We start from the raw sequence: 106,947 nt of genomic DNA on the forward strand, positions 1-106,947 counted from the left end.
AGGGCTGAAGCATGGAATTTAGCTTTGCAGGGCCCCAAGCAATTGCCCTGTTTGTTATCCCCTAACACCAGTCCTGCACTTGTTACCCCTTGAACCTGTCCCGCAGCCCTCCTGAGGGCCACCATCCCCAGGTTGAGAACACAAATCTAGATGAGTTGATGTACCCCCTGGATGACCTCTACGTACCCCCAGGGTTATGTGTACCTCTGGTTGAGAACCACTGCCCCAGGGCACTAGCAACCCCCAGACCCCTTCACTGGGATCCACGCCCAGGGCACTAGTGCCAGGATTCACACACACACCAGTCCCCCCCTCCGGGATCCATGCCTCAGGGCACTAGCAATAGGATTCACACACCCCAGCGGCATCTGCACCCCAGGGCACTAGTGCCAGGATTCACACTCCCAGCACCCCACCCAGCACAACGGGGTGAGAAGGGACAGAGACACCCCCTTCCCCCAGGGCTGCAATGGTACCTGGCTTCTATTTCAGTGTGTCTAGCTCCCCTGTATGGCAGGAGGCAGGCACCGCGCTGCAGTCCTCACACCCTGACATCCTGGGGGTCCCAGGGAGACTGGCCAGAACAGGGCTGGGTGCCAGGCTGAGGTGGACAGACAGACAGGCCCCTGGTTCCAGGCATGGGACAGAACTGGGCATGGGTGCTTGGGACAGCACTGCCCATCCACTCCATAGTATATGTAACCCTGGCACCAAGCCCAGGGGTGCCTAACTCCTGACACATACATACAGCTTGTGGAAGGAGGGGAAATCTCATACTGGGGAGAGAGAGGGAAGATGAGTGTGTGTGACATGGAGTCTATATGCGGGGAGGTTAGATGGGCACCTATGTGTCTGTGATATGGGGGGAGATGAGGGGTCTGTGTGTGTGATATGAGGGAGATGTGGGGTCTGTGTGTGATGTGGGGGAGATGGGGGGTCTGTATGTGTGATATGAGGGAGATGGGGGTCTGTGTGTGTAATATGGGAGGAGATGAGGGTCTGTGTATGTGATGTGGGGGGAGATGGAGGGTCTATGTGTGTGATACAGGGGGTCTGTGTGTTTAATGTGGGGGAGATGGGGAGTCTGTGTGTGATATGAAGGAGATGGGGGTCTGTGTGTGTGATGCTGGGGGAGATGGCAGGTCTGTGTGTGTGATGTGGGGGGGGGGTCCGTGTGTGTGATATGAGGGAGATCATAGATTTGTGTGTGGTGATGAGCAGGGAGTCGAGAGGTGGGAGTGGGAAATGGGGGTGGGGTCTGTGATTTGGGCCTGGAAGGCCCAGAGCCCACGATCTCACCTGGGCCCGGCATCCCATTCCCCCAACCCCGCTCTCCCTCTGAGTCAGGGAGAATTTCCCCCGGCGGGCCCCAAACCACGCTATGGGCCCCGTGGGTGGCTCCTCCCGCTGTGGCTTCTCCCACTTCCTGCCCCCCCACCAATGTCACCGTAAGGACCAGGCCGCTCTCTGGCAGGGGTGATTCAACTGGAAACCCAGCGCCCTGCCGAGCCAGTCAGAGTGTGCCTGCCTGCCATAGGTGGGTGGGGGTGGAAGCAGGGCTGGGAGCAGGGGAAGAGGATCAGGGTTAGGTGGGGCATGGCAGGGCTCTGATCTCACCATCAGACCCTTCCTCACCCAGCAGGCCAGTTCTGCATCCCAGGCTCCTAACCTGAGCCTCCTTCCCTTCACCTGGGGAGCTGAGCTGAGCCGCTCCACCCCCTTAAAGGCCCAGCTCTCCCTGTGAGGTGGGAGAGATAGGGATAGGCACAGGATCAAGACTGGGGGAGGGGGTGGATTAGTGCAGGATGGAGGCTTGCCCGTGGGGAGTGGGTCAGGCATCTCTAGCAGAGCCCCAGGCAGGCACTGGGAGGTGGGGAGAGGCTGTGGCTGCACTGTAAGCTGTGGTTACAGTACAGGAAGCCGGGACGCCCCATGATGTAGGTCAGAGCCACAGCACTGGACTGATACATGAAGGGTTAACTCTCCCAGCCCAAGAGGGTGCTCAGTGTGAGACTGGGAGCCCCTGCTGTCCCCCCATTCAGCCCCTACAGCCTCCCAGCCAGGATCGGGGATGGAGCCCGCTGTAGACACAGGGGAGAATCCAGCAGCCTCATTTCAAATGTGTGTGGGAGACGCTGAACCTGAATCCCATGTAGCTCTGCCGGTGCCCCTCAGTCCTGATCCGCAGCCCCTGCTAGCCCAGCCCTGGGCTCCCCACTCAGCTCTGCCCGTGCCCCTTAGTCCCAACCATCAGCCTGGAAGGGGGAGCTGCCACTGGACTGGGTGAGATGGGGGTTTCAGAAATGGCCCACCTCTCACGACAGGTTCACACTGATCCGGGGGGGTCCTGATGTGCCTTTGCTGTACTGAGCCCTGTAAGGAACCTGGACTAGAATCCCCGCCTGCTCCCCAGGGAGCCGGAGACATGGCCGCTCCCTGCACAGTGAGGACAGACAGGGCCCTGAACCGGGGCTGAGGGAGGTGCGGTCAGAGGAAAGCTGCTGTCTAGGCCAGGCTGTAATAATGGCGCCCACACGCCCCGGTTTCACAATGAATGGAGGCCGTCAGTCCCAGCGCCCCGAACCCACAACAAAGAGCGACGCTGGCCCCGATTCATCCTGAAAGTGAAACTCCCCACGGGCTTCGCGGGAGCCGCCCCCCAACTGATCGACTGGAATTCACTGTGTGTATGGGACGCATTGCTCTAATTTATCTCTTACTGACTGAGATCAGGGCCAGGCGCTGCACAGATCCTGACCGAGATCAGGGCCCCCATTGCGTCAGATGCTGCTCAGACCCCGAGGGAGATCAGGGCCCCCATTGTGTCAGGCGCTTCATGGGACACGAGTGAGATCAGGGACTCTGTCACACCTGGCTCTGTACAGACCCCGAGTGAGATCAGGGCCCCCATTGCATCAGGTGCTGCACAGACCCCAAGCAAGATCAGGGCCCCCACTGTGTCAGGTGCTGCACAGACCCCGACTGAGATGGGAGCCCCCATCATGATGGGAGCTCACACCCAGTCTCAGCCCAGAATGCTCACAATTTAAACAGTCCCGTCCTTGAGCCCCCTGCTCCCTCCAAGGCCGCCCCTTTCTGGGGGCAAATCTGAGCCCCCCACTGCTCCCCCAGTGGGAGGTGTGAACCCAGCTGGCGCTGAGCCGGATCCTGCACAGTCATAGCGCGAGGGCCCAGCCCCACTCGCACCTCATTGGGTGGCAGCCTCCCTGCTCGAGTGAGACCAGGGCTCCCACACAGCCACTCGGCCGGGACCACGGAGCACAGGCGGCACTGCAGGTAGGGTTCTGGCAGCGGGATGGGGCAGGACTCTTTGGGTTTGGATCCCTGCAGGGCACGTCTCCCTGAGGCTGGGTGTCTGTCCAAAGTCTCCAGCATGGGGCTCTGGCACTGGCGCCTGCGCTGGGGTCTGCACTGGGGCCCTGGGGTGGGGATCCTCCCTTCCTGGCACACAGGGCTGCATCAGGAGCAGAACCCGCCAGGGAAGTGGGGAGCCTGCTGTCACTGCCTCCCTTTCCCACTCACAGGCCCAGGCATTCTCAGCAGGGGGAGCTTTAAGGTGAGGGACCCCCCTCACTGCACCCCAGGCTCATGGGCAAACTCACCCCCCTGGAGCCGCTGTCCTGCTGCAGGGACTGACGGGGAGGGGTGAGGCAGGAGGGGGGTTGAGGAGTGGGACCGGAGGCGGACAGGGAGCGGGGTGGGTGGTGAGGAGTGGGACTGGGGAGGGACGACAGGGAGCGGGGGGGGTGAAGAGTGGGACCGGAGGGGGACAGTGAGTGGGGTGAAGGGTGAGGAGTGGGTCCGGAGGCGGACAGGGAGCGGGGTGGGTGGTGAGGAGTGGGACAGGGAGTGGGGTGAAGGGTTAGGAGTGGGACCGGAGGGGAACAGGGAGCGGGGTGGGTGGTGAGGAGTGGGATGGGGGTGGGCAGGGAGCGGGGTGGGGGGTGAGGAGTGGGACTGGGGGGGGCAGGTTGTAGGGTGGGTGGTGAGGAGTGGGACTGGAGGGACATTGTCCAGGGGATGTTTCACACTGAGAGGCCCAGCCTTCCTAGCGGGTGTTGGGCCCTGGGATTCAGGGCGCTGGGGGAGGCGCTGGGAGAGAAATGACCTTGGGCCCAAGGGCAGCAAGCAGGAGATGGGGAGCATTCAGCCCCCACCCAGGGGGGGCTAAGCTGGCAGCTGCGGTCGGGGCTATACCCAGCCCTCCCGAAACCACAGCTCTCCCTAAGTTAATTGCTGCATTTGCTGGGCTGGGTCCTTGCCCCCAGATCTCAGGCTCAGGTCCTGGGTGAGTTCCCTGCGCCGACCCCAGCTGCTGTGGGTACCATGGCGGGGTGGGAGGGTGCCCTGCTCTCCTGATGCCTCTGTCCCCTTGGGCTGGTCTCCCACCATCCAGTGCCTGGCCCCCTGTTCTGCAGCCACCTGGTAAGGGGAGAGGATATTGAACCAAGCCAGAAGCCTTAGCTGCTCAACATGGCGTCTTCCTGGAGTGCGGGGTTCAGGGACTCAAGGGGCAGGGTGAGGCTTCACGGGATCAGGATTTGGGTTAGGGGCTTACCGGCCAGGAGTCAGGTTAGGGTCAGGGTTTACGGTCACAGGGGTTGGGGATGGGGAGGGAGCTGATTCCAGCCCGCACCCTTGCCCCAGACTCTAGGCCCAGCTGCCCTACCCAGCCGGGTTTCCCACCCTCAGTCGCAGTGACTGGGAGCCCAGCACTCCCAGGGCCCCAGGTGTTGCTGTCTGGCCAGCTCCCCCAGGGCGGGGTCTCTCCATCCAGGCCAATCTCTGCCCAGACCCAGCGACGGCACCTCCAGCCCCAACTGCCTGGCAAGGCACTCTCACCGGGAGCCAGGGTCCAGCAGAACCGGGGGAGCAGGACACCGGGGGTGGGGCACTCTCCCAATAGCTTCAACAAACGGGGCCTCTGGGGCTCTCTGCCCACCGCCTGGTGCGCTGGCAGCGTCTGATCTCTCCCAAGAGCCCATCACCCCAGTGTCCTGGCCCCATGGCCAACGGCAGGGGTTGGGCCCCAAGGCAGAACCAGCTTGGGGGTGGGGGTCAAATGGAGACACAGAAACCCCTTTCAGCTGGGAGCAGAGCAACCTGCCATGGCCCAGGGCAACTTGGGCATTCCGCCTGCCTGTCCTGTCCCCGTCCCCTGGCCTCCTGCCCAGGGACCCCGCCATCACCCGAGCTGGGCCATCTGCAGGCTCTAGAGAGTTGCACGGCCTAGCACGGGGCGGGGAGGTGACCAGCACAGAAAGTCCGCCCCACCCCAGCAGCACAAGGAGGAGCAGAGGCCATCCAGCCCCCCCCCCACCTCAGCAGAAAACAAATTCTTACCCAGACAGGGCCCCCGGCTCCCCAAGACCAGCTCTCATTTACCCCCTGTATCCTTGGCTGCTGCCCTGAGGTATCACGCCACGCACAGGGCTTTCCCTTGCAACAGGCACTCAGCATTGCAGACCCCATCCCCCCACTATTGGGACCCCACTCCGCAGGGGACAGAGGGCTCAGACCCATGTACGCCAGAGTTCCAACCCCACCTCGGCCAGCTCAGCCCCCTGGAAGCTGAAGGTCCCAGTGCCTAGCAGGAGTCTGAGCCCCATGGAAATTGGCCACAGAGCCAGGCAGCTCAGCTGGGGACTGCGGCCCAGGCCTTGGCCACCTTGTCTGTGCTCTCTGCAACTCACTGCATGCCTGACGGGCTGGTGGAACAGCTGGGGTTGGGGGAGGGAGCTTTTGTGCCATTTGGCCCCGCTGGGCCTGGCCTAGATCATCCCCAAGGGCAGAGCAGGACCAGCCAGACGTGTGTGCGGCGGGGAGGGGGCTGGGGCTGCAGCGACCAAGGGGCAGTGAGCTGGGGAGGGCGGGCAGGGCAGCGCCAAGGCCCTTGGGATCAGTTTGAGAAGATGTTACCAAGCCGATGAAGTGCGAGGCACGGCCGGACCCCCAGGACTGTGTTGGGGGTACAGCCCCCCCAGATGGGGTCCCATGCTCCGTGTGGGTCTCTGTGTCCCTGCCGTGTGTGGTGGCTTCATGGCACCGGGGTGTGCGTGGATGTCTCTGTCTCTCCAGGGGCGGAGGCAGCTTCTCCCCTTCACCTTTGTGTCAGGGTCCAGATGTTGGGGGAATAGCTCCCCTGCACTCCCTGTCCCTGTCCTGCCAGCTGCTCTGCCCCAGGCTCTGACCAGGCTTCCAGCTCCCCTGCATGGGCACAGTGCTGGGTGGCGGGGGGCAGGGGGGAGTAGTAGAGCGGGCAGGGCTCCAGGCGCTCAATCTGAGTAATTGAACAAAAAGATGAACAGTGACCTGATCTAAGAACCACACTGGGAACAGACCTAGGGTAACCGTCTTGCAGATGAAGGCCTAACACGAGGAACAGCTAGACAAATTCAGAGTGGAAATACGGTATAAATGTTCCCAGCGAGGGGGACAGCCCGTTCGATGGGGAGTTGCCATTGCTGGCCGGTTTTCTATCTCCAGGGGCTGTTTTTCTAGCAGATCTGCCCTAGTTCAGCCAGGATTTCATGCAGGGAGATTCTCTGGAATGTGTCACACAGGAGGTCAGACTAGATGAGCACTGTGGTCCCCTCTGGCTTTAGAACCGAGGCATCTGTGGGCTTGGCAGGCCCGGGAAGTGCTGGGCCTAGCTCAGAGCCGACTATGTCTCCAGTAAAAAGAACAGGAGTACTTGTGGCACCTTAAAGACTAACAAATTTATTGTAGCATGAGCTTTCGTGAGCTACAGCTCACTTCTTCGGATGCATAGAATGGAACACACAGACAGGAGATATTTATACATACAGAGAACAGAGTACTCCTGTTCTTTTTGCGGATACAGACTAACACGGCTGCTACTCTGAAATATGTCTCCAGTGAACATCATGGCTCAGGCAGGGCAGCGGGCGGGGGGCACTCACAGGGACCAGGGCAGCTGGGGTGCGGCAGATTCTCCCAGGGGATACGTGTCACACAGGACAGATTGCAGCGATGGACACACGGCTCCTGCCTGGTAATGGCTAAATTTCCCAGCACTGGGGAGACTCCAGCTTTGCAGCCCAGGTCCTGCCTACTGCAGACTCTCCATGCAGGGAACACCCCCGCTAGTCAGGGTGAGGTTACATGTTTAGAACTTACCCTGGTCCAAACCCTTCCCAAAAAGGAACCAAGTGCCCAGGGCATGAGCACAGGAGCCTGTGGCACTAATTACTCCGGGGCGGTGACGGGGCAGGAGGAGCCTGGCGCCACGGGCTCAGGGTGCCAACGTTCCAAGCCCCGTTATCCTGCCCGGGGTCACCATCCACAGAGGTCACCAGGGCAGGGGGCTCAGTGACACCCCTTCACACTCAGCCCTAGAACTGCGCCCGGGGCCGTGACGTCGATGAGCCAGGCACAGCAGAGTTGGGGGTCAAGGTCACGGCTCAGCTCAAAGTCAGGGCTAAGGTGTCTCTGTCTCTGCCTTCTGGGCCCCCATCCCGTGTGTTGTCTGCCAGGGCTCTCTGGTGCTTGGGTCTCTGTGTCATGCTGGAGGGGGAGGGGGCCCTGGCAATCCCAGGTGCCCTGTGGGACCCTGACCTGCAGTGTTATCATTTGTTCTGGAGCAGGGCAGGGAGATGTGGGGCAAGTGGGGTGCAGCCTTCCCCCCACCCCCTGGAGTTGTGGGGTTGCACTGAAGGGAGGGGAGTCGGGCCCAGTTCTGTAGCCCTGCTGGGCTCCCCCGCCTTCCCTCCTCTGCAGGGAGCTGCTCCTGCAAGACACAGGGATGGGAGACGACCTTTTGGCCCACAGATGAGACTGGCAGCCAGGACTCCTGGGTTCATCCCTAACTGGGAGAGGACTGGTGTCTAGTGGTTAGAGCAGGGGTGCTGAGAGCCAGGACTCACGGGTTCTATTCCTGTCCAACTGCACGAGCTGGTGGGCAGGTCCCTTCCCCACCCTGCGATGCGCATTGCCCCACATGTGTTTGTCTGTGTCTGCCCCCCCCAACCCCCCCGCTCTCACACAGGATATTGGGCTGGGAAGGCGCGCGGCGAAGGCACCTGTTTTCCGTTTGTTCGTTCGCTCGCGCTGGGAGATAAGCAGGCGTCGGAGCCGCCGCGCTGACAGGAAGCGGGAGGGGGGGTCTCTGCGGGACCAGAACGATGTGCCACAACGCTGCACTGAGCCCTCTGCAAACAGCCAGGGACCCGGGCGGGCGTCAGCCGAGAGTCTGTGGGTACTGTGGGGGGAGGGGGGAAGCCTGGACTCATGGGTTCTATCCCCGTCGCCAGGAGTGACTGGGGTCTATGATTAGAATGGGGCGGGAGAGTTACTGGGAGCCCGGACTCCAGGGTTCCATCCTCATCTCTGGGAGGGGAGTAGGGTCTAGTGGGTTAGAGCTGGAGCGGCAGGACAGAGCACTGGAATGGAAACACGAGACCGGGATTCTATTCCCGGCTCAGCTATTGGCTGGCTGGGTGACCCTGAGCAAGGCACTTCACTGCTCTTTGCCTCAGTTTCCCCCTGTAAAATGGGGACAATGATGGCTGGGTTCTCTTCCCAGCTCTGGGAGAAGAATGGGGTCTAATGGTTAAAGCAGGAGGGTTGGAAGCCAGGACTCCTGGGTTCTATTCCCAGCTCCAGAAGAGCTGTGTGTCCAGCTGGCTAAAGCAGGGTGGGAGACTCAGAGTCAGGACCCCTTCGCGTAGAACCTGCTCTGTGGGGGTGTGCTGCCCCTTAATTTCTCTGGGTCTCTTTCAGCTCCGTATGGGACTCGACACCACAGAGATGGAGCCTGAGATGAGCACCTACGGCCCCTTCTATCCCCCTTGCAGCATGGAGGCCGGGGATCCTGTCAGCACGCAGGGGCCGTATGCTGCCCTGGGCCAGCCCTGCTGGGGCCCTGAGGGGACCCCAGTCCAGCAGGGCCAGCTGCCCAGGGCAGCGGGGGGCCCCTATGGGCTTTGGCCCCAGAGGATGGAGCCAGCCCACCGCAGGCTGGACCCCTTTGCCCAAGCCTTCCCCAACCTGCCTTTCGGGAAGCCGTGGGTGCTGGGGACTCAGGCATCCAGAAGCCAGGGCTGCAGCCTGCAGGAGATAATGGCCCAGCCGCCTCCTATAACCCCACAGGAGGGATACCCCCCTGGCAGCCCCCTGTTGCTGCAACTCCCTGGAGACCAGATGGAGGGGTCAGGGCCTCCTCTGTCCTACTGCAGCCTCCCAGAGAGGCAGGGGCAGGGCGGAGGTGGATACGGGCAGCAGCGCAAGGAGCCCCCGCTTTCGTGTCTATACCAAGAGAACCAGTCTGCTAGCTACAGCCCTCCAGAAGGCTACCCGGGTCCCGGTGAGTGACGGGGGGGAAAGGAGGGTGGCTATGGGTGCCCTCAGGGGATGGTGGGGCCAAGATGGGGGAGGCCAGCTGAAGGGGACCCCAGTTTTGGGAAGGGTATGGAACTAGGGGATGCTCTCAGGCGCTGTGGTGGGGGAAAGAGACAACTTGGGGGGGTGGGCTGTGGTATCCGGAGGGGGAAGCATGGAGCGAGGGCTCCAGCTTGGAGAGTTATGGGGTTGGGAGGCACCACTGGGATGTGTGGGTCCAGGAGGATGCCGGGATATGGACACTGGCAGATACGTGCCTGAGGGGGGTGGAAGGGGGATGCCTGGTTCCGTGTGGGTTATGGGGCAGAAGGGGGAACTCATCTCAGGGGGGGTATGGGGCCAACCCTGAGGGTTACGGGATATACTAAGGAGGGCCCCCAGCTTTGGGGGGAGGCTGCTGGGATGGGAGGGGGAAACTCTGGCTCTTTGCTGTCACAGCCTAACCTCCTCTCCCTGTGTGTCAGCTCCCCAGGGGCTTGCAGGCCCTGAGACGTATGCTGGGCTCCTGGGCCCCCCTGACTGGCCCCCTGATGCCGCCCCCAGCCTCTGCTGCTACCAGGTGGGTTGGTATGAGGAGGGTGGTGGGGAAATGGGCAGTGCCCAGTCCCAGGACCATGCTGCTGAGTAGGGGGTGGGGGATGGGGAGAGTCTCCCAAGATTAACGGCAAGGGCAGTGGAGTCTAGTGGTTAGAGCGGGGCTGGTGCTGAGAGCCAGGACTCCGGGGTTCTCTCCCTGGCTGTGGGTTCTGACTCCCTGCACTGAGCCCGTCATCCCCTGCAGGACACTGAGCGCTACTGCAAGGGGCTGGAGTTTCTCCCTGCTGGTTTTGCCCCATGGCCAGGGGTCTCCCCTGGGGAGCTGGGTTCAGAGGTCGCTGCTGCCAGGCTGGGACATGAGCAGAGCCCCCCACCGGCAGGCCGCACTGCCACCCCCCAGGTGAGAGTGGGATGCTGGGGCTGGGGGAGTGGGGCCTGCCTCACCTGAACCCTCAGGGGAGCACGGGCGGGGAAATGGAGTCAGAGAAGCCCCCTCCCCACCCCAGGAGCCCTCCCACCCCACAATACCCAGCTACTTGTCCCCATCACAGTCCACAACCTTGCACCCAGCTGGGCTCCTGATCACTCAGTGGAGGAGAGGGAGGCCTGAGGACACTGGGGAGGGGGATAGCCAGGGAAGGAGGGGTTGGGGGGATGTCTTGGTGGTTAGCTGGGTGTTTCCCATCATGGGGGGGTGGGGGGAGTTGCTAGAGTCCTGTGCCCCCCACCCTAGACCCAGCAGGGGTGCCAGCACTGGGGAGACCACGATGCCCCATTCCCCTCATTGCCCCCCCATGGGATAGGCCCCTGCAGCCTCTGACCCCCTCTCCTCCCCAGGTTTCTGGGAGCTCCTTGGGCTCCAGTTATCGAGGCACTCCTTATTGGAGCCGGATGCACCGGGCCAGGGGCCCCCCGCACTACACACCACCCCCTATGCTCAACCCGCTGCGCCGAGGCACAGGGCTGTTTGCTGAGCTGGGCGCCTTGCTGGGCGGTAAGTGCCCATCTTGGCCACCTTCCAACGCAGGCTGCGGGGCTTGATTGGTCGCTTGGGAGCCAGTACTCCTGGGTTCTACTCCCACATGTGGCTGAGTGTGACCAAGGGGCAAGGGTGCGAGGGAGGGTCTCTCCCTCCACTGAGCCACATGAACTGTGTCCCTGGGTGTGGTGGTGGTGTGGAGTCCATGAAGGTTTGTTGGGTGGGTACAGAGCCACATGGGGGAGGTCCTGCAGGGCCCTGGAAGATGGGGAGGGGGTCGGGAGTTCTGTCTCAGGGCAAGCTGGGGAACTGTGTCTGTGCCAGGGGCCTTCACTGCTGGACTCTCCCCTCCACAGGTGGCAGCCCCAACCCCCTCCAGCACCTGGACACCCCGTAAGTCCTGTCTTTTGGGGTGGAGGGAAACTAGGCTACAGCCCCTCGGGCAGGTGTGGCAAAGGGGACGGGCCCCAGGGAGGGAACTTTGGGCCAGGGAATCTCCTGGCGGAGGGAGGAATCCCCAGGCAGAGGGTGGCTGGGGATCATGAGTGGGGGGGAATGGCTGGTCTGGGAGGGGCAGTAGCAGGGTGGGCATGTGCCTGCGGTTGAGGCTCCCTCACCTGACCCTTCCCCCGCAGACAGATAAATGTGGGCCCTACATTCCAGCCGGCACTGCCAGCTCTGCGGGACCCACACCTGGCTCAGCTGGAGCCCCCAAAGGCTGAACTGGCTTGGAGGCCCTGGCCAGGGCTGGAGCAGGATGCAGAGACCCAGTGCCAAGGTGAGGGGTAGCACTGGGGATTATCATGGGGAGGAGCTGGGGCATCCACAGGCGGGGGCAGGGAGAGGTGGGGCAAGCCCATATGTCCCTTACAATAGCGGGAGGGGAGGAGCAGCAGGACAAGCCCACCCCCAGTGGCTCAGTCTGCATGGTCCAGTCAGTCCCCACCCTCTTGGGGGAAGTGGAGGGGTCCCACAGGGTGGGGGTTCCTAAGGCCCATCTGATGGCTGCTCTCTGGGTGCAGTGTGGGGAGTGGAGGGGTCCTATGGGGTGGGGGTTTCCAGGGCACATCGATTGCTGCTGTCTGGGTGCAGTGAGGGGGGTGGAGGAATCCCACTGGGCCCAGCTGATGGCTGCTCTCTGGTTGCAGTGGAGACACTGCTGGACATGGCTTGCTCCAGTGCCCTCCCCGGGGGTGGCACCAATCAGGAGCTGGCACTGCACTGCCTGTGCCAGGCTGGCGGGAATGTCATGGTAAGAGACCACCCTCACCCTGTGGCCTGGCCCTTGGTAAGTAGCAGTGTCTGACCCGAGGCCAGGATGGTTCTGGCAGGGGAGCCCCCTGGGGAGGGAAAGGGTCTGGGGCAGCTCCCCCATCTCAGCTTTACTCCCCCCTCAGGTTGCCTTGGAGACTCTGTTGCTGCAAACCCCCGTGTGGCCCAAATGTCACCCTCTGGCCAGTTACCATTACACAGGTAAAGGGGGGGGGGGGCAAGTGGCATGGCCAGGGTAGCTAGCATGGCCAGGCTGGGGGGGGGCAGGGCCAGGGGAAGAAGGGGAACAGGGGTGGCAGCAGCTGGGCAGGACAGGATGGAAGAGGAGTGGGGGGAGGATTGGGAGCCGTGGCAGGATGAGGGGGTAGGGTTGTGGGGGACAGGAGGATGGGGGCGGGGCTGTGAGGGGATAGGGCTGTGGGGGACAGGCGGATGGGGGCGGGGCTGTGAGGGGGTAGGGCTGTGGGGGACAGGCGGATGGGGGCGGGGCTGTGAAGGACAGGAGGTTGGGGTTGGGGCTGGGGCTGTGAGGGGGCGGGGTGGCAGTGGAACAATTTGCATAGTGGGGGTGCTGAGAGCCAGGGCCGGTACAACCATTTAGGCGACCGGGGCACTGGAATTTGGGGGGCACCATTTTCTTCAGCAGCGACCGCGGCGGCCGGATCTTCGGCCGCCCCGGTCACCGCCAGCATTTAGGTGGAGGCAGCTGGGGCAGGGGAGCACGGGGAGGGCCGCCTGCAGCAAGTAAGGGGGGGTGGCATGCAGGGAAACTCCCCGCCCCAGCTCACCCCTGCCCCATCTCCTCCCCGAGCACGCTGTGGCTGCTTCACTTCTCCCACCTCCCAGGCTTGCGGCGTTTAAGCTGACTGGCCTGGGAGGCCGGAGAAGTGAAGCAGCGATGGCGTGCTCGGGGAGGAGGCGGGGCAGGGATGAGCTGGGGCGGGGGGGTGCCTCAGGGAGGAGGGTGGGGGGTGGGGAGCTGCCGCAAGGGGGGCACCTCAGGGCGGAGGGGGGTAGCTGCTGCGGGAGGGGGTGCCTCAGACGGGGTGCGGCGGCGCAAGGTGGGAGTTTCGCTTAGGGCGCGAAACATCCTTGCACCGGCCCTGCTGAGAGCCATTGAAGCAAACGCTAAACCCTGTATATGATGGAAACCACTTCAAGCCAGCCGCACCCCCAGTTCCAGCCCCTGGGGTTGTGAGCAGGAGGGAGCGGGGGACAGGAACATAGGGTGGGCTAGGGTCTATGCAGGGGGTGGGATGGGGCCAGGCTGTGGCGGGGAGGGGAGGGAAGGAGGGTGTGGAAGGGCTATGAGGGGTGTGGGGCAGGATACCCTGTCTCAGGTTCCTCTCCCTCCCCCAGGCAGTGATGTGTGGAGTGCCCACGAGCGCCGCCTCTTCTCCAAAGCCTACGCCCTGCACCGGAAGGACTTTGCCCAGATCCAACGTGCGGTGAGAGCAGCACTAGCCCCCTCCCCACTCCTCACTTCCAACTACCTTCTGCGGGGGAACGGACACCCGGCTACTCCAGCCCTGGCCTCTTCCAGCAGGGGGCGCTGTAGGAGTGGGGTGGGAGCGCTGGCTGCAGGGGAATGGATTTCCGGCTACTCCAGGCCTGGCCTCTCCCAGCAGGGCTGGGGGATGCTGGCTGATCGAATTCTCCCTGCCCGCTAGGTGCCCTCCAAGCGGCTGGCCCAGTGTGTGGAGTTCTATTACCTGCACAAGAGCCGGTTGCGGCGCAGTCACAAACGAAGTGGTGCCGGGTCAGAGACGGGCGCCATCGTGGGCAGGGCCGGCCCCGGGCAGGTATGAGAGACCTCAGGGACAGGGATGGGGGGAGCCCCTGCCCAGACAAGGAAGCAGCCGTGTCTATAGTCCTTCTGGGGGGGGGAAGGGGAGGGAAGAGTCTGTGATGAGGTCTGTGATGTCCCCCTCTTTCTCTCTCTCTCAGCCCCCACCTACCCCGGAGCTTCCTCAGGACTCGCCCCCCAGCTCCAGCTTCCCCTGCAAACGTTGCGGCAAGTAAGTGGCTTTAACTCTTTGGGCTCCATGCCCATCAGAGTGGGGGGCAGGCTCCAAGTGGGAGTGTCCCCCAGGCCTCCTGCTTGCTGAGGGAGAAGCAGCTCGGAGGCTGAAGGGCCCCCGCAGACGCCTCACTAACCCCTCCCCCCGACTCTGTCCCCAGGACGTTTTACAAGATCAAGAGCCGAAATGCCCACATGAAGATCCATCGGCAGCAGGATGACTGGGGTGGGCAGGGGGGGATGCTGGGACCTGGCACTCTCCCTGCCCCTCATGCGGGGTGCCCCCCCTGGCTCAACACAGAGCCAGCCGAGCCCGTTGCTGAGGCCCTGGCCTGCCCTGGGCTGGGGCTGCTCTATGGGAGGGACATGGAGCAGCTCTTCATGTGATGGGGGGCAGGACCCCTCCCTTGGCCTGGCATGGAGAGCCCCACCTTCCAAGAGTTTGCCCCACTGGGGGCCAAGGGGCTGTGGTCTCCCCATGGGGAGCAGAAGGTTACAGGAGCCCCCTGCCATGAGGGCAGGACCTGCCCCTACAAGAGACTCCATCCAGGCTCAGCCTGGCCCCTGCACTGCCCCCTATGCCTGGGCAGCTCTGACACTGCCTGTAGGGCATAACTCCTGGGGCATGTGGGGCAGGGGCAGCGGGCTGAGGGGCAGAGAGACAACAGGGGTAATGGGGGGTAGGCGCTTTATTGAGGATATAACATGCTTATTGCTGTAACAGCCACCACGTTCATGCAACAGCCACGCACACAACATGGACACACAGGGCTCCCTGGAGCTGGGGAGGGGATCCAGTGGGGTGGGTGGGGGGAGGAACATTGTGTCACACTCTCTCACAGCTTCACCACCCTTAGGAGCCCTGCCCAGCAGGGCAGGACCAGAGCCGCCATCCTCAGGCACCATGCAGAGGGGCTAGAGCCCCCTAGATCTGCACACTGAGCTGCTGGGCAGGGGGAACGGGTCCTGGAGGGGCTCACTGTGAACAAATCCTGGAGCAGCTGCCTCTCTGGGGGCAGGGTCTGACTTCCAGGCAGCAGGAACTGAGGATGTTGGGCTGCGGGGGGCTCCCTCAGCAGGGAGCAGCAGCACGGGAGATGCTGGGATAAAGGCTGCTCTGCCAGTGGGGTGGGGGCTGAGGGCAGGGCCCCTGCATGTCACAATAAATAAAGCAGTCTGGGGCGTTCAGTCCCCAAGTCCATTGCTCTGGCAGCAGCCCTGATCCTGTCCTGGGCTCTGGGCCAGCTCCCCACATGGGCCTCCATGTACCGGTTCTCCAGGTGCCACTCACACCTCGATGCTTGGGTCAGAGCCCAGGCCCTGCTTCTGCAGCAGCTCCTCCTGCTTCATTTTGGGCTTCTCCGACCGTGTGTGCCAGACCAGAACCTGCAATGGAGAAGTACAGGACAAAGGTGGGGTCCAGAGAGATCCCCCCCAGACCGTGCCCCTCCCTCAACCAGCACCCCCAGCCAGTCAGCACAGCTGGGGAACTGAAGACAGCTGGGACCATCCTGCTTAGAGGCAAAATTTCACATTCCCCACTCCCAGCACCATGGATAGAACCCAGGAGTCCTGATCCCCTGCCCTCACCCACTCGACCCACTGCAGTCCCAGCACCACGGATAAAACCCAGGAGTCCTGGCTCCCAGTCCCCCTCCTCACCTTGGTGCAGTTGTCAGCTCGAGGCTCCAGCTCTTCGATGGAGACCAGTGACTGCAGCAGGCTGCTCTCCAGGTAGCCACGCTCAGCCAGCAAGTCGAACCGGGCCTCGCGATTGGCCAGCAGCAGTTGCAGAGCAATAGCGAAGCCGGCCATGTCCATGGGGAAGGGCCGGTTGGGCTTCCAGGCTGTGTAGAAGCTCACCACCCTGCCCTTCTCCACCAGAGGGCGCTCGAAGCGCAGGCCACCCACGAGCCCCACGGGCCAGACTGAGACACGCTTGGTGGAGCGGATCTGTGGGGGAGAGAGAGGGGTGTCAGCAGCAGAAAGAGACCCCCACATTGGGGAGACGAGACAAATGCCTCCCTGCTCCCCCAACCCCAATCTCCCACCCCCTGCCTCCAGCGCCCTGCCGCCCACTCCCTTCCTTGTCACCCCAGCCCCTGCCTCCAGCGTCCTGCCGCCCACTCCCTTCCCGTCACCCCACCCGCTGCCTCCAGTGCCCTGCCGCCCACTCCCTTCCTTGTCACCCCAGCCCCTGCCTCCAGCGCTCTGCCGCCCACTCCGTTTCTGTCACCCCACCCGCTGCCTCCAGTGCCCTGCCGCCCACTCCCTTCCTTGTCACCCCAGCCCCTGCCTCCAGCGCCCTGCCGCCCACTCCGTTCCCGTCACCCCACCCCCTGCCTCCAGCGCCCTGCTGCCCACTCCGTTCCCGTCACCCCACCCGCTGCCTCCAGTGCCCTGCCGCCCACTCCCTTCCTTGTCACCCCAGCCCCTGCCTCCAGCGCTCTGCCGCCCACTCCGTTCCCGTCACCCCACCCCCTGCCTCCAGCGCCCTGCCGCCCACTCCGTTCCCGTCACCCCACCCCCTGCCTTCAGTGCCCTGCCGCCCACTCCCTTCCCATCACCCCACCCCCTGCCGCCCACTCCCTTCCCCGTCACCCCAGCCCCTGCCTCCAGCATGCTGCCGCCCTCCCCAGCATCCAGCACCCTGCGGCCCACCCCCTTCCCCATCACCCCACCCCCATGCCTCCAGCGCCCTGCCGCCCCTCCCATCACCCCACCCCCTGCCTCCAGCGCCCTGCTGTGACAAAGTGGGGATTTTTTGTAATATTTTTATGCCACATCTAAGTGTCTCCATTTCACCTGTACGGTGCATTGTTACCCAGTGTGTGTGTGTGTGTAGGGGGGGGGGGGGGACGACACTGTTTGCTCTCGGGGCAGGCTGGAGACAGAGGTGAGGGTGTCGCCTGTCTGGGTCTCAATCCCCTTACTAGTGGAACACCTCAAAAGACACCAGACAAATCCAGTTGTCTGGTCATTGCTCCCTAGCAATCAATGACCCAGAAAGCTATAGACTTCCCCGCCCCTCAGCAGGGGGGCTGAGCAACATTCCCTCAGGTTGAGCTCCAAGGACTAGAGAGATGTGAGCAGGGGTGGAGGGGCAAGAATGGGTGGCTGAGGCAGCCGGGGCTCTCACCTGGAGTCTGACAGAGGAGATCAGACGGAGGGTCAGTGAGAGCTTGAACCAAGGAGCTCACTTCAGCTTGGCTGGGCCCTGGGCTAACCAGATTGGACCATGCTTTACGTCTGTTCTCTGTGCTAACCTAAGGACTCCCTATGGTGTGTTCCAGAGGACTAATAAACCCAAGTGTTTTGACATCACTGTGCGAGTGTCACTGCCAGCTTAGCGAGGTGCATTAATCCTTGGGGAGTGTACCAGTCTCCACTGGGGGTCTGTCTCAGTTGGACTCGCTGAATGGAGCTCACAATGTGAAGCAGGTGTGCCGGAGGCCTAGAGGTCCAGTTTCACGAGGCGGTGAAGCCATGTGTCTTACACGGCCTCCAGGGGGTCTGACACACTGAAGGGGCTCCTGCTAGAGAATCTTCCCAAACTGAGACCGTATCACCGATCTTGTGGATCCATGAGAGGTGGTGGCAGGGGTGGGATGCTGAATGCACTGGTAGCATTTTGTAATAAATGACTTGCAGCAGTAAAACAAGGATAGTTAAAGGAAACAGCAAAAAATTGGTCTGTAACCAGCTCCCTAAGACAGGCAATGCAAACGTGTGCAGGCAAAAGGGTTAAGCATTGGGAAGCTCAACAAGGTGCAGCTGCACGGCTGGAGAAGGATGACCACTCCAAGAAGCAGGTTCCATATCCAAGCAGGGTTCCAAGAGGGTGTGAGAGTAGCAACAGGGCATCCCCGTACAGCAGTGGTCTTCGCGACCTGGTTCCCCATTGATAGATCTGAAGTGGTGGGATTTGGCACTGAGAGTGAAGGTGCTAGTAGATTGTTCCCTCTCGGCTTCCAAGGAGGAAGAACAGCGGAAGAACTCGGAGAAGGAGTGAAAGCAGGAACCAGATATGGAGAAGACGAGGGACAAGTGGGGAAAGATGCTGATTCCACAGGGAACGTAGATCCCAAATTGTTGCCCCAGTTTACGGAGTGGGGATACTGATGCCTGTCTCACTGCCTTTGAAAAGGCTTGTGATTTGAACCAGGTTGACCCTGCAGAGTGGCTCCGCTGTTTCACCCCTTACTCAGGCCCACCGCTATAGAGGCATTCAGCCACATGGATGGAGCTGACCCTGGGGTCTCTGAACAGCTCAGAAAGGCTCTATGGCTTACGTTTGAATTGACATCTGGGGCTTATAGTGAGGTTTTGGGGTGCGCAAAAGACCCAGAGTGTGAACTACATGGAAACCACCACCCTGATGGGAGAATATCTCCACAAGTCAGGTAAGAGTGCAGGGACACTACACGGGAGGATTGGTTTAACATGGGCGGATTGGAGGAACTCTATGAGAGCTGTCCTCACGAGCTTAAAATGTGGCTAGTGCACAGGGAACTGAAGGATCTGCATAGCACAGGTCAGTTGGCCAATGAGTTTGTGGACAGTAGGTCTGGATATGAAGAGAGACCCAAAGAGAACTGGGCTAAGCATGGGTCCTGGGAAAGGGAACCAGAGGAGGCACCCCAGGAGCAAAACTCGGGTAAACCCACGCGGGCAAGGTGTCTTTCAAGGGACCTCTGAGACGTGAGATGTAATATCTGTAGGAAAACAGGACAGAAGTGGGCACTATGGCCAAGGCTTGATGAAATAAGGTTTGCTACTTCACTCTGCCCAACCAAGAAGGCCGCATTGTAGCTCCGGCTCTGAGCGTGAGTCACACAGCCAGCTCCTCGGGGGCACCGGGGGTGGTGAAAGATGGGCTCCTGATCCAGGCACTGTACACATGTCCTGTGGTAATCTGCGGGGCTCAGACTCATGGGATCCCCAGTGGGAGCAGAAGGTGCTGGTTACTGGGAAGATGTTCCTGGGGTAGAGAGATTCTGGGACAGAGAGCCCTTGTCAGAGTACGTGGTACAACCCATCACATGCTGAAAGGTTGTGTCAGCTGGGTTAAGGTTCCTTTTGTCTGGCTCTGTGCAGACCCAGGAGGGCTCGGGGTGGCTGGTTTCCAGGATATCAGCTCTGACATCCTTTTAGGGACTGACTGTATCACCTTAAGACAAAATTCCGCCCGTTTCTGTACCAGCCCAGGATTTGACCCACCCGAGCCGCCAGGCTCAGACTGGAGGTGTCAGTGAAAATGCAAATAGCTTGGCTGGCAGGGAGCAGGAGGGTTTTCCCCCCTTGCTTGCAACATAAAGGAATGGCTGTTAGCTCAGGACACCTTTCAGTCTGTAACCATACAGCCAGATCTGAGTGGGACAGGGGAACGGCCTCAGCCAGCTGCACACGGGAGATGTGAGTCACACTGGCTCAGGCGAAACTTCCCTGACGTCTGATGCTGTGACCAAGGGAGCAAGCTCCCAGCCTGCCCTCGCTGGGAAAGTAGAGGCAGAGCCGAGCCCTGTGGTATCTGAAACCCCAGCTGAGTGTGGGCAGACACAGGCAGGGCAGAGGGATGACCAAACAGGTTTGCCCTGGCCAGGGGGAGAGAAGCCCCAGTGAAGAGGCCGCTTCTGGTAACAGACACCTGATCAGAGGGTGGCCCTGACCACATGCATTCTCTTAGCCAAGAGAGCCTGAATCACGGCCCACCAGGAGCAGAGGATGAGAGGATTGTCCTGGGGGTGAAGGCAACAGACTGACCCCAAGTGGGGAGATGGGCTCCTTGCATCACACAGCGCTGGGGTTGAGACACACCAATGTGAAGGAGCCCCCTGCATGCCGGCCTCACCAGACCGTGGGACACCACAGCCCCAGGGATATGGCTGGGCGAAGACCAAATGATCCAGGAGTCACTTCCTACCCCAACCTAGGGTAAGGACACCCCCAGCTGCAGCCAAGCTGACACTTGGAGGACCGGGGCTCATTGCCCTCCTCACTCTCCAGCCAATGAGGGGGTCGAGGGAGTGGCTGGACCCCAGCCCAGTTTCAAACTCAAGGTTTTGGGGTACAAAAGGGCATGGGGCTGCACCTTGCTGGTGCCAGCTAACAGACCAGACCTAAGGGAGGATGGGAAAGTGCTCAGAACGGCGTATTCAAACTATAAGTTGGACTGAATGGCAACTGTGCTATAAGAATCTGGAGAGTGCCTGGTGGGACAGCTACTAAGGAGAAGGGGAAGATGCTGTAGTATCTCTGGATAACTTTTGTGGGTTCAAACTTCCCCAAGTGACTGGTTTAAGTGACCCTGCTCAGCTTGGTCTCAAAGAGGGAAGAGATGTGACAAAGTGGGAATTTTTGGTAATATTTTTATGAAGCTTGTGTGTGCCTCAGTTTCCCCTATATGCTAAATTGTTACCCGGTGGTGGGGGGGGGAGGCAGGACTGTTTGGTCTTGGGGCTGGCTACGAGACAGAGCTGTGGGTGTCACCTAACTGTCTGGGCCTTAATCCCCATAGAAGCGAAGCCTGTAAAAAGACAATGGCAAATCCAATTGCCTGGACATTGATACCTGGCAACCAAGTGGCCCAGAAAACTATAGACTTCCCTGCCTCCCAACATGGGGGCTGATCTCAGATCCAGACTGAAGAGATGTGAGAGGAGGGAGAAGAGCAAGAGTCAACCGGGGAGTCTGAGGAATCAGACTGAGGGTCAGAGACAGCTTGAACCAAGGGGCTCACTATAGCTTGGCTGGGCTCTGGGCTAACCAGATTGGACTGTGCTTTGATGTGTGTTCTCTGCTCTAACCTAAGGACTCCCTGTGGTGTGTTCCAGAGGACTAACACTGTGAGTGTCACTGAAGTGCTTGGTGAGCTGCATTGATCCCTGGGGAGTGCACCAGTCTCCATTGGGGTGTCTCAGTTGGACTCGCTGAACGAAGCTCATGGTGTGAAGCAGGAGTGCTGGAGGCCTTGAGGAACAGGTTCAGGAGGCAGTGAAGCTGAATGGGGGGCTGGCACACTGAAGGGGTACCTCCTAGAGACTGTTCCAGAGCTGGGCCCATAGCACCAATCACGTGGATCTGTGACACCTGCTGCCCCCACTTCCACAGCACCCGCAGCCTGCCTCCAGTGACCTGCCCCCACCACCCCCATTGCACCTACGCTGTCCCAGTGCCCCACTCCTTCCCCCTGAAGCACACAGCACCCACCTCATCGAAGAGGCGCAGGCTGTAGGTGTTGTCGTCGTCGGCGAAGTAGACCACACCCTCCTCACTGAGCTCCCGGTTCTCCCGCAGCCACTGCAGGGCCAGGTTACGCTGCTCCACACCACGGGGCTTCAGCCAGTTGGGGTCACTCTCCCTGAGCTTGTGTTCCTTGGGCGTCTCCGTGTGCAGATGGGTGAAGCGCAGGCCGCTCTGGGCCAGCAGCTCCGACACCAGCTGGGTCTTCACTGGGGAGTCCTCTACCACGATCCAGTGGAAGTTCTTCACGTGCAGGAAGGTCTGTGAGATGCGCACCAGCTCAGCCTTCTGCACCAGCCTGCGGGAGAGGAGAACCAACAGAGAGATGCACCAGCTCAGCCTGGGGGGAAGGGAGAAACAATAGAGGAACGTACCAACTTGGCCGGGAATAAACGGGGAGAAGCCAGAGAGAAGCACACCAGCTGGAGAAGGTGGTGGTGGGAGAGAAACCAGGAACATATAGCAGCCTTCAGGGAAAGGGGTGGTGATGAGGCAGACTGGGGTGGGCAAGGGGGAGCACGCAGTGGAGTTAGACTGTTCTTCCCAACGGAGATGAAGCAGTCGGGTTCCAAAGAGCACCTCTTGGGTATCGAAATATCCATTTCTGGAGTTGCCAGTGCTTGGCATTAGAGAAATCTCAGCTCCTCCGGCGCAAATGGGTTTAATACCAGCTTCCCCTCAGCCATGTCTTACCCCAGCAAGGCAACAGTAACTGGGGGTGTGGACACCCAAACTCATGATCTCACCTGACGAGGATGGGAGGAGGCAGGCCAGTTAGATCCTGGGAAATATGGCTTAGTAGCTTCTGCAGAGGTTGCTTCCCTGGGTGCTTGGGAGTGACTGGAGTGTTTCCATAAACACTGACTGGTGCTGGGCAGGGGGAGCAGGGCCCCTTTCAGCCCCCTGACTGCTAACACTGCAGCAGAGCCTGCTGGCGGGTTCCATGGGAGCCACAGGCCCTAGCCTGCTACCTGCAGGCGCCTGCTCTCCTTGCTGCTGGGTTTCAGGCTGCTGAATCCAGCCCCGGAGTCATTTCTGTTCCTAGCACATGGAGACTCTTCCCATCCCCAGCAGAGCCCCCCATCTCCCCAAGCCCAGCCTATTCCCAGCATGGCTGAGCCCCCTCCAGCTCCCCCCAGCAGGAGCTCCCACCTGGCATAGGTGGGTGTGATGGCATAGATGACGGGCAGTGCCTGTCCCTCCAGCTCTGGGCCCTTTCCTCGTGCCTGCAGCCGCTTCACCTCACTCAGCAGCTGGGAGATCTTCTTGTCCTTGCCATGCATGAGGTCGCTGGCTGATCTCAGGTGCTGGGAGCAGTCGCAGGGCTGCCCTGGAGCCAGGCAGAAGAGGAGGCAGACAGGTCAGAGAAGGGAGACCCTCTGGGTCGCAGCTAGCCCACCCCTCCCTAGGGGAAGACTGCCTGGTCCCCAGAGTGTTCCCTGCCTGACTTGAAATCCACTGAGTAACGGTGTTCCCAGCCCTTCCTCATCTCCCTACTGGGGAGCAGCGGGGCTCCCAGCCAGACCCATTCCCATCAGGGAGATGCGTGGCTCCCAGCCTCTCCCCTGGGGACTTTTCCCCAGCTGGACCCAGCCCTGGTCAGGGAGCAACCAGGCTCCCATCCCTTCTCCCAAAGCAGCATGGTCCCTCCTAACCCACTCTCTGACCCTCGAGTACTCCTGTGATTCCCCGAGTTTCCTCAGACAGGGTCAATGCTCTTCCCTCCAGCCCAATCCCTCACTCCGCACCTCTTTACGCAGATGCCCAGTGGACCTGGGGCAGGGGCTAGCACCCAGTAGGACAGGGGCTGGCACTGGTACCCAGACAGGCTCCCCTCTCCCCAGGAGAGAGGATGTTCAGGGGCCAGTAACTGCTGGCACTGTGCTCTGGTGGGAATCGAGAATAGCTCCTGGCCCAACAGCGCTGTCCAGGCCCATGAACCTGCTCTGAGTTCAGCCCCAGCACCGCAGCTGCTGCGCTCAGCCCAGCACTCACCCAGCTGCAGCAACGCGTACATGAGCCCAATCACCGACACTAGGAAGTAAATGACAAACACATTCTTCAGCTTCACCTTCATGGTACCACTCTGGCCCCTGGGGAGATGGGGAGGGAGTGGCTGGTTATGGGGGTATCCTGCTGCAGCACCCCACCCCAAACTGCTATGGTGAGCACATCCAGGACATGCTGGGCACATGGACACACACCTCTAGCACCACAGTCCCCATCTCTGTACCATGGCCACCCTGGACCTCCTGCACCGCAACCACTGGGAGTGCTTCCAGGCAGGGCTTACCATGTCTCTTGGTAGCCCCTGGCACGACTGGGCCCCCAGCCCTCACAGGAGCCTTCAATTCAGGCTGGGCAATGCAGCAGGAAGTGGATAAGGATTTGGAGCCATGTAAATCTCAGCCCCACCATGGCCACTGTGCCCACTGGGAGGAAAGGGGGACATGGCACCATCCCTGGGGAAATCACACCCCGGGAATGGGGGGGGAAGGATGGGGGATGTGCCACTGTCCCTGTGGATGGGGAGAGCATGACACCATCCCCAGGGAGATTGTGCCACAGGGATGAGGGGGGAAACGTGGCATTGTACCTGGGAGATTGCGCCACAGGGATGGGGGGGACGTGGCACCATCTCTGGGGAGATGACACCACGGGGATGTAGTGGGGGGATATGGCACCATCCCTGGGGAGATTGCACTATGGGAATGGGAGGGATGTGCCACCATCCCTGGGGAGATCGCGCCACGGGGATGTGGGGAAGGGACATGGCACTGTCCCTGGGGAGATCACGCCACGGGGACGGAGTGAACAGGGGTGTGATGGAGCGGGAATTTTCTGTAATATTTTGTATGAATAGTGTGTGCATGACTCAGTTTCCCCTGCATGCTGGATTAAGTAGGTGCTGGGAAAAGGTTGTTTACTCTCTGCAGAGACCCAGGTGTGACTGATGCTGTCAGGGGTGTGGGGCCCATGTCCCTGGAGAGTTCAAGATGACAATGGCCACTCCATTGCCCAGATATTTGGTACCTAGCAACTAAGGACCACGACTCGCCCCCAGCTCCGCAGGAAGCTAGCCATGCTTGTGGGGGAACAGGAACATAGGACTGAGGATGGGCCAGGTGGATGGAAGCTGGAGACTCTCCTGAACTGGGACAAAAGAGGGGTCAGAATAAGGCTGTGGACTGGCCAAGATGGACCATGCGGTAACTTTCTGTTCTCTGTGCTAAGGACTAACAAACCCTTCTATTTTACAATGCTGGCTGAGTGCCCCCGCAGATGTCTGAGGTGGGGCATTGCTCCCTAAGATTGTACAAGTCTCCTTCAGGAGGTCCATCCCAGTTGGACTGGCTGAATGGAGCTCATGGTGTGAAGCAAGGTGCTGATGGACCAGAGGTCCAGCCTAGGAGGCGGTGAAGCCAAATGGCTTATCCTGGAAGAAGAGTTGGGTCTGGCATGCTGCAGGGGTTTCCTCACAGAGGCAGTTCCAAAGCTTGGGCCATAGAACCAGACCTGTGGATTCAGGCCAGGAGGTTGTGGCCCCATCCCTGGGAAGATCGCACGATGGGACAGGGAGGTGGAGATGTGGCACTGTCCCCGGGAGATGGCACCATGGAGACATGTGGGGTTGGACATGGGATATGGCATTGTCCCGGGGAGATCACACCACAGGGATGGGGGGCAGGGGACACGGCACTGCCCCGGGGAGATCGCAGCACAGGGATTGGGGGGAGGCAGGGGACACGGCACTGTCCCAGGGAGATTGCAGCACGGGGATGGGGAGGGGAGGCAAAGGACACGGCACTGTCCCGGGGAGATCGCACCACAGGGATTGGGGGGGGAGGCAGGGGACACGGCACTGTCGCGGGGAGATCGCAGCACAGGGATGGGGGGGGGAGGCAGGGGACACGGCACTGTCGCGGGGAGATCGCAGCACAGGGATGGGGGGGGAGGCAGGGGACACGGCACTGTCGCGGGGAGATCGCAGCACAGGGATGGGGGGGGAGGCAGGGGACACGGCACTGTCGCGGGGAGATCGCAGCACAGGGATGGGGGGGAGGCAGGGGACACGGCACTGTCGCGGGGAGATCGCAGCACAGGGATGGGGGGGAGGCAGGGGACACGGCACTGTCCCGGGGAGATCACACCACAGGGATTGGGGGGGGAGGCAGGGGACGGCACTGTCCCGGGGAGATCGCAGCACAGGGATGGGGGGGGAGGCAGGGGACACGGCACTGTCCCGGGGAGATCGCAGCACAGGGATTGGGGGGGGAGGCAGGGGACACGGCACTGTCCCGGGGAGATCACAGCACAGGGATGGGGGGGAGGCAGGGGACAGGGCACTGTCCAGGGGAGATCGCAGCACAGGGATGGGGGGGCGAAGGCGGGGGACACGGCACTGACCCGGGGAGATCGCAGCACAGGGATGGGGGGGAGGCAGGGGACACGGCACTGTCCCGGGGAGATCGCACCACGGGGATGGGGAGGGGAGGCGGGGGACACGGCACTGTCCCGGGGAGATCGCACCACGGGGATGGGGAGGGGAGGCGGAGGACACGGCACTGTCCCGGGGAGATCGCAGCACAGGGATGGGGGAGGGAGGCAGGGGACACGGCACTGTCCCGGGGAGATCGCAGCACAGGGATGGGGGGGAGGCAGGGGACACGGCACTGTCCCGGGGAGATCGCAGCACAGGGATGGGGGGGGAGGCAAGGGACACGGCACTGCCCCGGGGAGATCGCACCAGGAGTATGGGGAGGGGGAGGCGGGGGACACGGCACTGCCCCGGGGAGATCGCAGCACAGGGATGGGGGGGAGGCAGGGGACACGGCACTGCCCCGGGGAGATCGCAGCACAGGGATGGGGGGGAGGCAGGGGACACGGCACTGCCCCGGGGAGATCGCAGCACAGGGATGGGGGGGAGGCGGGGGACACGGCACTGCCCCGGGGAGATCGCAGCACAGGGATGGGGGGGAGGCAGGGGACACGGCACTGTCCCGGGGAGATCGCAGCACAGGGAGGGGGGGGAGGCAGGGGACACGGCACTGCCCCGGGGAGATCGCAGCACAGGGATGGGGGGGAGGCAGGGGACACGGCACTGCCCCGGGGAGATCGCAGCACAGGGATGGGGGGGAGGCAGGGGACACGGCACTGCCCCGGGGAGATCGCAGCACAGGGATGGGGGGGAGGCGGGGGACACGGCACTGTCCCGGGGAGATCGCAGCACAGGGATGGGGGGGGGAGGCAGGGGACACGGCACTGCCCCGGGGAGATCGCAGCACAGGGATGGGGGGAGAGGCAGGGGACACGGCACTGTCCCGGGGAGATCGCACCAGGAGTATGGGGAGGGGGAGGCAGGGGACACGGCACTGTCCCGGGGAGATCGCACCAGGAGTATGGGGAGGGGGAGGCGGGGGACACGGCACTGTCCCGGGGAGATCGCAGCACAGGGATGGGGGGGAGGCGGGGGACACGGCACTGTCCCGGGGAGATCGCAGCACAGGGATGGGGGGGGGGGAGGCAGGGGACACGGCACTGCCCCGGGGAGATCGCAGCACAGGGATGGGGGGGGAGGCAGGGGACACGGCACTGTCCCGGGGAGATCGCATCACAGGGATGGGGGGGGGAGGCAGGGGACACGGCACTGTCCCGGGGAGATCGCAGCACAGGGATGGGGGGGGAGGCAGGGGACACGGCACTGTCCCGGGGAGATCGCACCAGGAGTATGGGGAGGGGGAGGCGGGGGACACGGCACTGTCCCGGGGAGATCGCAGCACTGGAGCAGGAACGTCCCATCGTTGCTATGGAGACCGCGCCGCGGGGGAGGGGACGTGCTGCCGTTGCCACGGAGATCGCGGCTGGTTACTCACCGCGCCGGCCCCGGGGGCTGGGGAGCGGGTCAGCGGAGGGTCTCAGCGCCCTGCAGCCTCCTCCGCACCCGGCCCCGGCACTTCCGGTCCGGCCCCCTCTCTGCTCCGGATCACACTCAGCACCTGCCCTGTAGGTCTCTAGTCCTCCGCCCCCTGCAACTCACTTCCGGTCCGAGCCCTTCGGCAGCTCCCCCACTTCCGGCCCCTATTGCAGGAGCCCGGACTCCTGGGTTCTAAGTCCCGGCCAATCACCGGCCCCGCGTCCCTCTCCCCCGATTGGATCGGGCCCCACGCGGGAGGGGAACAGGCACCGCCCAGCCAGCGAGAATGGCCGGCGGCTCTGGCCTTTGCCGGCCCCGGAGCAGTGACAGAAGGGTCCCGACCTGCCAGTCCCAGGAGTAGCCAGAGCCAGAATGACAGCGGGCGGGAGAGACAGGCACCAGCTGGGGTGATAGGGGGAAGGAAGGGGCCCTGAGGCACTGGGGGTGGGTGGGCAGAGCCATCAGGCCCAGGGCTAACCAGCGTGGGGACAATTGCAGTTCCTGAGCCACCCCCTCCCCGCAGCCCCAGCAGAGAAGCCCAGAACATCACTTTTTTTTCTTTTTATTGTTCATCTTTTATCAAAACATGAAGTCGATGATACTTAGCCCCCTGCCGGGCCAGCCCACCCATGGCTGTCTGTCCATCCATCTGGGGGGGGGGGGGAGGCAGTTTGGGAACAAAAATACATGCCAGTGCCAGCTCTGCCCCTCTGTGTGAGGAACGCTACCCCCCAGACACCTGGACAGCGGCAGGAGTAGCAACCTTGCAAGAGCCAAGGGAGGGCGTAGAGACGAATACTCCCGCCATTGCCCCCCTTCTGCCAGGAGAGGGGACGAGGCTGCCTTTAGGCCCAGTCCTAGCAGCTTGAGAGGCCAGTAGGTGCCAATATGAGCCAAGACGCAGCTAGTTCCCCCCATCCATCCACCCACCCTCCCCTTGCCCACGGTCTGGATTCTGATCCCCCCCCTCCACATGATCCATCAGCTCCCTCACCACTATAAATACAAGCAACAGTGAGCTGCTGTCACCATACTTGACACAGCAGAACCCTCCCCTTCCCAGCAGTGGGGGCAGTGCACCACTTGCACACCCCCACCATGGGATGGGGACAAGGGCTGCAGGAAGGTGGGGGTGCCCTCCCTCACCAGTGGTGGGATACAGGGAGGCTCCCTGCACCTGCACATTCCAAAATTTGCTTCTGGTCCCAGCAGCATTGCTTGGGGGACAGGCTGAGTTAGATAGGGGACCACCCCTCCCACCCAGAGGAAGGGCAGCCAGAAGTGTGAGAGAGAGGAGTAGTGAGTCCCTCTAGGGCAGGAAGGAGGGTGTCAAAGGATCAGGCCAGCCAAAGTGTTTGGTCCCACTGCTGTGCCAGGGGCACCTAAATGTTTCTGGAGAACTTGGGTGACTGGGCAGCTGCTCCCACCCCCACCCCTCCTGGGAGGGGCCTCTGATCAGCAAGAGGTGTGGGACCGTAACACAGCAACCTGGCTCCCAGCCCAAGGATTTGTCATTCACAACCAGGAGCAAATATTGCTGGAAATTAGTCTATGAAGCAGCTCAGAGAAAGATAAGGGTGGTAGGGGCTGGGCACTCCCACCTCCCTGCCACCCCTACACTGTGGAGGGCTGGGGGTGGTGTCAGAACACCCCGTCTGCCCTTCACAGAGGAGACCAGCCCTGAGATACAGGGAGAGGGGTGGGGTACTGCTGGCTCAAGGCCCCATCCCTGCCTGTGAAGCCTGGGGGGAGGGTGGGGGAGCATCATCCTTCACTCCAAGCCCCCCCCTCCACCCCCCGCCACACGTATTATCGCAGGGAGATGCTCCAATCGGCTCCGATGTTGACGCCAGGTTTGCGGAGAGTCAGGACAGAGGTCTCTGGCTCGTGGTGGAAATCCAGGCGCGTCTCGGCCATGCCTGCAGGAGCGGGGAGGGCAGCCATTAGAAAGGAGAGTTCCCTGGAGTACTCTCCCCAACCCCACAACTTGGACCCAACCCCCACAGGACATTTACTGCCATCCCCCATGACTGGACCAGGAAGTCCAGAGGCCCCCTGGCCCTGTGCCCCCACTCACCAGGCTGTCTGAGGAAGACGGCAGCTGGCTTCCCTGCTCCCAGGATCACCACCCGCTCAATCCAGGCTGGGCTTTCGAAGATGCCTTTGGAATCCGACGATCTAGAAAAGTGGACAGAGCCTGGGGGTCAGAGGCTGCCAGATAAGGAGCAGAGCCAGGCTGTCCAGGGCAGGCAGCACTGCTAGGCCAGCACTGTATGTGGGGGGAAGGGAGGTTACCTGGCAGTCTGGGAGGAATTGTGGGCTGGTGCCATTTGAGAAGAGGGGTGTCAGCATTGTGCTGGTGCAGCGTGGGTACCAGCATCAAGGTGGGTCAGGGTGGGGTGGCAGCCCAGCGCTGGGGAAGGGGGGGGGGGAGAGAGGCGCGGTGCCAATAACAAGCCAGCACCATGTGGGTACCTGGCTGTCAGAGTGTTGCTGGCAAAGCTGAAGTGGCGGTGCAGGTACTGGGCCTTGCTCTCGAAGTTGTACGTGTGCCCATCGTCAATGAAGAGATCTCCTTCTGCTGTACCCTGTGTGGAGACAGAAGCTGGTAAATAGTGGCAGGGTAAGTAGGAAACCCCCACCCTGGGGCCCTGCATCACTCACCTGGGGGCTGAGCGCCACGTAGAGTGTATAGGGGTCGCGGTACATGCAGTCCGATGAGCGGCGTACCCGCTCCTTCCGTGGCACAATGCTCCCGCCCCGCTGGTACACAGGGATCTGCAGGGAGAGAAGTGGTCAGTAGCCCTAGCCAGAGCTGCTCCTCGGCTGGATCGAAGCCATGCCCCTGGAGGGGAAAAGCCCCGTGTCCCATTGCCCCCACACAGAGCCAGCCAACCCCCCTATCCTGGAGCTGAATCAGAGCCAGAGCAACCCTAGAAGTGAAGGCCCCATGTCCCATTCCCAGTGAGGAGGCCCCCCCATGACTCACACTGCTCAGGATGACAGGCACATAGAGCGTCTGGGGGGCATGGTGCTTCTGGTGCGAATGGACATCATACCAAACCTGCCAAGAGAGGAGAAGTTACAGGGGATGCCAACAGCAAGTGCCCCATAGCTCTCAGCATCCCGCTGCCCTTCCACCACGAGCCACCTCCCTCCTCACCTGTCCTTTGCCAGGCAGGTAGACCTGCACGCCCTGGGCTCCCTGCTCCGTCACTGGGTGGACCAGCAATGCATTACCTGGGGGGAGGACACAGCAAGGTCAGCTAGGACATGGGGGGAGGGCAGCACCTGCCCCCAGCCAGGGATCCCCATGGGCTGGGCACTCACCAATCAGGAACTGGTCATCAATGCTGAAGGTGGTGATGTCATCAGGGTACTCCACCCAGAGCGGCCTGGAACAGAGCAGGGCATGAGGGGGGGACCAGACCCTGACGCCCATGAGCCCCCCAAGCTCCTGCACTGTTACAAGTAGTGCCCCTGCCCCGAGCCACCCCCATTACACAGCAATGCCTCCCCCCAACTCCATCCCCAGCCATGCCCTCACCCCAAGAGGTCCCACACTGTCCCCAATGGTGCCTTCTCCAGTAGTGCCCTACCAAGAGCTCCCCAGCAGTGCCCCACCCACTCAGTCTCCAGCGGTGCTCCCACTCCAAAAGCTTCCCCAACTCCATCCCCAGCCATGCCCCTGACCCTAGAACCCCCCCAACTACCCAGCCCAAGAGGCCCCGCACTATCCAGTGATGCCTGTGCCCCAAGATCTCTATCCTCCAACCTCTGCTCACCTCATGACAGGCTGGCCAGAGCGGTAGCTGTGGTAGAAGGTCGTGTACCAGTAGGGCAGCAGGGCATAGCGCTGGCGGATGGCAGCGCGGATCAGGGCCTTGTTCTCCTCCCCAAACAGCCAGGGCTCACGCCGCACAGTGTCCAGGTGGGCATGGGCTCGGTAGAAGGGCTGGTAGGCGCCAACCTGGTACCAGCGCACCAGCAGCTCCGCATCCGGGCTCTTGAAAAAGCCACCCACATCAGCTGCAGCAGGACAGACAGGGCCAAGTTCAGTACCTGGTCTGGCCCCAGGCCCCAATGTCCCCCACCAATCTTCCTCCTGCCCCCTAAAAGATGGGGTCAGACCGGGCTCTCTCTCCACAGCCCCAACACCCCCCTGCTCCGCCCAGCACCAGAGGTGAAAACCTGACCCTAAGCCCCTCAGGCCCCCAACCCACTGAGAGACAGTGCCAAGGTAGGAGTGTCCAGTCTGCCCCCCAACTGCCCCCCACCTCCCTGTCCTGCCAACCCCTAGCCCTCAGCCACAGCCTGGAAGGAGAGCAGCCAAGGCCAGCCCTGCCCCATGCCACACTCACCACCGCAGAAGGAGATGCCCGTCAGGGCCAGGCTCAGGCACATGGGTATGGAGATCTTCATGTGGTCCCACTCGGCCGCATTGTCTCCCGTCCACACCGCACCTGTGAGGGGGTGGGCGCCAGAGAAAGGGGTGAGGACAGAGCAGTCCCCCGTGCTCAAGGGGGTTACAAGACTCCCTTGACCCTGGATTGTGCAGTCTGGTGCACCAAAAACACTCATGCCAGGTCTTAAATGAAAGCCAGGCTCAGACTGGTCATTGCTATTGGTGTGAAACGTATGGAGATACGACGGGCGGTACTGACCACGCCGTCTGCCAGGCAGTACCCAGGCAGAGCTGCCCAACAGCTTTCCACCATACCAGGTGGGCATTCATCTGGCTCTTGGGTGGCATGTAAAGAGCATTGCAAACCAATGCCACAGAAGCCCCGATTGCATATGAAGTCAAGAGGAAGGAGGGATGTGAAATCAACAGGGCGGTGGCACACTGCCATGGGGCGACCCTGGGGACAGACAAGGAAATTGGGGGGGGGGGGGTAAAAGGTGGCAACCCCCCTCCCCCTTTCTCCTGCATGTAGGAAGCAATTGAGCAGTGCAATCACATCCATGAAAATGAGCACAACCAGCCTTGGTTGAAAGGCTGCAAAGGATATTCAGGGTGAGCGAAAGGGTTTTCGCCAGATCAGCCTGCGACATGTCTCGAGAAAGTGGGTGCTGCTTCTGGTTTGTGTGGGACCCTTTTGTCCCCGTTATCCTAGCTCACGGTCTCAGTCCTGGGTCCCCTGAAAACCATCAGAGCCTCTCCACTACCCGCCCCCTCAAGGGCACTGGGGAGCAGACCGCCCCCCACCTACTCACCGTAGCGCTGGGAGCCGGCAAAGAAGGCACGGCTCAGCACGAAGGGGCGCTCCAGGCCCCCCGAGCGCTGCTCCAGTCCCTGCGCTGTCGCCATTTGCTGCCAGAGGAAAAAGACTCTGTGAGGGTGACGGGCAGAGTCTCCCAACACCTTTCACCAACTGGGACCTCCCCCTCCTTAGGGAAACCCCAGCCCCCTGGGAGCCTACCATGGGGTTGCAATCCCCAACCCCAGGTGAGTGACACTCTTCTCGCACTGGGAACCCCACTTCATTGGGATCTCACCATGGGGGTGACTTTCCCATCCCCCTGAGCCATGGGTCAACCCTCCCCCCCACAAAGGTTTGCAGGCTCTTGAGCTCCCAACACTCCTGGTGCCTCCCCACACCATGTAGAAAGTTGTGCAGGTGGCAGTGTCCCCCCGGGGTCTCTGGCCCCTCACCACATAGAAGGTTGTGCAGGTGGCAGTTCCCCCCAAGTGCTCCCTGCCCCCTCACCACGTAGAAGCCGTAGAGGTTGTGCAGGTCGCGGTGCTCCCAGCCGCCCTGGTGCAGGGCGTCTTTGTACATGGTCACCTCGGGGCCGTTGAACACGGATGGTTCATTCATGTCGTTCCAAATGTACAAGTTCTCCATGGAGCCCTGGGGGACGGGGGTGGGCAATGAGAGATAGGCAGCACCCCAGTCCTCCTGCCCCACCTGGGAAAAGCTGCTGAGTCAAGAGACAGGCCAATGCTGGACTCCCAACCTGAGTGTGGAGACAGCTCACCCCATGGCTCCACTCCCCATCCATGGTCCCACTTCCACCCTACCTCGTACTGGTCATAGGAGAACATGCTGGCCCACCAGGCACGCATCTCAGGGTTGGTGAAGTCGGGGTAGCCAGACGAGCCTGCGGAGGGGTGGGGGGAGGAAATGGGAGGATTAGTGACACCATAGGGGCTCCATGCCTAGCACTCTGCCAGGCACCCCCTCCTGGCCAGCCCCACTCCCACCCTGTCCCGGGCCACAGCCCTGTCCCCCATCCCAACAGCATCCCCAGCTCACCTGGCCAGCACCAGCCTTCATAGTCGCTGCCGTCTTTGGTCTTGACATAGAAGCCACGGGAGCGGATCTCGTTGTGGACCCGGTATCCGCTGTCCACCTTGATGTGTGGGTCCACAATGGACACCATCTGGGGGGAGGGGCAAGAGACTTGAACCGGGCACCCCCACAGTCCGAGGGGGGTCAGGCGGGGCAGGGCATTCCTTGCCATTCAGGCTGGGCTCATGGCCATGTACCCCTGCAGGTACCTCACACAGGGCCTCCTGCTGGCAGCCACCCCAGTGGCATGAGGTGGTGGGGACATCTCCCCTTCTATCTCTTGGCCCAGGATGCTGCAGGGCTGGAGGAACCGACTGAGGTCCCCAGTGAAGCAGCACCAGGGAGTGCAAGTGGGCGCTGGCAGGGTCAGGGAGGGGGGCGTTGGTGGGTGGGCGCCAGAGAAGTTGGGTCAGGGGAGCGCGTTGGTGGGCAGGCGCCAGAGAAGTCGGGTCGGGGGAGGGGTGGCATTGGTGGGTAGGCGCCAGCAGGGTAGGGTCAGGGGGATGTTGGTGGGTGGGTGCTGGAGAAGTTGGGTCGGGGTGTGGGTGGGCATTGGTGGGCAGGCGCCAGCAGGGTAGGGTCAGGGGGACATTGTTGGGCAGGTGCCGGAGAATTTGGGATGGGGGTGGGGGGCATTGGTGGGTGGCCGCCAGAGAAGTTGGGTCGGGTCAGGGGGTGCGCGTTAGGGAGCAGGCGCCGGAGAAGTCGGGTGTGTGAGGGGGGAATCAGTGGGTGGGTGCCAGAGAAGTCAGGTCGGGGGGGGGGGGCACCGGTGGGGTTCTCACTTTGCGACTCTTGGCAGCCAGGCGCCCCAGCATGTTGCGGGGCTGGGGGAACTTGCTGGGGTCCCAGGTGAAGTAGCGCTTGCCGTCGGTGTGCTCGATATCCAGCCAGATGACATCGCAGGGGATGTCGTGTGTGTCGAAGCCGTCGTCCACGGCAGCCACATCCTCCTCGTCGTTGTAGTTCCAGCGGCTCTGGTGATAGGCCATGGCAAAGAGCGGGGGCAGGGCCTGTGTGCCTGGGGGAAATAGGAACCAATACATGGGGCGCCCCAGCCACCCCGTGGAGCCACCTTTCCCTTGCACCCGGCTCCCCTGAGAGGGCTGTGCAGCGACCCCGCAGCCTGGCCTGACGCAGCCCCCGGACCCGTGAGGGCCCTGTAACCTCATCCCCACTTCTCTGTACCCATCAGGGCTGCGTAAACTCTCCCCTCCTCCTGTACCCGTCAGGGCCGCATAACCCTTCCCCTGGCCTATACCAACCAGGGCCACATACCCCTGCCCACTGACCTGTCCCCCCCCAGGGCCTTGTATCCCCCTCCCCCACCACCTGTACCCATCAGGGCTCGTACCCCTCCCCCCGCCCACTGACCTGTCCCCCCCAGGGCCTTGTATCCCCCTCCCCCACCACCTGTACCCGTCAGGGCTCGTAACCCTCCCCCTGCCCAGGCCTCCCACCAGGGCCACGTACCCCCGCCCACTGACCTGTACCACCAGGGCCTTGTATCCCCCTCCCCCACCACCCGTACCCGTCAGGGCTGGGTAACTCCCCATCCCTGGCCTGTACCAGTCAGGGCTGTGTACTGCCTGAAGACATCGGTGGGTGCAGGCCCCAGCAGCAGAAAGACATCGATGATGCCGCTCTCCGACATCCAGCGCACGTCAGTCTGGGGGGTCTCGCCGCCCCCCTGCATGTAATCCAGCATCTTCCCAAACAGTGTCTGCAGGGGGAGCCGTCAGCAATTGGGGGGAGGGGTGTACCTGCTCCCCCACTGTCCCCCTCCAACCAGAGCCAGCCCCCATCCCCACACACAGTACCCGACAGGAGCCAGCTTCCTTCCTCCCGCTTGGAACTACCCCCCACAGAGCTGACACACCCCACACACACTATCCCCCAGGAGACGATTTCTGAACCCCGCCCTGCCAGCCCAGCAGGAGCCCGTGCCCCCATACCTTGCCAGCTGTGTTGGAGCTGATGTCGACCCAGGTCTCAGCAGCATTGAGCCAGAAGATGCCCAGGGTGCGCTGGGTGTTGTGGGCCAGCAGGAGCGGCACGGAGCCGTACAGTGCCATGGGGTTGTACAGCTCATATTGGAATACATCCAGGTTGTAGAGGCGGTATGGGTCACCCCCCCTGCGGGGACACGTCAGGTCACTGCCCTGCCCTGCCCCTCCCATCCCCAGCCCTGACAGGAGCAGCACCCCGTCCCCCAACAGTCCCTCAGCCTCCCCTCCCCCCAGCCCCCAACAGGAGGAGCACCCCTGCATCGCCCATGGGCCCAGACAAGCACAGAACCCCCCCGCAGCACCAATGGGCCCCCTCCTCACTCAGTGGTGCGCAGGCGCAGGTTGTCGGCGTGCTCCGGGATCCCATAGACGTGCTCAAAGCCAGGCAGTGAGAAATCCAGCCCCACCGAGGTCGGCCCTGGAATGAGGGGGTTGTGATAACGCTGCAACTCTCGTTATCCAGGACCTGAGGGTCCTGGGCAGCACGGCACTGCCAGGCTCTGCCCAGAAAGGGGCCTCCTTGCCCCAGCACCGTGCCCCCATGCTGGCTGTGCAGGCTGGGGCCCAGTGTCACTCCCACTGCCAGTGCCACCACAGCAAAAGGCTCTAGGGGGCAAGGTAGGCAGAGGCACTGGTCTCCTCCAACCAATGGGCCTGTCTAGCCCAGTATCTCCCAGCTCTGGGTCAGAGCAACGGGCCTGTCTAGCTCAGTAAACTCCCCCCACCCCCCGACTCCAGATCAGAGCAATGGGCCCGCCTAGCCCAGTACCCCCCCCCGACTCCAGATCAGAGCAATGGGCCCGCCTAGCCGCACATGGTAGGGTCAGGATGGCTCTCACCATTGGGCTTGCTGTCCGTGTGGGTCTTGAACGTCTCTTCCCAGGAACCCAGTTCTTCTTCAGCCCGGTCCGGCCCGTCTGACACCTCCTCTGACTGAGAGGGATGGAAGTTAGACAGGGGAGCTGCAGGGATGACTATGGGTGCCCCCAAGCTCCCAGTCACACCCACGGGGCACCCTTCTGGGGGAGCAGGCCAGCCTCCACATGCATGAGGCATAGTAGTCAAGACCTCTATGTGCCTTTGCACCCAGTTACTGCTCAGCTACCCCCTTCCCACAGAGGCTCTACTTGTGCCACCATACAAGTCCTCCCCACCACTGCCCCCCGAGTCTCTGCACAGGGCCCCCACCCCCTGCTCCACACGAGTCCCCTTCTCTCTCACACACCTTTGTGCTCTTCTCACTGGACTCCTGCTCTCCAGGCACAGCTGGCTCGGTCTCCTCCCCGGCTGCCCCGCCCTCCGGGGCTGACTCCTTTGGCTCCTCCCTGAAAGAGGCAGAGGGAAGAAGAGCTGGCTCAGCACCTGCCCTGGGCACCACCAGGGCACGGCAGCGCCAGGGATGACGCCCCAAGCTGGGCACAACAGCATCTCCAGGGCAGGCAGGCACCATTAGTCTCTAGAAGCAGGAATCACTCACGCACAGGCTGGCACCAGGTTAGCGGGGACGGCAGGCAAGAGGGACAGCCCAGCCCAGATGTACCCAAACTCTGCAGGGAGCCCCCCGACCTGACTCTTTCCCTCTGGGCAGAGCCTTCCCCCTATGCCAGGGAGGGTGCTGCCCCCACCCCTGACACTCCACAGTCCAGGGGGCTGGGTCCCCCATGCTAACACACTCGGGGGCAGGTCTCATCACCCAAAGGGAGAGCAAGCATCCCAGCCACCGGCAGGGTCCTATGGAGGTATAAGGCTGGGGCGGCTACAGAGAGAGAGAGGGGCGGAGACTGGTGTAAAGGGGGTTCAGAGAGTCTCAGATTGGGGCTACAATACCACTGTGAGGGAGGGGACAGGGCCAGGTGTCTCCCAGCCCCAGGGCAGCCCCTTCCCTGATAGCATTCATTGGAAGATTGGATTCAGTCTGAGGGGGGCAGAGCTGGGCTCACCTGTCCCTGCAACCATCCTCCCACCCCTGAATAAAGCCACTCCCCCTGCATGGCCTCTGGGGCAGGGCACAGCCCCTCTCCCCACCTGATCCCCATTCCTTCCTTCTCCAGGAGAGACAGCCCCTCCCTGGCCCCCCCCGCCTGGCCCCCAGGGGGACAAAGCCCCTCCCCAACCTGCCCCCCAGGAGGAAACAATTCACAAACAAATTCTACCTGTCCAAGTCCACAGAGCCTCCATGTCACCCTCCCCTAGCTCCGGCAGGTGGCTGCCCCGGCAGGCCCCAGCCTTGAGCAACTAGGGGCTCCCATGCACCTGCCGGCTCCCTCCCTGTGTGTGTCTTGCTTGCCTGGCACAGCCTGCCACCGGGGCAGGGATTAAGTCACTGAGGGTCTGGGGAGTGCTCGGAGGGAGCAACCCCGCCCCCACCCCCCAAGGCACTGAGGCAGGGGGTGAACCATCCCCCTGGGACTAGAGGAGGGGGAAGGGTGAGCCCCAGGGCTCCCCAAATCTGGACACGGGGGGAGGGGGAAGGGATTGGCCCCAGGGCTCCCCAGCTGTAATATTACAGCCCCCGGCTACGGGCGGGTTGTGGGGGGTCAGAGACAGTAGCAGAAGCTGTGGATTTACCTATAGAAAAGGCTCTTGATCTTATCCCACAAGCTACCGACCGAGCTACTAACTTTATCCGAGAAACTGGGGCCGGGGGAGGCACAACCAACAAAACAGAAACAGCGAGAGTCAGTGCATGGAATTCCAGACACAGAGATCCCCGCCCCCCTTCACCAGGCCCTGCGCCCCCAGGAGCACAATAGATGCAGCAGGGACTGCTCCCCCTCCCAGCTGTGCCTCCTAACAGAGTCACAGCAAGGGGCTGGGTCCCAGCCCCTGCCCCCTCCAGCCCCCCAGCGACCAGCCCTGGGAACCAGCCCCCAACCATGGTCTCCAGAGAGAAGAAATCGAGGGGTTTGGGCTGTTAACCAACAGCTTGAACATGGACCCTGCCTCACTACAGGGCCCCCCTGCTGGGAGAGGCCAGGGCTGGAGTAGCTGGGAGCTCTCCCTGAAGCCAGCTCCTGCCCAGCCCCCTATATGCCCCCTGCCAGGAGAGGCTTGGACTGAGCACACTAAGCTGAACGGAAGCTGGTCACCCCTCAGGGATCAGAGCCCTGCTGGCTCTCAGGGACACAACCCCACCTGCAGGGAGGGACTCACAGCTGCCAGGGCTACAGGCTGGACAGGCCCAGAGCTCCCCTCCCCCTGGTACTCACGAGTCCTTCCGGTGCCGCAGGTGCTCGAAGTGCAGCAGCCCGCGGGGGTTGACGCTCAGCACCAGCTCCCGCCCCTGCAGCAGGTCCATGCGGAACGGCTTCCCTGTCAGGATCAGCTTGTGTCCAGAGTCGCCCAGCGAGAGCTCCACACTGTTCTCGTCCCGGCCCGTCACCGCCAGCCTGGGGGGCAGCAGAGAGGGGATGGAAGGCAGAGATATGGACGGGGGACACAGCTAGCCTGCAGGGCCAGAGCCATGGGGGACCCCCTGCCCATCCCCCCTCACCTGCTTACCCAGGGAGCACAGCTGGAAGAGCAGGCCCAAGGGTCCCCCGCTGTTAGCCCCACAACTCCCCCAAGCATGGCAAAGGGGGTCCCTCTCCCTGCAAGGCCTCTTACCAGGTGGTGGGTGGGTCGCGCACCAGCACATCGGGCACCTCGTAGCGTGGGCGCAACGGGCTCAGCTCATTGATCTTGATGCGCGTCATGTTCCCCTGCAGCCCGTAAAGCTCCAGCAGGAGTGGGACCTGGCGAGAATCAGTGTCAGCCTCACACCAGTCCCAAGGCCTCCCCTCCCCCAGGGCACACGCCAGTCTCCCTGGCCAGAGGGAACACTGGGAATCGCTTTGAAGAGCTGGGGAGCCATGCATCACCCTGCTGTGCAGAGCGGGGAGGGGCACTGTTGGAAACAGAACCAGATGTCCTGGCTCCCAGCCCTCCTGCTTCAACCCACTGGCTCCCACTCCCCTCCAGCACTGGGAATAGAACCCAGGAGTCCTAGTTCCCAGTCCCCTTGCCTCATTAGGCTCCACTTCTCTCCCAGAACTGGAGACAGAACCCAGGAGCAGTAGTTAGTCCTAAATCTGAAGGTGCTGTAATGCCAATAAAATACTGATTTTCTTACACAAGAATTATTAAACGAATTCACATTTTAGTTGTATTCTGAACGTCTAGTGCGTGATCCATGGCTAACCCAGGCCTGGCTGAGGACTGGCAGGTTATCCGAAGGGACGTGTCCAGATTAAAAACAACATACCCAGACACACACACATTTATGGTGGGGGGTGCCAAACCCGTGCGGATCGGAGGGAACTGAATACCGGGGACTCCAGAGAGGTCTGGCTGCGTGTCCTGGCTGCTCTAGGGTTACCCTGCTTGAGTCCTTTCCAACAAGGTTCTGCCAACCTCTCCACCGCAGCTCATACGGCCACCCCAGTCCCTGCTCAGTAACCAGCCGTGGCCTCTGCAGCCTTTAGTCTCCAGCTCTAATGCCATCCCCCCAGGACTCACCCACATTGCGTCCTGCTCACTCCAGGGCAGACAGACCCCCACCCCCACCCCCTGGCCCCAGAGCTGAGCTGCCCAGAAGCAGCGGCTCATGTGACCTGGCCAGAGAAGGAGCTGTCGAGCCCCTGCCCCGGAGGGTGAGGGTCATGTACCTCTGCTGGCTGCACTAGATGCTGCCACTCACTCTGGAGCTTTGCCAAGTCCAGCAGGACCACGCCCGCAACATGCTGCTCATCGTGAGCGAGCGTGTCCCCCAGCAGCATGGAGGCTCAGGGACCAGGCCCCCTTACGGCTCGACTACAATATTGCTACTGCTGCTGAACAGCTTCCAGTGCGATGCCACCACTGCCAAGAAATCCTGACTCCCACCCAGCCTCTGCTCTCATCACACTCAGGACCCGCATCTCAGGGCTGGGCCCTACCTTAGCCACAGGCCTCTCAAGGCCCCACCCCGATCTGGGCCCCCCTCACCTTGTTCACTTCGTTGACAAGCTGCAGTTTCATGGAGTCCTGGCTGAGCTGGAGAGACTCCAGCAGTGCCCTGTAAGGGGAGCTCCCGGGCGTCACACTCCTCTGGCGCCTGGGGACAGGGGGAGGGTTAGAGCAGCCAGCGCCAGGTGCAGCCTCCAGGGGAGGCGCTCAGCCTGGCTCCCTGCTCTCCAGATCCCAACAGCAGCGCAGCTTGTTTGTATCTCTGCTCCCTCCCCTGGGGAGAGCTGGGGGGGAATCCAGGCTAGGAGCTGCACAACAGCCCACCCCCCATGGAAACCCGCTGCCAGTGCAAGGGGGAGTGGCCAGAGAGAGCAGCAGCTCCTGGTCCCACCTGGGGGCCATGATCCTCCCAGCCCATCTCCAGCTGCCTGCCCTCGCTGTCCCCCCCTTTGCTTTGTTCAGCCCCACGCCCCTGCCATGCTACTCACTTGCAGAAGGAGCTCTGCTCACATGTCTTGAAGTTGCTCCTGTCCACAGCAAAGGTAGCAGCGAGGCAAAGGGCCATCCAGGTGAGAGCTGCCATCCCCAGCCTGGAAGAGAGCCAGGGTCAGGAGGCGAGCTCTGGGGAATGCCCAGCCCAGCCCTGCACATGGGTTTCCCAGAGGGGGCAGCACTGGTTTCAGGGTACCCACCACCTGCCCTGAGTCAGGGACAGCATTGGCCCCTTGCTAGGGTTAATGCCAGTGTGTGTGTGTGGAGGGGGATGGGACTTGGGGGGAATTAATGCATCTGCATCAGAGTTAACCCCAGTGCCAGGAGAGGAGAGACAGCACTGCCCCCCCCTTACATGGGCAAACATGGGTCTCAGGGGGCAGTTCAGCACAGGTCTTGCCCTAGGGGCACTCACCTCCGGCACTTGGTACTCAGGACAGGGCAAATATAGCTGGCAGACCCCCTCATCCTGCCAGACTCTTGGGAGAAGCCCATTTCCCTCCTTCCCAGGGCAGAAGCCCCAAGTGAGTCAGATAAGCCATAGGACTCATTAAAGGACCTGCTATTGGGTCCCTCTGCCCCACGGGCCCCTCTGACATGCAGGCAAGAAGCACTGGGAGAGGTTCTACCTGGCAGTCACCCTCGCAGGGGCAGCTTCTGATGCAGCACGGGGAGGAGGCGAAGGACAGGGTCCCTTCACGCTGGTATGGAGCAAAGAGCAGCTTCCTGCAGGAAGCGCTTGCAACACAGGCCGCAGGGCCATGCAGCACCATGTGAACGGGGCTTGCTACTCGGTGCCAGCCAGCCACCCTGTTAGAGCATGAACTCTTCCTCCCTGCACCATGGCAAATCCCAGCGCTGGCCAGGCTAGGCTCAGCCTCTGCCACCAGCACCTGGGTTTCACAGCGCTGCGGGTCTGGACTAAAGGGCCCCAGCAGAACTGTGCATGGGGAGCCCAGTGCTGGGACAGCAGGGGCTGCAGGACAGGACTGAGGGGCACTGGCACAGGTAGGGATCAGGGAAGGGCTCTGGCCACACAAGCCTACCCGTTCCTTCCTACCTGGCCCCACTACACCCCTGGAGCCCTAATATCGAGCCCCCTGCCACCAGGGCTAATGCCTCCCATTATCCTGGGGAGGGAGACAATGCCCCCAGACCTCCACTCCCAGGGCTGCTCCCCCGACAGTCCCTCCCTGCCAGAGCTGGCCCCTAGCATCCGCTGGGACAGGGGATTTTAGGGCAGCAGTGGGTGCAAAAGGCAGAATTGGCTTGGGGGGGGGATTTTCAGGACCTTGAAAGCCCTCACCCCCCCAGGAGACAAGGGAGCAGAAGGTAGCGGACAGGCCCAGGGCACTGCCAGCCCAGGGCTCTGAACCAGCTGCCCCGGATGCAGTTAGCAGGTTCTGGTGGACCCCAGTGGACGGACCAGAGTTGGTGTCTAGGGGGCAGCCTGAGCTTTGGTTGGAGGTGCTAGTATTGTGGGGGACCTGGGAGCTGGTATTAAAAGGGGCTCAGGGCAGGCGAGCCAGGGCCAATGGAGGGTGTTTGGTGGGAAGGGGGAAGAGCTAATATCTGAGGGAGCGTTTCTGGGGGCTTAGCACAGAGCGCTGAGCATGTGTGGGAAGGGGCTGGTATTTGGGTTTGGGGGTCTCTGGGGTGGCCAAGTAGAGGCTAGTTGGCCACGGGGGCAGCTCTGGGACAGGAACCGAGAGGAGGCTGCTTGGGGAGGGGCTGGTATTGGGGGGCTCTAGGGTGGGGACGGAACAGAGGGCGCTGGGGCAGAGGCTGGTATCTGGTGGGGGGCCCTGGACCGGGGATGGGGGAGGGGCTGGTATTGGGGGGCTCTAGGGTGGGGACGGAACAGAGGGCGTTGGGGCAGAGGCTGGTATCTGGTGGGGGGCCCTGGGCCAGGCGGAGGATGGGGGAGGGGCTGGTATTGGGGGGCCTGGGTCAGGGATGGTCTCCGGGGGGGCCCAGGGCCAGACTCGTTTGGGATTTGGGGCCCTGGGGGGGGCGGGTTCCTGCCCCGGGGGGTTCTGGGTACCGGTTCCCCCGCCGGCCCCCACTCTCACCTCTCCGACGCCATCTTGGATCGAGCCTGACCCCGCACACCGCCCCCGCCAGCACGGCTCGGTTCCCCATTGGGCCGGCGCGGCCTGAGCCCCTCCCCCGCCTCCCAGCGCGCCCGCCAGCCTCGTTGCTGAATTATTCGGAGAGGCCCCGCCCCGGTCATGAATATTAATGAGCGTCGGCCCCGGCCGCTCGTGCCCCGTTTTGTGCCGGGAGGTCCCGGCCCAAGGTGACGCTCAGCGGCTGCTGCCCGCGCCCGGGGGAGCCCGGCCCTGCTCCCTGCCTGAGCGCCGGGGGCCGCGCAGCCCCGGCCCAGGCTCCCGAGCTCGGGCAGCGCTTGGCGCTGACGCTTCCGCAGGGTCCCCCTCACGCAGACAGAGCCTCCAGCGCCGGCAATGCTGAGGGGGCCCGAACAGGCAGCTGGGGCAGAAGTTACAGCTTCCCCGTGACCAGACAGCAAGTGTGAAAAATCGGGACGGGGGTGGGGCATAATAGGAGCCTATATAAGAAAAAGACCCAAAAATCGGGACATCTGGTCACCCTAGCCATGACCCAGACATGCAGGGGCTCAGCTTGGAGGCAGGAAACAGATGTAGCTCAGTCGTAGGGGGAGGAGGGGGCTTCTGGTGCCACACACACACACAGTCCCCCACGTACCTTGCCACATGCCTACCCCCCTCACCCCTCTGATCACACAGCCAGTGCGAGCCAGAGCTGGGAATGGAACCCAGGCATCCTGCCCCCCACCCTATCACATCTGCTCAGGGGTGGCTCCAGGCCCCAGCACACAGTGCTTGGGGCAGCATGCCGCGGGGGGCGCTCTGCCGGTCGCCAGGAGGGCAGCAGGCAGGGTGCCTTCGGTGGCATGCCTGCCGAGGGTCCGCTGGTCCCGCAGCTCCACTGAAGCCGCTGGACCAGCGGACCCTCCGCAGGCACGCCTGCGGGAGGTCCACCGGAGCCGCAGGACCGGCAAGCGGCAGAGCGCCCCCCGCAGCATGCCGCCGTGCTTGGGGCGGCGAAATATCTAGAGCCGCCCCTGAATCCAGTCACAACCCCAACCCACTCACACCCAGTCCATGTGCACACCTCTCTCAAACACAGAGGCCCTCAACATGCCTCCACTCCTCTGCTATAACTTCCTCAACTCCCAAGCTGCAGGTCCTGGGGCCTTACCCTCCCGCCCCCCAACACCAACTGCAGGGGCAACAGTCCCTTCTCAGTCTTTATTTTGAAAAGGAGAAGGAATTGGCAAAGGCGACAGCAGATTGAGCTGTGTGGGATGTGGCACCCCTTTGTCCCCCTGAATAGCTGGAGTCTTCAGACAATTCCTGTTCCATTGATCCCAAAGCAGGATGTGGTTGCCGGCCATGACAATAGAGAGATGGTGGCCCGGAGGATGATTGAGCCATGCTGCCCCAGCACACAGCCCCTGCTATCCACAGCAGACCCCATCCAATAGTGGTAGATGGAGGTGGAGGCTGGTTTTGACCTGAGTGTCTACCCTCTGTTGAGATCCCCTTGTCCATAGCAGCTCTAAAAACAGAGCAGGAACAGAATCCACTCAGGCCTGGCTCAGCAGCACCAGGGAGTGTGGGGAGAAGGTGGGCTGGAGCAGAAATACTGAACACATCTGCATCCCCCACTTCCAACCCCCCGCCAGTTTCTCTAGCTGAGTCCCAGGGCAAAGACATGACTTTGTGGCCCTGCTGTAATCCACCCCCCACAGGGGGTGGGGAGACAAGAGCCCAGCAGCCTGAGAGCACTTGCAGTGAGCTGATGGGGCCTTGGGACCTGCTGAGCATGCTCAGTGCTTCACTGTGGGTGGCCCAGGGCCCTTCACTACTCCAGGGCAGCCCAAACCTGGGCCATCAAGCCCCTTGGAACCAGAAACTAAAGCTCCCAGTCCCTGAGAGAAACTGACAAGGGGGTGGAGTTTCCCCAATGCCAGCTGCACCAGCTCCCGCCTGCAGCTCCAGGGACTGTGTGGGAGGTGCTGTGACCCCCTCACTGAACCCTAGGAGAATTTTACAGTTGGGGTTTTTTTTACACCAATTAAAGAGTCAAATGTCCCATCCCCCCCACTCAAGCAGCCACTGCAGTGTCTTAGGAGTGGGGCAGGAGCTAAGTCTGGGACCGTCCTGAGATGGCAGGGGTGGCTGTGCCCTGGGAGGTGGGAGAAGTCCAGGACTGTCCTAATATGGGGGGCAGCGCTAGGTCTGGAAGCGCCCTGACAGCAGCCCCAGGCGGTCGATATTCTTGTGCAGCACACTGTGCAGCACGCAGAGATACTTCCCAACATCACAGTCACGGGAGAAGTCGCGGAAGAAAAGCCCCTTATCGGCCTGGAAGGTGAACTTCTGGGGCAGGGGGCTGTTGTCCCGCATGTAGTCCCAGACGCTCAGCAGCAGCAGATGCACCTCGAAGGGCGCCAGCTGATGGAAGATCTCATGCATGTTGCCAAGCACTGGCGGCAGCAGGGAGCCCTCGGCCATGCAGGCCACCAGGGCGCAGGAGGCATGCAGGTGCCACGGTGAGCTGGTGGTGTCACCGTGACGTGAGGCCTCCCAGTGGGCCATGAGGGTGGCTAGCAGGCCACGCAACAGCACGGAGCAGTAGCACAGGGCTGGGGGGCCAGCTGCCACCAGCCGCAGCAGCTGGAAGAGCAGCGGGTTGTCACGGAAACGCCGGCAGATCTGGATGTCGCGCTCCACCGTGCTGCGGGTGTGCTCCTCGGGCGGCCAGCCCAGCTCGCTGTTGGTGACGTCGGGGCAGATGCTCTCCACCAGCACCACAGCCACTGCCTTGGCTGCCTCGGGGTTGACAGCCGCTGTGTGGGCCAGGGGTTCAGGCGCACCGTAGCGCCCGCCCCGGCAGCAGCGCAACAGCAGGCTCAGAAAGTTCTGGACATTGTGCACAATCTCCTCAGGCTCCTGCTGCCGGGCGGGCTGGGGTGGCTTCAGCCCATGCCCAATCACCCCGGCATGGAATACTGACCACACACTGCCAGAGAAGTTGACAGCAGTCGTGAAGCGCCGGTTGATGTCCAACAGGGAGATCCTGGTGCCTTCCAGGCTGGCGTCATCCCCAGCAGGCGGTTTGGCCAGGCCTCCGAAGAGCTCAGCATTCCCTGGGTGCAGGGCTCCCTCCACCAGCTGCTGCAGGATGGCCTTCATGGCAGCTGGAGAGGCCCCACTAAGACGAGAGAGCAGCCGGGTGCTGTAGCTGATGCCCGTGGGGCACTGGCGGTGCAGCACTAGGAAGAATTGGTGCACAGCTGAACGGATGATGACAAGCAAGTGAGCCGGCCGGATGGCCCGGGGCAAGGGACAGACGGAAAGCAGCAGGGAGGCAGCCTCAGCCACTTCAGGATTGCGATGCAGCAGCAGCTGCCCGAGGTCGTAGAGATGCAGAGAGAGGACAGTCCCTAGCTGGGCACTCATGGAGGCAGGGCCCTCTCCCTCCCACTGCACAATCAGGGCCAGGTTGTGGAACAGCTGCACCATGTGCTGCTCCGACAGCCCCCCTGTGTGGATCTGGCACACGCACTTCTTGACAGTGGCTGGCAGCAGGTCGCTCATGCAGGAGCTCAGCACAGCGTAGAGCTGCGTGGCCAGGCCCAGTTCCTCCTGGCTCCGGGCCAGCGTGAGCAGGTAGAAAAGGGCATCTGTGGCGCAGCTGGGGGTGCAGTAGACTGAGAGGAGCCCCAGCAGCTGGTGCTGCCACAGGAAGCGCTTGCGCTCTAGCCGCAGCGTCTCCACACACAGCTCCCGCACGTGGCCCTTCAGCTCATCCAGGAAGGGCACAGCCCGGGGCGGGGCGTCCCCCAGGCTTGCCGAGCCCCGGTTGTACACCAGCTTCTGCAGGTTGAGCAGCAACAGCTGGATGATGCGGTCACAGGCCTCACGCACGCTGTCATGGACAGCCAGCCCTGGCGTGGTGATGACCGAGGCTGGCATGGCCGTGTTGACCAGGAACTGCAGGATACGGTAGGCCCCTGCTGACGTCTGGCAGATGAGATGCACTACTATGCTCACCATGTTCTCCAGATCCTCGCGGGGCAGTGCAGTGAAGTGCTGGTGCAGCTGGCTCAGCACGCTCGGCTTGAGGGAGTCCACCAGTTCAGAGGAGATGGTCCCCAGCAGCATGGGCGACATGACGGCCAGCTGCAGCAGGAAGGGCACTGTAGCTTTCTGCTGCTGGTCACGCACAGGGCCCAGGCTCTCGTGGAACATCCGCAGCAGCTCCTGCTTGATGCTGTCTGAGTGGCGTGAGGCCAGGTGGCCCAGGATGCCCACTACCGAGGCAATCTTGGGCACTCGCTTGTCAGCAGCAGTGGGGAAGAGCAGGTCAACAGGGGCTGCCCCGTGGACGCAGAAGTCTTTGAGGCCGCAGGAGAGGACACGGCTGATGATGGTGTTGGGGAAAGAGGAGCCAATGTGAGCCACCACCCAGTCGAAGTGCGGAGAATGCTGCACTGAGGTGTCCAGCAGGGCATCCACACAGGCATCAGGGCAGGTACTGATCATGGAGGACAGGCACTGGGTGTAGATGTCCATCAGCGTCCGAGTGGCCTTACATGACATCCACAGCTGCAGCAGCTCATTGAGGCTGGAGGCGTGGGGCACACCATGCCGCCCTGCGTACTTGCTGCTCAGCTGCCCCATCAGGTCTATGGACCAGGCTGAGACCACAGGTGCCCAGGCCTTGGGGTTCATGCGGACAAACTCAGACAGCACATTCTGGATCTCCTGCACAACGTCATCCAGGTTGGGCCCCTGAGTCCGCCTGGCACCCAGCCCCGCCTCACTGCTCTCCAGCTCCAACAGGTAGGTGCAGACATACTCATCAAAGACATTGCGCAGATGGTCCAGCACGGCACTGCGTGCAGGGGGCAGGCTGCGCAGCAACAGGATGGCACAGCGGGCATGTTCCTTGATGGTCAATTTGTTACCATGCACAGGGTCCACACCGCTCAGGAAGGCTTTGATCTCCTGGGCCAGCTCCTGGGAACTGTGAACAAGAGGGGGAAGCACAGATAGCATCAGGCTGCAAGCAGGGATGTATGGTGCAACCTCCCTTGAGGCCTGGATCCCAAGTCTCCTCACCATCATCCTCATCACCAGGGCCGGGGGGACGGGAGTATCTAGTGGGTAGGCACCTTGACTCAGAACCAGGAAACCTGGGTTCTGTTCCTGGCTACAGTGGGGATGAAAAGGGTGCCATAGAGATGAGTGAGCGTGGGGCACCCAAATATTGCAGAGATGGAGAATATATACATATCTAGATAGCAGCCTGACATCCCAGAAGGATTCTGAGCTCTGGAGCACAAGATGTGGGACCTCAAAATTCACTCCCACATGGTTTTAGCACCTGGAGGTTTGGGGGGGCCCACTGCACGGGGGGGGGGGCACAGAGAGGGAGAGCAGGCCCAAGGATTCTGGAGTGGCCACCAGTCATTCATCCTATGAAGGGGTCGACAGCCTGCAGTTCCTTTTCTCATGCATTAGGGAGTCCATTATAACATGGATGGTATCCTACAACCCACTGGGGCTGGGCTTTAAATCTTGCTCCCCCATCATCAAGCAGCACCTGATGACTCAGGAGAGAGCAGACCTATAAAGCTATCATGGGGCTTAGAGAAGAAGGGGATTTCAGGAAGGGACTGTGATCAGTCCCTACGTGGTACGGAGGTACTAGCTGGGGCAGTTGGGTGGCCTGGTCAGATGAGTTGTGGGCCTCCAAAACCTGGAGAAAGGGGAATTTCCTGCTTGGGAGGTCCCTGCCAAGCAGCAGAGGGGCCCTGGGGGCTCTAGCTGGGGATCAAATTCCCAGGGTAGAGGTAGGGATTATGGGGCTCCAGGTGAAGGAGGCAGTGGGGATTTCCTGCTGGGCAGCTGGAGGGAAAGGGTCCCTGCTCCTGGGAGGTAGGATCTGGTCAGGGAGGGGTGTGGGCTCAAGACCCCAGACGAGAGTTCCCTGTGACGGGCTTTGCCAGAGTCCTAGCGTGAGGTCCCTGTGGGAGGGGTTGTGGCGCTGGAAGTTTCGCCATGGGGCATCCCTGTTCCTGGGGTTCGCAGGGCGAGGTCCCTGCCCGGGGGGAGGGGCTGTGGGGCTCAAGACCTCGGGGGTTCCCGGTACCTGAGCGGCGGGTGGGCCCCGTGGGCCGGGTTCTGGGGCGGCCCTGGCGGCGACGCCCCCGGGGGGTCGCACAGCGCTGACATCCCGGGCCAGGGGGTCCCGGCGCCAGCACCCAGGCTCGCTCCGCGGCTGCGCACTGGGGGAAGGTGTCACAGCGAAACGGACCCTCCCGCACCCGGTGCCCGATATGAAGGTTCCTGCCCCGGTACGTTGGGGGAGATGATGCTCAGGCCAGGGAGGGTGCGAGGTTGGTGGAAATGGGCTAGATGGGGTGTCTCACTAGGGAATGGATTTGGGAATCTGGCTGACAGGCTGGGTGCTGAGCTGGGGGCCAGGCCATGGGGAGATGATCAGCTGGGGGGACTTGGGGGCTTGGATAGTGGGTCCTGCACTGGAGATTTGCTATGTTCTGAATTGTGGGAAGAGAGACTGTGAGGTTGGTGGTGAGTTCAGGGTCTGGGCTGGAGACTGAGCAGAAATTTAGGCTAGAGACATCGAGGCCATGTTGGGTTCCCATGTGAAAGGGTTTCACTTTTGGGTGTCTCCCCCATCCCCCAGCACAGAACGGTTTGTGCCAAACACGTGCTAGGTCTGGCAGCAAGGCTAGAACAGAGGGACAGCCTGGATCCCCAAGATAGCACTACCTCCCTCCAGCGCTGGGACAGCCAGTGTAGGTTCCTCCCACCCCAAGTCCCCTCAGGACATTGCCAAGGGACCTGCCCTCCCAATTGGGACAATAAAGCACATGCCTATCCCTAGAGCCCTGCAAATATCCGCTTTAGATCCAGAGATATCTGCATCCATGGATGTGTTGTATTGTTTGCCATCTTTTGGATCCTAATTTTTGTATCTGTGCAGGGCTCTACCTATCCCCCTGCCACCCATAGAAGCTTTGTCAGTGACTAATGAAAGCAGGAGCAGGGTTGGGGTTCTGAGCTGGTTGATATGGCCCCTTTAGGCCAGCATCCTGCCTCATTCATGCACCAGTAGTGATCTCCCAGTCTCTAAGATCCCTGTTGATTTAGATAATGCATAGCATGTTGCGCTCACTGGGCAATCCTGCCTGTAGGCTTAGTGGGGAACATCTTGGCACTGCCCTGACCCAGTTTGATGCTGTTAGTGGCAATAATAATACATCAGGCCCCTCTTTACCCCAGGTGTGATACCCAGCTTCAGTCACGCACCCCTACCACCTCATACAGACTGTGCAGTCCAGCAGTAGCTGTAAGGTAGGAGCTTCCTTGACCTCTTCCCACAGTTCCTCTGACCCCTCACCCCTTAGTGTGATATGCCCTCTGCATTTGGGCAGCATCCCCTCCTGCCAAGGAAACCATCATGCCAGCATGAAACTCAGCACATTCCCTGAGTCTGCTTATTGCTAACCGGGGCTGGAGACGGTTCCCTGGGTGTTCAGCCAATAAAGGGAACAGGCTCCCTGCTGCACCTGGTCATGGCTGTACTAAGACACCTGTGAGCTTCCCTACAGACACTCACAGCACAGTCAGCCCCTCCCCCAGAAGGAGCCCTCCTGATGCTCAACCTGAAGTGGAATGACCCACCACAACCACTGCCCTGCGACCCACCTAGCCCACCTCAGTTCCTATCTCCTAAAGGCCAAGCAGGAGACTATTCATTACCAAAAAAGCCCCTCCCACCCTTGCTTGTGCCTCTAGGGGTCCAGCCAGAGGGAGATGGTAAACGCCAAAGGTGGTTCATTTCACACATGGGCATTGTCCCCTTCCGTCCCGCAAACAAATCCTGACTTACAGCTGCCATGCTCAGCACAGACTGCTGGGATGAGGGGCGCAATGGAAGAGCCACAAAGGCAGCATCACAAAAAAGCTGAGATGCCAAGTGCCTCTGGCCCCACGGAGGGACCAGCCATGATTTTATTTCTTTCACAGGATACCACTGAGTCACACGTCAAAGCCCCAGTCAGCCAATCACTTCCCACATAGATGGGATTGGCATTGCTTCAGCTCTAGAAAAGCAGGTAGAGGCCAGAGATGCTGGGAGCTGACCATTCACCCAGCGTCTGGCATAGAGTAGAGCCAGGAGAATGAGAACAAGACACTATCTGCCCCAAGAATCCTGGAAAGGAGGCTGGAAAGTCACAGAGCTGCAGGCATCAATGCAGCAAGCAAGGGTGGGGCAGATTCCAAGTTTTGGAGTCAGTGGTTCAGCTGTCCAGCCTCTGCTTCCTTCATCTCCACGTCTTGGGAGGCTGCAGGTTTCTTCCTCATCCCACTGCCAGTGATTTTTTTTGTCTGTGCCAGGTTCACAGCTTCAACTTTGCCAAGAGAAAAGGAAAATCATCTGTGCACATATAACAGTAGTGTAATCCCTGTCACGCTGCACATAGCCCGGCCAAGATGTGGGGGGCCCCCTCACAGAGAAGAGATCATTATCCCCACTGGACAGACTAAGAACTTAGGCTCAAAGAGATGAAGTGACTCCTCCAAAGCCATACAGGGAGTCTGTGGTGGAGGCAGGAATTTGATCCCATCCCACCCGTGGCCCAGTCCAGCATTATGGATGCTGGACTAGCCAGGAAGCCCCAGAAGGTTCTGGGGATTGTGGGTATCATGAGATTTTAGGAGCTGGAAGACCCTGAGCCCTGCCCCCTCTACAGAGCAGAGTCTGTCCATCCCTACTCTTAGCTTCATTTGCCCCCTTTGGGTTACTCACTCATTTCAGGACCCTGACCACACACACCCTCCCTCCCCCAAGCCCCATGGGTCACAGCCAAGAAGGGGTTACCCTGCATGGTGGCTTTCTCCTTGGCAGCATGACGGATCTGCTTCATCAGCTTCCTTCGCTTCTTCCCTGAGAGGGTGATGTTGGCTCGCGAGCTGGAACTGTGGGGGGAGATACCCAAAGCCATATTACACCCAGAGACGGGGTAGAAGCCAGGAGAAGCAGCTGAATCAGCAGCCTCTACTACTTCCCAGCTGCAGGTGCTCACTGGAGTCCAGTGGTAACAGGGAGAGCTGCATGTTAAAACCACAGACCCCACCCCCTTCCCAGAGCTGGGAACAGAACCCAAGAGCCCCCTGCTCTAACCACTAGACCCCACAGCTCTCCCAGAGCTGGGGATAGAACCCAAGTGTCTGAAGAGACGGTGAGGCCTGAATGTTTCTTGGGGCCGCTGAGCTTATTCTGAACTGGGATAGTTAAATGCCCTTCCCTGGCCCTCCATCTCAGAGTAGTATCTGGATCCTCTGGAGGGACTCACGCACGCTTCTTCAGGTGGTGGATGGTGATCAGCCCCTTGTCCACCACAGCTCCTGTGATCTGATGCTTCCTTCTTTTCTCTTTGCTTAAAACCCGGCGTCTTTTAAAGAGGTTTTTTTTCAGCTCCTGAGGGAGGAAAGGCACAAGGCTCTTAACTCACCACCTGGCACCAGTAGCACCTCTGGCGCAGCCAAGGGGCTAGGAAACCCCAGGTGGAAGGTAGGGAGGGGGGCACAGGACACAAAGCCACAGACCCAGCAAAACAGTATAGAATTCAGATCATAATACATTTAGCAAATGACAATGCAGGAGGAGGGAGGGTCTGATGGTCACCAGCTTGTTGGGAGTCAGAGAGAATTTGGGAGTTGGCAAGAACTAAAATCCTCCACCACCACCCGTTTTCAATCCAGGGTTGGGGGAGGCAGGGAGCAAGGGCCTGGGGCTCAGCACTGCAGAAATACTATAGAACACGTGTGGGGGAAAAGGGTGACGGGGCTGGTGTCCCAAGGAGACATTATGTTTCAGAACTGGGGATCAGGGTGTACGATTTCGGGGGGGGGGGGGCGCTCAAAGACAAGATAATGGGAAGGAGGAACCCGCCAAAGAGGATCTGAGGAGCGACTGGGCATGACGCAAAGGGAGAGGCAGGGCTGAATTATGGGGGCAATAGAGGGGCCATAGAGAGGAACCACAGGAGATGGTTTGAGGCCATGAGGGGAATCCCGTACAAGACCCATGAGAGACTGGATGATTATGGGGACTGGGAGGGCACCGAGTGGGGTATCCTGGGGAGGGCCCCGGGGGTAGGGCTGGGGCGGCTCTCAGTCACCGTTCGGGGCCGGTTGATTTTCCCTCCTGGGGTCCCCATGCTGCACCCACGTGGGCCTGGTCTCGCGGTCCCCGACGAAAGCACTTCCGGGTCCTGGAAGGTTACAACCCGTGATGTGATCATCACACTTGTCTTCCGGTTCATTCCTCCCGCCTCCCCTAGACACGTGTCCTACCTTCGTCCGGCCGCGCTGGGGATTTGAATTCGCAACGCGTTCTCTGATTGGGTCGAGCCGGATGCAGCTCTCTGATTGGGAGGCCGGCTGGCCAGTCACAACGAAGGTGCACTAGACCACGCCCCTACCCCTGCACGTGGAGTCCCTCCCTGGCCTGCCTTATAAGCAGCCGAGATAGGGCGTAAGGCACATGCGGTACGTTTCTAGAGAGAATTTTTCGCCTGATCTCGGGCGAAAGATGAGGTGAGAGCGGTGACTGGTTGGGGCTCGGAACGGGGACGGCCAGTGGTGGCTGGATATCGGGAAGCAGCGTCCTAGGGCGGCGCCTCCTTTTCTTGGCAGGCCCGGGCGGTGCGGTGCCCGGCTCTGTAATGCTCCGGAGGCAGAGGAAGGGGATCCCATCCCCCCGGTGTTCTGTCTTCGGTGCCAGCGGCTTCCCCGTCTGCTGGTTCTATCCTCAAGCACCGGGACACGCGGCTGCGGCCCCGCGGAGAGGCTGTTTGCCCGGCTAGAGGGCTCTCCTGGGGGGTGGGGGGTATGGCTCCGTGCTAGGGGTTGGGGGAGGCTGGCCCTGTTGACAGATCGTGGGGAGGGGGTTTCTTACCAATCTCTTTTTCCTTCTCAGGTTCCCGCAGGGCGGGAGGACTCAGCTCTACTCTTGTCGCTAGAGCGCTCTGACGCTTGGGCTTGAAACCAGACACGACATTATTGCAACCTTCTCTCCAGATCTGACCTGCTGCCTCTAGGAGACCTGCTGCCTAACGAGGGGTTGGGAGTGATTCTGCGGGTGTGAATGTCTGCACTCTTCCTTCTGTGCCCGGGGCTGTCAGCTCCTAAGGCAGGGACCCCTCCTCTCTAAGGTGCCTGGCATAGTGTGTCCCTGATCCTCATGCAAATAGCACCTAGCTTGGCTTACAACTGGCCCCATGCGGTTTGGGCTCAAACTTGAGCTCAATGGAGGAGGGGTGGAATGGTGGGCCTAGGGGTGCTGAGCCCACATGAATTAATGGGACTGGTTCTTAAGTGCCCAGGTAGTTTGAAAGTAGGATATTGGGCTTCTGTGTCACGTAGCCCTTCTGAAAATGTGCCTCAGTCCCTCTGTGGAAGAGCTAATGCTCCAGGCCCCATATGACACAGATATGGGGCAGGTGACTGTTCAGACTTGTCTGTTTGCACAATTTAGCAAAGAGGTCCTGGATTTAACCAACTTTGTTTCTATTTGGCTTACATCTGTTGGGCAGAGGAGAGTGTTAAGGGAAGTTGCTTTTAAAACGGGGGAGGTGTTCTAGTTTGAAGTAGTGAAAGTTTTTGCGTAGGTGGGCTTGTGGGGTGGGGGCTGAGCTGGAGTTCTGTCTGGAGGGGGCAGTGCAGCCTACTGGGGAGACCCCTGCATTGGGAGTCAGGTGGCCGTGGTTCTATTCTTTGCTCTGTTGCTGGGCGAGCTTGGTAAGTCCTGTTCGAGCCTCCATTAATGCCTCTGTAGCAGGGGGCTTGAAGAGATCCTGACCTTGGCAAAGCAGCTGCCTCTGACCAGAAGTGCGGGGGAAGAGGGCGCGTGAACGCCTGGCACGAAAGCTCACTGAATATGCTCTTTGCGCTAATAAAGCTTTGAATGGAGTTCCTCTTGTTGGCTAGTTCTGTTTGCGGGCTAGGCATATGGGGGGGGGGACCACTCGTGTTAAAGCGCTGGCTGGCCTCCGCCGTTTCTGTGAGGAGACGTGGTGGAGCCCAAGCTGCCTGAGCGAGGAAAAGATCCCTGTGGAGCTGAACCCTCCTCTGGGGCTATGACCCAGCCACTCAGTAATGGGCGGCAGGGCCCCCCTGGGGCTGGTTAGACGGCGCAGCTCCTAGGGCGGGTGCTGCCCAGCCAGGGAGTAGAGAGGGGCCGGCACGAGGCTAATCTCTCCCCCGCCCACAGCTGCTGGTTGCTGTGAGCGAAGCCACGTAGCTTCACGGGGGAGGAGGGGAACGTGCGCTCAGGCTCGAGTTACAGCGACGGGGGCGGGGGCCGGAGCCCAGGGCTGGGTCCTTGAGGAGACGAGCGGCCGGGCCCGGCCTCCGCGAGCGCAGAGCCGCAGGCAGGGGGCGGGGCAGCGAGGCCCCGCCGCGCCCCAAGGAGCCGGAGTCCGGGCTTAGGCCCCGCCGCATGGCAGTGCTCATGCTCGCCCCGCGGCGCGGCCCGGCCCTGGGGCCCCTGCTCCGGCCGCTCTGCTCCTGGGCAGGTGGGTGCCAACTCCGCGGCGGAGTGATCTGGGGGGCAAAGGGCCTCCCCCCGGCAGGATGGGCTGGGATGTGTCCGGTCCCTACAGTGGGTGCTAGTTCACCCCCGGCCAGGGGTCTCCCACGTGGGGGGTGGGACGGACTGGGAAGGGCAAAGGCAGGTTCAGGGAGAGGGGGGCCATGGAGTGAAGCCTGGAGGGATCAGTTGTAGGGGCAGAAGATGGGGGTCATGGTCCCACTGGGTTTTAGACCATCATGCTGGGGGCAGGGGGATGAGGTGGGCCCATGGGGTAAGGCTGGGAGGTGTAGGGGAGATTAGGTTGGGGGGAAGGTGGGAGTCCTGGCTTCACGGGCAGGGGGTCTCACAGTTGGGGTGGGGGAGATGGGGATCTCAGCCCTATGGGTAAGGTTAGGAGGAGATGGGATCAGATTGGGGGATGGGGTGGGAAGGGTCCTTGCCCTATGGGGTTACTTGGGGGAGAGGTGAGGACCCAGCTCATATGGAGTCAGGCTGGGTTATGATTGGGGAGGTGGGATCAGACTGGGGGGAGGGGTGGTTCTAGCACTATGGGGCCAGTTGGCAGGGGGATCACAGCCCCAGAAATGGAGCATTCAGTCTCACTTACCTCATCCCCAGCTCCACAGCATATGTGGGCTCTATGTAGGGTTGCTCCAGATCCTTTGTCTCCGTCTGCTGGCTCCAGCAGGGCTGCCCAGAGGATTCAGGGGTCGTGCGGTGGGTCCCGGAGCGGAAGGACCTATTGCTGCCGAAGACTGGGAGCGGAAGAAGCTCTGGGGGCCTGGGCCTCTTGAGAGTTTTCTGGGGCCCTTTGAGCGAATGAAGGACCCTGCTCCAGGGACCCTGAAAAACGCCCATGGGGGACTCGGGGCAAATTGCCCCACTTGCCCCTCCCCCGGGTGGCCCTGGGCTCCAGGGTGGGGTTGCACCCTCTGCATCACTCAGCCACCCAAGGGGAGTCAGCAGGGGTGGCAGGGGCTCTCCAATTCCCCTCCATCATAACTCCACTGGGCTGGAATCCAGCCTAGGCCTGAGCTGAGACGGCAATCCAGGCTCTATAGAGCTTCAGACCCCTCCCCATTGGCCGTGCTGGGATCTTCCCCCCCTCTCCCCAGCCCACGGACTGACCCCTCTTTCCTCTCCCCAGATGGCCTGCTCCACAGCATGGCCCAGCCTGGCACATGGGACCGCTTCTACACGCAACAGGACACAGCTGGCACCCCCAGCCATTTCAACTGGTTCTTCGACTACACGGCCATCTCTGGGCTCCTGCTCCCGGCCCTGCAGGGGTGCAACCCCCCTGAACCCAATCCCAGCCCCATTCGGGTGCTCGAAGTCGGCTGTGGCACTTCAGATCTGAGCCTGGGGCTATACCGGGAGTCCCCACACCCTGTCCACATCTCCTGTGTGGATGTGTCCCCTGTGGCCATCAGGTCTCTTCGCCGGCTGGTCGAGGAGGTCCCCCCACCCCGACACCCCCTCTCCCAGCTTCACCTCCATGTAGCTGATGCCACTGACCTTGAAGGGGGTGACTTTGGGGATGGTTCTTTCCACCTGGTGCTGGACAAAGGCACATGTGATTCACTGCTGCGCTGCGCCCAGGGGCCAGGCCAGGCCAGGCAGCTGGTGGCCGAGTGCCTCCGGGTGCTGTGCCCTGGGGGCAGCTTGCTGCAGTTTTCAGACGAGGACCCGGATGCCAGGGTCCCTTTCCTGGAGCAGGCTGGGGGGCCTGGCGTGACAGTGCAGGAAGTCGGGCACATTGGTGGCATGTGCTACTATGTCTACACGCTCTGCCGGCCGGCCCTGGAGACACCAACCACTGGGGCACTGAACTAGAAGGACACAGGAGACCCTGGCCTATGGGGCCCTGGATATGGGGATGGGGAATCAGGGACCCCACCCAAAGGGAGTTCAGGACTCAGGGTGGGGGTTATTAGGGACTAAGGGGATGGTGCCTCCAGTCAGTGTGTCAGGGGACTTCCACAGCAGCATGTGCTCAGGGTGAGGGTGCCCAAGCCAGCTGGAGAATCATTAATAAAGGAATTAGCACCTTGCTGGAGTCTGGCTCAGTACTCAATCCCCCTACATCTAGGGGTGGTCACCCCCAGTGTGGGCAACTCCCCCCTTGAACAGCAGCCCCCTCCTACTGCATCAGCTGGGGGCTCCACACCCCAGATGCAGGTGCCCAGGTATCACTGCCTCCCTCCCCTCCCCAAAGCTCAGACACCACTTGGGGCCCGGAAAGTGTGGAGCTCGCAGCCCCCAGGAGCCTGGCCCCACTGGGACACTACACCTGTTCCCAGGGCCTCGCCAGCCACTTCACAGGGAGACACCACAGCTAGGACAGGAACCTTTTATTGCTCAGCTCAACAGGGGAGGAAGGGGCAGCTTATACCCACCAGCACAAACCCTGCAGGTGGCTGGACCCCCAGCTCGCCTGAGCCTTGGGTCCCCAGTGTCCATACAGAGCAGTTGCCTAGTCTGGGTCCCAGCTCCTGGAGGTGGTGGGGGCAGTGCATGCCCCATGGTGCTGCTGTTCCAGATCAAAGTCAGGCTAACTCTTGCTCACAGATGAGGGGCACTGGATTCGGCCAGGAGGGTGCCCCAGGCTGGTCTTATTCTGCTCCCTAAGGTTCTGGTGGCAGGGGGCCCATCCCCTCCTGCTGCTGTCCAGCTCCTGGGGAAGGTGTCCTCAGTCTCTGAGCTACACCCCCCCGCCCCCAAGGCTACAGCTGGGTCTCTAGTGGGGTCTGGGGTTCCCTCTGCCCCTGGCAGCCTCATAGCAGCACTTCATCCAGGCTGCTCTCCAGAGCAGGGGGCCCTGAAACAAAGCACAGGGAGAGGCCTGGGGTCAGAGCCTGTGGGGCAGCACAGGAGGCAATGTGGGGCCCTGTTAGGATAATATCTATTTAAATACTAAGCCCCTCCCCCCATGTCCCTAGGCCCCTCTCCTCCCCTCAGCCTTACCCTCAGGAGAAGCTGCCAGCCCCAAGCTCCACTAACCATCCAGCTCCATGCCAGCAGCGTTAACAGACCCCTCCCCAACACCTTGCGGCTTGGTGGCTTTGGCTAACTCAAACTATAGGTGGGGGGAAAGCCCATGGGGCCAGAGCCCTGGCAGAGAATGCCCTGCCAGCTGCACCCTCAGTGAGAGGGCCCCAGCTCAGACATCCCTGCTGATCACAGTCACAGCAGGATGGCCCAAGGAGAGATGCAACAGCCCCTTGGGCAGGATGGTCCCAGGACTTTATTGGTCACAGCCACCTCCTTAAGCTCCGACCAGCTGGGCACCCAGGCAGTAAGTGAGCTGTGGCATCCTGCGCCAGTCCTCGCAGAGGGCACCTTGCAATAGCCTGAAGAACGTCTGAAAGGTCCCTACCCCAAGGGAAAGGTCATACGAACACAGGAGCTACCATACAGGGTCAGAGCAAAGGTCCATCTAGCCCAGTATCCTGTCTCCACCAACGACCAGTACCAGAGCTTCAGGGCGAGTGTACGGGCAATGCTGGAGAGACCCACCAGTATCTGATTCTTGAGCTTCTGGCAGTCAGAGGTTCAGGGACACCCAGAGCATGGGGTTGTGTCCCTGACCATCTTGGCTAATAGCCACTGATGGACCTATCCTCCGTGCATTCATCTAATTATTTTCTGAACCCAGTTATGCTTTTGGCCTGCACAACATCCCCAAGCACTGGGATCCTCAGGCGTGAACATCTCCTCTTGCTTGTTTTAAACCTACTGACTATTCATTGCATTGTGGGAAAAGGTAAAGGGCACGGTGTCAAATCTGGCAGGGCACTGCTCTAAGAAGGCTGTCAAACAGCAACTCAGTCATCCAAGTTGTGGGCCCGGGGAATAAGTGTCAGAATCATTCCCCCAGTCAAAGAGGCTGAGAGTGTAAGGCCAGAAGGGACCTTTAGATCACATAGTCTGCCCTCCTGTGTAGCACAGGCTGGAGAATGTCCCCCAGCACTCCTGCATTGAGCCCAATCATTCGTATTTGACTGAAGAGCTTTCCAGAGAGGAAGCCAGCTTGTACTGGATCGGACACAAACTTCTCTTAGGGGAGAGTCTGATGATAGAGAATCTCCAGGTTATAGTCAGGAGCAGAGGACGGAAGAGGATAATGTAAGACCCGGGTCAGATGATAAACAGTCACATAAAAAAGAATCTGGCACATCAGAAAAGGGCAGACAAATAAACAGGGGCAAGTTTTTATAGTGCTTGTACACAAATGCTAGAAGTCTAAATAATAAGATGGGTGAACTAGAGTGCCTGGTGATAAAGGAGGATATTGATATAATAGGCATCACAGAAACCTGGTGGACTGAGAGCAATCAATGGGACACAATCATTCCGGGGTACAAAATATATCGGAAGGACAGAACAGGTCGTGCAGGGGGAGGAGTGGCACTATATGTGAAAGAAAATGTAGATTCAAATGAAGTAAAAATCTTAAGTGAATCCACATGTTCCATAGAATCTCTATGGATAGAAATTTCATGCTCTAATAAAAATATAACATTAGGAATCTATTATCGACCACCTAACCAGGACAGTAATAGTGATGATGAAATGCTAAGGGAAATTAGAGAGGCTATCAAAATTAAGAACACAATAATAGTGGGGGATTTCAATTATCCCCATATTGACTGGGAACATTTCACTTCAGGACGAAATGCAAAGATAAAATTTCTCAATACTTTAAATGACTGCTTCATGGAGCAGCTGGTACGGGAACCCACAAGGGGAGAGGCAACTCTAGATTTAATCCTGAGTGGAGCGCAGAAGCTGGTCCAAGAGGTAACTATAGCAGGACCGCTGGGAAATAGTGACCATAATACAATAGCATTCAATTGTATGTGGTGGGAAGAACACCTCAACAGCCCAACACTGTGGCATTTAATTTCAAAAGGGGGAACTATACAAAAATGAGGGGCTTAGTTAAACAAAAGTTAAAAGGTACAGTGACTAAAGTGAAATCCCTGCAAGTTGCGTGGGCCCTTTTTAAAGACACCATAATAGAGGCCCAACTTCAATGTATACCCCAAATTAAGAAACACAGTAAAAGAACTAAAAAAGAGCCACCATGGCGTAACAACCATGTAAAAGAAGCAGTGAGAGATAAAAAGACTTCCTTTAAAAAGTGGAAGTCCAATCCTAGTGAGGCAAATAGAAAGGAGCACAAACACTGCCAACTTAAGTGCAAGAGTGTAATAAGAAAAGCCAAAGAGGAGTTTGAAGAACGGCTAGCCAAAAACTCCAAAGGTAATAACAAAATGTTTTTTAAGTACATCAGAAGCAGGAAGCCTGCTAAACAACCAGTGGGGCCCCTTGATGATCAAAATACAAAAGGAGCGCTTAAAGATGATAAAGTCATTGCGGAGAAACTAAATGGATTCTTTGCTTCAGTCTTCACGGCTGAGGATGTTAGGGAGATTCCCAAACCTGAGCTGGCTTTTGTAGGTGACAAATCTGAGGAACTGTCACAGATTGAAGTGTCACTAGAGGAGGTTTTGGAATTAATTGATAAAATCAACATTAACAAGTCACCGGGACCAGATGGCATTCACCCAAGAGTTCTGAAAGTGTCACTAGAGGAGGTTTTGGAATTAATTGATAAAATCAACATTAACAAGTCACCGGGACCAGATGGCATTCACCCAAGAGTTCTGAAAGAACTCAAATGTGAAGTTGCGGAACTATTAACTAAGGTTTGCAACCTGTCCTTTAAATCGGCTTTGGTACCCAATGACTGGAAGTTAGCTAATGTAACACCAATATTTAAAAAGGGCTCTAGAGGTGATCCCGGCAATTACAGACCGGTAAGTCTAACATTGGTACTGGGCAAATTAGTTGAAACAATAGTTAAGAATAAAATTGTCAGACACATAGAAAAACATAAACTGTTGAGCAGTAGTCAACATGGTTTCTGTAAAGGAAAATTGTGTCTTACTAATCTATTAGAGTTCTTTGAAGGGGTCAACAAACATGTGGACAAGGGGGATCCGGTGGACATAGTGTACTTAGATTTCCAGAAAGCCTTTGACAAGGTCCCTCACCAAAGGCTCTTACGTAAATTAAGCTGTCATGGGATAAAAGGGAAGGTCCTTTCATGGATTTAGAACTGGTTAAAAGACAGGGAACAAAGGGTAGGAATTAATGGTAAATTCTCAGAATGGAGAGGAGTAACTAGTGGTGTTCCCCAAGGGTCAGTCCTAGGACCAATCCTATTCAATTTATTCATAAATGATCTGGAGAAAGGGGTAAACAGTGAGGTGGCAAAGTTTGCAGATGATACTAATCTGCTCAAGATAGTTAAGACCAAAACAGATTGTGAAGAACTTCAAAAAGATCTCACAAAACTAAGTGAGTGGGCAACAAAATGGCAAATGAAATTTAATGTGGATAAATGTAAAGTAATGCATATTGGAAAAAAATAACCCCAACTATACATACAATATGATGGGGGCTAATTTAGCTACAACGAGTCAGGAAAAAGATCTTGGAGTCATCGTGGATAGTTCTCTGAAGATGTCCACGCAGTGTGCAGAGGCAGTCAAAAAAGCAAACAGAATGTTAGGAATCTTTAAAAAGGGGATAGAGAATAAGACTGAGACTATAGTATTGCCCTTATATAAATCCATGGTACACCCACATCTCGAATACTGTGTACAGATGTGGTCTCCTCACCTCAAAAAAGATATTCTAGCACTAGAAAAGGTTCAGAAAAGGGCAACTAAAATGATTAGGGGTTTGGAGAGGGTCCCATACGAGGAAAGATTAAAGAGGCTAGGACTCTTCAGCTTGGAAAAGAGAAGACTAAGGGGGGATATGATAGAGGTATATAAAATCATGAGTGATGTTGAGAAAGTGGATAAGGAAAAGTTATTTACTTATTCCCATAATACAAGAACTAGGGGTCACCAAATGAAATTAATAGGCAGCAGGTTTAAAACAAATAAAAGGAAGTTCTTCTTCACGCAGCGCATAGTCAACTTGTGGAACTCCTTACCTGAGGAGGTTGTGAAGGCTAGGACTATAACAATGTTTAAAAGGGAACTGGATAAATTCATGGTGGCTAAGTCTATAAATGGCTATTAGCCAGGATGGGTAAGGAATGGTGTCCCTAGCCTCTGTTTGTCAGAGGATGGAGATGGATGGCAGGAGAGAGATCACTTGATCATTGCCTGTTAGGTTCACTCCCTCTGGGGCACCTGGCATTGGCCACTGTCGGTAGACAGATACTGGGCTAGATGGACCTTTGGTCTGACCCGGTACGGCCGTTCTTATGTTCTTATGGAGATGGAAACTCTACCCCTACCCTGGGGAGCTTGTTCCAATATTCAATCGCCTGTCCTGGGACAAATTTGGGCCTTGTTTCTAACTTAAGTTACTCTGACTTCAGCTTCCAGCCACTGTTTTTGTTCTGCCTGCCTCTGTGCAGTTTGAGCCCTTCTCTACTTGCTGTTTTCTCCCCACGAAGGCCTCAGACACCTGAGCTAAACAGGCAGAGTTCTTTCAGTCTCCCACTGGCAGGCATTTTCTCCTGCCCTCCAGATCCCCTCCAATTCTCCAATGTGGCCCTCAGAGCCCCAGGATCAGGCTCACCAATACCCTGTACAGAGGAAAATCCCTCCTAGGGCTTCTCTGCTCTTGGAAATTGACCCACTAGCTATTTCGGGATAAGCCCCATGTGGACACTGGGCGTGGACTGAGCTAAGCAGGATCACGGCCCTCTCACTCCAGAATGTCCAAGGAGCTATTTTGGTACATTTCCAGGCACTGACAAGCCCCTCCCCGCCTTTTTGCCTCCTATAGCTCCTCTGGCAGCTTCCTTCAAGGCCCCAGCAGACCCCTGGCCTCAGCAGCCAGCTGGATCCTCTCCACACTCCCCTCACAATTTGACCATGGCTGAGGCACTGAATGGAGATGGAGAGCAGGTCCAGCCCCACGCCCTGACCTCCTAATAGCCTCATAGATACACTGAATGGGGGAGGGGCTCCTTCAGCACATCCCACCCCCCAGAGCTTTATGGGGCCACAGTCCCCTCCCAATGGGGCTCTCGCCATGGAGGCTGGGGAGCCCAGATCCTGAGGTGCCTCCAAAACAAAGGGTTCTGGTCTGTATCCCAGGGTCCTGTTGATCCAGGCCCCGGCCCCCAGACTCTCCCAGCCCCGCCCTGCCCCCCAGGCTCTCCCAGCCTTGCCCCTCACTCTCCAGGCCCCAGCCCTGCCCTCCAGACTCACCAGGCCCCGGCCCTGCTGCTTGCTCCTCTTCATCAGTGAAGAGCTCGTCCTCGCCCTCCAGCAGCAGGAAGTCATCTGGGGGCCAGCGCAGCTCCCCGCTCTCCACCTCTCCCACCTCTGTGGGTTCCACCACAATGGACGGCAGCCGGGCCTTCCCCTGCACTGGGCTTCCAAGGGGGCCTTCGCATGGCTTCCTGGGGGGAGGATCTTTGCACATCTCCTTGCACGGCCCTTCACATGGCTCCATGGGGGGATCCCTGCACAGCTCCCAGGGAGGAGTGTCCTCACACAGCTCCACGCACGCCACCTCACACGGCTCCCTTTGGGGATCGTCGCACATCGCCTCGCACAGCTCCTCAGGGAGACCTTTGCACAACTCCTCGCACGGCCCTGTAGGGGCGCCTTTGCCCCTCTCACATGGCTCCAGGAAGAACTAGGCACAGCGGATAAGGGGGTTGGTTTGTGCGCTGCGGGAGCCTAGCTACCCAGAGACCTGGAATGGCGGGGGGGAAGGCAGGGCAGTAAGGCCCTGATATGAGAATGGGGATCTGGATCTGATCCACAGGAAGTGGGGGCAGCAGTGCAGGGGGCTCTGTACTGAGGGGCTCACCTAGCTCTCCATGGGGGCCTCATCCCAGGGGACCCAGTCAGGGGGATGTCCCAGGAAGGGGGTGTCTCACCTGGTTCTTTGCGGGAGGCTCTGTCTGGATGGGGCTCCTTCCCACTTCTGATAGCCACTGCATCTCCTGGTCAGTGCTGCGGGGCCGGGCCAGGCTGTTCTGCCCTGGGATTGCCACAGGTAGCTGGATGGGGGTGCAGGCCTCACCAGGGGTCAGCACTGCCTGGGATGGAGCACCACCACAATCCAGAGTTCTTTCAGCCATGGCGATGCTGGGGGTAGAAACGGGGGGTTAGAGCTAGGAATGGCCCCGTCTCCTTCCTCCACCCAGCCAGGGTTAAGCCCCACGTCTATTCCCCAAGATCCAAGCCCTAAAGTTCAGACACCTCTGCACTAGGAATTCAAGCCCTTCACCAGATTGTGGGGGGAGAGGATTCCCCACACCACAGAATCCCATATACACACACTGGGACTCCTGGTCCTTCCACTGTAGGGGATCCCAAGCTGCACAGACCCCACACAGAGGGGCTCCCAGCCCTCCCCCTGGGGGGTGGAGCACTTCCCTGCCCCAAAGAGCCTCACTGTGACACCCCCAATCCTTGCCAGGGGTCACCTCCCCCTTTCAGCTAGACTATCACCCCCCTCCTCCCTGAGAAGCCCCATTATGGGAACAGAGGGAGTATGTGCCTGCGCTGACACACACATACACACCCCGTAGCACCCCGGTTGGTCACTCACCATCAGGCACTGCCGTGGGCCATTGCAGGATGTGCGGGGATTACAGGGCCCAGCAGTCCCCAGGGCAAGGAGCTGACAGATGCTCCAGGCGCCGTAATCGCTTTGTCCTGACACCAAGCTAATCCTCTGGGCACAACCCCCCTATGGTGTGGTGTGGAGGGGGGGGGGGAGCTGGGATAGAGGGTTGGGGGCTGGATTCCCCAAGTCAATGCTCCCTGCTAGGACCCTCTGCAATTGTTAGTGCCCCCTAACCTGACAAGAGCACCCCTGCTGGGGCCCCCTGTACTCCCAGCCCTTGGATCCCCCCTGCATTCAATACTCCCCACCCCAGGGAGAGTGCTCTCCTCTTGGATCCCCTCCTCCCTGGACTGCACTCTCAGCCCTGGGCCCCACCCCATGCCATCCCCCATACTATGAGGACTGCCTGCTGCAGGGAGATGTTCCCATCCCCTGCACCTACAGACTAAGGTGGGAGCCCAGACCAGATCGGGGCAGGGGCAGCTGCTGCCCTGGGCGGGAGTTGTCCCAGGACATGGATAATTACCTGATGGGAGGATTGGAATCAGGGCTTCAGTTAATCATCCAGTGACCTCATGGGAACTGCCCAAGCAGCTAACTGGCTGTCCTGGAGGTGGGGGAGCTCTTTAAAGACCAGATGGGGGACCCAGATCTCAGCCTTTGGCATGAAGCTTGCACACCCCAGCTAAGGGGCAAGGCCACTGGATCCCTGGGGCTGCTCCAGCCATTGGGGGGCAGGGGAAGAGAGTGAATCAGCAGATGCAGGCTGGCTTTCACCATGAACTGGGTCAGGCCAGGACTGGATTAATTTGTCAGCCATGGAGCAATGAACAGGGTCCAAGAGCCCCTGGGATCAGGAAGGCCCCACCTCAAGCCTTGTCCAGCTTCCAGGCCCCCCCGTGGCCCCATTTCCCTGTCATGCCCAGGTCTAAGACAGCCTGATTACATGACTCCCAAAGTTTAAAGGGCCTTAATGGGATTAGGGTGATGAGCCCTGAACAGATTAGAGAGGCCACCATGGGGCACATTCAGAGCATCATGGGCTGTGGGAGAAATACCCCCACCCCTTCCCAGACCATTCTCCATCATTACAGACCACAAGATGGGGAGCCTCAGAACCAATGATTTCCCCACTGAGGGATGGGGACAGAAGTTTGGGTGCCCCCTACTCCCACTTGCAGGTGCGAATGCTTCCCAGGGAGGACCAGAGCACAAATCCCCACCCCCTCCCGGTGGAGAGGGACCACAACAGAGCTGCCTTCAGGACAGAGGGTCCCCTGGCCAGGTGCAGCACTGGGCTTGATCAGATGAAATCCATTTGGCTCATTCATGTCTCCCTAGTGCACTGCCCCAGACTAATGCAGAACAGAGTCAGCGGAGCCCTGATGCAGGAGGTTTAGGGATTGTCTGAGGGAAGCCTGGCCTGGGGAGGCCCAGTCACAGGAAAAGGCAGGGGGAGGGCTCAGTGGAACTAACTACAGAGGAACTAAGGCCTCCGTAGGTGCTGAGCATAGGAGCAGCCTAGGCAGAGCGAGACCTGCACAAATACACTCCCCCATCTACACCGCAAGGGACTGACTCCTCTGTGCCTCTCCAGACGGGGCTGCCTGGGCAGGGAAAGCTTGCGTCACCCCCTGCCAACATGCTTCCCTCCGACTGCTCTCTGAGGGGGGCAGCACGTTTGGGGACTTGGGTGCCTGCCCAGCGGGGACCAGAGCAGGCACAGTGACCTAGCCACAAAACAGCTCCACCCCTTTCTATGATGGGGGAGCAGGTATCTGGCCCGTCCTAGCCCCACACCACCCCCTTTATGCTGGGTGGTTTGGTCCACCCACGCCCCCCTGCCCTATGGTGGGAGATCGGGCCGTCTGGCCCAGCCACACTCCCTCTCAGCAGTGGGGGAGCGGATACTCTAGCCCAGTACACAACCCTCTCTATGGCATGTAAATCCTCTTATCTCTATGGTTGCAATAGGACGCTCTGGCCCACCAGTCCCTCCTTTCTATGGTAGCAAAAATCGAACGTTCTGGCCCCACTCCGCTGTCTCTCTATAGTAGCAAAAGGGGGCGCTCTATCCACAGCGCATGCTCTCTATGGTGGTTCCTGGCTCATACCGCCACTCTATGGTAGTATGACAGGACCCCTCCCCCACTCTCTCTGGTTACCTTCTGTCCGCCCCACCCCCCGGGAGCCCCGAACTCCGTGGCTGCTCAGGGTGTTTCATAGCGCGCCCCAATGGAACTCCTGCGACGCCTGGTGCTCGGGAGCCTGATGGTGGCAGGGACCACGGGGCTGGGGGTCGTGGCCTGGGCGCTGGCAATGCCGCGGGAGCAGCGCAGGCGGGAGATAGCCAAGGTGAGGGGGCCTGGAAACTACCTCCCCTGGGGCGGGTCACGGAGGAGGGGGGCCTGGAAACCAAAATGTCTTGGGTCAGGGAGAAGGGAACTAGAAATTGCCGCTCCACTCCCTTTTCAGGGAGATGGGGGAGGTCTAGAAACCACCAAACACCTCGCCCCCCTCCCTTCTCTCCTCAGGAGCTGCCGGAGACAGACCCCCTGCGCTGGGCGGAGAGGCGACACCAGAATGAGCTGGTAATGGCAGCGATCAAAGAGGCAGCTGAAACAAATGAGAATGTGGCCCGGCGGCCTTCACCGGACTGGAGCAAGTGACACCCGACCATTACCCTCCCAAATGGGAGCCAAGGCAACTGGTCCTGAGACCCCCCTGAGGTGGAGCAGGCTGCATTTTCCATCCCTGAAGCCATCTGTGGTCTCCCACAGGCCAGAATGGGATGGACACTCCCTGGCTGTCAGCTGCTGTTATGATCAGTGACCATTATGCTGACGGGGGGGCCTCTGTCTCTTATTCCCAGCCCCTGGTTACACCCACTGGGAATGGGGGTCATGCAGATCTGACAGAGCAAAAACTACAGCATGGGGTAAAGGAGCAGCATTTTCAGGTCTTTAATAAACTAGCCTAGTAACCTTGTAAAGACCTGTCCGTTGTCGTAGTTAAAGCAACTGGTGCAATGGTGCTAATCATCTTGCCTCCCACAGAACTGAATTTTGATAATATCCAGGCAGCTGGTGGGGGGTAGATGCCCCTCCCAGCAGGCTAAAAACTGCACAGGTTGATATTGTTATTCCTCCACCTTTCCCACTCTGCTGTTGTGTCTTATCACCTGGTGAGGGTTTGGCTTTTCTATTGCAAGATCTTTGGTGTAGGGTCTGTTATTTGCTCTAAGTCTTTAAAGCCCCCAGCACAATGGGATCCTGGCTTGACTGGCCTTCAGCAACAGAAACATTAAGTAATTGTAGCTTTATGCTTCCTTCTGTCAGTTTGGTGTACCTACTTCTCATGGTATACTGGGATTGTGCACTTGGGGTAGGGGCCAGCTCTTCCCCATAGATCCCTGATGGGAGCTTCTAGATGTAGAGAATGCTGCAGTCCATATTCTCAGCAGCACAGGCTATCATGAGTGTAGCACACCTGCCTCTTCCCCTAAGTTAAACTCAAGGCCTTGGTTCTTATCTTCAGTGTGCTCCATGGCTGAGACCAAGTTGTCTAAAGCCTCAGGACCAGTAGAGCAGAGCACTCTGCTCCTCAGGCACAACAGAACTCTGGCATCAGTTTGTACAAGAGACAGTGCTTCCCAGGGGGCTGATCCCAGGTTGTAATAAACTCCCCCAGGAACTAAGAATCAACCCAAATTTCCCCATCTTCCACTCCAACGGTCTGGGCCACATCTCCAACCTGCCTTTGCGAACATCCGCACATAGAATATATCATCTCTAAAAAAACCCAGCCATAATGATAGCAGTAACAAAAATCTTCCTTTGCTCCTCCTTGTAGAAAGAACCAGCTGTGGCAAATGTTAGTCATATCACTTAATGCATCATTCACAAAGAAGCCAGATACCCCAGGGAATAGGGCTGTATAAGAACCAGAATGGAGCAGAGTTGGTGCTACTGCAATACAAAGGAATAATGATAATGTTGAATAATAGTTAATACAGTTAATAAAGTTTTTTATATAAATAAACTACTTAAGCCTCCTGTTGCTTTGTGCCCTGGCCTGTGCCCCTTGCTCTGGTATCGATTCAGAGTATACTGAAGGAACCATGTTTGATTATTTATAGGATAATCCCAGTAAAGGGTGAGACCTGTATCAATAATGTACACTATTAAGGGCGAAACAAAACCTTGCAACAGCTACTGAGAATTCCAAGTTTTCCAACCCAAGCTTATGCTCATGCTGTGTTCCCTACAGCACCCCTGCTGGGGGAGTCTGGGTCTGGAGTATCTGAGAACTCCTCTCACAGTCGGTATTCCTGTCCTATTTCCTATGCTACCCCATGCTGGGAGAAGCCAGACCTGGAGTATCTGAGAACTCCCTCCCTCCTGCTCACTCTGCTGGGAGAGGCTGGAACTAGAGTAGCCAGGAGCTACCCTCACAGCCAGCGCTCCTGGTCCCAGATGTTTGTGTAGCTGGGGACATGTAATGGTTCTACCTCAGCCCCACAAAGAGCTTGTCATGGGGACCTAGCTGTAGGGCTCTCTTCAACTTTCCTCATCTTCCCTGCGGTGCAGTCTGGGCTCCAGTTCCTCTGGGGGCAATGGAGCTGTCCCAGGAGAGGAGACTGTTTCCATCAGGGTATGCCCAAGAGGGGCCTTGGACAGATGCCATCAGGGATGGAGGGGTCTTGGGAAGGGCAGGTTCTTCAGAGCTCGGAACTATCCGCGAGTAGGCGACACTGACAGACGGACACTAGACGATGTGACACGGCACCCTCACAGCGTTTCCTGTTCCGGTCTTCCGCTCCCTAGAACCCCAATAGGACGGGTCAGTACTTCCGGTGGTCAGGTTCCGCTTTGTTACAAAAGTCTCTACTGCCGGTTTCCTCGCTACCTGACGGACTTTCCGGTTCCCCAGTAGGCGCCGCCATCTTCGGAATCGGCTACTTCCATCCCCGCCGCCATGTCTAAGGCCGTGGAGCAGGGCAAGGAGGCCGCGCCTCCCCCCAAGCCGCTGTTCGGCAGCTGCTGGAGCTGCCGCGTCCTGTCCGGCTCGGCGCTGATCGGGGCCGGGTACTGGGTCTATCTAGGCCCGCGCAGGATCATGAGCCGGGGCAACTACCCTTCCGCATGGAACATCTTCCAGCTTTCCTTCGCAGTCGGTGAGTGCGGGTCAGGGGTGGGCAGAGCGTGACCCCATCTCCACGGGAACCGTCCCACACGTCAGTGAGAGCTGGGCTCACAAGTCTTATTGGAGGTAATTGACCTGGGGGGCAGGGGTTATAGGTCACCATAAGGCCAGGGTTCAAGGGCCACACCAGCTACATGGGACCAGCCATACAAATCACCCCCATTAGAGGCAGTCCAGCCTCTGGGGTAGGGAAGGGTCAGTGGCACTGCCCCCATCTCTCTGGAACTGGCGGGGGGGTCACTGAGGTCAGGGCAAGGCAGATTATAGGCCATAGAGGGGTTAGGATAACTTCCATGGCTCCCACTACTCCTACTTCTATGCTGGCTTTAAGGAGCATATTGGCTCATGATCTAGCAAGTCCCCACCTCTAGGGAAACTATAACCTACATGTTGCCCACCCCCTTTAAGTTCCTGGGGGTCATGCCTTTTGAGGAGAGAGTCAGTCCTATACAGCCACCTCCGATGTCTCCTTCCTTTCTCCCCTCCAGGTCTCGTCTGCTGGGGCGTAGTCATCATAGCTGATCCAGTTGGCAACCAGAAGAAGTACAACAAATAAGGCAGGACAAGGTGCAGCTGCTGCTTCCATCAGCACTGGCCAAGTCAAACAATGTGGATTTGGGACAATAACATGAATCCAAGAGAAAACTGTTTGCCTTTTCTTACTATGGTTGCCTCCCAGTGGTACCTGGGAGAGAAGAGACCCACCCCAACTCCCCCATTGCTACAGTCCTCATCTTCCTGTCCACTAAGCTCCAGCTGCATGCAACCCTTCCTTCTCTGCTTGCCTTATGCCATGGCAGCTCCCCAGACTGCCCCTCTGGTGCAATCCCCCAGACTAGCTCCTGTTTATGGGATGAGCTATGACAGTATTTCTCCCCCTGTCTTGACTCTGTTCATTCCAGCATCCAGTTCTAATTTAATCTCCTGCTGCTTTGAACCCACCTTGGCTCCAGCTAGGCTCTGCTCAACAAGAACTGGCCCCATGGGGCCTGGACACTCAGAAGTGTGGGGGAGGAATTGCATTTCAGTCTATGCTAGGAAATAGTGACTCAGAAAGACAGAGGGATAATCAGCTGACTAGGAGCTCCTAGTGTAGTGCTTTAGCCAAAAGGGATAATGTGATCCTTGGCTGGATGAATCATGGGGAATCATGTCAGAAAAGAGGCTTTATTCCCTCTGTAGCTAGCATTGGTGCAGCTACTGCTGGAATACTGTGTCCAGTTCTGGTATCCACAATTCAAGCATATGAATAAGCTGGAGAGGGTTTGGAGAAGAACCACAAGAATGATTAAAGGATTAGAAAGCCTGCCTTGTAGTGAGAGACTCACAGAGCTCAATGTTTTCAGCTTAACAAAGTGGTTAGGAGGTGACTTGATCAGTCTAGAACAGGGGTCGGCAACCTTTCAGAAGTGGTGTGCCGAATCTTCATTTATTCACTCTAATTTAAGGTTTCGTGTGCCAGTAATGCATTTTTAACATTTTTAGAAGGACTCTTTCTAAAGTCTATAATATATAACTAAACTATTGTATGTAAAGTGAATAAGGTTTTTAAAATGTTTAAGAAGCTTCATTTAAAATTAAATTAAAATGCAGAGCTCCCCAGACTGGTGGCCAGGACCCAGGCAGGGTGAGTGCCACTGAAAATCAGCTTGCGTGCCGCCTTTGGCACTAGTGCCATAGGTTGCCTACGCCTGGTCTAGAAGTACTGACATGGGCAATGAAAATTTCATAGATGACTTTTCAGTATAGCAGACAAAGATCTAACAAGATCCATGAGCTGGGAAGTTGAATCTGCATTTTAGTTCCACTCTGAATTTGTTTAGTTTCAACAGGAGGGTGATTAACCATTGGAACAAGTTATTCAGGTCTGGGGTGGATTCTCCATCACTGGAAATTTTTGGCCAAGTTTGCAAAGGCCTTAGGCTCAACTTGATAGCATTTCTGTGTGGAACATGATCACATTTAAATGCCACATCTGGTCAATTCCAAAATTTCAGGGGGTGTTGTAAGCATCAAAGGCCAGAAAACCAAAAGGGGGGGGGGGGGCACAAAGCCCCAGCCTATTAATGCTTCTCATACAATACCCCATCTCTGCTCACCCAATAGTGTAATGTTGACAGCCTGAATTATTTCTATCAGATAGAAATAATGGGGGTACACAAAGCTATTGGTATAGGAGGGAAAATGGAGGACACTGGTGTGAGAAGGGGGGGGGAGTCCCTGAATCCTCCCCATATAGGGGAATTTCAGAGGATGGGAAGGTGGCAGCCAGGCAGCGTTTTGGGGGAACTCAGCCTGCACAAGCTCCAAAGTGGGCATCCCCCTTGTTAAACCTGACAGGATGCTTTTCTCAGATCCCCTCTAGTTCAAACAGGGATGCATTCAGGGATGCTTGAGGGCCTGTGGTCAGGTCAGACCAACTGAGCACAGTGGCCTGTTACTAATCCAGACAGATGCTGGACTCAGCCAGGGGCTGAGTGGGCTTTCCCTCCTCAGTTGTACTGGAAGAGTTTGGGATTCAGCAGCTGCTGGGCAGCATGACTGGGAAGGTGCTAACAACAGATAATGGAGAGGGGGTCAAATTCTGTCCTCAATGCTGAGAGCATGCAGCACCTAGTGCTTAAAGCGAAGGGCCTGCTGGGTTTTATGGCTGACCCAGCACATGACCTCAGGCAGTGGCACTGAGCCAGCAAACTGGGGAGGGAAGAAGGGATGTGGAGAGTAAAGGTTCCAGCCTGGGAGCAGCACCTACTGCTTTAATTACTGATTGCATCCTCAGCCCAGCACCCCCAGCAAGAACTGGGCTGCTCCCTGCCCTCTCCCACGTTCCCAGCCAGGCTCTTTGCAGGAAGGCTGGCACACTCATTCCCTTTCCACAGGGTTTAGATTACAGAGGCTCCCCCCAGCCCAACTGCAGGAACATCTGCTCCAAAAGGGCCCCCATAACTCAAGCTGCCCAGAGAGGGCAAGCAGGAGCCCCAGGCCCAGAGTGCCCCATGGGCTGCTGCTCCTTCAGGGAACAGAGCCTTAGAATGGGCCTCTCAGCCCTGACTGCTTGGGCAGAGTCCTGGGACATAGGCCCCATCTCACTTGCCCTCTGTTAAATTATCACCTTCAACAGCAGCTTTGAAACCCCATTCCAAGTCCAGGCCAGTGGGGCAAAGCCCCCTATGGGGGTATCAACAGCAGCCTGGCTCCTGCCTATACCCACTAATTCCCTCAGGCTTGGGGGGAGGGTAGGAGCCAGACCTGCCTAGCCACAGCTGTTTTCCATCTCCTCACCTATGCAGCCCCCTCCCCCTTGGTGGCAATACTACCCCGGCTGAGGGGAGCACACAGCACCGTGCACCAGGGCAGGAGAAGGGGAGTCACAGCCCATTCAACCCTCAGGGCTGTACCTCAGGCTCTTTACTGACCGTGGGCCAGGCCTGGGTGTCACATCTCACCTGGAGGATGGTACGGTCCAGCACATCAAGTACCCCCCCGCCTTCCCGGTCCTACCCCACACCCTAATGCTGCGCTGGAGCCAGCACTGAGAGTAAGGGGACAGCTCCTGCAGAGCTTGGACTTCTCTTTGCACTATCCCCTCCCCATAGTGCCCCCATTGGGCATGTGGGGTAGGACCAAATCACACTGTAGGGGTAGAGAGAGCAGAGGAGTCTCTCCCCATAGACTGCCTAGGGCAAGGCATCTTCCCTACCCAGGCCTTTCCCCTCTGACTTCTCCAGTTTTCCCTCCCAGCCTCTGTCTATACAGCACTTGCCATGACAGACCCCACTCTTGGCTGCAGGGCATCTGTGCAGCACCCAGTGTGACAATCAGGTCCCCGTCTCTGCTACTGGGGGTAATAGTGGCAGCGGCATTATCTGTGCAGCATCTGGCACAACAAATCTATGACCCTTGGACTATGAAGCTATAGTGGAGTCCCCTCTTGGCTGGTGGGGGTCTGCTCAGATCTCAGCCTGCTAGCTGCCCCCTCCAGCTCAGTTGGGGCCTCCTTCCTGTCACCCACCAATAGCAACATGGGGGAATAATGGGTGGCAGCGGCAGCAGAACAGATGATGTTTATTAGTGTCCCTGGTGCTGGGGCTCACGCTGTGGCACTCCCCCAGGGAAGCTGGACACATACCCCCCTGCAGCTGCTATGCTGGGTTCCAGTCCTGGGGAGGCGAAATGGTCAGTCACTTCTCTGGGCTCAGTTGGGCAGGGGGAGGGGCAGAACCACGGTGTGAGGGTGGCAGAGGGAACCACAGGAATCCAGGGCCGGGGTGGGGAGGGAGCTCCGGTCACAGCACACATGAGCCAGGGCGTCCTTCAGCTGTTACACTTCTTGGCCACTATGAGAACGGCCGAAGGCACCAAACCTGTTGGGGTAGGAGACAGGCTGAAGCCAGGAACCGGGTGCATATGCATTGTGGGGGGAGCAGTGTCCACTCCTGCCCGTGGGGCTGGGCAGGTTTGATCCCTGAGAGTGGGAGTGATTTCAGCAGGGGGTCTGAGCTGGAAGGGCCTTGGGTGTTCTGTGGTTTGCATCCTCCCACAAGACCCTGTGGTGGCTGATGCCAACAGCTGGTGCAGCTTCCACTGTGCAGAGAGCCTACAGGGCTGCAGCCTACCCTGCCCAAATGAGGACAACTGGGACAGAGCTGGCTCTTGCAGTGGGTTCTCTGCTGACAGCTCAGACTCCTGTCCCCAGCAGCACCACCCACAAGCAGACTCCATGCCCTCCCTTCTCTGATAGGGGCCCCAAAGGAACAGCTGGATGGGCCTTAGTCGAGTCCTCAGCCCAGATCTGTTCTCAAAGGACTCCCCGCTGTTGCTTAGTGGTTGGAGTAGTGGGGTCTGGGAGTCAGGACTCCTGGTTCTGTTCCCCAGCTCTGGGACAGGAGTGGGATCTAGTGGGTCAGAGCAGGGCAGCTGGGAGCCAGAACTCCTGGTTCTGTTCCCCAGTTCTGCTGCTAACTCTGCCCTCAAATCAATCACTTTGCCTGCCCCTCCGCCCAAGGCTTACCTAGCTCCTGCAAGGGCTTCTCCATGTCCTCGTCAGTGAAGATGCGGCGGGGAAAGCTGGTGAGGAGGTGGAAGGGCTCCCCGCCATCCTTGCGGTTCAGCTCTACGTACAACCGCACGGCTGCCAGCTGCTCCTTGGCCTTGAAGGTCTGCGTGAGCGACGTCCCGTCTAGCAGCCTCACCTGGACGGAGGGCAAGAGCAGCTGAGTGCAGGCCCCATGCCACAGTGGGGCAGCATGCTGGGAGGGCCAGTCCCCCTGCGTTAAGAGGAGAGCTGCCTGTGTTCTCTTTGTCTTGCAACCCTGGGTGTGACCTCAGAGATAGGGGGCTTCCTCCGGAACTGCAGCAGCAAGCCAGATCAGGCCAATATCCCAGTGACTGCCTGGGACCCCACCGCCCTTCCCAGCAAGGCCTGCTGTCTGCAACCACCCAGAACCCACAGCAGGTAGACTGGCATGTGTCTAAGGAGCAGATGGACGAAGCACAAGAGTCTGTGGGGCTGCCCCCTACCCGGGTACCTGTATTCGGCACTGGTCATACTCTCTCTTTGTGGGCGGTTCCTGGCTGGGGGATGAGGGCACCGGTGTCTCCTGGACTGGCTCGGCTGGAGCTTGGGAGCTGCTGCCACCTCCAAACTGGATGGGAAAGGTACACTGAGTGGGACAGGCACCAAGATGCAAGTGGGTTCCCCTTCCAGGCCCAAGCTGGTTTCACCAGGCTGCCCTAGGGACCCCACCCACCCACTCCTTAGCACTCACACAGCACCCGCCCCCCCACCATACCCAGCAGGCACAGAGCAAAGTCACGCCCAGGGCATCTCCCTCCCCACATAGAGGGCACTGAGCATGGGATCTCACAAGGTGAATGGGACCCACCACAGCCCCACCCCCTCATCAGCCCTTCCCCTTACAGCCTACTTCCACACACACCCCACCACCTCTTCTTTTTATTTATAATTGGAGATATACCAATCTCCTAGAACTGGAAGGGACCTTGAAAGGTCATCAAGTCCAGCCCCCTGCCTTCACTAGCAGGACCAATTTTTGCCCCAGATCCCTAAGTGGCCCCCTCAATGATTGAACTCACAACCCTGGGTTTAGCAGGCCAATGCTCAAACCACTGAGCTATCCCTCCCCCCCACTTCACACACTCCTCCCCCAGCTTAAGGGACAGCAGTGGCAGGAGCCACCATGGGGGGCCTGGATCCCACCCAGCCACTGCTGCTCACCCACCTTCTTGACTCGCTCTGCCTTGTCCCGCTCGATCTTCTCACGCACCCGCTGCCTGCAAGAACAGGCCTAGTTAGAGGTGGCAGCATAGCGGAGGGTGTTTCTGCTGCAACGTCACGGCAAGGGCAAGTTCCATATCTACATCCACTCCTCCCCCTTTCCCCAATGTACCCCATCCCACTGCCCACCACTCCCTCAGTCTTCACTTGCTCCCCACACATCCCCATCCCACTCTCCCTGGGATCTCACTTGGCCAGCTTCTCCTCCATCTTCTCCCTGCGCCTCTCCTCTGCCATCTTCTTCATCTCGTCCTCCTGCAGCTTCTGGCGGATCATGGAAAGCTCCTGGCCCTGCTTGCGCCGCTGCTTCTCCCGCTCAATAGTCTCCCGCTTCTCCCGCTCCTCCCTCTCCCGCTGCTTCTGTGCGATCAGCTCCATCATCCTGCAGGAGGGACAGGAGTGGGCACCACCTTCCATGGCCCCTGCTCCCCACAGGACCCACACCCCTAAGGGACCAAATCCCCCTTGCTCCAAGAGTTATGCTTCCCAGCATGCCATGCAGCTGGCATCCCTGGGGGACAGGTCTCTCCCTGCCAGCCAGGAAATCAGGGAGGTGGAGGGGGGCCTTCCTACCGCTTGGTCTGTTCCTTCTTCTCCTCCTCAGTCAAGGGGTGCTTGTCATCTCCCTCCGCCGAGCCCTCCTCCACGAGATCTGTAGGGAAAAGCCTCCATTATCCTCTGCTCAGAGGCGAGCACCCCCTGTTGCCTACACAAAGTACACAGGTAATGAGCAAAGCACTGGGACATCAGGGTGGGACCAGGATCCTTCAGAGCCCCTGTCACAAGTGTGTGAGCCTGGACCGCAGCAGGGCTCCCAACCCGCCCCTCCTTCAGGCAAAGCCCACCCCCTGAGTCAGTGGGATCCCAGCGCGGGTGGAGGGGGTCACTCAAGGAAGGAACAGCCAAGAAGCAGGCAAGATCCTGGTGCATGTGGGCCACGGCTCAACCTAGAGGATCCCACAAGTCAGGGTGAGCAACTTGCCCCCCCTCCACCCAGCACAGGCAACTCCTCAGGGCTGTTCAAACCTGCTCTGGCTTCCACGGTCTCAGGGGTGCTTCCCTCAGGTGGCTCCTCCGTGCCCAAGACATGGCCCTGGGGAGGCACGTATGGCTCATCCACGTCGGGGTCATTCTCATGCTCCATGAGCCTTTTGAGGAAGGAGAGAGAACAAGCATCAGCAGGGAGAAGGCAGAGTCACAAAGGATGGAAATGCAGACAGATCTAGGGGGAGGGGGGCTCCAACACACCAGTCCATGGCCTGCTCGATGCCTTGGTTCCCCGTCAGCGCCAGCGCCTTCTCCCTAAAAGAAACAGACAGCCATGGCTGAGTTCCACCCAGGAGCTGCACAGCTCTATCACTGCCCCACTCCCACAGCAGCATCGTACCCATGAAACACTTTATAGACCAGAGACAGATGGACAGCTCAATGGGGTGACCCAAACCGCCACTGTCCAGGCCCTGAGAACAAACCTGGGTCTCCTCCTCTCCAGCCAATTGACAGAACATTACCCCAACCTGGAATAGACACCACAGCCACCAGCGTAACATCAATCCGCGAGCCAGGGATGAGGGGGACTCAGCAGGAAACACAGAGGAGCCACATGCTAGGCTATATAACTGGAGTGATCATTCATGCTGGTGGAGGCTCTGGAAGGACTAGAATACTGTCTGCTTCAGGGCTGAGCCAATCATTAGATATTGGGAGCTAAGGTGAGGCCTTCATGGGGCACGTTGTCCTCCAGCTGCTTACTCCTTTGGGTGCAGAGGCACAAATAGCTCCCTTCTCCCTCCCCCTCTCACCCCCAGCGCTGGCCACTCAAAACCCTCCTACTGACTAGGAAGGCCTACCCAAGAGCAGGGAGGTGATTTCCCTTCTGCTCATGGCCTTGGTGAGATCAAGACTGGAATCCTGCACCAAGATCTGGGTGCTACCTTTGAAACTGGGTGTTGAGCCACTGAAGAAGGTGAAGAGAAGACACTCAAAAACAATTTGAGGGCTGAAGAAAACACCTGACGGTGAGAGATTGAAAGAGCTCAATCTGTTTAGTTCATTAAAAAATAAGACAGAGGTGATCTGACTAGAGCATACGTAGCGGGGAAAAAATAGCAGGCACTAAAGGACTCTTTAATGTAACAGAGACAGGGAGAACAAGAACCAACGGCTGGAAGCTGGTGCCAGACACATTCCAATGAGAAATTGCATGTTTTTCCCAGGGAGGGTGATAGACCATTGGAACATGCTCCGCAGTGCAGGGGTGGATTCTCCATCTCCAGTCCAGGCTCGCTGCCCTTCTGGAAGATGTTTTAGTGAAACACAAGTGATCAGGCTCAATGCAGGGGGAACTGAGAGACATTCTCTGGCCTGTACTATACCACAGGGCAGACTAGATGATCTAATGATCCCTTCTGGCCTTACCCTCTATAACAGCGTCTAGGAATCCTCTGAAGCACCCTGGGAGCCAGGGCTAGAAGGACCCTGGTTCTGCTCCAGTTGGTCCATTGCTAGGGAACTGACGCTGCTGGCCCCTACATCCAGCTTTGATACATGTAGCAGATTTGATTTCAAACAGATCCTGCTGTTCGCACTCACTGGCTTCGTTCACTGGCCGGTCCCCTCGTGCTGTTCATGAGGGCATGCCCAAGCTGCTGGGGTTGTGAATTCAAGTTAAAGAACATCAAACTGGCCCCAGCCCCTGCTTTGATTCAGTATCACCAAGGGGGTGCAGCACAGGCATCATTGCACAGTGTCTCTGACATGTGACACAGCCAGTCTCCAGCCTTGTTCCGGGGGAACATTGTATAAGCATTACTTGTTTAGTCTGAAGAACTGGGGGGGGAGGGGGGGGGGGAAATGGGCAGAAGCATTATCCCTGCTGTGCTGGTGGGGAAATTGAGGCAAAGGGACAGGACTCCCAGTCCCCATCCTCTAACCCACTAGACCCCACTCTCCTCCCGGCACTGGGGATAGAATCCAGAAGTCCTGCTCTCAGCACTAGATTTTCCTTTCCCCTCAAAGAGCATTCCCACATTGCATCAGATCCCGCCATGCTGCCATTCTACAGCCATAGGCCATGACCCCCCAGTCACTGGTAGGGAGCATCCTGACCTGGTCAAGATGCAGTGGCAGCTAAGGCAGCCTGTGGACACCTGGGAGGGGAATGAGGGGATGGAGGCGGGGGCACACGTACGCTCTGTTCTGGGAGAAGCCCATCTCGATGAGACTCTCCAGTGCTGTGCACTCCATGATGTGCTGCTCTGGACCGAGCTATCTCTCTGGAAAGGGAAGAGAGGAAGAAGTTGTGTTACAGGGCAGCTTCAAGAGGATCGGTGGCAGCTAAAGGACAGGGTGGGACAACTGGAGAACAGGATGTAATATGTGGCACATCCACTACCTGAGAGGTTCCTTGGGCCTGGACCCCACACCCCTCCCAGTGCCAGGAATAGAACCCAGGAGTCCTGGCTCCCAGCTCCTACTAGATCCCACAGACCCCTTGGTCTCACATGATTTATGCTGTTGTGGTGGGATTCACCCCAGGACTAAGCATCACACAAGAGGGTTACAGGTAGGTCAGGGGGCAAAACCCATGGTAGACAAGGGCAAAGGGGCCACTTGGGCTGTGCCCAGGTCCAGAGCGTTGTCCCTGAAGAGGTGGCCAGGAGCCAGAGAGGACGGGGTGTGATGCCATTTAGCCCTCCTCTACCCACTGGGTTAAAGGGCCCCTTAGACCCTGCAACCAATGACTGGATGCACCCAGCTCATAGCTGCGTTCATGCCCTGGCACCGGGGTCCACTCTCCTCCACTCCCCACCTCTGCATGGCTGGTGGCACACCCTCAGGCAGAGACTCCATCCCATCCCTTCTTTACAACCCCCACCCCCAGGCAGAGCCCCCCACACCCCTCACAAGCCCCTGTATCCCTCTGCAGAGCTCCCCAAGCCCCTGTATCTCCCCCCACATCCCCCTGCAGAGCTCCCCAAGCCCCTGTATCTCCCCCCGCATCCCCCTGCAGACCTCCCCAAGCCCCTGTATCTCCCCCCACATCCCCCTGCAGACCTCCCCAAGCCCCTGTATCTCCCCCCGCATCCCCCTGCAGAGCCTCCCAAGCCCCTGTATCTCCCCCCACATCCCCCTGCAGAGCCCCCCAAGCCCCTGTATCTCCCCCCACATCCCCCTGCAGAGCCTCCCAAGCCCCTGTATCTCCCCCCGCATCCCCCTGCAGACCTCCCCAAGCCCCTGTATCTCCCCCCACATCCCCCTGCAGAGCTCCCCAAGCCCCTGTATCTCCCCCCGCATCCCCCTGCAGAGCTCCCCAAGCCCCTGTATCTCCCCCGCATCCCCCTGCAGAGCCTCCCAAGCCCCTGTATCTCCCCACAGAGCCCCCTGCAGAGCCTCCCAAGCCCCTGTATCTCCCCCCGCATCCCCCTGCAGAGCCTCCCAAGCCCCTGTATCTCCCCCCACATCCCCCTGCAGAGCCCCCCAAGCCCCTGTATCTCCCCCCACATCCCCCTGCAGAGCCCCCCAAGCCCCTGTATCTCCCCCCACATCCCCCTGCAGAGCCCCCCAAGCCCCTGTATCTCCCCCCACCTCCCCCTGCAGAGCCCCCCAAGCCCCTGTATCTCCCCCCGCATCCCCCTGCAGAGCCCCCCAAGCCCCTGTATCTCCCCCCACATCCCCCTGCAGACCTCCCCAAGCCCCTGTATCTCCCCCCGCATCCCCCTGCAGAGCCCCCCAAGCCCCTGTATCTCCCCCCACATCCCCCTGCAGAGCCCCCCAAGCCCCTGTATCTCCCCACAGATCCCCCTGCAGAGCCCCTGTATTTCCCCACGGAGTCTCCCCTCGCGGGGGCCGGGCTAGGGGATTTTGGCGGAGCAGGTCCCGGCCGGGGGCGGTGTCCTGGGGACTCACCGGGTCCGGCTATCGGAGGCTCCGCGCCGGAAGCAGCGAGACTGAAGCGGCCGCTGTGTTTGGTCATGTGAGGGCGACAGACGGCAACCTCGCAGGGACAAACGGCGCCGTTCTGCGCTCCTCCTTAAAGGGGCAGAGACCCGGAGCGGAGTCGGGCTTAGTGGTTAGAGTGGGGAGCGGGGGAATCAGTGTGCCTGAGTTACATCCCTAGCTCTGCCAGTGATTCACTGGGTCACTCGGGGTGAGTCACAGCACCACTTACTGCCTCAGTTTCCCCACATCCAACTTGAGAACCAACCCATTAATAGCTGCCTGAGCCACACTCCAGACAGGGGGTCCACAGAATAACCAGGACAGAGAGAAACATCCAGCCATGCCCTCTCTAGAGTGACCCCCTTTCCCCCTCATCCAGTGGATCTTATCTCGGCCTCCCCACCGCAGGAGCTGTCAGGTCCCAGGCTCTGTCTATATCACTGAGCCTATGCCAACATAATCCGGTCCCCGTCACCATAGCATCTGACTGCCTCACAGTCTTTGCTGCATTTATCCTCACACACCCCAGGGAAGTAGAGCCAGGCTATTATCCCCATTGAACAGCGCAGGAACTGAGGCACAGAAAGACTAAGTGACTTGTCCAAGATCACACAGGAAGTCTGTGGCAGAGCCGGGAAGTGAAACAGGTCTCCCAAGTTTCAGACTAGTGCCCTGACCAACAGACCATCCTTCTTCTCTTGTGGAAGCAAGCCCCCTGGTGTCAGAGGAGAGGCGTGATGACCCCGATGCCCATCCCAAAGCTTTTGACTCTTTTAGGGCTTATCTGCAAAGTGAAGTTATTCTGGACTAAGGTAGGGGGTGAATTCAAAGCACAAGGGCTATTCTGGAGCAGTTTACCAGGCGGCTGCTTTTACTCTGGAACAGCTGTTCCAGTCAATCTCCACAGTCATAGTGAGGACAAGCCCATTGTGTGCCAGGGCCATGTGCTGCTGAGGAGACTCTGCTGCAGCCCATAGTCTGCATCCCATCTCCAGTCCCTGTGGGATGCACATTGCCCAGGGCCCCAGCAGTGAATGGACACTGTGCTAGGACATGAGCTCTACAAACTCAGCTCCCCCTCGTGATCTCCTTTGGTACCCTAAATCCACCCCACACCCAGCCCAGTAAGGTGGCTCCCCGGTCAGGGAAATGCAGAGCAAAGGAGATATTTCAGGGGGCCCAGCTGTTGTTACTCCAAGACAGATGTGGGGGTGGCAGCCTTATTTTACCCAGGGAGATAGGAGCTGAGACAAGGAGCCTGATCTGAACCTGGGTGGGTGAGGTCTTAGGTGAGGGGTGGAGTCTCTTCGCTCCTCTCTTGGTCTACAGGGCAGGTGGAAGAGGAGATGAGTTTGCTTTGAGGGCACGTGTGGTGTGAGATGGGGCTGTGAGAGACATCTCTCTAACCTGGCATGACACCGCTCAGGTTGGAACATCCCAGCCGAGGCCACAAATGTTTCCTCGGTGATGCCTTGCATCCGGAACCTGCACACATGGGCAGAACCTTGACATTCCTGGCCCAGCACCAGTGAGGGGCTGGAGGCACCTGGGCTGGTCAGGATGGTGAGAGGCAGTGGATGGGAGGAGTTTGTTGTGTGTATATCAAATGGCTTCCTCATCTTGCCCCACCCCAGAGGCAGCTGCATCTCCCCACTGGATGAGGGATCCCTGTGTAAATAGCCCCTGTGCCCCACCCCAGAAAGGGCTGCATCTTAGTTCTGGGCAAGAGATCCCTGTATAAACAGACATCATACCTCACCCCAGAGCCAGCCGCAGCTCAGTGCTGGATGAGGGATCCTTATGTAAACAGCTGCCATGCCCCCATCCCAGAGGCAACTGCATCTCAGTAGCAGGGGCAGCAGTCTGTATATATACAGCCTGCAGTGCATGTTGGGATTTCACTAGCGAAATGTCAGATACTGTAATATTGAGCACTGTAGTCCCTTTCACCCCCTCATCTGTCTATCCTCCCCTTGCAGCAGCCCCCAGACGCAGGATCACACCCAGGCCTCACGCCTCAGGGGCCAGGCCCAGCCTTGTTCTACCCGGCAGGGCCCGCTCTCAGCATCCCTCCAGCCCCTTGGGCATCTGGGAATATTGTTGCACAAGAGCACAACTACTGCAGCTGGCCAGACTCTGAGGGCAGTGTGCGAAGAGCCCCCAACTCAGAGAGAGTGGGGCTGGCCTCAGTCAGAAGCAGATGGCAAACACGTCAGGACCCAGGGTACAAAGCTAGTCAGGTGAGTTGGGGCGCAACAATGCTGGTACAGCTGGATAACAATTGGAGGCCAGGGATCTGGGGGACTGGCTCAGAGCCACAGCCCAGGCCAGGACCCCCATGCAGATCAGTGATCCTTAGGGATCCTACAAGAACAAACAAGGCATCTTATCTAACCCTACCAGGGGATCCCTGTATAAACAGTCCCTGAACACCACCCAAGAGGCACCTGCATCTCAGCATTAACGAGGGTTCACTGTATGAAGGGCCCTTGTGCACCACCCCAGTCTAGGTGGCTGCATCTCAGTGCCAAGTGAAGGATCCATGTACAAACAGCCCCCGCCCCTCACCAGAGTCATCTCCATCTCAGTGCTCCCCATGATTCCTTCCTGGTGGGGTTAGTGAATTACTGGGTAAAAAGTGCTGAGACGCTCAGATGAAGGGGGGCCTCTAGAGGGTGCAGCATGGGCGTTATTATATGGCTGACTTATGTGAGCTGGAGGGCCCCACACCCCCAGCCAGCAGGTCTTGTACAAGGCAGCGTCAGGGGATTGCTGGCAGAGTAGGGAGAGCAGCTCTGAGTCCTAGTTTGGCCCCTCACTGTAGCTCTGCCCTTTCTCGCAGCGACCCTGGGCCTCTATGCCCCCCGGACCCACAACAGCCAGCGTCTTCTGCAGCCGCCAGCCCCTCAGGGTGAGGAGGAGGGCAAAGGCCCAGGTTGTTCAGCCACTCCAGATCCATGGCCTATCCCTGGGCCAGTATCAGCAGCTGTTCCGCTCACTGGTGGAACGGGAGCTGGGTCCAGCAGAGACCCCAGGCCATGGGCTAGAATGGGGCCGCAGGATCAAAGAGCAGCTGTTCTACGCTGTGGGCTGCCCCCGCTACCGGCAGCTGGTGGGTCCCGACGGGCATGTCCGGGTGGTGGAGTATGCACACCGCACTGGGCACAGGCAGGCCCCACCCCACTATGACATCGACACTGGGGATGAGGAGCCACCTGACACCGAGGAGGCACCAGGCCCAGTTGAGCCTTCACCCTAAGAGGCCAATCCTGCAGAGCCCAGCTGGGCCCAGCCCCATGCAGGCAAACCTCTGTCAATTACACTGTGAACCTGGCAGCGTGTGATCTATGTCCTGTCTGTTGTGAAGGGACCGAGGTGGAGCTGAGTCTGGGTCCAGCCAGGTCATTGTTCCCAGCTCTGGTTTTCTTGATTGCCCTCCCAGGCATGGACCCCATGGGGCTCTGCAGTCCAGCTGCCCTCGCCCCCAGAACTGATGCCCCAGGTCTTCTGAACCCCTAGTTACTTACACACACATCCCACTGGCTGTGGGTGCTCTGGGCTTCTAGTTTAACCTCTTGAGGGACAATACGACAGGAATGCAGGGAACACAGAGTTAGCAAAGGCAGCTCTGAACCACAGTCACTTTACTCTTTCAAAGCGCTCAATAGTAACGGATCTCTGGAAAATAACAAAAGTCCAAAACCCCCATGCTGCTGGATCTCCCCCATCCTGTGCATCCAAGGCCTCTGCTGGTGTTTCAGGCTCTTCAGCTTCCTCCTGTCCTTGCTCTTCTGCTTCCATGTGGCAATGGCTGCCGCCTACTCAGTGTAGCACTCCTCTCTCTTCCTTCTTTGTCTGGGTGGTTAGCTGGATAGCTCCCATACCCTTCTCCAGCCAGGCACCTGTGCAGAAGAGGTCTAGGTGGGTAGCTCACCACTCGAGAGTCATTTGACCATGACAGCTGCAGATTATGAGTCCTGGTGGATTCTCCGTGCTGGGCCTTTAGCAAGCTGCCATGCCCCTGGGCTGGGCAGGGAGGCTGGCTGGAGGCATTTAAATAGGTTCACCTTCATCGGGGTTACGTCATACAAAATGGGCTTCACGGTTTGATACAGACATATCCCACAATGCCACATGGATATCCTAGTACAGATCCCCCCTTGATGGGGCTGGGATTCCCAGTTACCCCAGTTAAAACCATTTAAGAACACCTTACTAATGCACAAAAAGCTTCAATCCGAGAACTGAGGAAGAAGACTGTGCTGGTTAAAAAAATGACTTGGTTTAGAGGGGAAGAGAGGGCAGAGATTAAATATATACATAGAGAGAGAAATACATGGAAAAAAGGGGACGTTGATACTAATGAATATATATCAGAAGTTAGGCATTGCAGAAAATTGATAAGGGAAGCAAACAGAAACAAGGAGAAATCTATGCCCAGCAGAGTTAAGGACAATAAGAAAGAGTTTTTAAAACATATTAGGCACAAATAGAATCCTGACAATGGTATTGGTCCATTACTAGATGGAAATGGTAGAACAATCAATAATAATGCAGAAAAGGCAGAAGCATTAAATCGATATTTCTGTTTTGTATTTGGGGGAAAACATATGATATAGTCTCATCATATGGTAATAATAACCATTCCACGCATATCTTTACATTCAGCTAGTATCTCTGGAGGATGTTAAACGGCAACTACTGAAGTGGGACATTTTAAAATCAGCAGGTCCAAATGTCTTGCATCCAAAAGTTTGAAAAGAGCTGGCTGACAAGCTTTCTGGACTGTTACTATTGGTTTTCAATGTGTCTTGGAGCATTGGGGAAGTTCTGGAAGACTGGAAAAAGCTAATATTGGGACATTTTTTTTAAAGAGTAAACGGGATGACCTGAGTAATTATAGTTCTGTCAGCCTGACATTGATCCCAGGCAAGATAACAGAGCAGTTGAGGGTAATGTAATGCAAATCAACAGGGTTTTATGGAAAATAGATCTTGGCAAACTAACTTGATATCTTTTTTGATGAAATTACAAGTTTGGTTGATAAAGGTAATAGTGTTGACGTAATATACACAGACTTCTGTAAGGTGTTTGACTTGGTACTGCCCAACATTTTGATTAAAAAACTAGACTGATATAAAATTAACATATCCCACATTAAATGGATTGAAAAAACTGGCTAACTGATAGGTCTCAAAATGTAACTGTAAACAGGGAATAATCATCAAGCATGTGTGTTTCCAATGGGTCCCCCAAGGATCGGTTCTGGGCCCTATATGCTATTGAAAGTCTTCATTAATTACATGGAAGAAACATAAAATCATCACTGATAAAATTTACAGATGATACAAACATTGGGGGAGTGGTAAGTAATTAAGAGGACAGGTCATTGATTCAGAGCAAATCTAGATCTCTTGGTAAGCTGGGTGCAAGCAAAGAATATATCTTTTAATATAACTAAATGTAAAGGTATACAGCTAAGAATAAAGAAAGTAGGCCATACAAACAATGGGGAACTATCCTGGGAAGTAGTGACTCTGAAAAAGATTTGCGGGGTTATGGTGGATAATCAGCTGAACATGAGTCCACAGTGCAGCTCTGTGGCCCCAAAGGCTAATCCAGTCCTGGAATGCATAAACAGGAATCTCAACTAGGGGTACGGAAGATTTCTGTATTTAGCACTGGTGTAACTGCTGCTGGAATACTGTCTCCCGTTCTGGTGCCCACAATTCAAGAATGATGTTGATAAATTGGAGGATTCAGATATGAGCAATGAGAATGATTAAAGAATTAGAAAACATGCCTTATAGTGGTAGAATCAAAGAGCACAATCTATTTAGTTTAACAAAGAGAAGGTTAAGGTGTGACTTGATAATAGTTTGTAAGTACCTAAATGGGGAACAAATATTTAATAATGGACTCTTTGATCTACAAGAGAAAGGTAGAACGTGATCCAATGGCTGGAAATTGAAGCTAGACACATTCGGACTGAAAATAAGGCGTAAAGTTTTGACAGTGAGGGACCAGGGTAATTAACCATTGGAACAATTTACCAAGGGTCCTGGTGGATTCTCCATCACCGACCATTTTTAATTCTAGATAGGATATTTTTCTAACACATCTCCTCCAGTTCAATCAGGAATTAATGCAGGGAAGGCCTGCATTATACAGGAAATCAGACTAGATGATCATAGTGATTGATCCCTTCTGGCCTTGCAGTCTATGAAGCCTCTGCTGGGGCTGGGATTCCCAGTTTTCCCCAGTACAGACCCCCTGGGTGGAGCTGGGATTCCCAGTTTTCTGCAGTGCTGACTCCCTGGGTAGAGCTGGGATTCCCAGTTTCCCCAGTACATTGGCCCTTGGGGTTCCCATGTCTGAGCTGCCCCATGCAGACCCCAAGAATGGGGGTACCTGCTCACTCCCATCCCAGCTTGCAGAGAGAAGAGGAGACGTCTTCCTGCTGAGTCGAGGGCTGTGAGACTGAGAGCAGCCTGTGTGCTGTGCTTGCCAGCTGGTGGTGGGCTGGGCAGGCAGCCACAGGGGGAGCGAGCGAGTGCTGTCCCTTTAAGGAACCCCCAGGGACAACGGGACTGTGTGCACCACCGGCCACTCCGAGTGCAAACTCCTGGCGACAAGTGCAGAGCAGTGGGGGCAGGGACAGGAGCTCAGAGCCCAGATAGGGAGAAGGCTGCTGGGGCAGGGGCAGGGGCAGGGACAGGGACAAGGCTGCCAGGGGAGTGGGTTGAGGTAGGGACAGGAGTCCAGAGGCTAGACAGGTACAAGACCCCATATGGGGGCAGGCACTGTTGGGGTAGGGATGGAGCTCTCCAGGCTGCCGATGCGGACAGGGCACCAGGGCTGGCTGGCAGGGCGAGGTCTGCGGGGGCACCAGGGCTGGCTAACTGCCCAGCTCTGTCTTGCCATTGGCCTGTTCCTGGCAGAGGTAGTGGCCAGCCGGGTCACAGGTTCCCTGCTGGCTCTCTCCTGCTCACTCCAGACGCTGGGGATGGTGCTAGCGCTGGGGGTGGCTCTGCTGGATGGCCAGCTGGCCTGTGGAGCACACCCCGATTGCAGGAATACCTTTGGATGGGTGCGAGCCCGGGTGGCAGGGACCCTGGTGTGCGGCGTGTTCCTGACAGCACTGTGCCTGGCCCTGGTGCCCAGGGCACTGCACCGGGCAGGGCACCCCCAGGTGACAGAGCAGCCCCTGGCACTGGTGGGAGTTGGGGCTGCTGGGCTCCTCATCCATCTGGCCAGGGTGAGGCTGGATGGGCAGAACCTTCCCGCTCGAGCAAAGAGTCACCACAGCGGCCATGCCAGCACCAGCAGAGAGGGCGCAGCCACAGGCAGATCTGCCCAGGAGACACAAGGTGAGTTCTGCCGGGGGGGGGGGAGGGGGGCATACTGGGCCAGGCCTGTCTCTCAGCTAGAGGGGAGGGCTGAGCTCGGGGGTGGTACCAGGCCAGGCCTGCTGTGTCAGTGCAGGTTGAGATGTCTGGGGAGGGATGTGGGGGGAAGGGGTACTGGGCCATTCCTTCAGCTTTGGGTGGGGGAGTTTGCTTAAGAAGAATCGAGCCTACCCTATGACTCCCTAAGTCTTTGCTCCTTTCAGGGGCGGCTCTTATGTTTTTTGCTGCCCCAAGCATGGCAGGCAGGCGGCTTTCGGCTGCACACCTGCAGGCAGTCTGCTGGTCCCACGGATTCGTCAGCATGCCTGCGGGAGGTCCGCCAGTGCCGTGCCATCGGCGTCCCCGCCGCTGAATTGCCGCCAAAGCCGCGGGACCAGCAGACCTCCCGCAGGCGCGCTGCCGAAAGCCACCTGCCTGCTGCCCTCACAGCGACTGGCAGGCCGCCCCCTGAGGCTTGCCGCCCCAGGAACGCGCTTGCTGCGCTGGTGCCTGGCGCTGCCCCTGGTTCCTTTGCCCCCCGCCACCTTGCCTTGTGACCCCTGCCCTTTGCCCCCAAGTTGTAGAATGAAATGCTGCCCCCATACCCTTTTCACACCTCTTCCTTCCTCCCTGCACAGACCTGCTGGGGAACAGGCAGCCTTGGCTAGAGGACGGGTTCTTGCCTGCAGAGGAGTCTGGTGCCTGGCTGGCTCTCTGCCTTCAACTCCTGGCTGCCTCCCTGGGCCCTGCCACCGTGCTGCTATATTCACTTGCCTTCCACCTGCTGTGGCCCCCATGTGTGGAGCAAGTGGCCTGCCTGCCCCCCTGCACTGGGATGCCATGCCGGCCCCTGGGCGGCCCTGCACCAGCCCTGGCAGAGCTGGGACCCTGCTGGCTGCTGTACCTGGACCCTGGGCTCTGTGTGGCAGTAGTGCTGGCTTTGATCCTTTTGGGTGCACCTTCCCTGCGGGGCTCTGCCCTGGTGCTGCTGCAGGCTGTGCCCGACCATCTGGACCTATGGCGACTTGAGTCACATCTGAGGAGCACGGAGGGGGTGGCAGCCCTGCATGAGCTCCATGTCTGGCAGCTGGACAGTGCCTATAGCCTGGTGGCCACGGCCCATGTCTGGTGCCTTGACACTGCCTCCTACAAGGCTGTGGCCAGGAGGATCCAGCAGGTGTTCTGGGAGCATGGGATCCACGCAGCCACGGTGCAGCCCGAGTTCGGTGCACTTCAGGGACCGTGCTGCATGGCAGCAGGTGAGGGTGATGGCTGTATGGGTGGTGGTGAGGCCCTCAGGAAGAGGCACTCGTCACTCCCATCCTCCAGCCCCATGGTGATCCTGGAGTACGAGACCACAGTGTGAGCCATGGGAGCCACTTCTGAACCAGCACTTAAAAGGGGCACGTCCTGGAGTGAGCAGGGGCCATGGCAGCCACTCCCCATGAGCAGCATCTGCTCCCCACACTCCTAGGTCGGGGAGTCGAGAACTGTGCCAGCTCCCCCACCCCTCCGCCATGCCGCTGCTCTTTGCCTGCCCCAGCCCATGTGTGATTCCCAGAGGGAAGAGCCAGGGGCATGTAGGGGAGCAGTGGGGTGTTGGCAGCGCCCTGAAGACTGAGAATGAAGTGAGGAGCAGAAACCGGCTCCAAGGATCAGCGTCACTATGGGGATTTGGAACCTGCCGTGCTGCAGGACAGGGCTGCCCCTGGACTCAGCACTCAGGACAGGCCATGGAACAGGATGGGGCTCCCCAGAGGACTGAGGACAGGATGTGCCGCAGGACGGAGCTGATGTGGGGTCTCTCCTTTTAGAGCGCTCCATTCCTTGTAAATAAAGGGAATGGAGCTGCCTGCCAGGATGTTGCTCTTTATTGCTTGGCGACAGCCACAGGGGTTGGAGCATCGGGGGGAGGTCGGGGACTGGCCTGGGCTGTGACTCCCTTTTGGCTGATCCCGTCATGTGGTGCCCTGGAAAGCACAGCACCCTGCGTGGAGAAAGGGGAGATGGGGCAGTGTCAGTTCCTGGCATGTTCCTCCCCCGACCCCACACAGCCGGGGCGTGTCCTGCGACCCCACATGGGCTGGAGCATATCCCTCAACCTCCCACACAGCACTGACCCCACTTGCGCTGGGACGTGACCAGGGCCGGTGCAAAGATGTTTCGCGCCCTAGGCGAAACTTCCACCGTGCGCCCTCCCCCTTCCCCGAGCCCCCGCCCTGAGGCGCCCCCTCCCCCCCCGCAGCAACTCCCCCCCTACGCCTGAGGCACCCCCCCACCCCCGCGGCAGCTCCCCCTCTCCGCCCTGAGGCGCCTCCTCTGCAGCAGCTCCTATTGGCGCTGCAAGCCTGGAAGGCGGGAGAAGTGTGCTTGGGAAGGAGGCGGGGCAGGAGTGAGCTGGGGCGGGGAGTTCCCCTGTGTGTGGCCCCCCCCCTTACTTGCTGCAGGCGGCCCTCCCCGCGCTCCCCTGCCCCAGCTCCCTCTGCATAAATGCCGGCAGCGACCGGGGCGGCCGAAGATCCGGCTGCCATGGTCGCTGCCGAAGAAAATGCCACCCTCCAAATCCTAGCGCCCTAGGCGACCACCTAGGTGACCTAAATGGTTGCACCGGCCCTGGATGTGACCCCCCTAACTCCCTGGGCTCCTAACCCCGCCAACAACCCCTCCGCCAGGGTTCTCTTACCCAATCCCTGCTCGCTACTGTTTCAGGACTTTGCTGATGCCTTCACAGATGCGCTGCACCTTGGCGTTACTGTCCACGTAGCCATCACCGTTCTATGGGACCAGGAGATAGGTCAATCTATGCTGCCCGTGATACCCTACCCTTCTGCCCAGCCCCCCCCTAAAGCTGGGGATGTGTACCCCTACTCTGCCTCCCAAAACAGGGATGTGCCCCCAGCACAGTGCCCCCCAGCACCCCTAGAGCTAGGGATTTGCCCCCAGCACAGTGCCCCTGACCAGCTCCCCAAAGCCAAGGATGTGCCCCCTGCACAGTGCCCCCAAGCACCCCCAGAGTCATGGATGTGCCCATCACAGTGCCCCCCAGCACTCCCAGAGCTGGGGATGTGCCTCCAGCACAGTGCCCCTGACCAGCCCCTCCAAAACTGAGGATGTACCCCAGCACATTGCCCCCCAGTGCCAAGGATGTGCCCCTCAGAGCTCTCAAAGCCGAGGATGTTCCCCCCTGCAGTGTGCCCCCCAGAGCCAGGGATGTGACCCCAGCACAGTGCCCCCCAGCATCTCCAGCCGGGAAGTACCAACACACAATGCCTGCTGGGTACTCACGAGCTTGGAGTGCAGGACCTGGCCACTGTCAGGGAGAAGAATCTCAAAGGCCCCAGAGCCGGGGGCCATTTCCCCTGTCTGGAGAGAGAGCGAGTGTGGGGTGAGCAGGCTGGGGGAAGCATGGGGACTGAACACCAGAGCGGTGGGCCCTATGGAGAGCTGTCCCAGAGTGGAGGGTGAAACCTTGAGGAGCGATGGGGCATGTGATCCCCACACAAATCTGGGGGATGCCCTTGGGGGCTCAGGTGAGCGGAGTGGGGCTCCCTGCTCTAACCCTGCCCTGCTGGTGCTGGAACAGCTCCCAACCCTGATTCCCTGTCCCATCAAACCCAGGCCCCCCGCCCCTCCTGCATCTGGTCCCCAAGCCCCAGCCTGACCCCAGTCACTCACAATCTCCAACTGCTTTGGGAAGCGTTTCTCTAGGAACTCCTGCAGCTGCAGGAACTGGGGGGAGCAGAAGGAGAGATGGGGGGAAGGTCAATGACTTGGAGTAGGGGAGGGCCCCACCACTGCTCCCCTTTCCCCAGCCCCAGGGTGCCTGTTAGGCCCAGAAATCCCCACTGTGCCCTACCTTTTGGCATCACCCAGGACACCCCACTCTCAGAGAGGGAGACTCCACCAGCCATCGGGCCCAGCTCCTTCTGCAGGAGGGACCCCGGGGACAGGTCCCTAGGTGGAAGGGCTGGGAACCCCAAGGAACCATCCCCCACATATGACGGCATGAAGGCACAGTGAAAGCCAGGGGCACATGGGGGCACTGGGAGGGCACACAGGTGGAATGGGGGGCACACAAGCTGTGTCTCTCACAGTGGGGGACACATGTGGGGGGAGGCTCTTTACTCACCCGGCTTCTGTATCCTCAGCTGCCACTACAAGGGAAACAGAGCCCAGCATCAGTGTGGGCAGGAAGGCTGGAGTTTGGCCAGAGGCCCGGTACCAGGGGTGTCAGACTTGTGGGGGTGAGAAGGGAGGCTGAGGCTAGGGTGGGCTGTGCCCTTGGGGGGGCAGTTGTGGGTAGGAGGTGCCCAGGGAAGGGGCAGTGCTAGGTGAGGGGTGTCCATGGGGGTGCAAAGCTGTATGGGGTGTGCCTATGGGGGCTGTGCTGGGTGAGGAGTACCCATGGGGAGGTGTAGCTGGGTGAGGAGTGCCCTTGGGGGGGTGGAGCTGTATGAGGTGTGCCCATGGGGGCATTGCTGGGTGAGGAGTACCCATGGGACGTGTAGCTGGGTGAAGGGTGCCCATGGGGGTGGTGCTGGGTGAGGGGTGCCAACAGGGGTGGAGCTATAGGAGTATGCCCATGAGGGGTGTAGCTGGGTGAGAGGTTCCCTGGGGGGCAATGCTGGGTGAGGAGTGCCCATGGGGGTCGTGCTGAGTGAGAGGTGCCCATGGGGAGTGTAACTGGGTGAGGGGTGCCCATGGGGGTGGATCTGGGTGAGGGGTGCCCTTGGGAAGTGTAACTGGGTGAGGAGTGCCCATGGGGGCAGAGCTGGGTGAGGGGTTCCCTGGGGGGCAATGCTGGGTGAGGGGTCCCCATGGGGGTGGAGCTGTATGGGGTGTGCCCATGGGGGCAGAGCTGGGTGAGGGGTGCCCTGGGTAGGGGGTACCAGTGGGAGTATCTCTGCCACTCACCAGAACGTGATCTGCACTTGGAGGCACGGGGCAGCCATGGTGATGCCGGACCCAGCAGGAGAAAGGGGGTTAACAGCTCGGAACCAGCCTGGACCAGAGCAGCCCATTCATCCTGCCACGGGGGAAATGTGACGCCAAGGGCAGCTTCCCCACCAGGAACCGACTCCTCCCCCCAGCCTCCCAGCAGCCTTCACCAGGGCTTGGGGCCAGGGGAATTGGGAGGGGGGTTCTCTCAGGTGAAAGCCCCTACCCACCCCGTGTGGATTGGTCTGGGCCAGGTCTGTGGGGCATCCCAGTTGCTAGGCAACCTCCTGAAAATTCTGTGTGGGGGTGATGCCCATAGGCCCTGTCCCCTGTACCTCTCACAACCCTGCCCTCTACCTCTGCCCCCCATGCCAGATTGTGTCCCTCCCCTCAGGTCCCACCCCCAGCATCCCTCCCCATAACCTGCCCCCCTCCCATGCTCCCTCTTCGCCTTCCGCTCCCCCTTTGCCAGCTATTTCCCCTGGATCCTGCTCCCACTGCCCTGCCCAGACCCTGCTCCATTTCCCTGGCTCCAGCCACAGGCGCGGGGCTAACCCCCCAACTCTTGCAGAATATCTTGTGGGGATCCTAAGTGACCCCATGTGCAGGGGAGTGGAGGGAGAGGGTAGTGGTTGTCACAGCCTGTCCTTCCCCCTGCCCCTCCTCTGAATGGACACCTGGCCATTGTGAGGGGACGGGAACCCAGCTGCCAAGCCCCCTGGGTCTGGGTTGAGCCAGGTCATTGTTCCCAGCCCTGAATCTCTAAGTGCCCTCCCAGGTGGGAAGCCCGCAGGTCTGAGCCCTTCCTAGGGCAATGGAGACCCCACAGTCTGGCTGCCTTACACCTTGGAGCCAGCACCCCAGTCTGCCGAAGCCCCTTGTGCTTGGACATGTCTCCTGGGCCACGTGTTCTCCAGACACATCTCACCAGAGGCCCCTGGGGCACAGGTGCTCCAGACACATCTCCCCAGAGGTCCCTGGGCTGCAGGTGCTCCAGACACATCTCCTCTCAGTCCTCTGGGCCGCAGGTGCTCCAGATACATCTCCTCTCAGTCCTCTGGGCCACAGGTGCTCTGGACACATCTCCCCACTTTTGACTTGAGTGTGTTACCGAAATGTCGGGTCCGCCTAGCTGAGAGCCAATAACAGCCAGAGAGGGATAAGGAAAAGTTGCTTTATTTTGCAGAAGAAAGGAGAGTTTTGCACCTTGGTACAAAAACTTTACTGGATACAAAAAGCCAAGGATCTTTATACACCCCTACAAGCAAGCTTTAGCCGTATTATCATTTAATTGGTGATTAAAAAACTTGTGCAGGAACAGTATTTTTGCAATTTTTGCCAGCAAAAACTAGTCTGGGACCGGTTTCAATAGCTTTGAGGCTGCCAAGGTAAGACAGTTCAAAAGTTCAGGCTGCTGTGTATGGGAGGGTGGGTATCGGTTTTCCCATAATGGCTGCTGGCTGCCATAAAGGCTACCAGCTGCTCGGGTCCAACCGTCGCCTGTTACAAGTGGTTGGTCAAAGCCCAGGGCCCTGGGCCTGATTCTAGCTGGGAGGAGCCTGGATGACAGAGTCTGGGCCCTTTGGTACAATCCTGTGTATTTACATGGACTGTACAAAGTCCTGTTCCCCCCAACACAGGTGGCACCAAACAACAGGAGGCAGTGTCCTTGCTCACAGCCGCAGACAGAGCCTCCCCGCACCCCCACCCCCTACAAAGCACTCTAGGTTTGCTCCTGGCTTGCGCTGCCAGCTGCTTCTTCAGACTGTGTCTGACTCTTGTTTTGACCTGCTTCGCTCTTACCCAAATAGCCTGGAGAGCCCTCTGCCCACATAGGCCAAATTCCCGAGCGGGCTGGCATACCCCTTGGCTAAGGTGGGTCTGCCTAGCTGTCTCTTACAGCACTCATCAGTTAGGAGGGGCAGTCACAACAGTTTAAGGAGATTTAACCCATCCGGCAACAGAACGGGGTCTTGGCCAAGGCATTTCTGAACCACAGGCACATTGCTCTTAACCAAACCACCTAGAGATCCACACTGAGTCAACGGACACAACACAGAGCCCTGACTGCAGCTCCCCACCCCAGGTTGAACTCACCCATCCTGGGAGGCCTAAGTATGTCCAGCATCTTTAAGCAGAACGATGGCCTGGCCTCACTTAGGGAAGCCTCCCCATTTAAAATAATCTTGGACCCTCCTTTTCCCATTTGCTTCTGTTGGGGGAGATGCAGGCTCCAGCTGCTTCTGTTGAGAGGGTCAGTCCAAGGTAATGGCTATATGGGTAGCAAAGGAACTCCCAGCAGGGGAAAGTCAGTCTGTCTTGTTGCCATCAAGTGATCAAGACATATGCCATAGTCTTTCCATTAGGTGTCCAGCCCCCACTGCACAATGGATGTGTTAATTAACTATGGACATGAAACATAACATGAAAGTCACACTCCTCCGGGAAGGTCCCGATACGCAGTGGTGCATTCACAGACCCAGGAGGAGGTCACACCAGGATATAGACATTTCTCCCAATCTGCCAAAGGAAGTATCATGAATTTACACCTAGAGCTGAGATGAGAGCCAGGACTCCTGGGTTGTATCCCCAGCTCTGAGAAAGGAGTAGGGTCTAGTGCATGTGAACAGGGCAGGCTGGGAGCCTGGATTCCAGGTTCTTTTTCCAGCTGTGCCCCTGACAGTTTTGTGTCTGTCTTTCATGACTGTAATATTCTCTGTGCTCTCCAGGCAAAGGGAAGTATCCGTGTGTGTGTGTGTGAAGTGCCAAGTTCTCTCCCCACACCCATAGTCACTGCCCTGGAGAGTGGGCCAGGCTGGGGGTCCCATGGCCCAGGAGTGGGGTACCTGAGGCTCAGCGTCTGGGGCCTCAGGAAGGGCAGCCCCTTCAACCAGGCTTCAGGGCCAAACAGTTGGGGGTTCCCATCTCAGCATGGGACACAGCTACCCAGGGGTGGGGGAACTGATCTGTATTGTGGGGGCAGGGTGGATTGTTGCCCTGAATGCCATGAAGCACCTTCCTCAGGGCAGGCCCGTCATGGGAATGGGCTAGGGCTCATGCTTCCCCCTCCCTCCCCATCATGGCTTTTCCTGTCCCATCCTCTGCTCTGCTTCAGCTGGACCCTTTCTTTTCCTTCCCTTCCCACGGCCCCTCCTGACACTACTCCCCCAACTACCTCATGGCTCAGCTAAACTGCCCCCTCCCATGCCTGCTGGGACAGAGCCGGTGGCCTTGGCTCAGGGCCCAGGGCAGTGTGGGGAGGTATGTAGGTCAGACAGGAAACTCTCCAAGCAGGGAATGAAAGAGGCTTTGTCCCGTCCTCCCCCCTCCATCCCCAATCACTGGTGCCACCCTTAACCCTCTGTGCACTGGGCTGCAGCCAGCATTGCACAGCACCAAGAGTGCCGCAGAAGCACACAGCATGTGTCCGGACAGGCCAGGGGAAAATGCACATGCATGAAGGGGGAAGGGGTTATAATGAGTGTGTCTTCGTGTGTGACGTGGTGTTTGTGTGGAGGGGGTGGGGTGTGTGTTACAGTGAACATACGTGTCTGTGTGAGTGTCTGACAGTGAGTGGGGGTGATGTGTGTGTAACATGCTGTGTGTTTTTCTGTGACCATGTGGATTGGTGTGTGATATATCAGTGTGAGTGTATGGTACAGTGAGCGTGTTCCAGTGAGTGTGTTTGTGTGTGTGTTATCTGGAGTGTGTGTGTTACAGTAAGTGTGTGTAAATGAGCGTGTGTGTTATAGTGATTGTGTGTTACAGCAAGTGTCAATGAGTGTGAGTATTCCAGTGAGTGACTGTGTGTGTGTCAGTGAGCATGTTTCAGTGTACGTGTGGGGGTGTTATAGTGAGCATATGTTGGTGTGTGTTGTGCGTTTGTGTTACAGTGAGTGCGTCAGTGTGTCATGTGTTGCAGTGTGTGTGTGTTGGTGCATATGTGAGCATCAGACCCAAGGTGTTCACAGCTTTCAAGGCTAGGGTGACCAGACATCCCGATAAAATCGGGACTGTCCCGATTTTGAGGAGTTTGTCCCGCGTCCCGACCAGAGTACGGTCGGGATGCCATTTGTCCTGATATTTTGTTTCCTGGTCTTCGGCAGCAATTCGGCAGAGAGTCCTTCAGTCGCAGACAGTCTTTGGCGGTATTTCGGCAGCGGGTGATTCTGTCTTTGGCGGCAAGGTTTATTACCCCCCGCCAAAACACTGCTGAAGACCATCTGTGACTGAAGGGACTCTCTGCCGAATTGCCACTGAACTCCCGGACGGGTGAGTGTAAAAAAAACCCCCAAAACAATATTTTCCATTTAACATCTGGTCACCCTATTAAAGGCAGACGATTGTCCCAAAACTCAAAGCTCTTTGTAGTCAGGCGCTGCCTGGGAAATCACTGCACCCTCAAAGCGCCTGAGTGCCCAGCAGCGAGAGCCCCAGACACACACACTCCTGCCTGGCCCTTCCCCCAGCGTGCACTAATGCAGAGGGTGAGGGGCAGGTCCTGGGCTCACGCCCCAGCCTGAGCACTCACACTCCCGTGGCAGGGGAGTGCTGGCTCAGTGTCTGTGGGTGAGTGTCAGGGTGGTGCTGGGAAGCCATGCCAGCTCAGGGGGTGCTAAGCATCCGGCATGCGAGTGACTCAGGGCTGGCTTCTGAAGGTGCCCACCATTGAGACCCAGCTTCCACAGCACTGCAGCCAGCATGGTGAGAGCACGGAAAACCTGGCCTGGCAGCGAGCATCTGAGAGAGCGTGTGTGTGACACTGTGTCTGTCAGCGAGGGGCCTGGAAGGGAGGGGGCTGGGCTTTGGCCCCCTTAGCACATGCTGTGTGTGCATGTCCGTGCGTGTGGCATTCGCAGTGCCTGCGTCTGGATGTCATTACAAGTATCTTCATGTTTCTCTGTACATGCCACTCTCTGTGTGCACATGTTACTCCACGTGCCTGCACGTCTGTGTGAGCAAGTGCCAGGAAGGGAAGTGGCTGCAATTTGGCCTGTTATTACACTGTGTCCCATACCAGTGGGTTCCTGTGCCAGGGGACGGTGATGTCTCCCCAGATTACACAACTTGCAGCATAAATGGCTGCGTCACAACAATACAGGAGCAACCCCTTCCCCCACTGCCCCATCTCAGTGTCAATCCACTCTCAGGGGTCCCTCTGGTTTCAGCACAGCTGGGGCTCAGGACACACACATAGGAGGGCTGGACTAGACAGAAGCATCTCCCCACCTCCGTGCCCAGGCAGGCCCCTTAGCACTGGCGTGCCCAGCCCTGAATGCGGACGGTATCAGATCCATGCATTCAGCCCTGCTGGCCAGCGCACTGAGGGTGAGTTCTGCCCCAACACCTCCTTCCCGCCTGTGCCTGGGACCTGCAGAGGATCCCCCAACATGCATCATCTGTCCCGGGCTGCCCCTCACATACCTGGGCACCATGGCTTCCCCAGCAGTCAGGGCATGGAGCTGGGTCGTTCCTCAAGAAACCCTAGAATGAGGAGGGCGGGGGCTGCTCCTCATTCCCATTGCCTTCTGGGCTAGGGCCTTCTCTCACACATCTGGGATGGATCATGTTTTCCAGGCAATGGTTCAAGGGCCCTTGTGACACTGCTGGGTGCGGCTCTTAGCGGAAACCCCAGCAGAGCTGGGTCCAGACAGACTGTCCAGGAAGTGCGGGGAAGAGCCCCGCTGTGGGGGTACTGTGATGATTCACTGTTCCATGCAATCAAGAGGAGCTGAAGGAGACGAGGGACAAACCTGCAGCCAGGACATTGCTTCTGGACTTTATTCAACACGAACAAGTTCACATTGCCAGCAGTGCAGAACACCCCCAGCCTCCCCACCTCGGCGACCAGCCCCCTGCCATGGCTCCTCCCCACACCGCACCATCCCAGCTATGGGGGGGGCAGGTGGTCCCAGGGTGCAGCCCCGAGGCCAGACATGCAACAGCAACTGGGGTGACCTCCCCCCACAACAAGCAGGGGGAGCCCCAGGCAACTCCCCCACCCACTGGAGCCAGCACAGGTGGTCTGATGTGGGATGGGATCGTTACTCAGCATGATTCATACTGGTTGTCAAGGGCCTCTGCCTATATGTCCCTCTACCCTGCCCCCCATGGGGCCTCCCCACAGCCCTTGATGCTTCAGGACCCCCCCACCTTTCACTATATAAATACATAAATAAATAAATAAATAAATAAATGTTATGGGGAGGGAGCATCAGGACCTGAGCAGCCTCACCCCATGTGGAGTGGGGAGGGCATCATGCTCTGGCTGTGTCAGGTGGTGTCCACCTCTAACTCCACATCTCCGCCAGCCCTGGTCCCCACTGCACTGGACAGTCCATGGGGGCTGGCTCCAATCCAGGCCAGCAGTGTATGTGTCTGGGGGATGGAGGGTTCTGGTGCCCCTACAGCTGCTCCTCGCCCTTGTAAAAGCCATTGGCCACCCCACTTGGCCCCACCTCCCCATCCAGGATGTTGTCCTGGGAGCCATGGAACTGCCGTCTCCTCGAGCGCAGGGCAAAGTGCCAGATCAGCGCGGCCACCACCACCAGGCCGAACATGGCCGCCAGTCCTGCTGCCACATATGCATAGGGAAGCTGGGGGGCCAGAGTGCGGATGGTGCGGCACGGTCCATGGGCCCGACTCCCATCGTCAGTGGGGCTGGCACCAGCCTGGTTGGCTGCCATGACACACACCAGGTAGGAGGTGCTGGGGTGCAGCCCCGCAAGCACTGCCATCCGGAAAGTGCTGTTGAAGATGGGGCCAGCAATGGTGTGGCCCCCATCAGCCTGGTACATCAGTCGGTACTCCCACACTGTGGAGGAGGGGGCACACCAATGCAGGCTGGCCCCAGACTCAGTGACGTGCACTGCCCCCAGCTGGGGCGGCTCCGGTGGCACATCTGGGCCAGTCACCCCAGGGCACAGGCAACCAGTATCCTTGCTCAACTCTGCACAGGCTGTCTGCAGGTGGCGGCAATGGTGGTAGTCACAAGGCTGATGGGGTTCGTGCTGGGAGCCAGGCATCTCTGGGGTATCCGGGGTGGAGAGGTCCTCATAGTTGTAATAGTCTGTCCCCAAGTCGTGCTGGGGGGTGGGTGAGGCAAGGCGGCTGCTCTCCTGGGCACGGAGCCAGGGCCAGTGGCTCTGGCCCTTCGGGGGAAGGGGTAGGGAACCTCCCATGCTTGTCGGAGCCCCCTCTGGGCACAGGATCAGGAGGCAAGCAACCGTGAGGACTGGAGCCGAGAGTTCCAGGAGGATGGTCATGGTTCCTGGAAGAGAGAGGACAGTGTGAGTGCCTGAGGTGAGATGATGCTACAGGATACTGGGGGAAGTATGATTCCGCCATCAGAGCACTCTGCCCCAGTCCTGCCTCCTTACAAGATCCCAGGGAAGCTATACAGACCTTGGGAGCCAGGGTAAGGCATTGCCCCACTTCACACAAGAGGAAACTGAGGCACGGATAGGCAGGAACTCACAGAAACTGCCAGTCAGTGGTAGAGCTGGGAAACAGAAACAAGGGTTCCTGATTCCCAACCCGTGCCCCCACGCACTAGACCGCACTCCCCTCCCAGAGCTGGGGACAGAACCCAGGGGTCCTGATTCCCAACCCGCGCCCCCACGCACTAGACCGCACTCCCCTCCCAGAGCTGGGGACAGAACCCAGGGGTCCTGATTCCCAACCCGCGCCCCCAAGCACTAGACCCCACTCCCCTCCCAGAGCTGGAGACAGAACCCAGGGGTCCTGATTCCCAACCCGTACCCCCACGCACTAGACCCCACTCCCCTCCCAGAGCTGGAGACAGAACCCAGGGGTCCTGATTCCCAACCCGCACCCCCACGCACTAGACCCCACTCCCCTCCCAGAGCTGGGGACAGAACCCAGGGATCCTGACTCCCAGGAGTCCGTTTGTTCCTATTGGGGGCTGGAACTGAAACCACAGCTATCAATAGGATAATACTGTCCATGTGCTCCTTGGGGGCTCCATCCCACAGGCTCTTCCGCAGGGGAAGGGGGAGCTGGCTGTCCCCACGCAGCAACCCTCACAAGGAGACACCCCTGGGGCTTTGAGGGGCCAATGGCCTCCAGGCAGGTGTCCCAGGACTCTGAGGATGGGGGTTCCCTGCAGCTCCGGTCTCACTCACCCGCCGCTCCTGTAGCTGGATGGGGACCGGCGTCAGGTCAGTGGGGCCACAGGGCTCTGGTCTCCAGCGAGACAGGGCTCAGCGCTGGGGATCGGGGTTCTCCACTCCGGGGCGCTGGGAGATCGGGGCTGGCACCGCTCGACTCTGCTCTCGCGTCTCGTCTGCTTCGCTCCAGCAGCTGCAGCAAGTTTTATCCCGTCGGGGAGCTGAGCTCATCCCCCGCCCCCAGCCTAGCTAGGGCGGAGCGGCCCGGGGGCTCCTGAATGGCGTGGGGGGGGGGGGAGCTGCAGGTGGCCGTAAGGAAAATAAAACTCTGCCTTATAAGGACATTTCGGTCCCTCCCGGATGATCCCCGCCCCGAGGCCGCAGAGATGGGGCAGGGAGCTCGGCCCTCCTGCCTCCCCCGGCCCAGCCCAGCCCTCCCCTCGGAGTCACAGGCGCTGTCAGGGCGGGCCGCGGGCGGGATGGACAGTGGGAAGCTGCCCGGCCACAGGTATCTGTTCCAGACAGACTCTTCCTGCCCTGGCCCAGCCCTGACACTCAGGAGCCAGACAGACCCCAGGGACGAAGCCTGCAGCCAGGGCAAAGCATGGGGAGGGCTGGTAGCCAGGACCCCTGCGTTCTAGCCTTGGCTCTGGTAGGGGAGTGGGGGCTAATGCTTAGAGCAGACAGCCTGGAAGTCGTGACCTGGGTGCTGTCCCCAGTAGTGGGAAGGAAGAGCAGTCTAGTGAGCTAGAGCTTGGAGCCAGGACTCCTGGGTTCTATCCCTGACTCTGGTGGGGACTAATGGGTTAGAGCAGCGAGAACGGGGTGGGCCATAGGATAGGTTTTATTCTCTGCCACTGACTCACTCTGTGATCTCGTCTCAAGGATTGGGGAACAAGCATCCAGAGAGGCTCAATTCATCCCTGTTTCTAAAGCAGACACCAGCCAAGGTATATGACAAGAGGCTGGTGGAGCCAGCCACCACTTACAGACAGTGCTGACCTCATCAGCATGTGTGAGCTCAGGGGAAGGGTAGGAAGTGACAGTCTGTTCCCTGGATCTCAGCCCCTAACTGCCCTGTGCACAGTAGCCTTGGGTGACTCATGTGGAGCAAAGGGAACAGGAGCCGCTGGGGTGGACGGGGAGGCTCTGCTCAGACAGATACACATGGTGCATCACTACTAGGACAGAGCTGCCAAAGGCAGCTTCTCAGCTCCTGGGGAAAGCCTGGATCCTGCTCAGAGCCATGGCTGCTCTAGGAGAGGCCTGGCTTGTAGCAGAGCTGGGGGCTTCCCTACTGGTTCTCAGGGGAACACAGCCTAAGAGGCGGGTTATTAGTATCTGAAATGCCATGGATGGTGTGACAAAGTGGGACTGTTCTTAATGTTTCCTCTGAATACTGTGTGGGTGCCTCAGTTTTCCCTATGCATTTCTTAAGTCTCCAGTGTGCATAAATGGCCCACACTCTGCATCCTGGCAACAAATGGCTGGGGCCTTTCCTCTTGCAAGAGAATAGCTAAAGGTCAACAAAGAGATCAGGTGACCTCCTGGCCTGGGAAAGAGACAAATGCCAGAAAGGAGGGGCTGGAGGGGGGGGGGGTTCAGTTGGAAGCCAGCTGGGGACAGGAAGTGAGGGCAGACGGGATTGTCTGGCTCGCTGGGCCTCAGAATGGACCTGGCTGAGGGGTCCCGTTCTCTGTACCTACAAGCTCTGTTTTAGACCATGTTCCTGTCATCTAATAAACCTCTGTTTTACTGGCTGTCTGAGAGTCACGTCTGACTGCGAAGTGGGGGTGCAGGACCCTCTGGCTTTCCCAGGACCCCGCCTGGGCGGACTCGCTGTGGGAAGCACATGGAGGGGCATATGCTGAATGCTCCAAGGTCAGACCGAGGAAGGTGAAGGCGTGTGAGCTTCTTGCCCTGAAGACAGTCTGCTCCAAGGGAGAAGAGGCTCCCCAAAGTCCTAACTGTCTTGTGGGGAGCAGTTCCAGAGCATCGCCCAGGGACTCCGTGACAGATGGGAAGGGAACCGTGATGCTAATGTCAGAGTCCTGGCTCCTCCCAGCCAGGGGCCTCATCTATACCTGCAACTTGCACTGGCTTAAAAGTGACAATGTGCCCTGCAGGGATGCTCTGAATCTAATTAAAACCAGGTTACTGGAGCTTGGCTCGGGCCTAGGACTCTGCCAAGTCAGCCAGCACCAGCCAACTGTTGTTTAACACAGATTGAGTGAGATGCTGGAAACTCCTAACTGTGACAGGGTCATGAGTCAAGCTTCCCAAATCACAAGATTTAAAAAGAACACTAACTGTTGCAATGTAGGAGCCCTGCACACCTCATCCTAGAGGCAGCTGCATCTCAGCACCAGGCAAAAGAGTCTTGCATAAACAACCCCCTTGGGCCATGCTAGAGGCACCTATGTCTCCATGCTGGGCAAGGGATCCGGATCCCTCTATAAACACCCCCCTCAGTCCACTCCAGAGACAGCTGCATCTCAGTGCTGAGAGAAGCAAATTTTGCACCTAACGGAGTTCATTAACTGAGGTCTCTCCGGAGCTTTGAGTTCACCTGCTGGGGGCTGGGAGAAGCATCATTAGAACTGTCTGGGGAGTTTTAATGTAAAACCAGGCTGCTTTGGTCTTTACATTGGTTAGGGTAATTAGTTACTTGGTTTAAGCTGATGCAGCAGGTCCTGATCCTGGACCAGGACCCACTGTGCTGGTCAGGGATCACTCATTGTGAAGATGTTTGTAAAAGTCTGTGCCCAGCCCCAACTGACTGTGCAAAACAAGGAGAGCTTACCAGTGGCCCGCCCACACAGTTTGAGAAACTCTTAAAGGCACAGGCCCTAATACCACAACCACTGTGATAGGTGCTGTATGACCCCAGCGGGGGGGGGAGGGGGGGGCACACAGACAAGAGGTACTAACAAAAAGGCACTTGTTTAAAACACATGCTGGTGTTGTTAGTGGTGGGTTGCTGCTGCACGGCCCACTGGTGTTTCTGAGCAAGGGGGCTTAGCCCCTGGGTGGTGTCCTGGTATAACCGTGTGTGCGCGCACGGGGGGGCAGGGAGGAGTTGGGTTACACTACTATAATTATACCACTACAAGCCCTCCTATGGGTGTGACTAGCCCAAATCCAACCATCCCTAGCTCTAAACCAGCACATCTCAGAGTGCTTTATGGGAAACTGAGGCACGGAGAGGGCCACCAACTTGCCCAAGGGGACTGTGGCCAAGGTGGGAGTAAAACCCAGGTCTCCCAAGTGCCAGTGTAGTGCTCAGCTCTAACCTTGCCTGGACAGGGATGAGCACCTGTGCCATGGTATACCTGCCCCATTGTAGGGGGCAGCACCACTCAATTACATTAGCAGAGTCAAAGCTGAACTTCATGGGTGTAGAGATAAGGTCTATATTTCCAACCAACCTGAAGCAGAGGGACTGCAAGTGCTGAGATACAAAAACCTCTGTGGTGGGGCAGGAGAGCAGTTCATAGACAGAGCCTTCACTCACACTGCACCCCCAGGCCACCCTTGGATTCCTCCCTTCCCCCTATAAGCTGCCTGGTTGTCACCTTCTCATGCCCCTCCATTACAGGGCTCTGCAACCCATCCCACCCAACATCTATGCCAGGAGCTGTGTGTCCACACACTGCCCCTTGCCATTTCCCCTCCATGCCAGGAGCGCTATGTGCCCACCCAAGGATAAGCCAGAGTTGGGCACTTAATCCTAGCAAAGATTTGGAAGCAGAGAGAAACGCTCCTGTGTAAGGGCTCAAGCTGATCTCAGAGGATGTGACTTAACCTGTGGGGAGGTTACTCTACCTGTGCTACTGGGGGGTTCTTGCACCTTCCTCAGCAGCAGGTGGGGCTGGCAGCCAGTGGCTAGGTGGGCACTGGGGACAGAGCCAGCCTGCTCCTTCCCCTAGGTCCAGCGGTGGCTCCAGGCACCAGCGCTCCAAGCGCGTGCCTGGGGCAGCAAGCCACGGGGGGTGCCCTGCTGGTCCCTGCGAGGGCAGCAGTCAGGCAGCCTTTGGGGGCTTGCCTGCGGGAGGTCCACCGGTCCCGTGGATTCGGCGGCAATTCGGTGGTGGGTACACTGAAGCCGTGGGACTGGGGACCTCCTGCAGGCAAGCCGCCAAAGGCAGCCTGTTGTGCTTGGGGCAGCAAAAAAGCTAGAGCCGCCCCTGCCTGGGTCCCTGCTGTTAACGGGCTGAGCTGGCTGTACCAAAGCGCATTATTCTGCACAGACTCACCCAGAGCAGCCAGTGGGGCCATTGGGACTGGGCAGTCCCATCGATGACTCAGCTGGATGGGGAAACATTCCCAGAAGCGCCTCACAGGCTTAGCAGCCCACATTGCATTTACAAAGGGGCCTTACGCCCCCACCAACTCATTGAAAGGGAAAGGGCTTAAGGCATCTACGTCACACAAGGCCTAGAGGGGTGAATGCCCCACAGCAGGACAAGGACTGTGCCTCCCACTCCCTCCACAACTGGCCAACCAGTAACACCCATGCCTGGGCCAGCCCAGAGACAGCAAGGATGGCTGGGCCATGCACTGGCTGGCAGTCTGGGGGCTTTGACTGGGCAGGGAAGTTCTTGCCATCAAAGTGACAGACTGGAGCAGCAAGGACAAGGATGAGGGAGAGCACAGGGTGCAAGGGGCAGC

General features: G+C 58.9%; 13 protein-coding genes, 1 long non-coding RNA gene and 1 other non-coding gene across 28 annotated transcripts; 7 read left to right on the top strand and 8 right to left on the bottom strand.

The window, feature by feature from the left end:
* The first annotated feature begins 8,383 nt into the window (after positions 1–8,383).
* On the top strand, positions 8,384–14,713 carry LOC123374946. Its single transcript, XM_045025348.1, has 13 exons — positions 8,384–8,495; positions 8,764–9,346; positions 9,846–9,940; positions 10,163–10,318; positions 10,756–10,912; positions 11,254–11,290; positions 11,533–11,675; positions 12,046–12,149; positions 12,295–12,370; positions 13,529–13,617; positions 13,840–13,971; positions 14,117–14,187; positions 14,351–14,713. Exons 2-13 carry the CDS (start codon positions 8,770–8,772, stop codon positions 14,574–14,576), a joined length of 1,863 nt encoding a protein of 620 aa, XP_044881283.1. The 5' UTR covers positions 8,384–8,495; positions 8,764–8,769; the 3' UTR covers positions 14,577–14,713.
* Positions 14,714–14,875: 162 nt separating this feature from the next.
* B3GAT3 (beta-1,3-glucuronyltransferase 3) lies at positions 14,876–27,446 on the bottom strand. 4 transcript variants are annotated; one of them, XM_045025352.1, is made up of 6 exons: positions 27,428–27,446; positions 23,427–23,465; positions 22,584–22,761; positions 21,399–21,729; positions 15,852–16,142; positions 14,876–15,575 (listed from the first exon to the last, which is right to left on the bottom strand). In XM_045025352.1, exons 2-6 carry the CDS (start codon positions 23,446–23,448, stop codon positions 15,477–15,479), a joined length of 921 nt encoding a protein of 306 aa, XP_044881287.1. In that variant the 5' UTR covers positions 23,449–23,465; positions 27,428–27,446; the 3' UTR covers positions 14,876–15,476. The 4 variants fall into 4 exon arrangements, with proteins under 4 accessions (XP_044881287.1, XP_044881285.1, XP_044881286.1 ...); XM_045025350.1 differs by having other exon boundaries at positions 23,427–23,524; positions 27,305–27,441; XM_045025351.1 differs by lacking the exon at positions 27,428–27,446 and adding an exon at positions 27,305–27,399.
* A 333-nt stretch (positions 27,447–27,779) lies between these two features.
* Positions 27,780–43,226, bottom strand: GANAB (glucosidase II alpha subunit). 4 transcript variants are annotated; one of them, XM_045025346.1, is made up of 25 exons: positions 43,141–43,226; positions 41,065–41,166; positions 40,616–40,724; positions 39,257–39,384; positions 38,860–39,039; positions 38,219–38,284; positions 36,876–36,975; positions 36,490–36,583; positions 35,972–36,068; positions 35,597–35,777; positions 35,211–35,364; positions 34,427–34,662; positions 33,606–33,732; positions 33,371–33,450; positions 33,135–33,200; positions 32,563–32,659; positions 31,707–31,808; positions 31,131–31,374; positions 30,676–30,740; positions 30,509–30,585; positions 30,335–30,409; positions 30,010–30,123; positions 29,821–29,933; positions 29,423–29,523; positions 27,780–29,264 (listed from the first exon to the last, which is right to left on the bottom strand). In XM_045025346.1, the coding sequence occupies exons 1-25, from the start codon at positions 43,152–43,154 to the stop codon at positions 29,155–29,157; spliced, it is 2,832 nt and encodes a 943-aa protein (XP_044881281.1). In that variant the 5' UTR covers positions 43,155–43,226; the 3' UTR covers positions 27,780–29,154. The 4 variants fall into 4 exon arrangements, with proteins under 4 accessions (XP_044881281.1, XP_044881278.1, XP_044881279.1 ...); XM_045025343.1 differs by having other exon boundaries at positions 27,781–29,264; positions 33,057–33,200; positions 43,141–43,225; XM_045025344.1 differs by lacking the exon at positions 43,141–43,226 and adding an exon at positions 41,698–42,161 and having other exon boundaries at positions 27,781–29,264; positions 33,057–33,200.
* Positions 43,227–44,212: 986 nt separating this feature from the next.
* Positions 44,213–49,444, bottom strand: INTS5 (integrator complex subunit 5). The gene is made up of 2 exons (XM_045023149.1): positions 49,277–49,444; positions 44,213–48,148 (listed from the first exon to the last, which is right to left on the bottom strand). Exons 1-2 carry the CDS (start codon positions 49,357–49,359, stop codon positions 45,349–45,351), a joined length of 2,883 nt encoding a protein of 960 aa, XP_044879084.1. The 5' UTR covers positions 49,360–49,444; the 3' UTR covers positions 44,213–45,348.
* Positions 49,445–50,438: 994 nt separating this feature from the next.
* CSKMT (citrate synthase lysine methyltransferase) lies at positions 50,439–57,970 on the top strand. 3 transcript variants are annotated; one of them, XM_045023151.1, is made up of 4 exons: positions 50,439–50,505; positions 53,502–53,757; positions 54,140–54,374; positions 56,901–57,970. In XM_045023151.1, exon 4 carries the CDS (start codon positions 56,918–56,920, stop codon positions 57,587–57,589), a length of 672 nt encoding a protein of 223 aa, XP_044879086.1. In that variant the 5' UTR covers positions 50,439–50,505; positions 53,502–53,757; positions 54,140–54,374; positions 56,901–56,917; the 3' UTR covers positions 57,590–57,970. The 3 variants fall into 3 exon arrangements, with proteins under 3 accessions (XP_044879086.1, XP_044879087.1, XP_044879085.1); XM_045023152.1 differs by having other exon boundaries at positions 53,502–53,709; XM_045023150.1 differs by lacking the exons at positions 50,439–50,505; positions 53,502–53,757; positions 54,140–54,374 and adding an exon at positions 55,494–55,736 and having other exon boundaries at positions 56,901–57,968.
* On the bottom strand, positions 51,125–53,498 carry C7H11orf98 (chromosome 7 C11orf98 homolog). Its single transcript, XM_045023156.1, is given in 5 exon segments — positions 51,125–51,566; positions 52,037–52,134; positions 52,512–52,636; positions 53,390–53,410; positions 53,412–53,498. Coding segments are annotated over 5 exon segments (435 nt in total). The 5' UTR covers positions 53,484–53,498; the 3' UTR covers positions 51,125–51,447.
* Positions 53,840–53,989, top strand: LOC123375238. The gene has a single exon (XR_006581360.1). It is a non-coding gene; the product is annotated as a small nucleolar RNA SNORA57 (small nucleolar RNA).
* LOC123373898 lies at positions 57,956–70,311 on the bottom strand. Of its 3 annotated transcripts, none has more exons than XM_045023155.1 (4): positions 69,888–70,311; positions 64,683–64,893; positions 64,003–64,435; positions 57,956–58,574 (listed from the first exon to the last, which is right to left on the bottom strand). In XM_045023155.1, exons 2-4 carry the CDS (start codon positions 64,884–64,886, stop codon positions 58,531–58,533), a joined length of 681 nt encoding a protein of 226 aa, XP_044879090.1. In that variant the 5' UTR covers positions 64,887–64,893; positions 69,888–70,311; the 3' UTR covers positions 57,956–58,530. The 3 variants fall into 3 exon arrangements, with proteins under 3 accessions (XP_044879090.1, XP_044879089.1, XP_044879088.1); XM_045023154.1 differs by lacking the exon at positions 69,888–70,311 and adding an exon at positions 65,904–67,507 and having other exon boundaries at positions 57,957–58,574; XM_045023153.1 differs by lacking the exon at positions 69,888–70,311 and adding an exon at positions 65,360–67,506 and having other exon boundaries at positions 57,959–58,574.
* On the top strand, positions 67,464–69,421 carry LOC123373902 (ubiquinol-cytochrome-c reductase complex assembly factor 3). The gene is made up of 2 exons (XM_045023159.1): positions 67,464–67,732; positions 67,912–69,421. The coding sequence occupies exons 1-2, from the start codon at positions 67,613–67,615 to the stop codon at positions 68,044–68,046; spliced, it is 255 nt and encodes an 84-aa protein (XP_044879094.1). The 5' UTR covers positions 67,464–67,612; the 3' UTR covers positions 68,047–69,421.
* DMAC1 (distal membrane arm assembly component 1) lies at positions 70,230–71,849 on the top strand. The gene is made up of 2 exons (XM_045023157.1): positions 70,230–70,553; positions 71,071–71,849. Exons 1-2 carry the CDS (start codon positions 70,355–70,357, stop codon positions 71,136–71,138), a joined length of 267 nt encoding a protein of 88 aa, XP_044879092.1. The 5' UTR covers positions 70,230–70,354; the 3' UTR covers positions 71,139–71,849.
* A 2,781-nt stretch (positions 71,850–74,630) lies between these two features.
* UBXN1 (UBX domain protein 1) lies at positions 74,631–82,181 on the bottom strand. Its single transcript, XM_045025007.1, has 10 exons — positions 81,789–82,181; positions 80,071–80,155; positions 78,129–78,182; positions 77,907–78,028; positions 77,454–77,532; positions 77,071–77,262; positions 76,825–76,876; positions 76,111–76,227; positions 75,594–75,774; positions 74,631–74,946 (listed from the first exon to the last, which is right to left on the bottom strand). Exons 2-10 carry the CDS (start codon positions 80,124–80,126, stop codon positions 74,897–74,899), a joined length of 903 nt encoding a protein of 300 aa, XP_044880942.1. The 5' UTR covers positions 80,127–80,155; positions 81,789–82,181; the 3' UTR covers positions 74,631–74,896.
* LOC123374753 lies at positions 81,940–85,525 on the top strand. Of its 4 annotated transcripts, none has more exons than XM_045025008.1 (3): positions 81,940–82,633; positions 83,801–84,061; positions 84,664–85,525. In XM_045025008.1, the coding sequence occupies exons 1-3, from the start codon at positions 82,559–82,561 to the stop codon at positions 85,078–85,080; spliced, it is 753 nt and encodes a 250-aa protein (XP_044880943.1). In that variant the 5' UTR covers positions 81,940–82,558; the 3' UTR covers positions 85,081–85,525. The 4 variants fall into 4 exon arrangements, with proteins under 4 accessions (XP_044880943.1, XP_044880946.1, XP_044880944.1 ...); XM_045025011.1 differs by lacking the exon at positions 81,940–82,633 and adding an exon at positions 83,309–83,384; XM_045025009.1 differs by lacking the exon at positions 81,940–82,633 and adding an exon at positions 83,350–83,414.
* A 3,086-nt stretch (positions 85,526–88,611) lies between these two features.
* LOC123374751 (zinc transporter 1-like) lies at positions 88,612–91,030 on the top strand. The gene is made up of 2 exons (XM_045025006.1): positions 88,612–89,191; positions 89,848–91,030. The coding sequence occupies exons 1-2, from the start codon at positions 88,612–88,614 to the stop codon at positions 90,573–90,575; spliced, it is 1,308 nt and encodes a 435-aa protein (XP_044880941.1). The 3' UTR covers positions 90,576–91,030.
* Positions 91,031–91,059: 29 nt separating this feature from the next.
* Positions 91,060–94,446, bottom strand: LOC123373714. The gene is made up of 6 exons (XR_006580838.1): positions 94,124–94,446; positions 93,339–93,363; positions 92,885–92,938; positions 92,495–92,572; positions 91,893–91,984; positions 91,060–91,196 (listed from the first exon to the last, which is right to left on the bottom strand). It is a non-coding gene; the product is annotated as an uncharacterized LOC123373714 (long non-coding RNA).
* Positions 94,447–94,598: 152 nt separating this feature from the next.
* LRRN4CL (LRRN4 C-terminal like) lies at positions 94,599–102,540 on the bottom strand. The gene is made up of 3 exons (XM_045022798.1): positions 102,292–102,540; positions 99,572–101,417; positions 94,599–95,279 (listed from the first exon to the last, which is right to left on the bottom strand). Exon 2 carries the CDS (start codon positions 101,410–101,412, stop codon positions 100,552–100,554), a length of 861 nt encoding a protein of 286 aa, XP_044878733.1. The 5' UTR covers positions 101,413–101,417; positions 102,292–102,540; the 3' UTR covers positions 94,599–95,279; positions 99,572–100,551.
* Between the last annotated feature and the right edge of the window lie 4,407 nt (positions 102,541–106,947).

Source organism: Mauremys mutica, chromosome 7, assembly GCF_020497125.1.
Source record: "Mauremys mutica isolate MM-2020 ecotype Southern chromosome 7, ASM2049712v1, whole genome shotgun sequence".
In the NCBI taxonomy this organism is placed as follows: domain Eukaryota; kingdom Metazoa; phylum Chordata; order Testudines; family Geoemydidae; genus Mauremys; species Mauremys mutica.

What these genes read in the sequence shown, in the direction of transcription:
- UBXN1 (XM_045025007.1), bottom strand. Translation starts at nt 80,126, where the DNA reads ATGGAGTGCACAGCACTGGAGAGTCTCATCGAGATGGGCTTCTCCCAG. An exon ending in ATCGAGCAGGCCATGGACTG is followed by an intron (nt 78,029 to 78,128) that starts GTGTGTTGGAGC and finishes CTTCCTCAAAAG; the next exon opens with GCTCATGGAGCATGAGAATG. An exon ending in ATGGAGGAGAAGCTGGCCAA is followed by an intron (nt 76,877 to 77,070) that starts GTGAGATCCCAG and finishes CTGTTCTTGCAG; the next exon opens with GCAGCGGGTGCGTGAGAAGA.
- LOC123374753 (XM_045025008.1), top strand. Translation starts at nt 82,559, where the DNA reads ATGACCCCGATGCCCATCCCAAAGCTTTTGACTCTTTTAGGGCTTATC. An exon ending in TGAAGTTATTCTGGACTAAG is followed by an intron (nt 82,634 to 83,800) that starts GTAGGGGGTGAA and finishes CTCCCCTTGCAG; the next exon opens with CAGCCCCCAGACGCAGGATC. An exon ending in CAGGGTACAAAGCTAGTCAG is followed by an intron (nt 84,062 to 84,663) that starts GTGAGTTGGGGC and finishes CCTTTCTCGCAG; the next exon opens with CGACCCTGGGCCTCTATGCC.
- INTS5 (XM_045023149.1), bottom strand. Translation starts at nt 49,359, where the DNA reads ATGTCAGCGCTGTGCGACCCCCCGGGGGCGTCGCCGCCAGGGCCGCCC. An exon ending in GGGGCCCACCCGCCGCTCAG is followed by an intron (nt 48,149 to 49,276) that starts GTACCGGGAACC and finishes TCTTGTTCACAG; the next exon opens with TTCCCAGGAGCTGGCCCAGG.
- B3GAT3 (XM_045025350.1), bottom strand. Translation starts at nt 23,508, where the DNA reads ATGAAGGTGAAGCTGAAGAATGTGTTTGTCATTTACTTCCTAGTGTCG. An exon ending in ATCACACCCACCTATGCCAG is followed by an intron (nt 21,730 to 22,583) that starts GTGGGAGCTCCT and finishes CCTCTCCCGCAG; the next exon opens with GCTGGTGCAGAAGGCTGAGC. An exon ending in GAGCTGACAACTGCACCAAG is followed by an intron (nt 15,576 to 15,851) that starts GTGAGGAGGGGG and finishes TCTCCATTGCAG; the next exon opens with GTTCTGGTCTGGCACACACG.
- CSKMT (XM_045023150.1), top strand. Translation starts at nt 55,661, where the DNA reads ATGGCAGTGCTCATGCTCGCCCCGCGGCGCGGCCCGGCCCTGGGGCCC. An exon ending in GCCGCTCTGCTCCTGGGCAG is followed by an intron (nt 55,737 to 56,900) that starts GTGGGTGCCAAC and finishes TCCTCTCCCCAG; the next exon opens with ATGGCCTGCTCCACAGCATG.
- LOC123374751 (XM_045025006.1), top strand. Translation starts at nt 88,612, where the DNA reads ATGGGGGCAGGCACTGTTGGGGTAGGGATGGAGCTCTCCAGGCTGCCG. An exon ending in ATCTGCCCAGGAGACACAAG is followed by an intron (nt 89,192 to 89,847) that starts GTGAGTTCTGCC and finishes CTCCCTGCACAG; the next exon opens with ACCTGCTGGGGAACAGGCAG.
- LOC123373902 (XM_045023159.1), top strand. Translation starts at nt 67,613, where the DNA reads ATGGAACTCCTGCGACGCCTGGTGCTCGGGAGCCTGATGGTGGCAGGG. An exon ending in GCAGGCGGGAGATAGCCAAG is followed by an intron (nt 67,733 to 67,911) that starts GTGAGGGGGCCT and finishes TTCTCTCCTCAG; the next exon opens with GAGCTGCCGGAGACAGACCC.
- LOC123374946 (XM_045025348.1), top strand. Translation starts at nt 8,770, where the DNA reads ATGGGACTCGACACCACAGAGATGGAGCCTGAGATGAGCACCTACGGC. An exon ending in GCCGCACTGCCACCCCCCAG is followed by an intron (nt 10,319 to 10,755) that starts GTGAGAGTGGGA and finishes TCTCCTCCCCAG; the next exon opens with GTTTCTGGGAGCTCCTTGGG. An exon ending in CTCCAGCACCTGGACACCCC is followed by an intron (nt 11,291 to 11,532) that starts GTAAGTCCTGTC and finishes CTTCCCCCGCAG; the next exon opens with ACAGATAAATGTGGGCCCTA.
- LRRN4CL (XM_045022798.1), bottom strand. Translation starts at nt 101,412, where the DNA reads ATGACCATCCTCCTGGAACTCTCGGCTCCAGTCCTCACGGTTGCTTGC.
- LOC123373898 (XM_045023155.1), bottom strand. Translation starts at nt 64,886, where the DNA reads ATGGCTGAAAGAACTCTGGATTGTGGTGGTGCTCCATCCCAGGCAGTG. An exon ending in AGCCTCCCGCAAAGAACCAG is followed by an intron (nt 64,436 to 64,682) that starts GTGAGACACCCC and finishes CGCTGTGCCTAG; the next exon opens with TTCTTCCTGGAGCCATGTGA. An exon ending in AGCAGCAGGGCCGGGGCCTG is followed by an intron (nt 58,575 to 64,002) that starts GTGAGTCTGGAG and finishes GCTTTGTTTCAG; the next exon opens with GGCCCCCTGCTCTGGAGAGC.
- GANAB (XM_045025344.1), bottom strand. Translation starts at nt 41,831, where the DNA reads ATGGCCCTGCGGCCTGTGTTGCAAGCGCTTCCTGCAGGAAGCTGCTCT. An exon ending in CTGCGGCACCGGAAGGACTC is followed by an intron (nt 38,285 to 38,859) that starts GTGAGTACCAGG and finishes CCCCGGCCCCAG; the next exon opens with TTTCTCGGATAAAGTTAGTA. An exon ending in TGCCGGCTCCCAGCGCTACG is followed by an intron (nt 31,809 to 32,562) that starts GTGAGTAGGTGG and finishes ACCCCCTCACAG; the next exon opens with GTGCGGTGTGGACGGGAGAC.
- DMAC1 (XM_045023157.1), top strand. Translation starts at nt 70,355, where the DNA reads ATGTCTAAGGCCGTGGAGCAGGGCAAGGAGGCCGCGCCTCCCCCCAAG. An exon ending in CCAGCTTTCCTTCGCAGTCG is followed by an intron (nt 70,554 to 71,070) that starts GTGAGTGCGGGT and finishes TCTCCCCTCCAG; the next exon opens with GTCTCGTCTGCTGGGGCGTA.